The sequence below is a fragment of the Miscanthus floridulus genome, chromosome 8 (genome assembly GCF_019320115.1).
Source record: "Miscanthus floridulus cultivar M001 chromosome 8, ASM1932011v1, whole genome shotgun sequence".
In the NCBI taxonomy this organism is placed as follows: domain Eukaryota; kingdom Viridiplantae; phylum Streptophyta; class Magnoliopsida; order Poales; family Poaceae; genus Miscanthus; species Miscanthus floridulus.
Genome location: NC_089587.1, coordinates 163,876,320 through 164,020,498, shown reverse-complemented (window position 1 = coordinate 164,020,498; position 144,179 = coordinate 163,876,320). Strand labels below are relative to the sequence as shown.

The 144,179-nt window shown below is 44.4% G+C and overlaps 3 protein-coding genes and 3 pseudogenes across 5 annotated transcripts; 1 reads left to right on the top strand and 5 right to left on the bottom strand.

Annotated features, from left to right (window-relative positions):
• Positions 1 to 41,301: 41,301 nt before the first annotated feature.
• On the bottom strand, positions 41,302 to 43,657 carry LOC136473904 (uncharacterized). The gene is made up of 3 exons (XM_066471536.1): positions 43,447 to 43,657; positions 43,222 to 43,372; positions 41,302 to 41,632 (listed from the first exon to the last, which is right to left on the bottom strand). The coding sequence occupies exons 1-3, from the start codon at positions 43,544 to 43,546 to the stop codon at positions 41,605 to 41,607; spliced, it is 279 nt and encodes a 92-aa protein (XP_066327633.1). The 5' UTR covers positions 43,547 to 43,657; the 3' UTR covers positions 41,302 to 41,604.
• Positions 43,658 to 44,493: 836 nt separating this feature from the next.
• On the bottom strand, positions 44,494 to 97,321 carry LOC136473903 (N-glycosylase/DNA lyase OGG1-like; annotated as a pseudogene).
• On the top strand, positions 52,894 to 53,895 carry LOC136475302 (uncharacterized; annotated as a pseudogene).
• On the bottom strand, positions 55,026 to 57,581 carry LOC136475442 (uncharacterized; annotated as a pseudogene).
• A 14,040-nt stretch (positions 97,322 to 111,361) lies between the features above and the next one.
• Positions 111,362 to 112,446, bottom strand: LOC136470110 (uncharacterized). Its single transcript, XM_066468068.1, has 3 exons — positions 112,122 to 112,446; positions 111,538 to 111,968; positions 111,362 to 111,421 (listed from the first exon to the last, which is right to left on the bottom strand). Exons 1-3 carry the CDS (start codon positions 112,444 to 112,446, stop codon positions 111,362 to 111,364), a joined length of 816 nt encoding a protein of 271 aa, XP_066324165.1.
• Positions 112,447 to 119,829: 7,383 nt separating this feature from the next.
• Positions 119,830 to 124,503, bottom strand: LOC136477470 (probable L-ascorbate peroxidase 8, chloroplastic). 3 transcript variants are annotated; one of them, XM_066475642.1, is made up of 13 exons: positions 124,172 to 124,500; positions 123,911 to 124,039; positions 122,861 to 122,981; positions 122,676 to 122,776; positions 122,497 to 122,584; positions 122,306 to 122,373; positions 122,136 to 122,222; positions 121,596 to 121,670; positions 121,413 to 121,514; positions 121,227 to 121,331; positions 120,698 to 120,767; positions 120,345 to 120,505; positions 119,830 to 120,246 (listed from the first exon to the last, which is right to left on the bottom strand). In XM_066475642.1, exons 1-13 carry the CDS (start codon positions 124,334 to 124,336, stop codon positions 120,094 to 120,096), a joined length of 1,425 nt encoding a protein of 474 aa, XP_066331739.1. In that variant the 5' UTR covers positions 124,337 to 124,500; the 3' UTR covers positions 119,830 to 120,093. The 3 variants fall into 3 exon arrangements, with proteins under 3 accessions (XP_066331739.1, XP_066331738.1, XP_066331737.1); XM_066475641.1 differs by having other exon boundaries at positions 120,345 to 120,511; positions 124,172 to 124,498; XM_066475640.1 differs by having other exon boundaries at positions 120,345 to 120,767; positions 124,172 to 124,503.
• Between the last annotated feature and the right edge of the window lie 19,676 nt (positions 124,504 to 144,179).

Here is a 144,179-nt window from a genome sequence, read left to right as displayed (position 1 = left end):
AAAAGCAAACAAGCAAGCTCTCCAACACCTACACCAACAAGGTGGACAAGAAGGCCTCCACACCTTATCTCTTGAAGAAGAAAAATGACAAGGTGGTGGCCATCAAGGTGAACAAGCAAGCCAACAATGGGGTCAAACACTTTTGGGTGCCAAAGGAAATCATTTCAAACATGAAGAGCACCAAGAAGGTTTGGATCCCGAAAGGGAAGTGAGAAGTCCATCGGACAACGGGGAATTTGGAGACTTGGCAAAGTATGGGTGCATTTCATGGGGTGCATCATAATGGACAAAGTAATTGCTAAGTAGGTTAGTGGATACTATGGACCCAAATTCCCCTTCCCATGTTAGGTAACTAGATGTCATTACTTTCAATTAGTTTTCATTTCAATTGTTTGTTTTTCAATTAATATACTCTTAAAGCATCTAGTTATCTTTCATGCCTATGTTTGCATTTTCAGGCTTGCTCGGTTTCATTATCAACCCTTGGAGCAAACCTACATGGTTTAAAACTATTTAGGAGGACGGCACATAGCTTGTTTTACAATTATTTATCTAATATGTGCCAAAGACCAAATTGTAGATAATCTCTCCCAAATATCATCTTTCAAGTTGTATTTTGATACCTAAATCAATGTGCACAAATTTTACAAGTATTCAACACTTGTGTGCACAAATTTAGGGGGAGCTTAATCTACAAGATTGGATGCTTTGAGACTAACACTTTTTCAAATGGTATCATTTTTTAAACCTATCACATGTGTAGTAGTCTCATTGTAAGGAAATTGGAGTCCCCGGTTGTCGATGCGGGACCCACAGGATACCCCGCAAGGGAGAGAGAAGATCTAGTCTAACTAGGATTCTTCCCATATAATCTTAGTAGTAGTACTATTCAGTAATCCTACTAGTAACTCTCATTGTAAACCGACTAGGACTCTGGCCTCCTGACTATATAAAGGAGGGTAGGGCTCCTGGACAAAGAATAGAGCAATTGTACAACACACTTCATAATCAATCCAACGCAGAGGCTAACGCCAACTGGACGTAGGGCTGTTACTCGACCATAGTCGAGGGCCTAAACCAGGATAAATCAACTGTCTCTTGCGTTCACCGTCGAGTTCCGCATACGCTGAAGCCTGAACATACTGCCTCGGATATCCCCGTGGTAGGCTATCGGTGGTCAAACATCAACAGCTGGCGCGCCAGGTAGGGGCTTTCAGCGACTTTGCATCCGAGAGCTCAATGGACCTCGATAACATGATCTTCCTGACGGGATCAACTTTCATCTTCGGCTCATGGATCTACGAGGCGGACAACTACGGCAAGCTTCAAGGCCATCTCCTCAAAGATCCAGATCATCATGAAGAATTTCCTATTTCGACAACTACGACGGATCAGCTCACCAGAAGATTCGTGCAGCTCATAATATCCGATTCAAATCAGATTTCACGGCTACACGCATCCGACTCGAATTCAAGTTCCGTGTCCAAAGTGAAGTTTTATCCGAGTTCTTTCAAGAAACCGAGTTCTTTTTCGGTAGGATTCCAGAGCACAACCCAAAACAACTCGGATTACACTCAGAGTTCTTTCAAGAAGTCGAATTCTTTCCCATTTGGGCTCGACAACATGGCAAAATCCTATCAGGGATAGTTCGAAAGATCCTTTAATCCAATGATTGGGATACCACTGACAGGAGCTTAGGAGGGTCTCGTGCTAACGATAACATCGCAAGACTGTATCATCCACTGGCCAGATTCTGTTCCTGAAGATAGCGGAACCCAACTAGTCGGCACAACAACAACAACAATCCTACCCTATCAAGAAGGAGACTCGATCTACGACATCGAGGCATCTACTAAAGTCATTAGCAACTCCGACAGTATAAAAACCAACGCCAATAACAGAACGACTCACGCACGGGAAGTACTCATGGTTCGACGTCCTCGGTCACCGTTAAATCCCCCAGAAGCATCCGATGTCAGGTCATCAGATGAATCAGAATCCAACATATCACCCTTTGCCTAGGGCTATGATGGAGAAACCGAGAGTCAGAAACAAGCTAGAGAAAGAAAAAACAAGTTGAAGCAAGGGCGCCAACACCGTGCTAGGCAGCGCAGGGAAGCTTGGATCAGATACGAGTCAGAGTTGGCTGAATACGATAGAAGAAAATCACAATGAGAAGTCGAAGGAAGACGCACGGCAAATACGCCTTATGATAAGATTCGAGAAGCATTAGAAGAACTCAGAGCAACTTCACATCCCGGAGAGAAGTATGAATAGCTCTAGGACTTGCTCCGGTCGACGATCCTGAGAACGCATGAAGAGAGAACCCAATCAAGACTACCCGCCAGATCAACAACCCACAGGCAAGAAGATCAAAATCAAAGGAAGTCTGCTTTCGAAAGACTTGGGCCAGGTGGAAGCCATAACGGAGAAAGTAGGAAGGAACATAATCAAGGCCACCAATTTGAACAACCAAGAAAGACCAGGAGTAGGGTGCCTACCCAGACAGCCTCGCAGAATTATTCTCATCAAAACAACAGTTGGCCAGAAGGAGGTGCCGAATCCGAATTCAAAGAAGCCAGAACACACGATAGATTCCCCTGTTTCGCGAACAGGCTTGCATCGGTACGATTACCTCACAAGTTCAAACCGTCTAACCACTCCAAGTATGATGGCAAAACTGAACCAAGGCAATGGCTCAAAATATATTCACAATCAATTGAACTAGTCAGAGGAGACGACGATATCAAGACCCTATTCTTTCCCATGGCACTAGAAGCCATGCCCCTCCAATGGTTCGACAAACTAAATCCAGGATCTATCAGAAATTGGAAGGACTTGCAAAGAGCTTTTTGTGAAAATTTCACAGGAATCATTACACACCCAATCACTCATGCAGAACTAAAAGGACTCAAGCAAAAGGGAGGCGAAAGTCTCAGAAATTACTATCGGCGATTCGGCGAACTGCGAGCTCAAGTGCATGACATCACCGAACGAGAAGTAATTGAAGCTTTCTCTCACGGAATCATGGCTAGGTGGCAATTTCAAGACTTCTGCAAAGAAAATCCGAGAAACAATGAAGAATTCAGATGAACAGTAGAAAAGATGATTACTGCAGAAGAAAAAACACGAGAGAGGTTCCTAGATAGAAGCAATCAGGACAACCCGGACAAGCAAAATCATCGAAATAGCAGACATCAAGAACGAAAACGTAGACCAGACAATACCATGGCAATGGTCGACAAATCAAAGAAGTTTTCCAAACCCAGAAGATATGATGACATTGAAAACATACGTTGCCCATTGCACCCTAATGGGAGGCACACCATCAGAAATTGCTACACTTTCAATGATCGATACACAAGAAAAGATAGTAAGGAGAACACCAAAGAGGACAATCAGAAAAAAGATGGAGAAAACCACGAGGACAAAGGATTCCAAAAACCCAAGGGAATGGTAGCAGTGATCTTCTCAGGGGCTCCGGATTGCAGAAGCAAACATCAAGAAAAACTAGCACTACGGACTATCATGACAGCAGAACCAGCTACACCAAGATATCTCAATTGGTCATAGTATCCTATCCAATTTACTAGGGAAGACCAATGGACTAGCGTGGGAAATGCAGGCCATTATCCACTGGTTCTAGATCCAACTATTGCTGGTATGACTGTCACCAAAGTACTAATCGATGGGGGAGCCAGACTCAACATCATCTTCTCAGAAACACTAAGGAAGATGGGACTACAACTCGCCGAGATGATCACACCAACAAGCACACCTTTTTACGGAATAGTACCCGGCAAAGCAGCCATGCCACTCGGACAAATTACTCTACCAGTCACTTTTGGAACACCCTCGAACTACCGTACAGAATTCATCAAATTTGAGGTGGCAGACTTTGAGTCATCGTACCACGCAATTCTCAGACGACCGGCACTAGCAAAATTCATGGCGATACCGCATTACCTGTATTTGCTGCTCAAGATGCCAGGACCTAATGGAGTACTTTCCCTTCGAAGTGACTTGAAACGCGCTTTTGACTATGATGTTCAAGCAATCTAGATTACAGCCAGAGCACAAGATGACCAAAGTAGAAGAGAAATAGCCACCGTTGCTGTAGAAATAAACCCAGAGGAGCTAGAGATACCGGCTAAAAAGCCTAGCATCATCACACCACCAAAAGAAGCCGACATCAAACAAATCGACCTGGGCACTGGTGATGCCTCAAAAACAGCAATCATCAGCACCCACCTCTCGGCAAAATAGGAATTCGCGCTCACCAACTTTCTTCGGGACAACAAAGATATATTCGCTTGGAAACCGGCCAACATGCTAGGTGTCCCAAGGGAGTTGGCTGAGCACGGAATCGATGTCAATGAAGGCTCTAAGCCTGTAAAACAACGGCTACGATGATTCTCACTCGACAAAAAGGCAGCGATTAAAAAGGAAATCACAAAACTGATGGCAACCGGATTCATCAGAGAAATCCTTCATCCAGACTAGCTAGCAAACCCAGTCCTTGTGCAGAAGAAGAACATGGACGAGTGGCACATGTGCGTCGACTACACAGATCTCAACAAACATTGCCTAAAAGATTCGTTCAGGCTACCACGCATTGACCAGATAGTTGACTCAACAGCAGGGTCTGCACTATTATCCTTTCTCGATTGCTATTCAGGGTATCACCAGATCGCATTAAAAGAACAAGACCAGAGCAAGACGTCTTTCATTACTCCATTCGGTGCTTACTGTTACAAGACCATGTCGTTCGCCACATACCAAAGAGCTATCCAAACTTGCCTCGGGGATCAAATCAGTGAAAATGTGGAGGCATACATGGATGATGTAGTGGTGAAAACAAAGAATCCGGACACTCTGATTGAAGATTTAAAGCAAACCTTCGAAAACTTGAAGAGATGGAGATGGAAGTTGAACCCAAATAAATGTGTATTCAGAGTTCCCTCAGGACAACTACTCGGATTTTTGGTCAGTCAGCGCGGGATTGAAGCCAGCACCAAGCAAATTCGAGCTATAACAGAAATGGGCCCACCTAGAAACATCAAAGATGTGCAAAAGCTAATAGGCTGCATGGCGGCACTCAATCGTTTCATTTCAAGGCTCGGTGAAAAAGGACTACCTTTCTTCAAACTACTAAAGAAGACAGATAAGTTTGAATGGACAGAAGAAGCCAATGAAGCTTTCAAGAAACTTAAGGCATACCTCACATCCTCACCAATTCTCACACCCCCAAGGAAAGACGAAGATATGATGCTATACATTGCGGCGACTACTGCTGTGGTCAGCACGGTAATAGTCATAGAAAGAGAAGAAGAAGGATGCGTGTATAAAGTACAACAACCCGTATACTACATCAACGAAGTATTATCTGAATCAAAAATACGGTACCCACATGTGCAAAAACTACTCTACGCCCTATTGATCACTTCATGCAAGCTTCGCCACTATTTTGAAAGCCACCAGATCACAGTGGTGACAGACTTCTCGCTCGGAGACATCTTACACAATAGAGATGCGACGGGACGCATATCAAAGTGGGCAGTTGAACTCGGAGCTCTTAACATCGATTTCACCCCACGGAAAGCAATCAAATCTCAAGCCCTTGCCGATTTTGTGGCCGAGTGGACAGAGATTCAACAGCTTTTATCAGATACAATCCTTGACCACTGGAAGATGTACTTTGATGGGTCACTTAAACTAGGCGGAGCCGGTGCAGGCGTTCTCCTCATTTCTCCAGAAGGAAAACAACTCAAGTACGTCCTTCAGATATTATGGCAAGCTACAAACAACGAAGCAGAATATGAAGCTCTCATTCACGGGCTGCGAGTGGCAATTACTCTCGGAATCAAGCGATTACTCGTATACGGTGATTCGGCAGTAGTCATCAACCAAGTCAACAAAGATTGGGACTGCACCAAAGAAAACATGGGTGCTTATTGTGCTGAAATACGGAAACTTGAAAAACATTTCCAAGGATTAGAAATTCTACACGTCTTGTGTGATTCCAACATTGCAGCAGATGTCCTCGCCAAGCTCGGATCAGACAGAGCGAAGGTTCCACCCGGCGTATTCATAGAAGAGCTATCAGTTCCCTCTATCAAACAACCTGGTGAAACAACCCATGAAATTCAGGCTAAAGGCGTTCAGATCTTGGTAATCAACACTTCATGGAGCCAAGTTTTCATCGACTATATCAAAGAAAATAAATTGCCAGCATATAAAGCAGAAGCCACCCAAGTTGTTCGCAGAAGCAAAAACTACGTTCTAGTAGGAGATAGACTTTACAGAAGAGCAGCATCATCAGGAGTACTCCTAAAATGTGTCTCATTTGAAGAAGGCAAAGAGATCCTAGATGAAATACACTCAGGTTGCTGTGGAAATCATGCTGCTTCAAGAACACTGGTTGGCAAAGCATTTCGCACCGGATTCTACTGGCCAACTGCTTTAAAAGACGCAGAAGAACTTGTCAGAAAATGCAAAGGTTGCCAAATGTTTGCAAGACAAGCCCATGTGCTAGCTCACAATCTTATTTGCATCCCACCCACTTGGCCTTTTTCCTGCTGGGGGCTGGATCAAGTAGGACCTCTGAAAAAGGCAAAAGGTGGCTTCGAGTACATCTTTGTAGCAATCGACAAGTTCACCAAGTGGATTGAATACAAACCACTCGCGAAATACAGCGCAGCCAAAGCAGTCGAGTTCATCCAAGACATTATGCACCGCTTCAGCATGCCCAATCGAATCATCACAGATCTAGGCTCCCCCTTCACAGCTATAGAATTCAAAAGCTGGGCACAAGACTGTGGTTTCAGTATAGACTACGTGTCTGTTGCACATCCAGAAGCCAACGGACAAGTAGAAAGGGCTAATGGACTCATACTAGCCGGATTAAAACCAAGGTTATACGAAGAACTAGTGGACTATGGGTCCAAATGGATTGAAGAATTACCTAAAGTAGTATGGGGGCTACGAACTCAAATAAGCAGAGCAACAGGCTACTCACCCTTCTTCCTAGTTTACGGGTCAGAAGCCGATTTGATCTGGACATCACCAAAGATAGAACAATACGATGAAGGAGAAGCAGAACACACAAGAAGATTAGAACTCGACAGCTCAGAAGAAGTCAGAGTAAACGCTACCCTCCAATCAGCCAGATACCTACAAGGTTTAAGACGACACTACAACAAGAGTACCCATCCTCGATCATTACAAGTCGGAGACTTAGTGCTAAGAAGGATACAAAAAACTGACGGACGACATAAGCTACTCAGTCCATGGGAAGGTCCGTTCATTGTCACAAAAGTCACCGGACCAGGCACATACAAGTTAATAACCGAAGATGGAAGAGAAGTCAACAATACATGGCACATTAGCCAGCTAAGAAGATTCTACGCATGAAAACAACTCAAAGGAGAGTACATATACAAAGCACAAGAGATCAATGTTCATGACCTATAAAGATGTTGTTCCTCAACAAAATGTGTATTATGGCTTATCAAAACGATCATAATCAATAAAGATGGTTTTTCGACAACATATGTCTTATGATCACTAAGCCTCGAGTTGTTTCCAAAAGAGCAAAATGGCTGAAACATGCCTAAGCCTACCGGCCGAGAGCAAAATAGCTGAAAAGACGCTTGAGCCCACCGATGAGGGTAGCTAATAAGCTAACACCCGAAACAAAAAGCAAAATGGCTAAAAACATGCCTGAGCATCCCGGCCGAGAGCAAAATAGCCGAAAAGATGCTTGAGCCCGCCGATGAGGGTAGCTAATAAGCTAACACCTGAACAAAAGAGCAAAATGGCTGAAACATGCCTGAGCCTATCGGCCGAGAGCAAAATAGCTGAAAAGACGCTTGAGCCCGTCGATGAGGGTAGCTAATAAGCTAACACCTAAAACAAAAAGCAAAATGGCTGAAAACATGCCTGAGCATCCCGGCCGAGAGCAAAATAGCTGAAAAGACGCTTGAGCCCACCGATGAGGGTAGCTAAAAAGCTAACACCCGAAACAAAAAGCAAAATGGCTGAAAATACGCCTGAGCATTCTGGCCGAGAGCAAAATAGCTGAAAAGACGCTTGAGCCCGCCGATGAGGTTAGCTAAAAAGCTAACACCTGAAACAAAAAGCAAAATGGCTAAAAATACGCCTGAGCATCCCAGCCGAGAGCAAAATAGCTGAAAAGACGCTTGAGCCCGCCGATGAGGGTAGCTAAAAGCTAACACCTAAAACTAGTCGACCGAAATTAAGCTTAAAAAGACCCTCCAGCTCTTTGTTCCAAAAAGCAAGAGGCTCGGGGGCTACATCCAGATAGGAATACTTTTTCCTCAGAAAAGCACCAGCGCCACTCAAAAAAGCACTCGGATGCCAAAGTTTGTCAAGGCAACATTCTATGCTGAGTCATTTTTACATAGCGCAGATGAAAGGTTGTCAACACAAAGATCTACATCTAACAAGTCATAGCGCGGACAAAGCACTCGATGGATCACAAAAGAGGAAGAAAAGAAAAGTACTCGACAAATCGAGGGATTTCGTCAAGATAACGCACAGAGTTGTTTATAGGGCAGAGACGAAAACGGGACAAAGTACTCAGCAAGTCAAGTAACTCCGACCACACCCGGGCAAAGAATACATCAACGAAAATAAAGAATCTTCATTTGAAGAGGAGTGTAATATTAGAAGAGGCTGGTCAATTGGATTAGGCATTGTCATCAGGAAGGGAAATATCAATATTAAGACTGTCTACAACCCTACTGGCTAAACCTTTGACCTTAGGCTCCATCCTCTCAACGGCATCAAGGTATTCTTGGCTATCAGCTTCCTCTACTATCTTGGACAGAGGCGCCTCTGGAGCAAGGACCCGGACCTGGGCTAGCACATTCTTGGTACATACTTGAGCGCACTTCTTCGCGAACTCTTGGAAACAAGTCGGAATCCAAGGAATGAACTGAGCCCAAGACTGCCCGTCATCTGCTGGAGTCCGGAGAACATCAGCTACTGAACGAAAGGATTTCCACAAAACATTCCAATTTTTAGTAGCCGTCGCTAGCTTCCCAGACAAGTCTTCAATAGTTTTTTGGGCCTGCACAAGATCTTTATCAGCTCCACGCCTGATCAACTTAGCAAGTGCAAGTTCTTCTTCAGCATGAGTAATTACCTCCTCAGCCTTGTTATGACTTGTACGAACAAGAGTCTTCATTTCATCAATGCCCTCTGAGAGCTTTTTTCCTTCAACTCGGAGAGCTGGACAAGACACCAAACAACAAGTCAGCAGGAGGGAAAGGATTGAATACTGAAAGAAACAGAGAGAACCCGGAATACCTTTACATTCTTTCTTCATGGCTTCCAAGCTCTTCATGGCCTCCGATTTCTTTGAGGCCTCCCGGATAGCAGCATCTTTCTATTTTTCCAACTCCTAGGCAACAGTGTCTCTCTGTTTCTCTACCTCTACCACCCGGGCACAGAGGGCTTTTTCCTCTTTTTGATGCGACTTACGCTCAGTCTCCAACTCGGCCCAGAGGAGTTCAAGGTCAGTCTTCAGAGAACTTACCTCGGAGGACAACTTCTTCTCTGTTTCAGACGAAAAGAAGAAGCCGGTATGGTCACGAGAGAAAGTCTAAACAATTAAAGATAGAGAAAAATAAGGCGTAAGGACGAAGGCAAAACAAATGGCCTAAGAAAGAATCTCAGAAAAACTTACGTGAAGCTTCTCCCCAAAAGAAGTCGCAGAGGACGCCAAGCTCCCCCAGGATGCGGTCAGCTCCGATAGCCGATGGGTGGCATCGAACTATTGCACCACGTCATCGGTAAAAGAGGGACCGCCGGAAGCGAGAGAAGGGGAAGGAGAGGCCGGCTGGGGCGAAGAAGAAATGACCAAAGCAACCTCCCGGGAAGCCGAAGCCAATCCCTCAGAAGGACCCGACGCGACGGCCACAGTCACCTCTGAGGCAGCCAAGTCCGCAACTTCGCCAGGTAGCTCCGAAGCCCCCGCAGCAACTTCACCAATAGTATGTTGTGAGTCCTGAGGCTCGGAACTCAATGGCACGGCGGAAGGCTAAGAAGAAGTCGATGAAGAAACGAGAGAAGACGAAAGACTGAAAATTGATAAAAGAAATCCCCGATGAGAACCAGAAGAAGGAAGACAGAACCAAAATGATGAAACCAGAATCTACTCACCCAAACACTTTCTTCTTCGCGAAGCCAAAAGAAGGCCTCATAGGGGGAACCACGACGGCAAAAACGTCCCCGCCACCCGACGACGGGAGCGAGATAGCAGATACCAGAGCCACGGAAGAAGTCGAGGCTAGAGCCGTGGAAGAACTCTACACTGGAGGAGCGGTAGAGCTTGGTACCGAGGCTACCAAAGAACTCGACACCGGAGCTTCAGAAGTAGTCGGTGTGGGAGCCTTAGAAGAACTCGTACCCGACGTCCGGTTACTTCAAAAAGTTCAAGACTAAAAGTCAAGACAAAGAAGAGAAATTCAATGCAACAGGAATATGAAAACAACTCACCACCACATGATGAGGGGTACTTCATCATCCTCCTCTCCCTCAACCAAGGAAACCAGAGCACCTGCTGAAAAAAGAATAAAAAGTACTCGGTTCAAGAGAAAAACAGGAAAACAAAGGAACAAAGAGTATTAAATGTGCTCACCTAAGAGCAAGCTAGCAACAACTAGAGTACCTGAGAGAGTACTTGGTTTGTGAGGCTTCTTGGAGACAGGCAGGCCAAATGAAGACCCATCCGCTCGCCCCCTCTTCGGGACACTACGAGGACCATGAGGGACTAGACGAGGAACATATTCTTCATATACATCAACAAATCCAGAAGAAACTCTAGGAAGCGCTGTGGAGGTTGGGGACTTACTAGTTGCAGAAGTTCCAGCAAGTTTATCCCCAGTCTCCACCATGGCAGGGAGAACATCAAGAGGGATTGGGTCAACAAAGTTCCACCCAAGCTCCTACGAAAAAGGATAAAATAGCAAGATAAGGAAAAGCTAAGCAAAAATGGATGCAGCAAGAGTACATAAAGTACCCAAACAAAGAGATAAACAACTCATAGCTGGGGGCGGGTTGTTGGCAGAGAACTCGGAGACAGCAGGAGGAATAACGCTCACTCCTTTCAGCATCTTCTGGAGATGCTCGAGTACCTCCTCATCGGTCAGCTCAAGAGCTGGGACCATGCATGAAGGATCCTCGGCCCCAGAATACTCGAAGCCAAGGTGCTCCCGCTCTTTCAAAGGCTGAACTCAGCGACAAAGAAAACTCGAAACAATACCAAAACCGGTTAAACCCTGCTGTTTCAGCATGCTAATCCTATCAAGGAGTGGCTGGATCACTTGAATCTCAGCAGGTGACTCAAGTTTCTTGTCCCATCGGTCATTCACCATAGGACCAGATCCAGAATGGACGACAAGGGAAGGGATCAAATTAGCAGCATAAAACCAATCGGCACGCTAATCTTTTACAGAATCAACCAGGTCATAGTCAAAGAACTTGCTCTTAAGACCCTGGCGAAACTGAATCCCGCAACCGCCAAGAACGCTGGTTTCTTCGTGGCGGGGTTGAGGTTTCAGACGAAAGAAGTAGCGAAAAAGAGATAGAGAAGGAGGAATTCCAAGGAAAGCTTCACAGAGATGAACGAAAACGGAAAGATGGAGAACGGCATTAGGGGTTAGATGGTTCAGACTAACCCTGAAATAACCAAGAAACTGATGAAGGAAGGCGGAAGCAGGAAGGCAAAGTCCAGCGCGGACAAAGGAAACGAAGAGGACAATCTCACCAGGACCAAGAGCAGGAACCCGATGCTCGCCTAGAACTCTCCATTCAGCGATGACTTTGCTTTGGATCAAGCCGTCGCTGATGAGCTCGCGCAGCTGATCTTCGCTTGTTGTTGGAGCCGGCCAAACCTTCTGAGCAGCCCTCATGGCCACGAACTCTTGGTTCTCGATCAAAGAAAGGGATGACTCCTCGTCCACGAAGGTTGCCTGGGACTTGCTCGCAGTTTTCTTCTTACCCATGAACTAGCAGAAGCAAAAAGGTACTGGGGAAGATGAAGCTAGGATGGTGGTGCTCGGGAGATGGTGACGATGATGGCGGTGGATTTCTGAAAGCTAGGGTTTCAAAGCAAGAGCTGGGCAGTAAAGGAAAGGAAGATAAAAGGTCTATAAATAAATTTTACAACGTTAGAAACGGCCCACCAGGCCCGTTAAAACACCGTGTGAGAACGTGACGGTCCATTTACCGACGCAGCTAAAATGACGGACGGCACAAATCCACACAACGGTACAATTTAACGGGCATATTTTAGACTTATCTGTCCAGCACCATGGTAGGGTTATTAGATCACTACAAGAACAACCCGTCAACCAAGAAGAAACAAAGGGCTACCTTGCAAGGAACAAAAGAACCCGGTTATTTAAGAAAGAACTCGGTAATCTCATGAACGACAGGGATCACAGCAGAAAAGTAAAGGACAACTCAGAAGACAAGATTCATTCCATTACAAGCGACTTCAAAAATAGAAGATTACAAATCTTACAAGACCCAATGAACTCGGTACCACAAAAAGCAAAGTAGCAAAGAGGAACACAGACACGGCTAGGCTATGGAACGACTACGTGTCCCAAATTGCTACTCGGAAGGACAAACCGCCATCAGCTACACTGTTTTCTTCAAAGGACGGACGCAGTGCATCCAAGGCGGAAATCAACAGCATGGCAGGACAACATGGAGCAGAGAAGGCCGGCGGTCATCTGTCTACCCAAGACCGATGTGATGCTGGATATGATGTTGATCTACACCGGACAGTCTCAGGACAGGCGACGTGGATCAACCCAGAACTGCAAGATGAAGGAACAAAGCCCACATCACAAGACTTCCTCCAACTACCGCCATGTACATCCTGGTACAATGCTGTTGTGGGATTAGCCTACCTCTAATCCCTATCACAAGACTTCCTTAGCTACGACAAGATGCACAGGAACTACAAAATATGCCCGAGGGCTGCTCTACTTCACAAACTACCATGTTCATGACCACGAAGGTTTCAACAGAATGTTCAATGGATGAAAAAAGCACTCCGGGAGAGTATTTATAGATCAAAGGAGCGGCACACATGGACTAGGAGTACCCACGAAATAAGCCTAAACAAGGACACAGTGAAAAGACAGGACTCAATAATGGAAGACTCAGGCGAGAGGGAACAATACTCGAAGACAAGCATATTCGGAAGAATATACCAGCACAGTACAACCCATGAACAAAAGGCATTTAAACTCAACCACCACCATACAACTACATCTGACAACAGCAGACTATCAAAGAATACGCCAAGACCTTGCATCCGAGTTCTTCCAACATGGATATACGCTCGGAGGCTGCATGCCGCGAAACTACTCGGATGATGACATAATCCAAGTCTCGGGGACTACTTCAGAACACAAATTTTCAAACAACATAAAGATCCAAGACCCTCCAACTTTTTATTCCAAATAGCAAGAGGCTCGGGGGCTACACTCAGTGAGTGCGCTTTTTCTTCAAAAAAGCGCACGTCACCAAAAGACTTCCTCAACGCAGACCACTTCAAGACATTATGACAAAAAGAACCCGGAACGAGCCATATTCGAGTTCTTTTTGATAAAACTTCAACGAACAATCAGAGCAACTTCAAGACAAGATCCTCCAGCTCCTTGTTCCAAATAGCAAGAGGCTCGGGGGCTACAACCAGATGGATGTACTTTTTCTTCAAAAAGCACTCACCACTCGAAGATCCCAAGAAGCGCTACAAGGTTTCACTCCAGAAAGCACTCGGATGACGTTTGTTCCTACTCAACAAGACCTGAAGGAGCAAAACAAGACTTTCAGAGCTCAACCATGAAGTGCTCGGGGGCTTGTCGATGCGGGACCCACAGGATACCCCGCAAGGGAGAGAGAAGATCTAGTCTAACTAGGATTCTTCCCATATAATCTTAGTAGTAGTACTATTCAGTAATCCTACTAGGAACTCTCATTGTAAACCGACTAGGACTCTGGCCTCCTGACTATATAAAGGAGGGCAGGGCTCCTGGACAAAGAACAGAGCAATTGTACAACACACTTCATAATCAATCCAACGCAGAGGCTAATGTTGACTGGACGTAGGGCTGTTACTCGACCATAGTCGAGGGCCTGAACCAGGATAAATCGACTATCTCTTGCGTTCACCGTCGAGTTCCGCATATGCTGAAGCCTGAACATACTGCCTCGGATATCCCCGTGGCAGGCTATCGGTGGTCAAACATCGACACCGGTGTTAAGCATCATTCTTCAATTGACATCATCATGTTGATTTCATTTCATATTTATATGCTTTCTCCATGCATTATATAGATTAAACTCTCTTGTACAATAAATTGCTAATTATGCATATGCTTTGCTTTCTACCATATGCATGCATATATTTAGGGGGAGCTTAGTCTATATAATGTGAGAGTCAAATTTTGTGATCCATCTCACTCTATACATAAAGGATCACGAAATTTGACCCTCCCTTGTGCTACTAATGTCTTCCTTTTCGGTGTTTGATGCCAAAGGGGGAGAATTTGAAGGACCAATGGCAAGCATCAAGTTGGTGTCTACAAGTGGAAATGGTCTGAGAAAGGGAGGAAAGTGAATTATGGATTAGTCTAAGTAATGGGAGAATTTTTTTTAGAAAGCTAGGCTTTAATCCACAATATCACATGGGGACATTTGCAAGGGCAAGACAAGCTTTTAAGTAAAGTTTTATTTGGTATCTGTCAATTAGTATCATATAACCTTGCCCTTTGCATTGCATCCTAGCAAGTAGGTAGTTTTTAACTTCCAAATTCTTATTATTTGCTTGCTTTGGTCGTGTTGGCATCAATCACCAAAAAGGGGGAGATTGTAAGGAAAATGGACCCTTGGTCCATTTACTTTGGATTTTGGTGTTTGATGACCAACACAACCAAATTGGACTAATGAATTTGCAAGTGTTTGTTTTGTAGCTCAATAGGGTGCAAGACGTAACTTGGACGAAGCCGACGTGATGATCCAATGATCAACACCTCAAGCAAGACCTTAGGAGCACAAGAAAAGACCCAAGAGATCAAGCAAAGTCCAAGCATGAAGATTGGAACCAAGCCATACGCAAGATCGCGAAGAAATGAGCTCACTGTGGTGACCGAATGCAGGACCGGACGCTGCGACCAGACACTGGACAAGTGGCTCAGCAGATAGGCGACCGGACACTGGAACGGACGCTGGCGGAAACCGACCAGACGTAGGACATCAGCGTCCAATCGAGTACAGAGAGGTTCCAGAGCGGCAAATCTGCGACCGGACGCGTCCGGTGGCAGGCGACCGGACGCTGGTCAGCGTTCGATCAGTATTTTGCCAGCTCAACGGTCGGGACGACCGGACGCGTCCGATCAGGATGATTCAGCGTCCGGTCAGTAGCAGTTTCGCAGGAATCCAACCCCAACAGCTACTTTCTCAGTGGGGTTTATAAATACAACCCCCAACCGGCCATTTGAGTGGTGTGGAGCTGAGGAAACATACCAAGGGTGTTGATACACCATTTTTGTGATCTCCACATGCATAGTGCTTAGTGTTTTATTAGGCGATTAGCATAAGTGCTTTGCGAAGTGCTTAGGTTGATTAGACCACCGCTTATGCGCTTGCTCTAGGTTTATGCCTAGTGTTTAGTGAGGTTTGCATACCTCTTGCCACCCCATGATTGCGAGCACAAGTGTTGTACATTGGAGGGGCTTGAAGTCTTGCGAGATCACACCAACCGCGTTTGTGGTGTGGCCGCCACCATGTACCGGAGGGAACAAGGCCCGCGGCGTTTTGGCCGGAAGCTTGATAGTGAAGACGGCGGGGAGCATTCGGGAGAGGCTTGTCAAAAGGCACGTCAGAGACCCACTCGCGCGTGGGGAAGGCCCGAGGCTATCCACGGAGTTACCCGACTGGGAGCTTGGCCTTTGCGAGGGATTCCTTATGAGGGGCTCCAACGAGGACTAGGGGGAAGCTTGCGCGCTTCTTGATACCTCGGTAAAAATACCAGAGTCATCGATGGGAGTTTGCATATCTCTACCTTGCTCTTTAGGTTCTGCATTTACATTGATTACTTTACTACATTTGCGGTAGAGATAGCGACACACTAGCAAAACCGTAGTTGCACATTTAGATAGTTTATCTTTTGCATAGGTTTTGCTAAGGTTAGAAAAAGAGGCCATAGTTTAGAGTTAGAATTTTTAAGTTGCCTAATTCACCTCCCCTCTTAGGCGTCACGGTCCCTTCATAGAGGTGCCGAATGAAGTTCGGGTGCTTATTTTCAATGGCATGTTCTACGGGACGTCGGGGGTGCTGACCTCAGTGGTGACCCATCACCTTGACCTGGACTTCGCGGCCATCTGCAGAGGGTACACCGATATGTGGAGCATAGATGAAATCCATGCACTGGGGGAGAGCTTGGTGCCATATGCACAGACGGTCGTCGAGCAAGTCACCATGCAGTAGGTGATGGAGGCTCGCCATTCGAGCGTGGCTGAAGATGCGTGCTAGGAAGATGTCATCCAGCCTATGGAGGGAGTGGAGACCGGGTCAGACACGAGCGTCATCCCACCCCCAATAGAGCTGAACGTCGTCCCAACCGGAAGCATGCTGCCTTCGTCCTCGCCGACCGTCCCGTCAGCCGATGCTGCCGGGGGGGGGCATAATAGGTTTAGAATAAAATAGTCAGTTCATGTAAGAAATGAATTCTTAGGGAAGCCTCATGTGAGCAGTTTACATTCGTGAATGTTTTAAGTTTGTTTTGTGATGAAATCACTCATGAGGGGAAGCTTGTCCCATCTATCCTTGTTTTTATCATAGCGTAGGTTTGTTTCTTGTCCTTTCTTTTTCACACCTACTCGTTGACCCATGGGCTACAACCTTAAGAACCCAGGCGTGGCCCATGAGGCTAAGCTACTTGTAACCATAGGTTGTGGTGGGGTGTGATCGGTCGGGAGGTTAAAACGCAAGTTACGTAGGGTAATTAAAGGAACAGAATGCCGTTTCATTTGGGCTACGCCCTTTCATTTGGGCAAAAAGTATTACTATATGATAGTAAAAAAGGCGGGTGGTATTGCACCCCTATGGAGCCCTTGAGTGACCCAGACCGAGAGTGCTTAGGCTGGGGTGCTGTAGGAGCAAACATTGAAATGGAAAGAAAAGTTAAGAATGAGCTTTAGGGGAAGAAACGATGTAACTATTCGATGTTCAATGTGTTGGTGAGAACATTGCTGTTGTCGTCCTTCAGCCGGTAGGTGCCCAGTCAGATCACCTTGGTCACCATGTAGGGTCCTTCCCATGGTGGAGAGATCTTATGTTTCTCCTTGGTCGACTGGGTCCTTCTGAGTACGAGATCATCGACCTCGAGGATCCTCCCCCTGATTTTTCTTTCATGGTACCTATGGAGAGTTTATTGGTAGCGAGCGGAGTGGATGATGGTCATCTCACGAGCCTCTTCGAGTTGGTCCACCATGTCCTGCTGAGCTTTCATGGCTTGGTCTTGGTCGAAGGCCTTCATCACTCTTGGGGCTCTATGATCGAGGTCGAAGGGCAACACTGCTTCAGCTCCATAGGCTAGGAAGAAAGGTGTGAACCCCATGGATCAGTTTGGGGTTGCTCTCAGGCTCTAGAGGATTGCTGGAACATCTGCAACCCATCGCCTAGCATACTTTTTGAGTCAGTCGAAGATGCAGGGCTTGAGTCCTTGGAGGACCATGCCATTAGCCCACTCGACCTAACCATTAGTACGAGAGTGTCCAACCAAGGCCTAATCGATCCTAATGCCATATTCATCATAGAAGTCCAGGAACTTCTTCCCTATGAAGTTTGTTCCATGGTCGGTGATGATACAGTTTGGAACACCAAACCGATAGATGATGTCGAGAAAGAACTTGATCGCCTCTTCCGAGCGGATATTGGTGATGGCCTTCACCTCTATCCACTTGGTGAACTTGTCCACTGCTACGAGTAGGTGGGTGAAGTCATCCGGGGCCTTTTTGAGGGGTCTAACCATGTTGAGGCCCTAGACCATGAATGGCCAGGTGAAGGGGATGGTCTGAAGCTCCTATGACGACAAATGAGTTTACTGAGCATAGAACTGGCAACCTTCACACCTATGGACAACCTCCTCTGCATCTCATAGCATAGTGGGCTAGTAAAAACCTTAGCAAAAGGCTTTCCTAACCACCGACCTTGGGGCCACATGATGTCCACAGATTTCGGCATGGACCTCGGGGAGGAGCTATTTCCCTTGGTTAGTCGGGATGCACTTCATGAGTACTCCCGACAGACTCTGCTTGTAAAGTTCATCACCAATGGTGACGAACGTCTTGGCACGTCGAGCGATTCATCGTGCTTCGGTTCTTTTGGTGGGAGAACCTCTTCAAGGAGGTAGGTGAGCAATGGTGCTCTCTAGTTGACCAGATTGAGTGCCATCACAGTGATGTCAGCGGGCGATGTTGCCATGAAGGTGCCTGGGTCGAAGCCCTTGAGCGCTTGGTTAGGGTCGGGGTACGTCAGGAAGTTAGAGCCCCGAGCGCTAGATTGGTGTTGGAGTGCGTCTAGATTAGACCCTCCAGAACATAGGCAAACGACTTGTGGAGATCATTGATGAAGATCCCATCCAGAGGCGGATCCCTCCTAGCAGCCATTTTTGTGAGGAAATCGATGGCATCGTTGTCCTTTCGGGGGACATGATGCAGTTCGACCCCTCGGAATTTGTCCTCAAGCTTGCAAACCTCCTAGCAATATGCTGCCATGAGAGGGCTTTTGCAGGAGGACTCCTTCATGACTTGGTCGACGACCAACTCTAAATCGCCATAGACATACAATTGTGTGGCGCCGAGCTCGACGATGATGCAGTTTCCATTGATGAAGGCCTCGTACTCCGTGACATTGTTTGAGGCTAAGAAATGAAGATAGATCGCGTAGTAGAGCCTACTCCCATCTGAGGATATTAGAACCACTCCAACCCTCGAGCCATGCGCCATGATCGACCCATTGAAGTACATCATCCAATACTCATGGGTGACGTTTGGGGTCGGGAGCTGGACTTCCATCCATTTGGCAATGAAGTCGGTGAGAGCCTGAGACTTAATAGCAGTGTGAGGGATATACCTGATGTTGTGGCCCATAAGCTCAAGATCCCACTTGGAGATCCGTCCCACGGCGTTGCAGTTGCGGACAATGTCTTCCAGCGAGTACGAAGTGACGACCATGACTTTGTGGTCGGTGAAGTAGTGCAGGAGCTTCTGGGTCGCCATCAGCACGCCGTATAGAAGCTTCTGAACCTAGAGGTAATGAACCTTGGCATCAGAGAGTACCTCATTGATAATGTATACTGGTCGTTGGACCTTCAGGGGGTGTCCTGGCTTCTCCCTCTCGACGACGAGGGCAGCACTTACAACATGGTTGCTTGCCGTGATGCAGAGGAGGAGGGATTCTCCTAGTTTGGGAGCGACGAGGATTGGGGCCGATGTTAGTGATATTTTGAGGCTTTCCAAAGCCTGGTGTGCCTCCTCCAATGTCTGTCTTCTTAAGAAGTTTGTAAAGTGGCATCTCATGTTCACCTAGTCGAGAGATGAAATGGCTTAGGGTAGCCAAATAGCCGGTGAGCCTCTGTATGCCCTTGATGTTGCGTATAGGGCCCATGTTGCAGATGGCCGTGATTTTTTAGGGTTGGCTTCGATGCCATGCTCGGACATGATGTATTCGAGTAGCTTCCTCTTTGGAACCCCGAAAACACATTTTTTGGGATTCAATTTGACGCTGAACCCTCAGAGGTTCACAAATGCTATGGCCAAGTTTTCAATTAGGTCGCTGGCTTGAGCCATTTTCACCACTATGTCATCTACATAGACGGCTATTGTTGGTTTTGGCTGCTCGACTTGGTCAGGCTGGTCGGGCGGGTCGATTTGGTCGGCAAAGCATCGCTGCACGCACCGTTGATAGGTGGTGCCAGTGTTCTTTAGACCGAAAGGCATGGTTACGTAGCAGTACAAACCATATGGGGTGAAGAACAAAGTCACAACCTGGTTGGACTCTTTCATTGCGATCTGGTGATAGCTTGAGTAGGCATCCAGAAAGGAGAGGATTTCACATCCTGAGGTGGAGTCGATTATCTAGTCTATGCGTGGCAAAGGAAAATGGTCCTTTGGACATGCCTTGTTGAGGCCAGTATAATCAACACACATTCTCCATTTCCTAGTCTTCTTTTTAACAAGAATAGGATTGGCTAGCCAGTCGAAGTGGTATACCTCTTTGATGAATCCGGCTGGTAGGAGTTTGGCGATCTTCTCGCCTATGACCCTATGCCTCTCATCGTCAAAGCGACCTAGGCATTGCTTGGCTGGCTTTGAGCTTGGGACAAGGCGTAGTGTGTGCTCTACAACCTCCCTTGGTATGCCTAGCATGTCAGAAGGTTTCCATGTGAAGACATCACGATTGGCGCATAGGAAGTCAGCGAGCTCGCTCTCCTATTTGGCTAGGAGCTTGGTCCCGATCTACACTATCTTGGTCGAGTTGGTGGGGTCGATCCCCACTACCTTGGTTTCCTTGGTCGGGTGGAAGGCACTTGAGGAGGTCAGCTCGTTGTAGTCAGGGACTACTGGAGTCGACGAATTCCTAAGCTTTGGGAGCTTGGTGGAGTTGATGACGGTAGTGGTGAGCTCATACTGCTCGCGGTCACACGAATAGGCGTGCAAAAAGGTGCTACCCATGGTGATGATGCCGTTCGGTCTCGGCATCTTCAACTTGAGGTAGGTGTAGTTGGGGATCGCCATGAACTTGGCGTAGCATGGCCGCCCCAAGATGGTGTGGTAGGACCCTAGAAAGTCCACCACCTAGAAGGTGATGACCTCCGAGCGAAAGTTGGCTTGGTCATCAAACATGACGAAATGGTTAATCTGCCCGAGTGGGTACGCCTATGTCCCTAGGATCATGCCATGGAAGGGAGAGCTCACTGGGCGGAGCTCCGACCGAGGGATGCACATGGTGTCGAGGGTTTCAACGTATAGAATGTTGAGGCCGCTGCCTCCATCCATCAACACCTTGGTGAGGTGCTTCTTGCGGACGATGGGGTCGACGATGAGCGAATAGCGATCCGATCGGGTGACATGGGAAGGATGGTCTCTCCGATCAAAAGTGATCGGGGAGTTTGACCAGCTAAGTAAAGAGAGGATGGCCGATTCAGCGGCGCATGCCTCTCTGTAGCGTACCTTGTGCTGGCGCTTGGAGTGGATGGCATCGGATCCCCCAAAGATCATGAGGCATTCCTTGGGGTTGGGGAAGTCATCATCATCCTTGCCCATCGTGCCTCCTTTCTTGGCCACCTCCTGCTTGCTTTTCCCTTCCTTTGGGTTGCTGGCGTGCCACAAAAAGCGCTTGAGGAGCTCACAGTCCTTGTAGAGGTGCTTGACGGGGTAGGCGTGGTTGGTGCATGGACTCTCCATGAGCTTGTTGAAGTGGTCGGGCTAGCCCTGCTGGGGCTGCTTGTCCGCATGGTCGGTCGCGACAACCAAGGCTGGGTTAGCCGATCAGCACTGATCCTTCTTGCTCTTCTTCCCCTTTTGTGTGGAGGGGCCCTCGCCTTAGTCCTCGCACTTGGCTTTGCCCCGGTCCCGACCGCCACTGAAGAGCACCCCAACCGCCTCCTCACCGGAGGCATGGTTCATGGTGATGTCGAGCAGGTTGTGGGTGGTCCACACAGCCGAGCATGTGGATCAATGTGGCAGAACCTCCTAAATTATAGGACCCACATGCACTTGTCACTGTCCAAGGACCTTTGACAACTATGCATATGTTCCTAGGTAACTTAAGAAGTCTGTCGGGTGTCCTCGGGGAACCCCGAATCATCCACGATTTCCTGAGCAGGATCACATTACAGAGTCATTGCAGTATTACAACATTTATTCAAATATATATATCAGAGTAAAATAGCGAAGTCTTACGATAACATAGTTTACAAACCAGTTGTTTCAAACCTTACAAACTAAGTTTCGATAATTATTACAAACCATAGTAGTAGTGGAGTGGCATAATTAACATAAACATAACACATAAAATAAGCATCCTGCCCAAGGATCACACATTCACTTATCGTCATCGACAGGAACAACAGTCATGCAGCAAGGTCCAAAACAGACCTGCTCATGAGGCTCACCTGCAACAAGGGTCAACGAACCCTGAGTACAAAAGTACTCAACAAGACTTAATCGAAATAAAAACTAAGAAGACTCAGGAATACAGGCTCAGGGATTCAAGGTTTGGCTTTAGCAATAATCAAAGTTCTTTTGCGTAAAAGCTCTTTACAAAATTTCAGTATTTCAATATTTAAACTTCATAAGAACAATATATGAATCTGCCATGATCCGTAATGAGATCATGAACTTCATATCAAACCCTTTCTCAAATCCAGCTCAAGTTTTAGTTATTAACTACGATGATGAACAGTGAGTTGAGTCTCCATAACCGAGGAGCAACGACGATTTCGAACCGATTAAACCCAGCTGGGGATTCCAGACCACACGACATATGCAGGTCCCCGACTTACATATATCAACCTACCCTCGGATCTTCTAAAACAAGAATGGGTCCGCGCCACCCGAGAATATAGTACTCCACCAATCCGGCTCATTGCCACATGGGTACATGCTATTCCTACCATCTCTCCACTCCAGTGCGCGAGTAGCCATTCTCGTAATAGAATAGCTGAGTTAAGGCTTATCGGAGTATGTGGTTAGTACTACAAAGTCTCATCTCATGCAATTCAACAACGGACGGACCTTAATCGACACAGGCGGAAAGAAGCCGCTCACAAGACCTCCATGTCTTGTGGCTCTCACACACCGAGTCCACCCGGTCTAGATTTATTACTTCCATGCTCATATCTCATGATAACATAAGTAACCAAAGATCCATTTAAAATTCTCAGGTGACTAGGTAATCACCCGACTAAGCATGACTAAGCATATCTAGACATTTACGAATAAAACAGGTAATCAAGGTAGATATGGAAAAACAAGGTTGGTAATGCACCAATTAGGTTTCCACTTGACTCCTAATCACTTAATGCAAGTATATAAAAGCAAAAGCGATAAAATTTGTAAAACACAAGGTAGGGTTAAATGCATCCGGGGCTTGCCTTCATTGAAGGAAAAGTTAGGTTCCTGCGACGTTCCACAAGTATCAGATCCGACCTCAACAGACAGGATTAACCTCCTCCGCAACTTGATTAACTACCACATGTTCACCTTCGTTCACTACACGTAGTAACAATGCTATGTTTAACATGATGCGGGATACGAAACATGATGCTTGATGATGGATGCAAAATTAACAATTCGGATACAACTTTCTTCATGGTACAGTTGCAAGTCAAACGAACTAAATCTTTTTCGTAACACATACATCAATTGCCAAGGATCATTACCAACTAATGATCCAAGGTCATCACTCAATCCAAAATTTCAAACAAAACCTAAATCATTAAAGGTTACTATTTGCTTTTATGAATTAATTATTTAATTCAAAATTATGAAATAAATCAACTTATTCCAATTGAGCTCAAAATTTTTGTAAATGTTCATCACATGATAACTAAGTGGCAAAACAATTTTCATAATTTTTGGATAATTAATTAAGCCTAGAAAAATCATGAAAACTCATTTATTAATTAATTGAGCCATTTTTATCACCTTAAAATTTTTGTAAATTAATATTTCATATTTTTCCTAAATAATATTCATCACAGAGAGGTCACACAAAAATTTTCATAATTTTTGGAGCTCTAAATAAATCTACACAAAAATAACAAATCACATCACTATTCATTTAATCTGAAAAACAGAAAAATCATTTTGAACGCTGAGTCACTAACATCGGGTCCCACTTGTCATCTTCAACCTCTAGCTTTGACCACGACAGTGACGGCGTTGACCGACGCTTCCTCGCCGACGGTGAGACCAACAGCGACAGCGAAGACACCAACATAATCACCATGACTAGGCGCATCGATTGAAGGCACTAACTTAAGCGATTACAGCATGATTCAAGGCTAACGCCAGCCATGGCGGATGCGACAGCATGGCAGCACTACACCAGCAACAGGAGACCAGTAGCAGTCAAACAAAGGGTCCAGGAAGCATCAGTAGCTCACCCCGAACGTGTTGAAGCAAAAGCGAGACCGGAGAAGCAACGGTGACGTGGGTCGACGTCCACGGTGATCACGGCGAAGCAAAGCTCGTTGGTGGCGGTGTTCTGGCGACTGCAGTGGGCAAAATGACCAAGCAACAAGGGATTAAGCACGACGACATCGAGATGGAGCTGTAGGTACACAAAGCAAGGGCAACGGCTCACTAGAGGGCGCTGTCCACGACGGCGCAGCCACGACGGAGAGGTTGCCGGTCGCGAGGAAGAAGGGTTCGCACCGCGGATTCCCGATGAAATGAGGTGACCACAGTTGGATGGCTAGGTGCGCAAGGAGTAGACGAAGCTATTGAGCACTTTGCTGCGATGGTGGAGGCGCTACAGCGACGGTGCAAGCTCGCCGGAGATGAGCTCGGGCGACGGGAAAAATAGAGGAGCGAAATGAAGCACGGCGACGTCGTCTGAGCTTTATAGAGTGGCTGATAGAGCAAGGAGACGACATGCAGTGGCCTTCTCCATGCCAGCGTGAATCCAAGGGCGGCCACAGGCGCGTCTGGAACCGAGCAGAAGGTCGCCGGCGGTGGGGCGGTGGTCGTGACACTGTTCACTATAATTACAGAATTGCCATCTGTTTAAAATCTAAATTACTCCCAAATTTGTATAACAACTCAAAAATCTCCAAAAATAAAAGTTGCTCAAAATCCAAAGTTCTACAACTTTGCTTTTATAACCATCCCCTAATTCAGTCTACATTTTGAAATGACATTTTGAATTCAAATAGGGGACATTTAACGAATTACGCCTTTTTAAATTACTTCAAATTTTTCATAACAACTTTGAAAACTCCAAAAACAAACTTTGTATAACTTGACAAGCTCTACACTTTTGCTTTAAGGCTCAACCCCAAAATATGCTTAGATTTTGAAATGAGTTTTCAGGGTAGAATTTAAATACTGAAAATCAGGGTTTTCTTGAAAATTCAAATTCAAACCAAATTTTGAACTTGATTCAAACAATACAATTCAACACATACCACATAAAGGTAAACTTGTTTTAGTGTAATGCATATCAAAGTTTTCACTAAATGCCAAATGCTTTGCAATGCATATGATGACATGGCAGGTTTTAGTATTTAAACACCCGAGGTGTTACAATCCTTCCCCCTAAAAGAAATCTCGTCCCGAGATTCAAAGCCATAGGGTAAGTAATGGAAAAGGAAACGTGTCAGTCCAAAAACATCCAAAACTTGTCCATAAAACTAGCTGAGGTTCCTTTACAAAACACACTTTGTAACAACCGAGCTCAACTAACATTACTCTATATTGACGCAAGAAACTCTGGAAATTTTTCTAGCAAGTAATCTTCGGATTCCCAAGTAGCTTCTTCTTCGAAATGTTGATTCCATTGTATCTTGTAAAACTTGATTGTCCTTCTTCGTGTGACACGATCTTTCTGATCCAGAACTCAGATAGGATATTCGGAATAGGTCAAATCAGGTTCAAGTTCCACTCCTTCAACCTCAACATTCTGCTCAGGCACTCGAAGACACTTCTTCAATTGAGAAACATGGAACACATCATGCACAGCTGAAAGATGTTCGGGTAGCTTCAAGCGATATGCCACTTTTCCATACCTCTCTAAAATTTGAAATGGCCCAATATATCGAGGTGCCAACTTGCCTTTAACACCAAAACGAGTAACTCCCTTCATTGGTGATACCTTCAGATATACAAAATCTCCCTTGTTAAACATCAAATGGTCTACTGTCGTTTATCTACATAACTCTTTTGTCGGGACTGAGCTATCTTCAAATTACTTTGTATTTGCCTAACCTTGTCTTCTGTTTCTTTCACAAGGTCAACTCCAAAGAATCTTCTATCTCTGGGCTCAGACCAACTCAGTGATGTTCTGCATCTACGACCATAGAGTGCTTCAAATGGAGCCATTCTAATGCTCTCCTGATAACTATTATTGTATGAGAACTCAGCCAAAGGCAGACATTCGTCCCACTTCTTGGAATAGTTAAGGACACAACACCTTAACATATCTTCAAGTACTTGATTGACCCTTTCAGTCTGACCATCAGTCTGTGGATGATAAGCTGTACTATACAGGAGTTTGGTACCTAACGAAGTATGCAAGTGTTTCCAAAAGCTAGAGACAAACTATGTACCCTGATCTGACACTATGGTCTTTGGTACTCCATAGTAGACTCATGATTCTTGCTAGATACATCTTGGCATACTGGATAGTAGGATATATACTCTTGACTGGAAGAAAATGTGCTGACTTAGTTAGTCGATCTACAATAACCCATATTGAGTCAAAACCTTTTGATGTCTTGGGTAGACCAACAATAAAGTCCATACTAATATCCTCCCACTTCCAAGCTAGAATAGGTAATGGCTGTAACTCTCCAGCAGACCTCAAATGTATAGCTTTCACCTTTTGACAAGTATCACACTTGGCTATATACCGAGCAATTTCTATCTTCATTTTGGTCCACCAAAACCTTTGTTTCAAGTCATGGTACATCTTATTACTTCTCAGGATGAATAGATAGCCTAGTAGCATGTGCCTCTTCAAGAATTGACTGTCGCAACTCAGGAACCTTAGGTACCACTAAGCGATTCTTGAACCATAACACACCTTCATCATCTATTTGAAGCATTCTGCTTTCCCATTCTTGATTCTTTCTTTGATATGGGCTATACCCTTGTTTTCTTTCTGAGCAAGCAATAATCTGATCTCGAATAGTGGCTTCAACAGTTATATTGGCCAAACTACCATTGTTGAATTACCTCCTATACTCAACTTTTCCATCTCTTGGCATAAAGTCAAACCCATTGTTCTTACTGTCAGACAATTGCAATGGCTCTTTCGACTGAGGGCATCTGCAACTACATTTGCTTTACCAGGATGGTAATGTACTTTCAAGTCATAATCTTTAATCAATTCTAACCATCTTCTTTGTCGCATGTTTAAATCTGATTGAGTAAAGATATACTTTAAGCTCTTGTAGTCTGTATAAATATGGCATGTATTACCAAGTAGATAATGCCGCCAAATCTTCAGAGCATGGACAACTGCTGCTAACTCTAGATCATGAGTGGGATAGTGCTCTTCATGTTGCTTGAGTTGTCTAGAAGCATAGGCAATGACTCAGCCTTCTTGCATCAATACACATCCAATGCCAATACCCGAAGCATCACAATAAACGTCAAATGACTTCTCGATATCAGGTTGGGCTAATACTGGTGTAGTGGTTAATAATCTCTTCAAAGTCTGGAAAGCTTCTTCACATTCAGATGACTAGACAAACTTGGATTGGTTCTTCAACAACCTAGTGATGGATTTGGATACTCTAGAGAAATCTAGAATAAAACGACGGTAATACCCCACCATTCCCAGAAAACTCTGAACCTGATGAATAGTGGTTGGCGGTTTCCAATCAAGCACATCCTTAACTTTGCTCGGATCAACAACAACTCCTTCAGCTGATAAGACATGTCCAAGAAACTATACTTCCTTAAGCCAGAAGTCACACTTACTGAATTTGGCATATAGTTGATGTTCTCTTAAGCGGTTCAGGACAATTCTGAGATGTTCCGCGTGTTCCTTCTTGCTTCTTGGAATAAACCAGGATATCGTCAATAAACACCACCACAAACTTGTCTAGCTCAGGCATGAATACTAAATTCATCAGATACATGAAATGAGCTGGGGCATTTGTCAAACCAAAAGACATTACCAAGTATTCATATAATTCATATCTTGTGGTAAATGTCATTTTGGGAATATCTTCAGGCTTAATCTTGATTTGGTGATAGCCTGACCTTAAATCAATCTTGGAGAAAACTTTGGCTCCAGCCAGTTGATCAAAAAGCAAGTCTATCCGAGGTAAGGGATACTTATTCTTAATGGTCACTTCATTCAACGGACGATAGTCAACACATAACCTTAGGGTCTCATCTTTCTTTTTCACAAAAATTGCAGGGCATCCCCAAGGTGATGAACTAGGTTGAATAAATCCTTTCTCAATCAACTCTTGCAACTGAGTCTTCAACTCAGCTAATTCCTTGGGAGGCATCCTATAAGCTCTCTGAGAGATCAGAGCTGTTCTAGGCTTTAACTCTATGTTAAACTGAACATCCCTATCTGGTGGTAGACCGGGTAAATCCTAGGAAAAACATCAGGGAATTCACAAACTACCGGGATATCTCTAATCTCCTTGACAAAAGTTGCACAAACCCTTTCCACTGATCTCCTTAAGGTTGGAAGTTGGATAAGAAGCTGAGAACTACTATCAGGACAAACTCACCCTTATTGTCCTATTCAAAGCATCTATAATAGTCTTATGTTGATACATCCAATTCATTTCCTAGGATCACATCTATATCTTGATCCTTGAGAATAATCATGGTAGTGGGAAAAATATGCCCACCCAGGTTTATGGGTACCTGGTATACCATTTCCTTAGTACATAGACGTCCCCCGAGCGATTGTATAAAGAAACTTTCCTTTGTTTCCCCAATTGGAATTGCATGCTTTACGACAAAGGTTCTATTGATGAATGAATGAGATGCACCAGAATCAAAAAGCATAACAGCAGGGTGATCGGCGACAGGAAACATACCCATCATCACTGGCTCCCCTTCCGGAATTTCTCTAGCTTGAATATAGAACACCCGTCCTATCTTCCTCTCATCTTTGCCCTTCTGAGCATTCTGATTATTGTTCTTGTTCTGTGCTTGACCTTGTTGTTGATTGGCAGGCGCCTTCTGGTAATTTTGATTAGCCTGCCTGGGATACGGACATTCCCTAGAGAAATGACCGGTCCTTCCACAATTGTAACATGGATAATTATGACCCTAGGACATTGGAGCATTGCCACCAGGAGCATTTGTCTGCTGTGCACTCGGGTAAGTTATAGCAGGACGGACATTTGACTGTTGCCCAGCTTGGAACTGCGATGGACGATAAGGAGGACGATAATGGTTGACTGGATGATAGATTATCTTTTGCCTCTTTTGATTTCCACCAAAAGATCCAGACGACACACTCTTCTTTTTCTTGATCTCCTTATGCTACCGATACTTTTCCTCAGAAGCAATTGCAATATTCACTACCTCATGATAAGTAACATTGGCACATGCAGTCATCATTGTCTGTAATTTGGTATTCAGTCCCCTCATGAACCATTTCTTTTTCTTGGCATCTGTATTGACATGTTCAGATGCATACTGTGACAGGTGATTGAATCTACCCACATATTGCATAACCGTTTGATCCCCTTGCCTCAAAGCAAGGAACTCATCCAGCTTCATGGCCATCACCCCTTTTGGAATATAATGAGCTCTGAAGGCAGTATGGAACTCAGCCCAAGTTATTGGAATGCCAGCTAGTTGCATAGCCACTAGATTTGCCCACTAGGCACCTGCTGCACCTCTAAGTTGCTGGGCAGCAAACACAGGCTTCTGCATCTCCGTGCATGGAATAAGATCAAATTTCTACTCCATGGTCCGAAGCCAATCATTAGCCTCTAGTGGTTCATCTGCCTTAGTGAACACTGGGGGTCTTGTATATGTAAAATCAACATACATAGCCTCCTGCCTGTTATGATTGCGGCCACGGTTTCCTTGCACCATATTCTGATTATGCACCATATTCTGATTACTCTGAGCTATCTCTCGAAGCAATCGAGCATTTTCTACGGTCATATGGACCAGTGCTGCTATAGCATCAGCTAAAGTTGGCGGAACTAGTGGTGGATCAGGAACACCACCCTCTTCATGCGAAGAACCAGGAATATCCGAAGCACGAGTATGAGGCATATATTCATAATAAACCAAACTTTACTCACAAGCTTTTATTGAGATATAAAAGAGCTCACTGCAAACACATTACATTGGGTTTACTTATTTAAGCACAAACCCGCACCTAAACAAGACTACTTAACTTAACTAGATTCCTATTTTACAACTCTACTTTCTCCTCGACCACATCAAACCTCGTGATCGGTATCTATTCCGGAAACATTTTCGCCTTCATTATCACTTTCATCAACCATCACTAATTCTTCTAGATCTCCTTCTTCTTCTTCTTCTTCTTCTTCTTCTTCAAGTTCATCATTATTAGCAATGACGACACCAGGGTCCATTGCATTAGCTTGAGGTTCATGATTTGGATCCAGGAGGTTGCTCAGCCTATGGACTTCTTTATGCAAAGTAGTATTATATTCTTCTAAATCTTCTACATAAAATTCTAGTTCATGCGCTCTAGCTCTAGCTACATCTTCCCTATGCCAAGCCTCATTTCTCCCTTCCACCATACGAACTAACATACGCTCGTAGTTCTTATGAGCGGTGGTGCTACACTTCAATTGCTCCTTTAACTTGCCTAGCCGGATAGTATCCAAGGCTCTATCCCTAGTAGCCTATGCTAACTCTATTGAAAGCCTCTGTATCTCTGCCTAGGGATCAGGCCTAGAGCTGCTACTGCTAGCATCGTCATTTCTAGGGGCAAGCTGGTGACAAGGAACTCCTTTAGGTCCAACAGACTTACGGGGCGTTACTTTGGTGCGAGCCATACTGTAGGAAGTAAGATTAATCCAATTAAGACCATCAGATCAAAATCTAAAGAGCAGCCAGGATGGATTACATAACTCAACCCAAACTCACTACCCAACCCAGACTCAGGGTGAAGGAAGTAACAAGTGAATTAATCATGATGCATGATTCATTCTTACGAACAAAACATCAAAACTTATAAGGTACATAACCACATTTATTTTTATATAGGGCATAACAAGATTACTACTCCACCACACAAAGCCTTTTTAATCAATTAAGGAATGGTGAGAATGAAATAAGATAAGCTAGAAGCAATTTGGACCAAATTAACAAGTTATATCTATTTGTCCCAAATCATTTTGAAGTTTTTGTAAAACAATACAACAAAGACTTTGTAACGATCGCTCTAATACCATTCTATGGCAGAACCTCCTAAATTATAGGACCCACATGCACTTATCACTGTCCAATGACCTTTGACAATTATACATATGTTCCTGGTAACTTAAGAAGTCTGTCGGGTGTCCTCGAGGAACCCCGAATCATCCATGATTTCCGAGCAGGATCACATTACAGAGTAATTGCAGTATTACAACATTTATTCAAATATATATATCAGAGTAAAATAGCAGAAGTCTTATGATAACATAGTTTACAAACCAGTTGTTTCAAACCTTACAAACTAAGTTTGATAATTATTACAAACCATAGTAGTAGTGGAGTGGCATAATTAACATAAACATAACACATAAAATAAGCATCCTGCCCAAGGATCACACATTCACTTATCGTCATCGACAGGAACAACAGTCATGCAGCAAGGTCCAAAATAGACCTGCTCATGAGGCTCACTTGCAACAAGGGTCAACGAACCCTGAGTACAAAAGTACTCAACAAGACTTAATCGAAATAAAAACTGAGAAGACTCAGGAATACAGGCTCAGGGATTCAAGGTTTGGCTTTAGCAATAATCAAAGTTCTTTTGCGTAAAAGCTCTTTACAAAATTTCAGTATTTCAATATTTAAACTTCATAAGAACAATATATGAATCTGCCATGATCCATAATGAGATCATGAACTTCATATCAAACCCTTTCTCAAATCCAGCTCAAGTTTCAGTTATTAACTACGATGATGAACAGTGAGTTGAGTCTCCATAACCGAGGAGCATCGACGATTCGAACCGATTAAACCCAGCTGGGGATTCCAGACCACACAACATATGTAGGTCCCCAACTTACATATATCAACCTACCCTCGGATCTTCTAAAACAAGAATGGGTCCGCGCCACATGTTTAACATGATGCGGGATACGAAACATGATGCTTGATGATGGATGCAAAATTAACAATTCGGATATAACTTTTCTTCACGGTACAGTTGTAAGTCAAACGAACTAAATCTTTTTCGTAACACATACATCAATTGCCAAAGATCATTACCAACTAATGATCCAAGGTCATCACTCAATCCAAAATTTCAAACAAAACCTAAATCATTAAAAGTTACTATTTGCTTTTATGAATTAATTATTTAATTCAAAATTAGGAAATAAATCAACTTATTCCAATTGAGCTCAAATATTTGTAAATGTGCATCACATGATAACTAAGTGGAAAAATAATTTTCATAATTTTTGGATAATTAATTAAGCCTAGAAAAATCATGAAAACTCATTTATTAATTAATTGAGCAATTTTTATCACATTCAAAAATTACTATAAATCAATATTTCATATTTTTCCTAAATAATATTCATCACAGAGAGGTCACACAAAATTTTTCATAATTTTTGGAGCTCTAAATAAATCTACACAAAAATAATAAATCACATCACTATTTATTTAAATCTAAAAAACAGAAAATTCATTTTGAACGCTGAGTCACTGACATCGGGTCCCACTTGTCATCTTCAACCTCTAGCTTTGACCACGACGGCGACGGCGCTGACTGACGCTTCCTCGCCGACGGTGAGACCAACAACGACAGCGAAGACACCAACACAATCACCATGACTAGGCGCATCGATTGAAGGCACTAACTTAAGCGATTACAACATGATTCAAGGCTGACGCCGGCCATGGTAGATGCGACAGCATGGCGGTGCTACGCTGATAACAGGAGACTGGTAGCAGTCAAACAAAGAGTCCAGGAAGCATCAGTAGCTCACCCCGAACGTGTTGTAGCAAAAAGCGAGACCGGAGAAGCAACGGTGACATGGGTCGACGTCCACGGTGATCACGACGAAGCAAAGCTCGTCGGTGGCGGTGTTCTGGCGACTGTAGTGGGCAAAACAACTAAGCAACAAGGGATTAAGCACCACAGCATTGAGATGGAGCTGTAGGTACACAATGCAGGGCAACGGCTCTCCGGAGGGCGCTGGCCACGACGGCGCAGCCACGACGGAGAGGTTGCCGGCCGCGAGGAAGAAGGGTTCGCACCGTGGATTCTTGGTGAAATCAGGCGACCACAGTTGGATGGCTAGGCGCGCAAGGAGTAGGCAAAGCTATTGAGTGCTTTGCTGCAATGGTGGAGGCGCTACAGCGACGGTGCGAGCTCGCCGGAGATGAGCAAGGGTGACGGGAAAAACAGAGCAGCGAAATGAAGCACGGCGACGTCGTCTGAGCTTTATAGAGCGGCTGAGAGAGCAAGGAGACGACATGCAGTGGCCTTCTCTGCGCCAGCGCGAAGCCAAGGGCGGCCACAGGCGTGTCTGGAACCGAGCAGAAGGTCACCGGCGGTGGGGCGGTGGTCGTGACACTTGTTCACTATAATTATAGAATTGCCATCTGGTTTAAAATCCAAATTACTCCCAAATTTGTATAACAACTCAAAAATCTCCAAAAATAAAAGTTGCTCAAAATCCAAAGTTCTACAACTTTGCTTTTATAACCATCCCCTAATTCAGGTCTACATTTTGAAATGACATTTTGAATTCAAATAGGGGACATTTAACGAATTATGCCTTTTTAAATTACTTCAAATTTTTCATAACAACTTTGAAAACTCCAAAAACAAACTTTGTATAACTTGACAAGATCTACACTTTTGCTTTAAGGCTCAACCCCAAAATATGCTTAGATTTTGAAATGAGTTTTCAGGGTAGAATTTAAATACTGAAAATCAGGGTTTTCTTGAAAATTCAAATTCAAACCAAATTTTGAACTTGATTCAAACAATACAATTCAACACATACCACATAAAGGTAAACTTGTTTTAGTGTAAGCATATCAAAGTTTTCACTAAATGCCAAATGCTTTGCAATGCATATGATGACATGGCAGGTTTTAGTATTTAAACACCCGAGGTGTTACAATCCTTCCCCCTAAAAGAAATCTCGTCCCGAGATTCAAAGCCATAGGGTAAGTAATGGAAAAGGAAATGTGTCAGTCCAAAAACATCCAAAACTTGTCCATAAAATAGATGAGGTTTTAGTATTTAAACACCCGAGGTGTTACAATCAAGGACTCGCAAGTCATCCTAGAGAGGAATGCGCTGATGACGTCCGTGTCGATGACATCAGGACAGGAATTGCACCGCTTTGAGAACCTATGAATGTAATCCCATAGGGATTTGTCAGGCTCCTGCTGGCAACTCTTGAGGTCCTAGGAATTCCCAGGACAGATATATGTCCCCTGGAAATTGCCGACAAAGACCCTCTTGAGGTCCGCCCAGTCGCGAATGCTGTTGGGTGAAAGGAATTTGAGCCATGCTCAAACATGCTCCCCCACGTAGATGGGGAGGTACTAGATGATGAAGTGGTCATCATCCACTCCTTCGGCTTGGTAGGCGAGCCGAAAGTCTTTGAGCCATATACCGGGGTTGGTCTCCCCGGTGTATCTAGCGATATTGGTGGGTGGCCGGAATCACTATGGGGAACAACGCTCTCTAAATGCAACGACCAAAGGCCCATGTCCCTAGGCCATCTGGGCTAGGGCTTCGATCATTTGGCTAGCCACCATGCCAAGGGTGTGTGTCCCTACACTCCTCGATGGTTAGGCCAGGACCCATGCCACCCGCTCTCGCCACCACTCGATAGACGTCATCATCACGCCGGGCATGGCGTCGATTGTTGATGACGTTGCGAGCGTCATGGTTTGGCCTGAGGCATTCACGCACAGGTGGTTGGTGTGGAGCGGGTGCTGGGTTGGGCTATAGTGCAGTCGCGACTTCCTGCCCCACCCCTAGCAACAACAGTGGTGAGTGGACGGAGTGATTCAACTGGTGCGGCCCTAGTCCTCCGGTTGGGCAAGAGGCCATGAGCCGATGTCGTGACGCGGAGCTCTCTGCCTGTTGAACGATGGCGGTCTCCACCAGTGCCCGGAGGTTTTGGTGGATTGCTTGTTCCTAGGGGTCGGCTGGCTCGGGGAGGCCATGCAGAAGCATCGCCGCAGCAGTGATGTTCTGGCCAGCTTGAGCGAACTGAGGGGGGGTCGTTCCCTCCATCCAAGATGTTGCACTGGACCTGACGGGCGTGACCTCGAGCGCCGCTCGCTGGGTTACGCGCGTGGCATAGCATGTTATGCCGAGCGCGCCAACGCAGGTGGTGGCTGGCTATGCCGCCTTTGTCATAACTCCACGCTGTGCCCCTGCGCACGAGCAAGGGCTTCTACACAAGGCTCCAGAGGGGTGTAGTCTGTAGAGACTCCACCACCACCGGTGGCTATCCCGGAAGAGTCCGCCATAGCGCACTACCGGGACAGAGGGTGGCCAGGTGCCACGACGTCACCGATGCTGGAGCCATCGCTTTTGACCTCATCATCCACGAGGTCATGAAAGGAGGCGGGAGCATAGCCTACCATCCCCATGAATTCGAATGTGAGAGGGGCGACAGTCAGCATCCTTCGGAGCCCCCTGCACGTACACGTCCGTGGGGGACGCAAAGCTGTAGGGGAATCGATTGCACGGTGGTTGCGGTAGGGACAATGGGGTCCCTCCGGAGTGTCGGCAAAAGGTATTAAACAACGAGTAAAGAACAACATGTACGTTACTCACCGTGGAGTTTGAGCCCAGCACGGGCTCGAGGTGAAGCCTGAGTGTTTCGACATTGAGGTCGTCGAGTGGCCCCGGGTCGGTGGAGGACTGCTCCTCCTCCAGTGGACGCTGGGACACTCACCTCCTCACGGAGGCGGAGTACGCCGAGTCGATCAGCGATGAGTTCATACTCCCTAAGAGGAAAGTCTGGAGTGGCACGAAGACGGGAGGAACCAACATCCCAACAGGTAAGATCGTGGGAAACTCTAGCGAGCCGAAGCGAATCGTATCGCTCGAGCCTGTCATGCCGAAGATGGTGGAAAGGTGGCCATCCAATGACCAAAAGCATGAACGCACGACGTCTTCCCCACGGACGGCGCCAACTGTCGGTGCAAAAAGTGACCAACAAGTAAATATTTATAGTTTTACCATACGCTTGTGATTGGATGTGGCCTAGCACTCAATGATATAGGATTTATACTGGTTCAGCCAACGTGCCCTACATCCAGTTTCAGTGGGTCAGAGACTTTATTCCTGAGCCCAGGTGCTCGAAGTTTGCTGTGGGGTTACAAACGAGTAGGAATGAGAAGGGGATGTTAAAGGCCCGGTCGGACTCTGAAACGAAGGGCAGAGAGTGATGGGTGCTCTAACGTGCGCTAGGTATTGGAGCGTATGCTCTATATTGCTTTAGAGTTCTAGAGCAACTGAGCTGTTCGAGTCCTCAGGTCATTGAGTCATCGAATCTCCTAGCTTCTCTTTTTGGGGGAGAGCCAGAGCAAGCCAGAGAGAACGTCCCCTAGAGAGGAGAGAATACATCCCCTTTTATAGTTGAAGGGGATAGCCTTATAAGTCAGAGAAAGAGAGAATGGATACGTGTGCTACCTAGTCTTGTTGCCCACGTTGTAGGGTACGAGATGGTCGTCGGCGCCCATAATACTGTTTATATCAGACACATGTGGCAGGCTCTACCGTGTTCGCCTGGTACTGGCAAACGTCGGCGCCTACAATATTGTTTGTGCTCTGACACGCTTGGAAGGTTGTATAGTGCCCGTCTAGCATGCCCTGGTGGCACCGTCATGCAGGTGTGCAAGGTATGGTCCTCGGTATTGCGATTGACTTGAGCGCCTTATCTTATCTGCTCTGCCTGATCCCCAGGCCCTTACCGAGCGGGTGTCCCCGGTTGATCGTTCCCAGTCGGCTCTGACCGTGTCGGTCGGGGAAGAATCACGAGCAGAGGTCCGGCGTATCCCCGGTCGAAAAAGGAGGTCGGAGTTGGACTGTGTCCCCACCTTGGCCAGGCCTTTCGGTCGGGGACCGGATCGTTGCCCTGGCCTGTCATTACGTATCTAGGCCGGCCTGGGAGGCGCGCGTTGTCGCAACGCCGTCTGCTGGGCCGAGTTTTTTTATAGGGAAGCGGGTCCATTGGGGACCCTAGGTTTATGAACCCGACCAGTTGATATTCAATCGTTTGTGTATATTTATATGATGGGAGGTCTATTCCCATGGTAGATTCTAAATACATCAAGGTTTGCAATTTAAACTGACTAAAACTCAATCTGGATAGTCAAAAGTAGGTTACCCAGTTTTAGAATCGGGTCACCCTATTTTCTCGGGAAGGAATCCTACCAAGGCTGTAATTCTCTCATCCATACTCAAAATGCAGCGCTCCACGTATGCATTTAATTGTCTCAATTGGAGATACGTAATGCTGAAGTCCATTCTGCCATTGAAGGTCATTTTGAGAACTAGATGACCCTAGTTTCCCAGACTGCCCGATATATGCCAATTTTGATCATGAATATATGCCCCATGTTTTCCAGCAAAGTTTGCATTCAAAGAACACTCTTCTAGCTTAGAATTAACTAAGACGATGATGAACATAACATCAGCCACATACGTGATCTATAGACTATATGAGAATATCAATGTAGTCAAATTAAAGTTTTATCAAATATAGAGTGAGTATGAATAAAGGAAATATTTTGGTTTTTGAGCATCAAGCATTTTTAGTAACATAAATTTTGATGTGGCCAAGATAGGCGGTCATAAACATTATGATTACTTGGTAAAACCTAATTAGCATATGCATAATCATAAGACAACCACCCAAGGACTACACCAAAACCATGGAATAGAACCAAATGCATTACTTGAATATTTATTCCATGGAATATATGCACAGACAGAATACTTGATGAAGACCAATGGGGTGATCACCAATGACTTGATGCTTCTTTGCTTTCAGTGACTAAGAATCGCTCCTTTGATTTCCAAGCTGATTGTTTTGTTTTGTATGGTCATCTACTGGTATTTAGATAAAATCTCTTCAAAGCTTGGCATCTTCTTCACTGCCTTATTATTTTTATCTGAATATTCTGGTTTTACTAAATTTCTAACAAAACATGATGGCCTAGTTTATATAGAACCAGACACTTTGCAACCAACTTGCCCCCCATCCAACCTTGAATTTTGTTCTGCTATTTTTTTTTCAAAATATGCTCATCATTAGGGACAATTTGATCAATAGAACTAGTAGATGTTTTAAATTTAGATACAAAGTTAAAGGGATATTTTAAATTATATTTCATAATGGAAAAGATGGGCAATTTAGATGCAATTGTTAATGGGTTATTTGAATTATGCTTTATAATGACAAAAGTGTGTAATTTATATGCAAACTTAGGGGGTTATTTTGAATTTCCTTTCACAATGACAGATGTGGGTAATTTATATACAAATTTAGGGATTATTTTGAATTATCTTGCATACTGGCAGAGGTGGGTAATAGATGCAAAATTAGGAGGTTGCTTTATATTTTTTCATAGTGGCAGAAGTGGGTAATTTTTTATAAATTACAATAGATTTAATAAATGTTATTGGCGATGATGATTTGAGTCTACCAAATTAAAGGCTAGATGTTTCTGACTGTTGTGAGAATTTCTAGGATTTATTTTTTCCCTAGCGCATTTGGTGGGAATTAACGTGGTGTCCCCGTTGGGCCTCTAATTAGTAATAGTATAGATAGATAGATGTGAAATTAGGGGAGGGGGGGGGGGGTTTTAGATTATGTATTTTCATAATGGCAGAAGTGGGTAATTCTTTTATAGATTACGTACATTAGATCCAATGACTATTGTCGGTGATGATGGTTCAAGTTTACCAAATTAAAGGCCAGTTGTTTCTGATTATTGTGAGAATTTCTAGAAATTGTCTTTTTTTCTAGCGCATTTCGAGCATCTCCAAGACTTCCCAATAAAGCCTCTAAATCTTGGATTTTTGGCAAGAATGGAAAAAACCCCATCTCCAACAGTTCCCAATCCCACCTCCCAATCTTTCTACGCTTGGAAAATAGACCGATGGCGTGGACATATGCGCGTGTCTCCCACGCGCGTATCCATCGGCCAATCTAAAAGTGGAAAGACGTGGGAAAGAATAAAGAGTAGAAAATGGTTCCTGATGCAAATATACAAGAGAGAAAGAATATATAAAAGTGGTTAGAATAATTTAGAAATAGTATAGAATACTAATGTAAAATTGTCTTCTATATTTTAGGAATTATTGAAAGCTATTGGAGATGGTCTTATTTATTCCTCCCAATAATTTTTGGCGAGTTAGAAAACCCCATGGTTTTGCGAAAAAATTGTTAGGAACTCTTGGAGATGCTCGGTGTCTCCGTTAGGGTCTCTAATTAGGTCTCTAATTAGTAATAGTATAGATAGATAGATGCAAAATTAGGGGGTTAGTTTATATACTTTCATAATGGCAGAAGTGGGTAATTTTTTTATAAATTATGTACAATAGATCCAATGACTCTTATCGACGATGATGGTTCAAGTCTACCAAATTAAAGGTCAGTTGTTTCTGATTATTGTGAGAATTTCTAGAAATTATCTATTTTCCTTGCGTGTCTGGTGAGAATTAACGTGATGTCTCCGTTGGGGTCTCTGATTATTAATAGTATGATGTCACTCTTCCTATCTCAATGAGTAGGCAGAGAAGAAGATGCGAATGGGCACAAGATGGCTACAAACAACCACATCCTCATTTACCCTTTCATTATCATTAAAGTCCAAAAAACAATATGCAAGAGAAATTATGTTAGGGAATGACATGAAAATTAGGTTTGCAGAACATTCCAAGTAAAAGCAATTTGTCCACCTAAAATTTGACAGGCAATGTATCACACATCACACACATGTAATCTAAAAGGTTAGTCACACAAATTTCAGTGCCATGTTTATACAACTTTGATTTTTTTTTGACAAGTACCGCTTGAATTTGTGTGCGCTACACACATACAAAGGCCATTGACCGGCCAATGGCCCACACCCAAAAGTATGGAATTTCTGTGTGCTGACTATTTGCACAGTTTGACTAGCATTTTGTTCCTGAAGTTGAAGACTTGCATGACGGTTACAGTCTTGCGTGTGCAATTGCTAGCATAGATAGGTCAAGGATGCCCTTTTAGGAACATTTATGAATTCATGAGGATTTGTTAGCAAACAAGCTAGTGCTGTGTCATGTGCATTCTCACAAGTGATCTTTTCTTTATAGCCTACATGGAACATTCTAACAAAAGATTGGCTCTGCACCTTGAACTGTGCCCTTTTTGCATGATATAGGTCACTCAAAACTCAACTACCTTAGCTTTCCTTCGCTTTTGCTTTGGACATGAGCCAGCCCAGGAAATCTTACCGAAATCTAGAGCAGCCGAATCCACCACTGTCACCATTGATGAATGATGATGATTAGCTTGGAATCTGCAAGCTTGGGAAGGTACAATGATGCTACAAAGCCCCTAATCATGGCATCCACACCCACACCCAGCATTTCCTCAGGGCCCCTGAAAACGGCGTCGAGCTGGTTTGCAACCACGGCAACTGGACCGTAAGGCGGTCACCGTCGTCATCGCACTTTTCGGTAAGATTGGAGGTGATCAGGGGGGAGATCCTGCTGTAAGAGTGGCTGCCTCACTTTGTGCCGCCGGAGGGGAGCACTGCCGTTGCCGTCTCCTTCCACAGTTCCCCTGAGGTGGAATCAGCCACCACTCCACTCTTCCATTTCTTCAGCTGTATAGATGATTTTGCATCACTCTTTACAGGTCTGGATTAAAAGGAGAGAACACAAGGAAAAGGAGATCAGATGTGCCTTTGTTTGTGTCAACTATTCTGTTGCGTAATCATGACTGCTCGTACTGTTTAAGGATGAACAAGTTCAGTTGTTTTTAAATTAAGCATCAATTGCAATTAGGGGCAAACGAGCTTTGTTGCAAAGGAAACGGCTTTTGAGCAGGTGGTTTGGTCTTGGTTCTCAAGAAATGTATGGCTTCCATCTTGCCAGGTGAGTCCAGATCTTCATCCTTCCCATAGGAATCAGTCACCAAATGATTGGCTGATTGAATGGATGATCATTGTTCAGCAAAGCGGAAAAGAATGAGTGCACAATCCCAGCAGCTTGGCATCATATAAAGCAGTTTTCATCTTTAGAAATGCCATCATGAGCCAATGATTAGAGCTGAACTTGACAAAGAAAAACTTTGCACAAGAGAAGGTACATTGATATTATTCAAAAGGATAAGTGGTTCTCTTTATTCTTGTATACAGGTATTTATGTACAATCTACAATTTTAAGGTCCTTAACTTTACAAGGCCATGCAATATACAGTTGATACGCTAGTATCATAAGCCTGATGTATCCTCAAGCAGGATGCTCCCATCACATGCTGATATACATTCTCTCCTAAAAAACCGCCATCATTGGTAGTACTTGCATTCTAATTAGAACTAGGGAATTTGCATACTTATAGTCTGCAGCAGGTACTCATTACAAAGTGCTGACGGATTTCTCTTAAGATGTCCCTTCTGATTTGCTGTTTCTGTTAACAGATAACAAATCAGGTTAGTGATTTGTGGACATGCGTACAAGGAGTAGTCATTTTCTGCTTCTTCATAATCTATGTGCCTGAAGCTAAAACAATTTGTAGTTGCAAACATAGAGCAACTTTTGCGGTAAGCACACTGTGATTGACACATTGAGGTAATATCTGAAAACGGAAGCAACACTCAAGTCTAAATAGCAAAGGTTTTTGAGCACCCAAAATACATTACTGTTACTGTTAGCTATTATGACAGAACTCATGATACAATTTGCTAGTAAGCACAGTATATTGTAAAGTTATAGGTTGGAATAAAAAACAAGCGCATCACTGAGTAATCAAAAGGTTCTAGTCTTCTAGAAAGCATCAAACCATTCCTGACCAAGTTGGAGACGCTCCCAACCACTGCTGCAGCAGGCTTCTAAAACAGCTATCGTAACCTACAAGCAACGGATTCGGTACCATCTAACAATGTTCTTTCGTCCTTAGGTTCTATGTACTTGCCGATCACCGAAAGGAAGGAATGACATTAAGGAGCAAGTGAAATTGTATGATGAACCAAAGGGTGGCACCTACTTTCTTGTAGTAAAAAAATGCTAATATTGGCATTGCAGGTCAAGATAAAATATGAAAACTTCAAGGTGTAAGGAGACAGCAAGATAAATCAAATTATAAGAGTTTACAGATAGCCATGTTTCCAGAATACATGCTCATGATGTACAATATATGAAGTGCAATTACTAGTGGTTTAAATGAGAAAGGCTACATAAGCTATTTCAATAACAACTCATTTTTTACTAGATAAACCACATTGATCCTGCTAATGATATTGGCTTTATTTTTTTTCCATCCCTATCCAAGTATCCAGTGTTCCCAACTATGCCTAAGTAATTCAATAGCAAAATACAGTTTCTGAGAGAATAGGACTGCAGGTATTCACAATACAAGGTGTAAAAAAAACTTGTGTTTTCGTAAGGAACAAACATGGACATAGTTATAGCTCCAGTCAAAAAAATGGAGTAGCTCTCAAGTGCCAATATATTGATTTGTATGGACTGAAGTTTGAAATGCCTAGGTTTTCTTTGAATGCAACAAACAGTTTTACTTTAGCACCAATAGTAGGCATGCCAAGAAATTTAGGAATTTGAGATGGGCATCCAGAGGGTAAACACGAAGAACACAAAAATGCAGGTAATTATGCCGTCAGGTCCTTCAGGCATTGTACCAAACTGCAAATGAAGTTGAATCAGGTTTGAAATACTGAAATAGACAGCTAAAGCAACTTTCCCCGCTTCAATTTTACTACAATTGCAACCACGCCCACATGAAGAGCTGCAGCATCACCATATGCCCAACCAGATCAGATAGTGGGTGGACATGCGGTATGTGGATACAATCCTAATCTACAAACTACTGCACAAAACTGCTTCACCAATGCCAGGAGTCCAGGACTCAACAGCACTGGAGCACTGAATCTGGATCCAAATGAACAAAAGTTTGCCAGTTAGTTTCCACATGAATCAGCACCTAAACATCCTGATGAGCAAAAGCAGGAGGCTTGTGTGGTCGTGCGGAGGTAAAGCTTTGACCTTTGTGCGGCCTCCGCCTGGTTCTGGTAGAACTTGGCGAAGCGGCCGCGGTTGGCTGGCTTGGGTTTAACGGGCTTCTTCGGGCGCAGACCGGCGATCTCCTGCACCAACGGCACGTGCACCAGCACCGTTCTCCACGCCACGTACCAGCCTGGGGAGACGAAGCGGATCAGGGAACCCACGCAACTAGGTAAGCGAGGAGAAAAAAAAGGAGGGGAGGCATACTGAGGAGGATGAGGGTGAAGACGAAGGCGATGGCGAGGACGGGCCGGATGAGGAAGACGACGGCGAACTCCAACGCAGCCGCCAGGCCGCCGCTCGCCATGGCGCCGGCGGCAGCTCAGTTCCGGCCTTGCAAGGAGGGGATCCGCGTGCAAGGCTATTGAGCCTATGGCATGCGGGGCCCGCCCGCAGAAATCGTTGGCGCAAGCAAGAGCCTGGTTGCAGTTGCAGCGCCGTTTTGACTTTGCTGGCAATGCAAGCAATCGGGATCGGAATTGCCAAATTGGTGTGCAACCGTTTTCGAAGGAGAAAAGAGTACTAGCCAGATCAAATCCAAAGGCAAATATTTGCGTAAAATCACAGAATTTGTGTGACCGACCGTGACTCAGTCACCAGGAACCCAGGACATTCACAACACAACTTTGCTCAAACGTTCATCCGAAGATGCCGGCCTGGCACTCTGGCAGGCTGGCCCGATCCAAGCCAGTATTACCATGGGATGGTATAGGTGGGTGCAAAAATTACAGAGAACTATTGATCCAATATTTCAATTGAATTTCTCATCGCTGTTTAAAATAACAACACAACACGGTTACATTACATGAACCCCTTCCATCTTGATGTTTTTGTGGAAGATGCACGGGCAGGCTAAAATTGCAACACAGTGCCCGCATATGAAAATAAAATTCAGAATGTAAATGAGTCAGGCATTCCTATATGTTAGAAGCTGACAGCAAATACGTTAGTGTGATCAGGATTCATAGCCCTTGTTTAGTTACCCCAGAATCCAAACTTTGGCACTATGCAAAAAGAAGATTCCCCGTCACATTAAACTTGTAGTATATGTATGGAGTACTAAATGTTGACGAAATCAAAAACTAATTACACAGTTTGGTTGTACTTTACGAGACGAACGTTTTGAGCCTAATTAGTCAACGATTGGACAATTATTACCAAATACAAACGAATGCTACATTGCGCTACAGTGACGTCAGAATTAAGGCGGCGCCAATTCGGCCGGCAACTAAACGGGGCCCTAGATACCTTCTCACGGATTCCTACTGCCAGAGGTCAGAAAGTTGCCATCAAGTTCTGACTGTCGTATTGCCTGTCCAGATTTTAGTTCCTTTGCACTACACTTTATCAGGACTTCGAGAAAACCACATGCCAATTCAGCAGCCACCGAATACCTTCCTGTTCAGCAGAAGATCAAACCTACTATCGCTGGTATCCATGCTCCCTCATGGTCACATGTTCTCAACATGGTCTCGGTTGCACCCCACGCTTCCTTTTGGTAGGTTTTGTGGTACCATTGTCACTGGTAACTTGAGCCACCACAAGTTTTTGAGCTGGTAGCTGGCCAATGAAGAGAACATTTTGTGCCCAACCAGCATAGCTTCCAAATCTAGTAACAAAGGCATCCGCAACAATAACACTAAGTTTTGGGGTCAAGCTCTTGCCAGCTAGCTCTGGTAATAGATACTGTGTAGCAACCTGCATTAAAATCCATATAGAGTTTAGCATTCACATAAAATAGACTTTGGGTCATATTAAGTATAGACAGCAAACCTTCTTCAGGCTGCATCCTCAAGTTTGATTAAAAAATAATAAGAAAAAAAAAAACACCCCAACTGACCATTTCAGTGTTTAACAGGTACAGTCATTATGAATGCAGAAGGAATATGTATCTACACATGGTGATTGGTTTACTAGCATTTCAAATAATATTTTTCCCAAATAAAAAAACAAGCATAGTTTACTTTTTTAAGAGGGAACGAACCTAGCAATGAAGAGCAAGGTTTTTATGGTCAAATAAAATGGTTGAGTCATAACTTGAATCAGGTGTCATGTGCAGTTTACATACGACCAAAAGAAGCGCAACACAGGTTAGCCTGTACAAATGGTCAATAATTCATCTGTGTAAAGCCTTAGGGCCTGTTTGGATCCATTAGCACTAAAAATTAGCAGCTAAAATTAGTACTAATGGATCCAAACAGACCTACTAATTATTAGCTGGAGGGTTGCTAACTATTAGTTCCATTAGCAGGTTTGCAGTTGCTAATAGTTTATATGTACCTTCACCTCACTATCTGTCATACGTCGGATGGAGGGCCTAGGAGGGCCCAGGCCAGCCGTGCCACCTGAGGAGAGGGGCGCGCGCGGCAAAGGGGGGAGGCGTGCCTGGCAAGGGCAGTCCCCCGCTGCTCCACTATCCATATTGGGAGGATATCCAATAGAGGAAAGAGAATAGGAATAGGATCGGTTGAGATTAGATAGATTGGGAGTAGTCCATATCTATAAGGACTTCCCTCATTAGGTTACTTAGGAGACAAGTCTACCTAGGACTATAAGTAAAGGGACTATGTAATCATTGGAATCAAGAAAGAACAGCCTCGAGGCTTATCCTTCCCCCTCCCTCCCTCCCTCCCTCCCTCCCTCTCTCTCTCTCTCTCTCTCTCTCTCTCTCTCTCTCTCTGCGCCGCCCTCTCCTTTCCCTCTACCCTAGCGCCGACGCCCCCTCCCTCTTGCCCACACCCACACCTCCCCTAACCCTAGCCGCCGCCATCCCCTAGGGCCCCCCCTCCTGCCAGGCTCTTACACTGGTATCCGGAGACCAGACGATCCATGGATTCCACCACCCCCACCATGCAACAGCTGATCGAGAACCTCGCCGCCGATCTTCACAAGAACTTTGGGGAGATGCACCGTTAGCTCGTCAACCTCGACAATTGTCTGCACGCTATAGAGCGCGCACACACCCATGGCGACGCCGCCATCACCGGCGTCCAGGCCAGATTGGATCGGGAAGCCGCCATCGACGACCTCGCCGTAGAAACCAACCGCATCATGATCACCGTCGGCAAGTCGTATCTCCAACGCAAGATGGACGCACCCCAGTCCTCCAACACTCCGGAGATCATCCTGGCTGTATCAGACAACCTACTTTTGGCTCCACCTCCATCACCACGGCCACCAATGGCGCCGTTGTTTCCCCCACGAGGGGAACCCCCAGCCATCCATGCGACTGCCCACCAAGCCCTGGACGACAACCGTTCGGAGCCGGCAACACCACCAGCAGTTCAGCATCAACCACCGCATGTGCATGCAGCCAGCCGACTCCCAGCTAGTCCGATGGCCGCATAGCACTTCAAGGCGCCATCATAGCAGTGGCCGGCCACCTGGCAGCCGGCACGGAGGGATGTTGCCCCTCGAACACCGCTACCTCGGACGACACCAACAACGATGGAACCACCACGACGACATGTCCCTGTCAAGACACAACTCACAACTCCAACATATGATGGCTCGACGGATCCGAGGCCATGGCTCTCACGCATATAACAAATCTCCAACTTATACCGTCTGCCAGAGACACAACAAACCTGCTAAGCGGCCTATCATCTGACAGGTGAAGCACACTGGTGGTACATGCGCGCGACGAAGGATACACCCATGACCGAGTGGGCGTACTTCACCGAGAGCATCATCCGCAACTTTGGCCCCAACCGCAACATCACCAACGATCTCGCACCACCGCGTCATATCGGCTCCATGAACGACTACATCAACAACTTCATTGCCTACGCTCTATACACCAGCATCACCAGCGAGCAACACCAAGTTAGCCTCTTCGCCAACGGCCTTCAGGACGCACTCCGAGTGGCGGTTATCCCTCACCATATGCGCATGATGGAGACGGCCATTGACCTCGCTCGTACCATGGAGACCCCGGCGCCTGCCTCCACCAACACAGGTCGATCCACCTACGCTGTTGACAATGGCTCCGACATCACACCACGACGAGATACAGGCAGCTCCAACACCGGGTCAGCCAAGGGACTGCCACCCCCGCCTCCCGCGACGGCCCCTACACCGCCTGACGCCCTGGTTCGCCCTCAACAAGCCGGCACCAATGCCACAGCAGCCGCTCGCATCGAGCCTGACCAGGAGATCCTCGCCCAACTCCGTGTTGCCGCCACGGAAGAGCGCGAACTCTAGATTATCTCTGCCACCATTGAAGTCCAGGCAGCAGCACCAGCTTGGTCCCTACAACAAGGCATCGTCCGCTACAACGAACGATACTACATTCCGATAACTTCACCTCTGTTACAGGACCTGCTCGAGTCGTTTGACAATTCATCTCTGCATCTTCTAGCCATCGGCCTCCACACGGCGACATCTACACCGACAATGCAAGCATTCCCCTCGAGCATCCTACTCCTCAAGGCATGGCCACAACGCATCCTTCCTTCTGCAACGATCATCTTCTTCGACAACAACGGCCAGCAGTTCCTCTCCATCGAGGACACCTACATCGGCAGGCAGCACGCCAATGTCATCTACAGGTCTCTCCAGCAAACTACAACACCGACGACCTCCTCTTCGGCATGCTACAACACTTCACCACAACACCTCCGACAATTGTCGCTACAGCATTATGCCGACGCATAAGGGGACAAGTTGATGCCGGCCAGGTGTAGTCGCTGCCACGTCCTCCACAGGTGATGTAGACATTACACTTCCCGAGAATGCTCCCCGGCGCCGCCATCTACGCAGCCCGCTGCATTCATGAACCAATTGATGGCTTGGGGATCAACAGCCACTACATCTCCGGCTACTTCGGCTCCTGCAGCTACTACTTCCAGTTCTCCGACTACCACATCAACACCAACCAATTCAATGACACTTTGGGCCACCTCACTGTTTAGATTGCAGCACTACCCGAGGACACCGGACCATCGCCAGAGGCTGTCAAGGATTGGACAATGATTCAGCGCGAGGACGCGCTGATCAGAGAAGGGGGGAGTGATGTCATACGTTGGATGGAGAGCCTAGGAGGGGCCTAGGCCAGCCGTGCCACCTGAGGAGAGGGGCCCGCATGGCAAAGGGGGGAGGCGCGCCTGGCAAGGACGGTCTCCCGCTGCTCCACTATCCATATCGGGAGGATCTCCAATAAAGGAAAGAGAATAGGAATAGGATCGGTTGAGATTAGATAGATTGGGAGGAGTCCATATCTATAAGGACTTCCCTCATTAGATTACTTAAGAGACAAGTCTACCTAGGACTATAAGTAGAGGGGCTATGTAATCATTGGAATCAAGAAAGAACAGCCTCAAGGCTTATCCTTCCCCCTCCCTCCCTCTCTCTCTCTCTCTCTCTCTCTGTGCCGCCCTCTCCTTTCCCTCTACCCTAGCGTCGCCGCCCCCTCCCTCTCGCCGATGCCCACACCTCCCCTAACCCTAGCCGTCGCCATCCCCTAGGGCCCCCCTCCTGCTATTGGCAGGTGGATCCAAACACTCCCCTACTAAAAATTTGCTAGCTAAAAAATAGCAGCTATTGACTATTAGCTAGCAAATTTTTAGTACTAATGGATCCAAACAGGCCCTTACTTTGGTCTAACAGAGAATGATGGTGATGGACATAACTCAAACAAGCTCTACCCTCAATAAAGCTAACAATGAACCACCAATGTTATGTCCAAATGGAACAACAGAAGTAGAAGCGATTGTTACAACACTAACACAAAAGTCAGATATAGCATACCTTCCAAACATGTGTGTCGACAGGAATAGCATGATTTTGATCAAGGGAGAACAGAGCAATGTAGGCAGCGACCTTTGGACCAACACCTGACAGAGTACAAAGAGCATCAATCACATCTGAAAGCTCCTCCTCACGCAGTGAGGCAAGCCATTTTTCACCTCCACTAGGTTTGGCCTGCAATTCTTTAGCAGTGCCAACAATGTACTTTGCCCTGCTCGTTTGTCATAAAAAACCACACAGAATTGCCCAAATCAGTATGCTATGAAGTTATCTAGCAATACTATATACACAACAGAACTCATGAGCAATTACTAATTTATGATCTGTATAGTTACAATCCATATAACAAGACTTTTCTGCCTGATAAGATGGTTCGCAAAGGACAAAATGCCAGTATGCTACAAAAACGAAGTTTTGTTTTATACGTCTTTACATCTATAGTAAAAACATCATCAGCATTATCATGTCCACCATAGCACAAATGACCATGGCCTGATTAGATCAACAACTAGCCCAATGTACACATTAGTTTCATTTCTCAATCAAAGCTTCAGTTGAAATAGTAGAAACAATAGCTTAATAACCTAGGACAACCTGCCAATGCTATGCTACAAATGAAGAACAAGATAACAACAATAGAAATAAAATCTTTGAGCTCCAGCCTCCGATCTAGGAATTTTGATCATGAAGTAAAACTGACAAAGCCAAACTAAATTTGACGAGCTGTGCTGAATGACACATGCAGAACTGATGCTTGTCGTTGTACTCCAAGTGGAATGCAAAGTAGGAAGGCACCAAGTGCTGACCTGTACCCAAACCCGGCCTCACGAAGTTCCTGCTCCGACACGGGCGCGAGCCGCTCAATCGTGGGGAACCGGTGGAAAACGGACCCACCAACCTCGTCGAGTCGCTCCCCGTAGCCTGCTAGCGTCCACACTAAGGATGAAAACGGACGGAATCGAACGGAGAACTTCTCAACCGTTTTCTACTTTTACATTTGAATACGAAAACGAAAACGAAAGCGGACAAACCGAACACGAAAACGAACACGAACTTACGGAATATCGAGAATTTCGAAAACGAAACAATTCGAGCGGAATTATATCGAACACGGTCGGTATACGAAAACTCAATACGGAATACCGACCCGTAGACCAAGTGCATGACTAAGTGCATACATGATCAAGTTCAAGTGCATATAATAATTAACAAGTGCATATTATAGAAACATGAACTCGAACTGAGTCAAAATAATTTTATTAATCTTTTTAGAATAGATGTAGTATTTTATTTTAAAGATTTATTCAGATTTTTCTTTTGAGTAACAAAGATTTATTCGGCTGATGCAAAAACTATCAAATGATTGACTTTGCAGGTGGGGGTTAAACCGATGAGCTTGATGGGCTATGGCCCAGGTGGGCTTTCGTGTAGATGCTGCCGGTTTCCTGACATTTAGCACCATCTCATGAGGTGAAGAGAGACGAGGCTGAGCGCCGTCTATAAGAGAGGGCAGCTGGCCACCAGTAGAAAGAACACAGCTGCGTGGTGAACAACTTGTAATTGGGCTGTATGACCTGTGCAGTTGGCCAAATTCGGTTTAAACCGAATTTTCAATTCGGAATATTTCAAATTAAAAGTAGAAAAGTAGAAAACGGTCGGAAAAATGTCTAAACCGTTTTCTACTTTTACATTTGAAATACGAAACATCTGAAATGCGAAAGCGAAAACGGTAAAGTCGGACAAGAAAATGCGGATTCGATCGGATTAAATATAAAAAAACGATGCGGTTCGGTTCGGGATATTTCCGTTCCGTTTTCATCCTTAGTCCACACCATCTTCTCGATCCAAGCAATGTTGTTGTTGGAGGAGCAGAGGAACTGGAAGACACACTCAACAGGGTCCTTCCTGAGCACCCGGGCGTTGCCGTCCCCGAGCCACGCGGAGACCTTAGCGAAGCGCTCGTCTGCGGCGGCGAACTGCCGCCAGAGGTCGGCGAGGGAGACGGCCACATTGAGATAGTCGCAGAGCACGGCGCGGGCGGCGGGCACCGAGGAGGAGGGGAAACCGCCGTCGTTGTGGAGGAGGAAGGCGAGGCGGCCATCGTCAGAGTCGGGCAAGTGGGAGAGGGAGACGAGGTGGGGGACCACCGCACCGGTGAAGCGGAGCGGGGAGACGGAGGTGCGGCGCCAGATGAAGGTCTAGCCTGTGGGGAGGGTGAGCGGGAGGGAAAGGTCGGCCGTGGAGAGCGAGAGTGGATGCCACTCTTCCTGCGCCTAGACGGCCCCGACAGCGACGGGGAGGCGGCTGTTAGGTTGATCCCCCCTCGGCTTGGTCCAATGACAGTCGGGGCCTTCGTAACCTGATCCAGGGGCCCAACCGTTTTATGGTTGGTGGGCTTCATCGTGTAGCGTAATATAAAGGAGGTGGAGGTTCGGGGCTCGCGTCACGAGGTTTACCTGAGTCGTCTTTCTCCCACCTACAATCCTAACCCTCATTCGATCTAAGAGAGAGGCGCTGAAGCGACGGGAAGCTCCACTGACGTTTTCACCGCCGCCTCCCTTCCTCTCTCTCTCTAGATCATGCTCTAGGAAGTTTTCATCCCGTTTGTAAGGTTGTACCCGCTAGATCTATGTTTAGGTGATCCATTAAGTCTATCAATGGTATCAGTTAAGCCGGTTCTAGACGTAGATCTAGGATTTGGGGTAGTTTAAGTTTCAGCAAGTAGAAGGAGATGATTTGATCTTCGATTTCAACTCAAATCCCGTGCAAACCCTAACCCCAAGTAAAAAAGAAGAACGGAGAGGAAAGAACCTACCTGGGTTTTTCCCCGTCGTCGCGACCACCGTCGCGCGAGAAGGAAGGGCAGAGACGCCGGCTTCCCATCGCTCTGCCGTGCCGTGTGCATCAGCACGGGGCCCCAAACAGGCACCACCGCGGTGCCACTTGATGGTGCTGCGCGTAGCTCCGGCCGCGTGCGTGCACCGGCGAGGGGTGCCGAGGCAGTGCCACCACCTTTTCCTTCGGTCGCCATCTGCGGCCGCCGCCACTTAGGTCATGGTGCTTAGAGAGGAGAGAAGGGGTGAGAATGAGAAATGGGGATTAGGGTTAGGAGCCGATGACAGCGCCGGTTTTGATCTCCCAAAAACAATGCCCAGCCGTTGGATGTAGATGAGCGGCTTAGGATTCACTGGGCCGAATCCGCCCCAGCCCAGGTTGCAGACTGGGCACGGGGGAGCACGCGCGCTAGCTGGGCTTTGACTACGTAGGCACGGGCTGCGAGCGTTGCTTGCTGGGCCGCACGCACTACTGTTGCTAGCTGGGCCATGGGCCACTAATTCTAAGCCGGGCCAAATTCGTAGCAAAGAACAATTTGAGTATTATTTTTTAGGAGCAAGTTTTGATAAATTAGGTCTAGTTTTCCATATCTGCTTAAATTTGAACCAACGAAATAATTTTTTCAGAGAGTAGATAAGTACAGTAGAATGCTTATGAAAAGTAGACAAAATTCTTTTTCACGTTTTCATTGCTGTGATTATGTTCACCCTCTAATTAAATTGGTCAAAAGGAAATTTTTAATTGGAGGGGTAGTCATATTATGATTATAAGTTTATTCATGAGTTGTTTTCCATGCATTAATTCCATTTTCGCCCAACAGTGATATAGAATTAATGTAGAAGAATGTTGTATTTATGATATTGCTATTTTATGACCAAAGTTGATGATAGTAATATTATAAATTTTTATTTATGAGTTCTATGTATTAGTTTTATTTCTGCCCAACAGTGATGTAGAGTTAATGTAGAAGCACATTGTATGTTTTAATTTTGACCAACGTTAAATTAAGCCATGCAATTATTATGTCATGTATTCTCACTTTCTCTGATGATGTTTTTAGGACTCAACCCTATGGCATTCATCTCGCACATTCCGCCTCTTGAAGGGGACAACTATCGCGTATGGCGAGAGAAGTATGAGTTGGCACTTGCGCTGTTCGAGAATGACCTAGCACTTACCTCTCTGTGTCCTACTAAGCCAGTGGACCCGGTGAGGACAGAGAATGAAACTGATGCTGATTTCACTGCTCGGCAGCGAGATCATGCATAAGTGAGAATGAAATACGATCTTGATCGTAAGAAGTGGGACATTTCGAACCGCAAGTGCTTGATGGTGGCTAAGTCTACTATTTCAGATGCAATAAGGGGATTAGTCCCAGATTGTGACACCGCCACCGAGTATCTCAAGAAAGTGGAGAGTCGGTTTACTTGCTCTTCAAAGGCTTATGCAAGCACCCTGATCAAGAAGTTATTCAATGAGAAATACTCTGGTGGAGGGATAAGAGAGCACATATTTAAGATGAGCAACACAGCATCCAAGCTCAAGCCAATGGATTTAGGGCTCAAAGACGAGTTCCTGATTCATTTGGTTTTTGCTTCTTTGCCTAAGGAGTATGAAACTTTTGTTGTTAATTACAACATGTGGCCCAATAAATGGGACATTGAGAAGCTCATTGCCATGTGTGTGCAAGAAGAAGAGAGGCTTAAAAGCTCACATGGTGACTCTGCTATCCATGTGAAGGACTATAAAAAGAACTTTAACAAGAATGCAAAACCTCAAGGGAAAGCCTCTCAGAATGATCACCATCAGAAGAACAACAATATCCAAGTTGACAAGGATCAATGCAAATGGTGCAAGAAGTATGGACATTACTAGAAGGATTGTCCAGATTTTCTAAAGAGCCTTTTGAAGAGAGGTGAAGACATTATTACATTCATAGATGAGTCATGAGTCATTGTGTTTAAGTTATTCAAAATCTACTTGGTAGATTGACTCAGGTGCAACTATTCATGTTGTAAATTTATTATAGGGATTCTATATGAGGACCCTACAAAGAGGAGAAAGAATAATTAAAGTAGCAAATGGAGTTGAAGCTGAAGCTGAAGCCATTGGAGATCTCTCTCTAGAACTAGATGATGGTTTTGTACTTCAGCTTTCAGATATCCTTTATGTACCCTCTTTGCATAGAAATTTGATAAGTGTTTCATGTCTAGACGATGATGGATATGATTGCCATTTTGGTAATGGCAAATGTCAGATTATGTTTAATAAGGGCAAAGGGTTTTTGCGGTGAAAACTTTCATCACAAAAGCTTATTTCTTCGGCACAAATCAACCTTTGTGGTGATTTTTTTAATCGCCACTAGTCGCCACAAATACTCGCCTCACAGATACCCTAGTGATGATTTTTTTGTTCCCCACAAATAGCTATACTCATTAGTGACAAATTGTGCTTCCACTAGTAACATAGCCATTTGTGGCCCATTTGTTGTCACAAAAACATACACATTAGTGGCAAAAAATCATGCCACTTATAATATTTGTAGTGGTAATAATAGTTGACACAACTATACAAAATTTATGGCAATATAATTATCACAATTACCATTGTAAAAGTGGCAAAATTAATGGTCACTAGAGACTACATATTAGTGACAGAAGTTTCGCCATTACATGAGTTTATCGTGTTGATGCTTGTTCTCACTATTAAACTATAATTGTGTCTAATGGTTTGCCACAATATGTGGTAACTTGTTAACACAAATACTTTTTATTTGTGATGCAAACTCATCCTCACATATAAGTTACAGTGGCAAACCTTTGTCACACAAAATTATCTTTTTGTGAGAATTGACAAGACAAATTGTATTAATAGTTTCATCACAAAAAAACATAGCATTTGTAGAAAAATATTAGTCAAGACAAGTTTTGTCACAAGATAAGTTTCAATTGTGTGAAACATATTAGTTGTTATAGCGACCGAGTCATCATTATTATCCTTATTATAGTGACAAAAATAACTCAAACAGATGTACACTATAGCAATATGATCCTCTCAAATCTGCATGAATAATATTTATTTAAGTAATTTAAATTTGGCAATCAAGCAGTACACAAATTTAAGAACACTCACAACCCTCAAAATAACTATCTTGACACTACTTTAATGTCTCACAATAATTATTCAACTAAAGGGTTTAAACTCTAAGATGTTGGAGGCTACGAGGCACCAGAATGTATACGTGCGATTAATTCAGCCATTTGATTATCAAGTTGTTCTCTCACTAGACGAGCAACTTCTCCACTCTGTGCTTGACGCAAAGGAGTAAGCTCATCACGTTGGGATTGCTGCTCTTCTTGCAGGTGTTCATTTGTTTCGACCACCATGGAAACTTGGCCTTCCAAAGCTTGTGCCTATTGCTTAGCAGCCTCAGCACGTTGCTCAGCAGCATCTGCACGTGCTTGAGCTGCAGCTTCACACTATTCAGAAGCCGCAATTTGCATCTACAGTCTGATCCTTTCCTCAGCCACTCGGTTTACAGAACGAATGCCAACACCACGTGAATGGTTTGGCTTTCAACCAAGAACTAGTGCGAAGTGCTCCACTATGGGCACCGGCGCAGAAGAAATCTTTTCTTGATGTATCCAAGCAGCTTCCTGTAGCTTGGTCTGCAAAGCATAAAACAACAAACCAATTAAGAACCCATATACTAAGTAACAGCAAAAAACGTTCATGTAATGAATCATAAGTATGAGCACAAATTAATTAGCTACAGGATAGTGTAATGCAAATGTTCTCAGAGTTGCTGGTGTTGAAAACAAAATCTGTAGACATGTTATCTAATAAATGAAAAATACAGACAAATTAAATAATATGTGAAATTTACAAATAACTCATTAAAACAATATTGTTCATGATTAGAGATATTGTAAACACATCATAGTGCCCAGACTTTTCAGCTCATTAAATGAACAATACATCAGAAACTATGTTGCAGAGATAATAACCATGAAAGAGTCATACCGAATTCTATTAGCATATTTTTCATACAAAAACACATCACTTCCACCTAATCCTAGTTCAAAAGGTAGGATACAGATTGACATGTTCATACCATTATTTCTTCACCTGTTGGAATGGACCATGTCCCATCAGCCTTTTGATATGTAGCCCTCCAAGCTTGTATAGCAGTAGGCCATTCACTAGTTTATGGGCCTCGTTACGTTGGAATAAAAAAGCATGTATTCACTAATTCAGAATAATTTGTAGTAAATAAAAAATCTGCCTGGTAACTTTTTTCTCACCAGATCGTAAGCGATTTGAGCAATTGATCTAGTTCCTACTTTGGACCCCATCTCTTGCTTTCCTCCATTGATAGAGTTTTGGTTGCTCCTTTTCTAGTTTATAAATTGCATAAATGTGTCATTAACAATAATGCAGCATTGTAATTTAGGACGAGTAGTATGTACCTGAAAATCATCATCTGTCCATAAATTTCTTATCAACTATTGCCAACCTTCTGGTGAGACATGTTGTGGCCTTGGCTTCTTGTTATGGTAAGCTTGAAGCAGACGATAACATCGATTATTGTATTGACTCTCTACTTGTCTCATCGCACAATCTTTATCTTCTTCTGAAAGTTCAGGAAACTTTTGTTGTACAACAATGATATGATGTAATAAGCAGCCATTGAATGCAATGATAACCTATGCATGCCAAATATATTTATTTCATATGAAAATTCACTTGGAGTGGTACAGTTCTTACAAGAACTGTTATCTCACTTTTAAATAAACTAGCATGTTCTCCACACACTTTTGCAAATTCTTTAGGGAACTTTATATCAATATTGTTTCCTTTTGCTCTTCTCTTGCGAAGTTGATCGTTGGTTGTAACTTTTCTACCACTCTTCTTAGTAGGGTCTAGTTAATATAGGGGGGAAACATCAATAATTAGATGTAATATTTCATATTTCTACTCTGTACGGTACATAAACAAATTCAGATAGTATAACAGTTCCTAGTTACTTTAGTGGTTTTCTAAAATGCACTGCTTACTATTACGTTGTGTAAAGAAACAATTCCAGATCAGCATAACAGAGCCTACTGAAAGTGAGCCTAGGCAATTTAGTGAAATGAACAATAGTGTACAAAAAGATTTTCATATTAGCTAAGCACCTTCAGTGTTGTGTGCTGCAACATTTATTCGAATATTTTCATCCATGGCCTCATCTGAATCCAAATGATCACTTGTATTGTCAGCTCGAGAGGCACGTGGACGTAACCTGCTTGTTCTTTCCCTTGTAGGAGTAAACATTTTATAAAAGCAAGATTTTTATACCAACAAGAATACAAGGCACAAGTGTTCATAGTTGCTCCAGTTCATACGTATGAACAAGTCATGGTACATTCAATTGTATGAGAACTAACAGGCTTTGGTTAGCTTACAGTGCAATTGGTGGAGACTAATGGAATCAATATCAATATTAAGATATTGAGTTCCTCATAACTAGAAGATACACCTTATTACCTTGGTATAAGATCATGTAAGTTTCCTAAGCATAATTGAAACATTGGACTATGTGACATGCTACAATACATCAGATTTTTTTATGCAGAGAAATTATTTAGTGGAACTGAGTGTATGAATCCTATACCAGAGGTGATCAACTGCTCCCTTGGATCAGATAAAGCAGAGGTCAACTCATCAAATTCTCTATCAATTTCAGCAACAGTTCGGCGAGTCACCCATGGAGCCATGTCCCCTGTGGAATCAATGAAGATTTTGCCAAAAGAAATAATCTAAAAAATAATAATTTCATAAACATGAATGCCAGAGTGAGCAGGAGGCATGGATGCCCTAGCGCAGCAGTATGCAAGGGCTGGTGTTGAGGACAGGCATGGATGCAATGCATCTTGATGGATCGAAGGCTGGGGTGCCGGTGCAGAGTAGTAGGCATCACATCTTCGCGGATGGGTAGAGGTGTGAGGAAAGCGGCGCGGAGATGGGGACGACGGCGATGGCGACGGCGACAGCGGCAGTGTGGATCAGGGCCAGGATGATAGTTTGCAGCGGCATGGATCAGAAAATTGGGGCAAGTGAGTCTCAGCAGCACGGAGATGCGCCGCAGAGGCGTCCGGCAGTGAGGATGGTGAAGCACGGCCTTTGCGGCTGCTTTGACCAAGGAGTAATCATAGGAGGCTACTATTGATTGCTAGATGGCGGAAGGTTAGATGGAAAAAAGATAGAAAATACTAGTACTCACCTTGCGGACTTTATGGTTGCCTATCACGGAATGGCTTGGCTTATTTGTTCGTAGATGAAAAGGACTCCTTGTTGCTGTATATATATGTTGATGTCCAATGCAATATGGCGGGAGCGAAAAAAAATCACTGAGTAATTGGAGGGAAAGTAGCGTCATTGGTGAATGGATATTTGGAGGGAAGAATTTTTACCAATTACAAGGAGGGAAAAAGTGTGCTCGGTGCAAAAAAAAACAAGGCCATAACATTTCTACTGGTAGAATTTATAATATTTAATGGACAATGTTATTTTAATATATGTGTTTATTGAAAAAAGCTAATCATTTTAGGTAATGAATAAAATTCGGCTTCTAACCTCTTCAAATAAGATGTGTCACTTGAAATCTTCCAACGGTATATTCTAAAAGCAATGCTCCTTCAATGCTATAGAACTAATTTAACATTAATATCCAATACAACAAATAAAAATATATTCATGGAAGGCGAAGACCTCCATCGACCTGGACTGCAAAAGTTGGCTAGAGTGTACTAAAGGGTCCATGAATTCCTCATAGCGTTATAACAGAGCCAAAAACCGTAAACATATGGGTGCATTTGGTTTCTCAGGGAAACTTGCCTCGCCACACCTACACGGAATCCAAGAAACTCACCTAGCCGAGCAAGCCGAATGCGCTCTCTCGAGCTCTTTTCAATTTTTTTGCTTGCCAGCACAGGCTCCCAAGCAAGTCGCCACTCAACCAAACGTTCGGCTCTCTTGCAATTCCTTACCAAGTAAGGCGAGGCAAGATACGGCCCAGGATCTAAACACACACATTATCATGGGTCGGAGATAGGAATTATACATAGAGGGGTCAGTCAAAGATATTCAATACATGTGAACTGAGTGTAGCTCATCTGTTTAGGTTCTTATGGTGGAACCTGGTACCCCGTGTTAGTCATCGATGTACTTGATCCTATTTTCCTGAATTTATTCTAGTACGACAACTCATTTGGATGAGTGTGCGTGTATGCTTGTAATTTTTTGCCAGGCCCCCTTAGCATGGACCATATGAATTCGAATGTTCTTGAATACGAGTACAAATGGATGGTTCTAATTCGAACCATATTAGAAATGTACTTGATTAATATATAAAATCATAAATAAGTAATTATTTAAATTATATATTAAATATTTATAAAAAATAATACAAAATACCATAATTGTCTATTCATAAAGATCAAACCAAATACCAACATTCAAACCATATTAGATTTGTTTTAGCTGATTTTTTTTACGAATAAGTAACTCACTCATGTATTCATCTTGTCCTTAAGAATCGTTATTTGGGCCTGTGGGCCAAGCATGTATTCGTGTCCCTGTAGCCCATATAGTCCAACATGGTCTGTCTATCTATCCATCCCGGACTCGCGGTGATGCCGCTGCCGCGAACGGACAAATAGACGCTGCCCTATCCGACACGAACCATCAACGCCGTGATCAACGAGGCTGCGAGGCTGTGCATCGGTGGTGACAGCAGAGGTCTAACCCAGTTTGGCGAACACAGGCAGCAGGCGTGCTGCGGCCGAGCAGCAAAGGAAAACAGCCTTGCTAGTGCATACATTCGTTGTCTTTTTGGTCAGATTCGAGCAGAAGTAAGCAGGTACTATTTTCTGTTTGTTCAATTAATGGTTACCAATCGGTTCATTTAGCCGTGCGACCTGTTGTTGCTTCATTGCTCTGTACTTTTATTTTTTATTTGCTTCATTCATTAACTGTCTTATTACTCCATATTCTGCAAACTAATGAAAAACCTGTAGTTATATAGAAACAACCTATATTTCTAACTTCTTTTGTAGCAAAAAGCAACAAAAATAGTCCTGCTTTTAGCTTTGCTTTCATTTGCACTCTTTTACATGATAAGATCCACCACAATTTATATAAAATAGACGTACATGGCCAATGTGGTTTTACGGATGACGGTTATCTGTCATTTTTACTGATGAAGAAGATGTCACTACTAAATCAAGTAAATCCAGTCTAGCGCACAGGAGGCCGGAATGGGGGTGTTGCTGTGGCAGTCTGGCTGAGCGAAGGTGCAGGCGTTCTAGCGCATAGATGAAGAGGAAGGAACTCACGTGTCTGACAACGTGTTGCCCGTGTATTTTGTGTTTATAAGAATCGAAGAAGAAAAAGATAGACTAACACGTGGAACCATCTTAAATAGCTTCTGTATGTTACGTGTGTTTAATGAATTAGATTGGATACATGTATTAATAAGGAGCTGATGCATGGGCCCTATTTTAATTAAGCTAGCAAGTCGTAACTATGATTTATCATAATATTTTTCTCACTAATTGTGTGTCCTGTGGTGATATTTTTCCATTAATAAATGTCATATTAGCGAGGTAATTTTGCCACAAATATCTTGTTAAATAGTGGCAAAAAAATATTTCACCACTCAAGATGCTTTCTGTGGCAAATTAATATTTTGTCACTAATAACCAACATAAGAGTGATGAAAGCTAGTTTTTTTTCACATATAGTATGGCAAGTAGTGGCAAATTTAAATTTCGCCATAATATTTTCTCACTAATTGTACGTCTTGCGGCGATAATTTATTTTGCCACTAATAAATGTCATATAAGTGGGGTAAATATTCTTTTGCCACATATATCATGTTAAACAGTGGCAAAATAATGTTTCGCCACTTGATTTGCCACTAAAAATGTTTTCTATGGTGAATTAATACTTTGTCACTAATAACCAACATAATAGTGATGAAAACTAGGTTTGTCACAAATAGTATGAGCATTAGTGGCAAAGATAAATTTCGCCACATCATTTTTATCACTAATGCTCCGTCTTCTTGTAGTGATAATAAGTGTATTGGTCTTTGAAGGGACCGTGACGCCTAAGAGGGGGGGTTGAATTAGGCAACTTAAAAATTCTAACTCTAAACTATGGCATCTTTTTCTAATCCTAGCAAAACCTATACAATAGATGAACTATCTAGATGTGCAACTACGATTTTGCTAGTGTGTTGCTATCTCTACTGCAAACCAAGTAATGTAAACAATGTAAATGCGGAAGCTAAAGAGCAAGGTAGAGATATGAAAACTCCCGTCGACGACTCCGGTATTTTTACCGAGGTATCGAGAAGCGTGCAAGCTTCCCCCTAGTCCTCGTTGGAGCCCCTCGGAAGGAATCCCTCGCAAGGGCCAAGCTCCCGGTCGGGTAACTCCGTGGATAGCCTCGGGCCTTCCCCACGCGCAAGTGGGTCTCCGACGTGCCTTTCGGCAAGCCTCTCCCGGATGCTCCCCGCCGTCTTCACTATCAAGCTTTCGGCCAGAAATGCCGCGGGCCTTGTTCCCTTTGGTATACGGTGGCGGCCACACCACAAACGCGGTTGGTGTGATCTCGCAAGACTTCAAGCCCCTCCGATGTACAACAATGGTGCTCGCAAGCACCGAGTGGTAAGAGGTATGTAAACCTCACTAAACACTAGGCCTAAACCTAGAGCAAGCGCATGAGCGGTGGTCTAATCAACCTAAGCACTTCGCAAAGCACCTACGCTAATCACCTAATGAATCACTAAGCTCTATGCAAGTGGAGATCACTAAAATGGTGTATCAACACCCTTGGTATGTTTCCTTAGCTCCACTCTTGCCAAATGGCCGATTGGGGGTTGTATTTATAAGCCCCACAGAGAAAGTAGCCGTTGGGGTCGAACTCCCACAATTCTGCTACTGACCGGACGCTGAATTGTCCTGACTGAACGCGTCCGGTCGTCCCGACCGTTGAACCGTGAACCACTGATCGGACGTTGCTAGCGTCCGGTCACCTGCCACCGGACACGTCCGGTCGTAGTTTCACTGTTTTGGAACCTCTCTGTACTCGATCGGACGTTGCTTCCCTGCATCCGGTCAGTTTTGCCGCCCGCGTCCGGTCGTCCCGACTGTAGAGCCACCGGTCCAGCATCCGGTTGTCCCAACTGCAGAGCCACCGGTCTAGCGTCTGGTTGTCCCGACTACCGAGCCACCGGTCCAGCGTCCGGTCATCCCGACTACCGAGCCACCAGCATCCGGTCCAGCGTCCAGTCGCCTCTGCGAGCTCGTTTCTTCGCGATCTTGCGTACGGCTTGGTTCCAATCTTCATGCTTAGACTTTACTTGATCTCTTGGGTCTTTTCTTGTGCTCCTAAGGTCTTGCTTAAGGTGTTGATCATCGGATCATCACGTCGCCTTCGTCCAAGTTACGTCTTGCACCCTATTGAACTACAAAACAAATGCTTGCAAATTCATTAGTCCAATTTGGTTGTGTTAGTCATCAAACACCAAAATCCAAAGTAAATGGGCCAAGGGTCCATTTTCCTTACAATCTCCCCCTTTTTGGTGATTGATGCCAACACGACCAAAGCAAGCAAATAATAAGAATTTGGAAGTTAAAAACTACCTACTTGCTAGGATGCAATGCAAAGGGCAAGTTTATTTGATACTTAAAGATACCAATTGAAATCATATATGATATTAAGGGATACCAATTGAAATCAATTGTAAGATACCAATTAAAACTAAATGAAAGGTTATCTTGCCCTTGCAAAAATCCCCATGTGGCATTATGGATTCCTACAAATTTTACCATTACTTAGACTAATCCATAATCCACTTTCCTCCCTTTCTCGGACCATTACCACTTGTAGACATCAACTTGATGCTTGCCTTTGGTCCTTCAAATTCTCCCCCTTTGGCATCAAACACAAAAAAGGAAGACATTAGTAGCACAAGGGAGGGTCAAATTTCGTGATCCTTTGTGTATAGAGTGAAATGGATCACAAAATTTGACTCTCACATTATATAGACTAAGCTCCCCCTAAATGTATGCATACATATGGTAGAAAGCAAAGCATATGCATAATTAGTAATTTATTGCACAAGAGAGGTTAATCTATATAATGCATGGAGAAAGCATATAAATATGAAATGAAATCAACATGATGATACCAATTGAAGAATGATGCTTAACTCCGGGGACTCCAATTTCCTTACAATGAGACTACTACACAGGTGATAGGTTTGAAAAAAATGACACCATTTGAAAAAGTGTTAGTCTCAAAGCATCCAAGTTGTAGAATTACTCCCCCTAAATATGTGCACACAAATATAGAATACTTTATAGAAATCATGCACATTGATTTTAGAATCAAAAATACCACTTGAAAGATGACATCTCATGAATGTGAGAATCATTTTCAAAATAAATATTCAGGAGAGATTATCTACAATTTGGACATTGATACATATTAGATGAACAATAGTAAGACAAGCTATGTGCCGTGCTCCTAAACAATTTTGAACCATGCAGGTTTGCTCCAAGGGTTAAAAAAGAGACCGAGCAAGCCTACCGTAAGATATACCTAGTGTATGCATGACAAAAGATATAAGCATGTAAATGCAAACCTAGGCATGAAGAGTAACTAGATGCTTAAGATATCAATTTGTAAGAAATACCAATTGAAAGATGTACCAATTAAAAAGTAATAACATCTAGTTACCTAACATGGGTAGGGGAATTTGGGTCCATAGTATTCACTAACCCACTTGGCAATGATTTTGTCCATCATGATGCAATCCATGAAATGCACCCAAACTTTGCCAAGTCTCCAAATTCCCCGTAGTCCGACGGACTTCTCACTTCCCTTTCAGGATCCAAACCTTCTTGGTGCTCCTCATGTTTAAAATGATTTCCTTTTGCACCCAAAAGCGTTTGACCCCATAGTTGGCTTGCTTGTTCACCTTGATGGCCACCACCTTGTCATTTTTCTTCTTCTTCAAGAGATAAGGTGTGGAGGCCTTCTTGTCCACCTTGTTGGTGTAGGTGTTGGAGAGCTTGCTTGTTTGCTTTTTCTCCTTCTTCTTTGCTCCCCCCATTCTTCACCTTGCACTCATAGGACTTGTGACCTTCCTTGTGGCACACGTAACAAACCACGGTTTGTCCTTCATCAAGCTTCTTCACTCCCTTGATGGTGTTATCTTAATGAAGTTGGATTTGCTTTGCCTTGCCTTTCACTTGAGTCAAGTCCTTGGTGAGGCGAGCTACTTCTTGCTTGAGTTGCTCATTCTCCATTGCAACCTCTTGTGTGCATGTATCTACAACAATTTTCTCAACACAAACTTGATTGCACAAAGGTGAGTCTAAACATAAATCATTACAAGAAGTAGAGGCATCCTTTTTAGACATGTTAATGATAGAACTTTTCTTTTTAGATGCCTTGGTGGGGGTTGTGCTAACAGCTTCAAGATTAGCAACTTTATTAGTTAGCTCATCACAATGTTTGCACATGGTTTCCATTTTAGCAAGCAAACTATTATATGCTTCTTGTGAGCTAGCTAACTTTTCTTTTAATTATTCATTTTTCTTTAAGAGTTGCTCATCATTGATTGTGCATGCATTTGTTGTTGCACTAGTCTCAAGTTTCTCAATTTTAGTAGATAGTTCAACATTGAGATTAGCAAAGTTCTCATATTGTTCAAGCAAGGTTTTGTATGCTTTTTGTGAACTTTCTAGCTTTTCTTTTAAACTTTTGAGCTTCTTTTGTTGACTAGTGCAAGCTTTAGCATAATTAAGATTTTCTTGCACAAGTTCATGATAAGAAGGCATATCATCATCACTATCACTCTCACTAGAGGAAGAGCTTTCATTACCTCATGCCATAAGGCACACACAATAAGAGCTTGATGATGAGTGCTTGCGGCCTCACCTCTTGTGATGGGGTTCTTCTTCACTTGAAGAATCATCCCATGATCTTATTGATGTGAGGGCTTGGTTCTTGCATGCCTTCTTATTTGTCTTGGGTGTGGGCTTGTTTGGATAAACTTCCACAAAGTGCCCCAACTCGCCGCATCCATAGCATCCTCTCTTTCTTTGCTCATTTCTTTGATTTGTGAAAATGAAATCTTGAATTTAGATGGGCACACCCTTGACATTGAGCCTTTGGATCATCTTCTCCACCTTGTTGATCACTTTGATTGATTCTTCATCAAGATCGGAGGTGGAGGAGGATGATTGATCATCACTTGAATCATCATCATCATCATCGTTCTCATCATCTTCTTCTTCACTTGAGGAACTTGAGCTTAAGCTTGTCTCAACTTGCTTGCCCTTCATCTTCTTTTTCTCGCTACAAGCGAGAGCTTTGCCTTTGCTTGATGAAGAAGCTTCTTCTTGACCCATCTTACGTGACATTTCAAATGCCACTAACTTGCCAATGGCTATGCCCGGGGTCATGTTGCTCAAGTCCTCCATGTTGTGAAGGATGGTGATGATGCTTGCATATTTCTTTTATGGTAGCATGGAGATGATCTTCCTCACAATGTCCGCATCACCTAGCTTTAATAATCCTATAGAATGGAGCTCATTGATAATTAGATTTAAACAAGAATACATATCACGAACAAGCTCATCATCATTCATAGTAAAGGAATCATAGTTTTGCTTTGCTAGACAATGTTTTTGCTCACGGGCATTGCTTGTGCCGTCATGGAGCTCTTGGAGTTTTAACCAAATTTCATGTGCCATATTTAAAGTGAAAACTTGGTTAAAAACATCCATACTAAGTGATTCAAACAAGCAATTTTTAGCTCTAGCATTGAAGTGTATTTCTTTTTCATCACTCTTTGTGGGCTTTTCGGGATTCTTGATGGGTTTCATCCCATCACGAGTGACTCTCCATACATCCAAATCAACCGCCTCAAGATGGCAAGCCATTCTAACTTTATAGTATGGGAAGTTAATGCCATCAAAGTGCAGAGGCCTAGCGGTATCCATCCCAACCACTCTAAAAGGCGTCGGCTCAACGGCGGTTAAGCCAAAGGTCCAAATTGAGCCAACCGGCTTGTCGACGAAATATGGTCGGCAGTCTACCTAGGGGTATGCCCAAGGTAGTAGATTATCGGCAGACAGGTGCGCAAGCCCCAAACAAGACGGTGACGCAAGACAGACACAAGGTTTTATCCAGGTTCGGCCGCCAAGAAGGCGTAATACCTACGTCCTGCGTCTGATTTGTATTGCTGTATGTCAATGAGAGATGTTTTTTAGAGGGGTCCCCTGCCCGCCTTATATAGTCCGGGGGGCAGGGTTACAGATCTGGAAACTAATCCTAGTCAGTTACAATTGCCATATGTGGCCGGATAAGGATTCCTATTCTAATCGACCAGGATCCTGCTTGGTCGCCAAATCCGTCTTGATTCCTTGTGCGGGACTCCGATCAGGTTAACTGGGCCGCACATCATCTTTCGGGTGGACTAAACCCATCGATCCGGGCCAGCCCAAGCTTAGCCGTAAGGGTATAGGGGTTAATACCCCCACAGCTAGTCCCCGAGCATCATGTATTATGCTGCGACACGCCATTTTAACCTTCTCCGACAAGCAAGGCTTGAATTCTTGACGCCTCCGACCACCGTCATCACCGGAGAAGTAGGTTGTCCGAAGAATGTATGGTGCTCTTAAGAAAAAAGAAAAAGATTTCTGTCCTGAGAAGTGTGCCCACTTGTATTTCTGAAAAGAAATGTAAGTGGTCTTGAAGCATAGCATCCTTAAACATTAGAAGCGTAGGGGTCGAAAAACAAACACATTCACCGCAAGGTGAAGTGTGCCCACTTAGTCCCCGAGCTTGCTGGAAGGCAAAGTATGAGCCTTGTAGCAAGGTCTAAAAGAAAAGTCTCTTAACTGTATGTGAGTACAAATCACATGTAGCCAAGGAGAACCATTATTCAAGCAGTGGTCGGGGCAGTCCCCGAGCATACTAATAATCCTCATAATCATTCAAAACACAAGGGTCAATTTAAACAAACACATTCACCGCAAGGTGAAGTGTGCCCACTTAGTCCCCGAGCCTGGTAGTAGGTGACGCAGGCACGTGGTGCCAGGGTCTAAAAAAGAAATTCCGCTGAGGTTAAGAATCCAATTGCCGTACAGGCAAAACAAGATACACCGGCAGGTGCATCGCATCGACGTAGTCCCCGAGCTTGCTGGAAGGCGAAGTATGAGCCTTGTAGCGAGGTCTAAAGAAAAGTCTCTTAACTGTATGTGAGTACAGATCACATGTAGCCAAGGAGAACCATTATGCAAGCAGTGGTCGGGGCAGTCCCCGAGCACGGCCGTGGTCGGAGCGATCCCCGAGCACAAAAGTGGTCTGGGCAGTATCCAAACACAGTAGTGGTCTGTGCAGTCCTCGAGCACATTAGTGGTCTGGGCAGTATCCAAGCACAGTAGTGGTCTGTGCAGTCCCCGAGCACATTAGTGGTCTGGGCAGTATCCAAGCACAGTAGTGGTCTGTGCAGTCCCCGAGCACATTAGTGGTCTGGGCAGTATCCAAGCATAGTAGTGGTCAAGGCAAATCCACGATCACTTGCGCTGCTTGTACTATTATTTTGTGTACTTTTCTCTATTCTCTGCGAAGGCCAGTCTGACACGTCTGGTCAAAAAAGTAAATAGGTATAGTACGTCATTCTGTCTTTTTTTTTTTGCAAACAGTCGGTTGACACCTGTATTGAGGTGTGTCAGTGTGGGCCCCCTTACACCATCAACGAAGAGGCGCGTACACTGTTAACGAAGGAGCGCGTTTATTGGCGCAGATTTCGAGGTTGTGTGAACAACCGTCTGCGGCGCGTGCGCACGACTCCCAATATTCTCGGGCGGACGAAACGACGGTGCTCTTTGTTTTATATAATGCAGATCTGGTAAGTTACTCATACCATTCCCCATTGTCATCCACCGCCGCAACCTTCTTCTTCCTCCCGCCGAACCCTATTCCCCCAAAAATCATCACCAATCCCCTCGGTCTCCCGCATCCACCCACTTAGTAAGTACGAACTAATGGCGAAGAGAGACGCCCAGAAGAAAGGCAGGGTCATGGCAAAGGAATGGTGGAAGTCGCGGAGCAACGAGCAGACCATCGAGGACCTCGTCGCCATGGGAGTGCTCCACAACAAGGCACTTGCGGGATGGCGTGCACCGGAAGGAGAAGGCTTCCCCGATCCACAACCAGGTGAGATTGTGGTCTTTGAAGATTTCTTCAAACGGGGTTTTGGGATTCCAGTGCACCCTTTCCTTTAGGGTCTCTGCTTGTACTACGAGATTGGGATTTGCAATCTGCATCCCAACTCGATTCTTCTTGTCTCCACCTTCATCCATCTCTGCGAGGCTTATGGTGGCTTCCAGCCCCATTTCGACCTCTTTCGCCACCTATTCTGTCTCCGGAAGAAAGAGAGCGGTGGCTCGAAGATCGCCGGTGGCGTTTACCTAAACCTGCGTGATGGCATGAAGGCTCAATACCTGCACTGCCCCTGGAACACCTCATTGGACGAGTGGTACAAGAAGTGGTTCTACATCCGTGAAGAGCCGAACACCATCACTCTGTGCGATGTGGGACTGATTCCAGAGAAGAAAAGCAGCTGGTCGGAGAGGCCTGAGAACTTGGAGCAGATCGCCGAACTGCTCGGGATGATCCCGTGGGGAAGGCTTGATGGCCCGAGCGTTGTCGGCAACTTCATCAGCCGAAGAATCCAGCCCTGCCAGAAAAGGATTCACCCCGGCTTCGAGTACCAAGGAGGCGCTGATCCGACGAGGACCAGGAAGGAGCCGCTCGACAAGATGGAAATCAAGGCCAGGATTGGAGAGCTGTTCAACCTGGCCGATCCCAATTATATTGCACTAAACGCCATCGAACACGCCTTCAAGCTGGCTCGCCCTCCCCCAAAGGTAAATGACGCCTCCTTTTAACTGTAGAGTCATGTTGCATCAAGAAAATAACTGTCTTTTCCTTCATTTTGTGTCTCAGTGTAATGGCCGTGACCGGGCAGGAGTGTTTGTGTCGCCTCCCCCCGGTGTAGAATGGCCACAAGCTACTGGGCTAGCCGCCCAGACCAGCGCCAGGACCGACGACGTTCACTGGGCGGTACTCGAGATCGTAGAGGACGCCTCAACCAGAGCTGCTGGCAAGCGTCCGGCTGCCAGCAAACGACGTCAAGCCATCTTCCCCCTGTCGGACGACGAAGCAGAGGATGCGGACATCTTCCAGCTCGTCCCCCGAAAGAGGAGAAGGCAGGTGGGACCGTCGGAGCAGGGTGGCTCCTCTGTGCCAGCAGTGGTCACAGCACCGACCACTGCAACACAGAGCACAGACAAAGGGAACATGCCGCATCACACTCCGACGCCCGTACCGGAGGTTGAACAAGTCCCGGTGGAAACTGCCGAGCAAGCGGAGCAGGGGTGGTCGAGGAGACGTTCCTTCGCCACATCCTTCCGCAAGTCAAAACTGTAAGTATCTATACTTTTGATGTAAGCTTTGCGTTTTGCGTTGGATGCTATTATCTTCTGAATTTGTCTCTGAATGTATTAGATCGGCGTCCACCGAAAGCCCCGACCAGCTAGCTAGGTGCGGAACGTCCTTACCAACAACGGCGGGACAAACTGCTCAGCAACCAGCCATGGAGGAGCCCATGGCAGGGACTCCGCCTGGGCCTCAACAGGCGGACGACCAGACGCCAGTCCCCGAGCAGAATACAAGTGCTCCAAGCACGAACCCTGATGAGGCGGATACCACGGCGCCAAGGGAGCTGGATCTAGCTGAGGGGCAGCAGCCAGAAGTTGCCCGGAACGTGGTTGCCGACGCGACGGCTCGTGGGAAAGCCCTGGTGGTCGTGGAGTCTGCGAACCCCGGACCAGTGCCGCCTCCCAAACAGGAGGCTGAAGAGGATGAAGTGGAAGAAGTCCTGGGCCGTCCCCAAGATAGGCGACAACATGTATATGTGTCGCGCTATCGGAACGACGAATGGGTCATGCACGAGGAAATCCCAGAGGTCGAAGAGACCTTAAGAGTCGAACGGGCGGCCAAGCGTCTGGTGACTGAAGTCCAGGTATATTTGGCTTTAGTCCTTGACCCTGTTGTGTAGTCGAACTATCTGACGTAGCTTGTCTATGTGCAGGACTTGATGAAAACTGCAAGATACCGAAAAAGGTGCTTCGACCAGATAGAAGGAATCATGATGACCAATAAGGAGCTGACGGCTGAAGTGGATCGCCTACGGCGCCAACTTGAAGCCGCCGACCAGGAGAGGACAGACCAAGAAGCACAGAACCAAAACCTGGTCGGTCAGCTCGAAAACAAAGAGCAGGAGAAAACAGGTAAGTGTTCACCGTATCATAGCAAGTGCGGGACTTGTGTTATTTTGTTCTTGACAGTAATAGCTATAATGCAGGTTTAGAAGCTGAAGTGACCTGCCTCCAGGGGGAGAACAGTCGTGCGCTTGTAGAATGTGGTCGCCTGAAGGAGGACAACGAGAAACTGGCACGCCACCAGTCGGAACTCCAAGACCACACTAACAGAATGAAGGACGACCTAAAAAGTAAGCACTCCAGACCACCTTTCTCATTCAATTGCCCACATTGCCTTGTCGTGTCATCACGTTTGATGTCTTGTACTGTTTTCAGTTTTGAAAGTCAACGCCAAGAGGCACCTTGAGGCCATGATCAAGGAGCGTGACGACTGGAAAGCACAATGCCTTAAGGCCACCGAGGAGCGGGACACATGGAGCAAGCGGTGCCAAGAAATGGCAACTGGCATTGTGCCCGTCCTCGACCTTATCGACCCGACGCTCACAGAGGAAGAGCTAAGGACGCCTCAGCTCGGACTGGTCGAGAGATGCAAGCAAGCATGGGGATGGTTCCAAGACTTCGTGAAGGAGGCGGGTGAGTACACGGGTGCCCATGTGCTAAGCATGGTGCGTGCTCACTACCCCCTGATCAATCTCAAACGCTTGGAGGCTGGGTACCCGAAGGAGATAGACCCAGACAAGGCCGAAGAGCTTCGGACGGCCTAGCTGGACTTGTCGTCAAAGATAATTGGCGATATTAACCTGTGCGGAGGTGGGACAGCACCTGTGCAGGGTATGCCATCGACAAGCCAGCTGGAAATGCCATCAGCTGCAAGCCAACCAAAGAAGCCTGCGGTCTTGACTAGCCAGGCACCGGCGGGGCCATCCCCTTCAGCTTGACTAGCTCTAGAGTCCCCGAGACTCGAGTAGGGTATCAGAGGCGGCGAGCAGTAAATGCCATGCGCCCCGACCAGCCAATGTAATAGGCTTAGAGCTGTAGAAGGAGGACATAGTTGTGTTATTGTAAACTTGAGCCTTTTCAGGCAAGCTTGTAATAATGTAACTGTATATCATTATAAGCTTGTTTGTTTTATACAAAACGCACTTTAAGCTTGAAATTTTTTGTTGGTGTAACTAAGTGGGAACGTGTTAACGTTCTGTTTAGTTGTACCGTTTTGCTCGACACGTCACCCTGAAAAGTTTGTGCGGCCCTAGTCTGGCATGTGGTCGGAGTATGAGGTACTATGACCTGTGCACACGTGGACGCAGACAAGTCAAACCAGGGGGGACCTGCCGATCACCCGCAACGTAGAGAGCGGATCCCGTGCACGTGTTGGGAGGAACCGGAGACAGGGCCTGCTCCGAAAACCGTAGAAGGAGTGGTGGTCAGCTTGTACTGGCTTAAGTTAGAATAATCATAAAATTCGGAGTGACACATTAGAGTGGTCGGAGAAATCATAGTTGCTTTAGTAAAGTAAATCGAAAATACAAGTAGAGTACATATCTCAGTAGTTAAGCATAGAAGCGTCTAAGCTTGTCGATGTGCCATGAGTTCGGTACGTCCGTGCCGTCTAGATGAGCTAACCTATAAGACGTTGGACGTGTGACTTCCTTGATCATGAAGGGTCCCTCCCACGGGGTTGCGAGTTTGTGGACACCAGCCTGGTTCGTCTTCCACTTTAGGACTAAGTCCCCGACCACGAAGAAACGCTCTTTAACGTTCTTGTTGTAGTACCTGCGCAAAACAGCAAGGTATTTGGCCGTGCGTACGCAAGAATCAAGCCTTTTCTCTTCTGCGCTGTTGACTTCTAGCTCCCGTACTTCATCGACCTTGCCTTCGTCGAAGTTCTCTACCCGTGCTGATCTGAAAGCTATATCTGGTGGGAGGACTGCCTCAGCGCCGTAAACCATAAAGTATGGTGAGACGCCGGTGTTACGACTGGGCTGAGTTCGGAGGCCCCAGACAACGGCTGGTAACTCCTTGAGCCATCTTCCAGGAGCTTTATCGTTTTCTCTGTACATCCTCTTCTTCAATGCATCCAAGATCATGCCATTTGCCCGCTCGACTTGTCCATTAGCTCTAGGATGCGCCACCGAGACGTATTTTACAACTATGCTCCTTTCATCGCAGAAGTCCCAAAAAGCGTTCCCGGTGAACTGAGTACCCAGATCAGTAATGATGCTGTTGGGCACGCCGAAATGGTGGATGACCTGGTCGAGGAATGTGACAGCTTTCTCTGAGGATGCCTGTACCAGAGGCATGTATTCTATCCACTTAGAAAACTTATCAATTAGCACGAAGATGCATGTAAATTTCCCAGGAGCTGGTTTGAAAGGCCCGATCATGTCCAGTCCCCAGCATGCGAAGGGCCAAGACGCTGGAATCGTCTAGATCTCATGTGCTGGTACATGGATTCTCTTGGAGAAGAACTGACAACCTTCACAGCGGCGGACTAGCTTCTCTGCGTCGGCCACTGCTGACGGCCAATAGAACCCGGCTCGGAAAGCCTTACCGACCAGTGTTCTTGAGGCCGCATGGTTGCCGCAGGAGCCAGAGTGGATTTGGTCTAGGAGATGCTTGCCTTCCTCCTGGGTTATACACTTCATCAAGATTTCCTCCTTAGTGTTTTTGCGCCACAACTTGCCATCGACGAGCAGATACTGCTTACTACGACGCATCAGGCGTTCATTTTCTGTTCGATCGATATAACCGCTACCGTCTGTTAAGTACTTGATGAAAGGTGTTCTCCAGTCCGGCTCATGAGTGGTCGGAAGCGGCTCGGTTGTGCTCGGCGCCGGAACCGTAGCCACTAATTGCTGGTCTGAAACTTTGTCGGTCGTTGAATCTTCGTCTTCAATGGAAGGCGTGAGCAGGTCTTGGACGAATACGCCATGTGGGATTTTGGCTCGGGATGATCCTAACTTTGACAACGCATCCGCTCCCTGGTTCTTGTCCCGGACCACGTGTATGTACTCGATGCCATAGAACCTGCCTTCCAGCTTTCTTATCGATTTGCAATATGCGTCCATCTTTTCACTGGTCGTGTCCCAGTCCTTGTTGAGTTGGTTGATGACCAGAGCCGAATCTCCATAGACATAGAGACGTTTAACTCCAAGCTCAACCGCAATGCGTAGACCATGCAGACATGCTTCATACTCGGCGGCATTATTAGATGCTGGGAAATAAATCCTGAGGACGTACCAGAGCTGCTCCTTGGATGGTGATACGAAAAGAACTCCTGCTCCCGCACCGTCAATGTTGAGAGAACCGTCGAAGTACATCGTCCAATATTCGTCGGATCCCGGAGAGGCAGGCGTGCTTAAGTCTGTCCACTCGACGATGAAATCGACGAGTGCCTGAGACTTGATTGTAGTATGGCTTGCAAATTCCAAGGAAAAGGGGCATAGCTCCATTGCCCATTTGACGATGCGCCCGTTCGCATCCTTATTGCGAATGATGTCCCCCAAAGGATACTCGGTCATGACCACCACACGATATCCGTCGAAGTAATGTCTCAACTTTCGGGATGTTATCAGTATGGCGTAGAGCAGTTTCTGAATCTGTGGGTACCTGGTCTTGGATTCGTTGAGTACCTCACTAATGAAATAAATTGGCCGCTGTACCTTGTAGGCGTGGCCCGGCTCGTCGCGCTCGACCACCATTGTAGTGGAAACCACCCGATCGGTTGCCGCAATGTAAAGTAGGAGAGTTTCGTCTTCTCTGGGAGCAGTAAGTACCGGAGGTGACGTGAGGTATTGTTTCAGCTGCGTGAAGGCAGCGTCTGCTTCCTCCGACCACTCAAACTTCTCGGACGATTTGAGCAGTTTGAAGAACGGTAGTCCTTTTTCTCCTAATCTTGATATGAAACGGCTTAGAGCAGCCATGCAGCCGGTGAGCTTCTGGACATCCTTCACCATTTTTGGGGGCTTCATGTCTAAGACAGCTTTGACTTTCTCCGGGTTAGGGCGTATGCCGTCGTAACTGACGACGTTGCCAAGCAATATGCCAGAAGGGACACCAAAGATGCACTTCTTTGGGTTTAATTTCCATTGGAACGTATTAAGGGCTGCGAAGGTGCGTTCCAGATTGTCAACAAGGGTATGTGCTTCCTTGGTTTTGACAACTACATCGTCGACGTAAGCCTCGACGAGGCCGTCTTTTATCTCGTCGTTGAGGCAGGCCTGTATAGCGCGTTGGTAGGTAGCATCGGCGTTTTTGAGCCCGAAAGACATAGTCGTGTAGCAGTAGGCGCCGAAAGGCGGGATGAAAGATGTCTTGATCTGGTCGTCCTTTTTGAGAGCGATCTGGTGATAACCAGAGTAGCAATCGAGAAAGGAAAGCAGCTCGCAACCGGCGGTTGAATCTACGACCTCGTCTATGCGAGGTAAGCCAAAGGGGTCCTTAGGGCAGTGTTTGTTGAGATCAGTGTAATCAACGCACATTCTCCATTCATTATTCTTTTTGCGTACAAGAACCGGGTTGGCTAACCATTCCGGATGATACACTTCTTTGATAAATCCGGCTGCCAAAAGCCGTGTAACTTCTACCCTAATCGCCTCCTTTTTGTTGCGAGCGAACCGTCGTAGCTTCTGCTTGATTGGTTTGGCTTTGCTGTTGACATTTAAGGAGTGCTCAATCAAGTCCCGAGGTACACCGGGCATGTCGGAAGGTTTCCATGCAAACACATCCACGTTGCCCCTCAAGAACCTGACGAGCGCGTCTTCCTATTTGGGATCCAGGTCGGCCCCGATGAGGGCCGTTTTGCTGGGATCGCCCTCGACTAGCTGGATCATCTTGTGCTCCTTGGATCTGATGTTCTTGCGCGGAGCCTCGAGCTCTGGGATCTCCAAGTGGTCGGCCGTGGTCTTCTTAGCGTCGAGCATGGTCTCAGCCATGCGAATAGAGAGGTCGTGGGCCTCTGCTATTTTGAAGCTGTCGTCCTCGCAGGTATAAGCTGCGTATACGTTGCCCCTGAGGGTTAAAACTCCTTTCTCAGTAGGCATCTTGAGCACTAGATACCTGTAATGAGGTATGGCCATGAACTTGGTGAGCGACGGTCGACCAAGAATAGCATGGTAGGTGCCGTCGAAATCAGCGACCACGAAGTTGACGTAGTCGGTGCGGAAGTGGTCCGGAGTCCCAAACTGCACAGGTAGCGTGATCTGCCCGAGAGGTGTGGAGCTCTGTCCGGGGAGAACGCCCCAGAACTATGCCTCGTACGGCTTCAGGTCCGCCTGGGCTATTTTCAGAGCGGGCAGGCTGTTCTTGAACAGTATATCAATGGAGCTGCCGCCGTCGATCAGTACCCTGTCGAACTGAACCTTGTTGATACAAGGATCGAGGACCAGGGGAAAACGCCCTGGCTCGGGTATGGCGGCCCATTGGTCCTTCCTGCTGAAGTAGATTTCACGGTGAGACCACGGAGGAAGCCGTGGATCGGTAAGAAGGTTGTCGTTCTTTGCCACGTTCAAGCAAGCGTGGGCGAGTAGCTTGCGTTCTCATTTGGTCTCAATGGACACCTTGCCGCCGATGATGGTGTGCACGCGATCAGTCGGCTTGACGTATTTATGACGAGGATCTGCATCGTCGTCGTCGTTGTCCTCGTTGCGCTGTTCCCTCACGTCATTAGGCTTGTCGGACATATCCGGAGCCTGTTGGCGCGTGTAGATAGTCTTGAGGACGCGACAATTCTCCATGGTATGGTTTGACTTGGGATGGAGCTGGCAGGGGCCCTTCAATGCTTTGGCGTAGTCGTCCTCGTAGTTACAACGTCCGCCGCCCTTTTTCACAGTATTGACCTCGCCGTCGTCTTCCCGAGCACGCTTGCTCCTATAATCATCACGGCGGTTGCGCCGCTGATTACGTTGATCACGGTGGTCGCGGGAGTCGTTGCGCTGGTTGCGGCGGTCAAAATTGTCGTTCCGACCACGGTTGCCGCGGTAATCGTCGCGGCGTGGAGGGTGGTCGGAGCGTGGAACCCTTGCTGCTTCTTTGACGATTATCTTTTTAGCGTCGTCAACGTCCGCGTATTTCTTAGCAGTGGCCAAGAGCGCTGTGACTGACTCAGGTCTTTTCCAGAGGAGCTTGTCTCTTAGGGCGTCGTGGAAGCAGAGGCCGGTGACGAAAGCCTCGATTGCTTCATTGTCGGAGATTGATGGGACCTTGATACGCATCTTCGAGAAACACCGAACGTATTCGCGCAGTGGTTCGTCTTTCCGATCTCGGATCCGTTGCAGATCGTACTTGTTGCCGGGTTGTTCACAAGTAGCGATGAAATTGTCGATGAAGGCCTGCTTGAGCTCCTGCCAAGAGTCAAAATAGTTCGCCGGCAAGCTGACTAGCCATTGGTGACCTGCATGACCAACGGCTACTGGGAAGTAGTTAGACATAACGTGCTCGTCAGCCATGGCTGATCGGCACGCGGTTTCGTAGAGCATGACCCATAATTCAGGGTTTTCCTTGCCGTCGTACTTCTAAAGTTTCTCGAGCTTGAAATTCTTGGGCCATATGACTTGGCGAAGGTGTGGAGTGAACTGCTTCAGACCCGGCGGGCCGTGGGCGGTGTCATACTCCATACGGTGATAGCTTTCATGGGATGCACGATCGTTGGCTCTCTGGTTGATGCAAGCACGCAGATCACGTCCACCGAGGTAATGGCGAAGATCGTTATTGCCGTCGCGGCGATCTCGATTGCCATCTGGACTAGCCCTGCGACCGTGGTTATCACGGCGATTGTCGTGGTTATCTCGGCGGTTGTCACCTCGAACATCATGACGGTTATCCTCTCGGCGACGGTTTTTGTCCCGACCACCATCATGACCACCGTTTCCGCCTTGACGATTGTCCGACGGGTCGTTGTTGCGTGAGCCACGTCGGTTGAGCGGCTGTGAGCGACTTGAGTATTGGCGGCTGTGGCTTGATTCCACTGAAACGGATGGGGCCCGGGCTTGATTCATCTCTGCGGTCTGAGCCATAGCAGCCATCAGATAAGCTTGTATGTCATCACGGACTGCTTGGGTTTCTGGAGTGTTGGGCAGCCGCTGCATTGTCGCCATGGCAACGGCTACGTTGGCGCTTGGGGTCTTGAAGACTTGTTTGTCCCCCACCCTATCGAAAGCATTGTTGAGGTCGCACGGTTGGATCCTTATGCGCCGTGCCTCCTGGTCTGCTTCAGCTTCGATTTGCCGGCGATTAAACCGGTCAATGTTGCGTGCTTCACGTGCAGTCTTTTCTTGTTCTGTTTTGCCAACTGCTGGCGGCTCGTCGTTGCTGACAACATGGATCAAATCCCCTCGTCTTGGCGGGAAAGACGGAAATTGGGGGAAACCCAGGGCGTGGTCTGGTAGATCCAGATCGTATTTGATGCCTTCATCTTCGTGACGCTGAAGCTCGGTATGGTCAGATGCGTTGGATGCGATGCCGGATGAGGAGCTGGAGTCACCCTCTCAGACTGTGTGGACAGATCCTTCTTGATAATCTTCAATCCGGACCATGTTGACGATGTTGCATGGCTTCGGACGAGATCGGTGTATAGGACATAGATCCGAGCGGCGTCGTAGGTTGTACGCGTAGCTGAAGGCGGCGTTTCGCAGGCCATAGGGCTGGACCTGGTGGTTCTCCGTCGGGACTTCGTACTCGCAGAGTCGGAGGCCCGTCGCGAAGGCTGGCTGGCGACGAGCGGAGCGCCCCTCAGGAGTAGATACGACCACAAGATCTGTTCCAAGCCGTGCAGGACGACTGGCCCGAGCTGGTCGGATAGATCTGTTGTGGGGAGCTGTTACCTGCTCGTTAGGTTGGCTTTGAATCGTACTTACCAGAGCTAGGGTTTCAGCGAGTTTAATGCCAACCCGATCGATGGAGTCGAGCAGGTCGGTGTCGTCAATCTGCTTCCCTTCGTAGCGGGGAAGCGGATGACGGGTTGTCGGCGTGGCTGTAGGCGTGGTCGGAGCCAGATGTACCGTGGTCGGAGCCAGATCCATCGTGGTCGGAGCCGTGTTCGTTGTGGTCGGAGCCGTGTTCACCGTGGTCGGAGCCGTGTTCACCGTGGTCGGAGCCGCGTTCACCGTGGTCGGAGCCGTAGCCGATGTAGGTGAAGTAGTCGTCGGCGCGGGTTGAATACACGCCTCGGTCATGGTGATGGAGACGTCAGGGCCGATGGTCCAAGTGATCTAGCCGATGGTGAACGTGAGGTCGTTGGGCGTAGCCATGGAGCCGGAGATGATGACCATCTTGTTTGCTTGGAGAGCAGTATGCACACCCCCTACCTGGCGTGCCACTGTCGACGAAATATGGTCGGCAGTCTACCTAGGGGTATGCCCAAGGTAGTAGATTATCGGCAGACAGGTGCGCAAGCCCCAAACAAGACGGTGACGCAAGACAGACACGAGGTTTTATCTAGGTTCGGCCGCCAAGAAGGCGTAATACCTACGTCCTGCGTCTGATTTGTATTGCTGTATGTCAATGAGAGATGTTTTTTAGAGGGGTCCCCTGCCCGCCTTATATAGTCCGGGGGCAGGGTTACAGATCTGGAAACTAATCCTAGTCAGTTACAATTGCCATATGTGGCCGGATAAGGATTCCTATTCTAATCGACCAGGATCCTGCTTGGTCGCCAAATCCATCTTGATTCCTTGTGCGGGACTCCGATCAGGTTAACTGGGCTGCACGTCATCTTTCGGGTGGACTGAACCCATCGATCCGGGCCAGCCCAAGCTTAGCCATAAGGGTATAGGGGTTAATACCCCCACACGGCTCTGATACCAATTGAAGGGACCGTGATGCCTAAGAGGGGGGGGGTGAATTAGGCAACTTAAAAATTCTAACTCTAGACTATGGCCTCTTTTTCTAATCCTAGCAAAACCTATGCAATAGATGAACTATCTAGATGTGCAACTACAATTTTGCTAGTGTGTTGCTATTTCTACTACAAAACAAGTAATGTAAACAATGTAAATGCGGAAGCTAAAGAGCAAGGTAGAGATATGCAAACTCTCATCGACGACTCCGGTATTTTTACTGAGGTATCGAGAAGCGCGCAAGCTTCCCCCTAGTCCTCGTTGGAGCCCCTCGCAAGGGCCAAGCTCCCAGTCGGGTAACTCTGTGGATAGCCTCGGGCCTTCCCCATGTGCAAGTGGGTCTTCGACGTGCCTTTCGGCAAGCTTCTCCCGGATGCTCTCCGCCGTCTTCACTATCAAGCTTCCGGCCAAAACGCCACGGGCCTTGTTCCCTCCGGTACACGGTGGCGGCCACACCACAAACATGGTTGGTGTGATCTCGCAAGACTTCAAGCCCCTCCGATGTACAACAATGGTGCTCGCAAGCACCAAGTGGTAAGAGGTATGTAAACCTCACTAAACACTAGGCCTAAACCTAGAGCAAGCGCATGAGCGGTGGTCTAATCAACCTAAGCACTTTGCAAAGCACCTACGCTAATCACCTAATGAATCACTAAGCTCTATGCAAGTGGAGATCACTAAAATGGTGTATCAACACCCTTGGTATGTTTCCTCAGCTCCACTCTTGCCAAATGGCTGGTTGGGGGTTGTATTTATAAGCCCCACTGAGAAAGTAGCCGTTGGGGTCGAACTCCCACAATTCTGCTACTGACCGGACGCTGAATCATCTTGATCGGACGTGTTCGGTCGTCCCGATCGTTGAACCATGAATCACTGATCAGACGCTGCCAGTTTTGCCATCCGGTCACTGCGTCCAGTCACAGTTTTGCTGTTCTGGAACCTCTCTGTACTCGATTGGACGCTGCTTCCCTGTGTCTGGTCGATTTCGCCGCCCGCGTCCAGTCATCCCGACTACAGAGCCACCGGTCCAGCGTCTGGTTGTCCTAACTGCAGAGCCACCAGTCCAGTGTTCAGTTTTCCCGATTGCCGAGCCACCGGTCCAGCGTCTGGTCGTCCCGACTACCGAGCCACCAGCGTCCGGTTGCCTCTGCGAGCTCGTTTCTTTGCGATGTTGCATATGGCTTGGTTCCAATCTTCATGCTTGGACTTTGCTTGATCTCTTGGGTCTTTTCTTATGCTCCTAAGGTCTTGCTTAAGGTGTTGATCATCGGATCATCACGTCGCCTTCATCCAAGTTACGTCTTCCACCCTATTGAACTACAAAACAAACACTTGCAAATTCATTAGTCCTATTTGGTTGTGTTAGTCATCAAACACCAAAATCCAAAGTAAATGGGCCAAGGGTCCATTTTCCTTATAGTCTTACCTGCCGACAAGACAAGCTTTATTTGTTATCACTTTCTGAGAATGTGAATGTTGTGAGCACTAAGAATGAGAATGACTCCTCGTCTACGAATAAAAGAAATAAGCGGAAGAGAGTTCATGATGTGTCATCGAAATTATGGCATTGTCGTTTAGGCCATATTTCAAGGGGGAGAATAGAGCGATTGATTAAGAAATCAATTCTTCTGCCATCAGAATTTTAAGATTTAGAATAATGCATTGATTGCATAAAAGGAAAGTATATTAAGAAAATAAAGAAAGATGTCAAACGAAGCGTAGGAATTTTAGAAATAATTCACACAGACATCTGTGGTCCTTTTCCTATGAAGAGTGTGGATGATTATGATTCATTTATAACATTCACATATGATTATTCTCATTATGGCTATTTTTATCCAATTAAGGAAAGATCAGAAGCATTGGATAAATTTAAGATATTTAAGGCTGAAGTAGAAAATCAACATAATTTAAAGATTAAGATAGTAAGATCTGACTGTGGGGGGAGTACTACGGTCGACACACCCCATATGGCCAAGTTTCTAGACCTTTTGCAAGATTCTTATAGAAAAATGGCATAGTTGCCTAGTGCTCTACACCAGGCGAGCCTCAGTAGAATGGAGTAGTTGAAAGACGCAACCGTACCTTAATGGATATGGTGAGAAGTATGATAAGTTACTCTATTCTATCGATAAGTTTATGGATGGAGGCGTTAAAAACCACCATTCATATTCTTAATCGTGTGCCAAGTAAGTCAGTGCCGAAAACACCATATGAGTTGTGGACAGGAAAGGAACCCTCATTTAACTATTTATATGTGTAGGGTTGTCCAACTAAGGCTAAAGTCTTTATCCCAAACATAGAGAAGCTAGACTCTAAGACAGTCAGTTGCTATTTCATTGGCTATCCAGAAAAGTCAAAAGATTATAGCTTCTATTGTCCTGACATACATACGAAATTTGTAGAAACAAGACATGTTGTGTTCTTGGAGGAAGAGTTGATCAAGGGGAGCATGGTAGTATGAGAAATTAATCTAGAGGAGAAGCGGGTACATGTGCCTACTCCGATGGTTCAAGAGCCATTCTTCGCGCTACCTGTTGTTGCTGCACCAACAATGCAAGACACTATAGTAACAACACCTATTGTCAGTTCTTCCATGGCGACAATGAATGAACATGAGGAACTTGTCCTTTAGGATCCTGTAGAACCCGTTGTCACTCATGAGGAAGAGCAACAACAGTCTCATATAGAACAAGCGTCAACCAACGAGGCCCCTAGAAGGTCTTAAAGAGTCAGGAAACCAGCCATTCCTGATGACTACAAAGTCTATGAATGTGAAGAATTTCAAATGGAGGGTGATCCCACCTCATTTGAAGAAGCCATGAAAAGCGCTCGCTCATCAAAGTGGCTTGAAGCCATGCAAAATGAAATGAGATCAATGAATACCAATGGTGTTTGAGACTTAGAAACAATTCCTAAAGGAGTCAAGACAGTAGGCTGTAAATGGGTCTACAAAACTAAATATGACTCCAAAGGAAATGTAGAAAGATTTAAAGCGCGACTTATGCCGAAAGGCTTCACGCAAAGAGAAGGCATAGATTACAATGAGACATTTTCTCTAGTCTCATGTAAGGATTCTTTTAGAACTATAATGACACTTGTAGCATATTATGATTTAGAATTACATCAGATGGATGTAAAGACGGCGTTCCTAAACGGGGATTTGGAGGAAAATGTTTACATGGCACAACCAAAAGGTTTTGTTATGGAAGGAAAAGAACGTATGGGATGCTGCCTAAAGAAATCAATTTATGGATTAAAACAAGCATCAATACAGTGGTATTTAAAGTTTGATAGTACAATAAGGAAGTTTGGGTTTCAAGAAAATATAGAGGACAATTGCGTTTATGCAAAGTTCAAGAATGGGAAATACATTTTCCTAATCTTGTATGTGGATGACATCTTACTCGCTAGTAGTAATGTTAATCTACTACTAAAAATGAAGAAGTTCTTGTCCTTGAATTTTGATATGAAGGATCTCGGTGAAGCTTCGTTCATTCTTGGAATAGAGATTCACCGAGATAGAATAAAGGGGGTTTTAGGATTATCACAAAAGACATACATAGAAAAGGTACTAAAGAAATACAATATGCAAAATTATAAGCCTTCACCTGCTCCCATAGTCAATGGCGATAGATTTGGGGAATTCCAATGTCCCAGGAACCAATATGAGATCGATCAAATGAAAGCGGTTCCATATGCTTCAGCTGTCGAAACTTTAAAATATGCTCAAGTGTGTATATGCCCTGACTTAGCGTTTGTTACTGGGTTACTTGGCAAATATCAAAGTAATCTAGGAATAGGATACTGGAGACTGGTCAAGAAAGTTTTGCGTTACTTGCAAGGAACAAAAGGCCTCATGCTAACGTACAGAAGATCTGATTCCCTACACATAGAGGGGTATACAGATTCAGATTTGTAGGAGATGATAGAAAGTCCATGTCAGGATATATATTTACTCTCGCAGGGGGTGCTATATCGTGGAAAAGTTCCAAGCAGACCGTCACTACATCATCTATGACGTATGCCGAGTTTATAGCATGTTATGAGGCCATGGGGTAGGTAAATTGGCTAAAGAAATTTATGCTCACTGAAAGTTGTAGAAAGTGGTAGATGACATACATAACCCACTCAAGTTGTACTGCGACAATAATCCAGTAGTATGTTATGCTCACTGAAAGCATCTAGGCCCCTAGTTGGGTTTTGGTGATTAATGACAATACATGATTACTATGAGTAACGTGTGTTTTTGCAGAGGCAATTAAGTTAGGTCATGGTAATGGAGATCGATTGGGCTATCATGGTGGTCATGCCCCTACGATAGAAATCATTTTGGTTTTCAAAGGATGGACGACAAGGTTAAGGATAGACTAGTTCTAAGTGTCGTTAGGTGTTGAAGAGACACTTAGAGTAGTTTAGGTCTTTGTTTTTCCTTTGGCCGTACTATTAAGGGGGGTATGGATGGGTAGCTTGATCTAGGTGAGTCTAGTGGGTTAGGTGTGGTGCACACTTGCTAAACCTAGCACTAGGTAGCTCCTAAAAAGCCCTTAGATCCATTGGAGCAAACTTCATTCACGTACGATAAAAAATTGGAAGTGAATGGAGGGTCAAATACTGACCGGACGCTGGCTTCGGTATGACCAGACGCTGGCATAGAGTCCGGTCAGTTCATTTGATCAAGGTGAAGTCATCTGGAAGTGACCGAATGCTGAGAGGTGAAGTGACCGGACGCTGAGGGCCAGCGTCCGGTTGACTCCAGTAACGTTCTAGAGAGGGAAAATCACGACCAGACGCGTCCGGTCACCATTTGATCACTAGAATTCGGGGTGAACTTACTGGCGCGTCCGGTCAACATGACCGGAGCGTCTGGTCACCCCGTAGAGGCACATAACGGTTCATTTTTTGGCCCATGTTATATATACTTCCTCCATTCGTGTGTGGGGGTACTTTTGCTCATTTCAACAGCTGAGAAACACCTTTGAGAGTGCCAAGAAGAGCAAGGTCCTAGTGAGGTGATTGAGATTTGAGAATCCCAAAGAGAGCCCTCATTAGTGAGATCAAGAGTAGCAAAGTGTGCATCCACCCTTCTCATTAGGCTTATTGTAGTCAAGTGAGAGTTCGTGCTTGTTACTCTTGGTGATCGCCATCACCTAGATGGCTTGGTGGTGATTGGGAGCTTGGTGATCACCCGGCGGAGCTTGTGGATGACCCAACTCAAGTTGTGAGCGGTTGTGGGTGATTCACCATGATGGAGTGTCAAAGAATCAACCCATAGAGAGCACTTGATCCTTGCGTGGATCAAGGGGGAGCTACACCCTTGCGTGGGTGCTCCAACGAGGACTAGTGGGAAGTGGCGACTCTCTAATACCTCAGCAAACCATCACCGCGTTCCTCCTTCTCTCTTTACTTTGAGCATTTACTTTGGGCATTTACTTTGAGCAATTCAATACTTGTCTTTACATTCATAGAATTGTCATGCTAGAATAGGATTGGAACTTAGGTTACAAGACTTTTTGTGTGGTAGAACATTAGAAACACTTTATAGGCACAAGGGGTTAATTGGGCTAACCGTTGGATTTAATTATTGCAAAGAAATTTAGAATTAGCCCAATTCACCCCCCTCTTGGGCATCTTGATCCTTTCAATTGGTATCAGAGCCTCGTGCTCACGTATTTAGGCTTAACCACCTAGAGAAAGATGTCTCACGGGGATGGACCTCCTCCTATCTTTGAGGGGGATGATTTTCTATATTGGAAAATTTGCATAGAGGTGTACTTAGAAGCTCTAGATGTTGGAATACTTAGAGCCGCCTCACAAGGCTTCCCAAAACCTCGGGATGCTACAAACCTACAAGGCGATGAGGTGAATTATGAGAAATGGAATGCAAAGGTTCAAAACACCATCTTTAGTGGTATTTGCAAAGATGTGTTCAACCGGGTGAGGAACCACAAAGACGCCCATGCACTATGGTCAGACGTTTGTGCGCTCCATGAGGGAACAAAGAGTGAGCGTAAGGATCGCTATCATCTTGTCATGAAAAAGCTTAACTTCTTTGAGATGCTTCCTAAAGAATGTGCTAATAAAATGTATTCACGCTTGAATGTTCTTATAGAGGAAGTCAATGGGCTTAGACTCACTCAAATGCAACCATTCGATGTTGTAAGAAAGATCTTGAGTGTCCTCCCCATTGACAAATATGTGCATATTATGACCGTGCTTCATCAAGGTGATCTTTCCACCGCTACACCGACACAAATCTTGAGAAAGATCAATGCTCATGAGATGTACATGCACATCACACCTCAAGATGGCTCATCCTCTACAAAGAAGAAAGAAAAGGACTTAGCATTCAAAGCTAGCCAAGAGAAGGGCAAAGCAAGACTTGAGTATGAGAGCTCAAGTGATGATGAAGTTGATGATGCAAGTCATGCTCTCATGGTGAGAAAAACCACCAAGATGCTAAAGAAGCTCAACAAGAGTGGCATCAAGTTCGATGGCAAGAAGAAGAAGTTCTTCACTAGCTCTAGAAGGAAGCCAATCTCCAAGATGGATTGCTAGAACTCGGTCATCTAGCACACCAATGCACCAAGCCCAAGAAAGACAAGTTTAAGAACAAGTACAAGGGCAAGAAAGATGACTCAAGTAATGAAGAAGAAGATGAGAAGAAGAAAAACAAGCCATACAAGAAGAGAGATGGCAAGAAGAAAGACTTCCACAAGAAAAAGAAGAGTGGAAAGGCATACATCGTCGGTGATTGGCTCACAGACATTGATTCATCTAGTGGCTCATCCGATGATGATAGTGACAACGAGAAGGTGGCCACCATTGTTATTGACTCTTCATCATCTTCATTGCCACCATCGCCATCATCCTCTACACACCTATGTCTTATGGCCAAAGGTGAACGCAAGGTATCAAATGATGATAATAGTAGTGGTGATGAACATGCTAGTAATGATGATAGCGATAGTGATGATGATGAATATGAATCACCTTCTTATGATGATCTTGCTAGATTGCTAAAACAATACACTAAGATCATTATAAAGACTAGAGCTAAGAATGAAAAGCTAGAAGCTAAGAATGATTCACTTTTGGCAAAATGTGATATGGTGGAAAAGGCTAGTATTGAGCTTAGAGAAGCAAATGATGCTATATCATCCAATCTCAAGGAGCTCAAATCTTCTAAGAAAGAGCTTAGAGATAAACATGATAAACTTGAGAGGATACACAATGAGCTCATCACTAGCCATAACAAGCTAAAAGAAGAATATACAACTCTAAAGATCAATCATGATAATCTTGTTATTGCTCAAGAATTCTTGTCCAATGAGCCACATGATGCTACTAACGATGTTGTTAAGATTGATATAGCTACATCATGTGATGATTTGATCATTGAGAGCATTGAGCAAAGTTCTAGTAGCAAGGGCAAGCAAGTGGTTGAGGCCGATGATTATGATGAGTTTGTCAAGCTCAAGAATGACAATGAAAAGCTCAAGAAAGATCTTGAAGAGATCAAAAGCCACAACACTGTTGTGCAAGAAACTCTTGATCATGATGGTGACTTGATCCTTGAGAATGAGAAGCTCAAAGAAGAGAACAAGAAGCTCAAGGAAGAGAAAAACAATGATGCTCTCAAGGAAGAAAACAAGAAGCTCAAATTGGAGAAAGAGCATCTCAAGATTAGATTAAGCAAGTTCACAAGAGGCAAGTATCTACAAAGTGAGCTACTTATGAACACCGTCATGAAGATGTATAGAAGTGGGATTGGGTATTTGGCAAACCACGAGAAGAAGGCTCAAGCTCAACAACAACACAAGTCAAAGCCAAAGCCAAAGAGATGTTTTGAGTGTGGACAAGAAGGTCACTTTGCCCATGAGTGCCAAACTCCACCACCACAACCCTTGCCCAAGCATGCTAGACCTTTTGCCTTCAATGCTCACTACATGCTTAGAAAGGATTCTAGTGGGAAAATGAAAGTCATGTTCTTAGGACCTCCCAACAAGAATAGGCCTAAGAAAATTTGGGTTGCAAAGTCACTTGTTGGGAAGGTGAAGGGCCCTCAACAAGTTTGGGTTCCTAAAGCTTGATCTCTTGTGTGTAGGTGAACTACAAGACCGGTGGAAGTCATTGGGTTATTGATAGTGGTTGCACACAACATATGACCGATGATCCTCGTATGTTTACCTCACTAGATGAAGAAGTAGATGGACAAGAAAGAATCACATTTGGAGATAATTCAAAGAGCAAGGTTAAAGGATTGGGCAAAGTGGCAGTATCAAATGATCATTCTATCTCAAATATGCTATATGTTGCTTCATTGAGCTTCAACTTGCTATCCGTTGGACAATTGTGTGATCTTGGCTTCCAATGCTTGTTCACCGAGAAGGAAGTTGTTGTATCTAAGAAGGATGATGATCAAGTGATATTCAAAGGATTTAGATACAACAACCTATATCTAGTGGATTTCACCTCCGAAGATACAAATTTGAAGACTTGCCTATTCACCAAAACAACACTTGGGTGGCTATGGCATAGAAGACTTGCTCATATTGGGATGAGCTCACTCAAGAAGCTAATGAAGAATGATTTGGTGAGAGGGTTGAAGGATGTGAAGTTTGAGAAGGACAAGCTTTGTAGTGCATGTCAAGCCGGCAAGCAAGTTGCAAATACTCATCCAACCAAAGCTTTCATGTCAACCACAAGAGTGCTAGAACTCCTTCACATGGATTTATTTGGACCAACAACATACAAGAATTTGGGAGAAAATCTTTATTGTCTTGTGATTGTTGATGACTATTCAAGATATACATGAGTATTCTTCCTTCATGACAAATCCAAAGTTGCATCTTGCTTCAAGAAGTTTGCCAAGAGAGCACAAAATGAATTTGAAGTAAAGCTCAAGAAGATTAGAAGTGACAATTGGAAGGAATTTGACAACACAAACATAGAAGCCTATTGTGATGAAGTTGGGATCAAGCATGAGGTCTCCGCAACATATACTCCTCAACAAAATGGTGTAGTTGAGAGAAAGAACCGAACATTGATCACTCTTGCAAGAACAATGCTAGATGAGTACAACACCCCCGAAGCTCTATGGGTGGAAGCTATCAACACCGCATGTTATGCATCCAACCACCTATTCCTTCAAAAGTTCCTTGGCAAGACACCTTATGAGTTGCTCAATGGGAAGAAGCCGGATGTCTCTTTCTTTAGGGTGTTTGGTTGCAAATGCTACATCTACAAAAAGTGGCAACACCTAGAGAAGTTTTAAAGACGTTGTGATATTGGTTTTCTTGTTGGTTACTCATCAAAGTTCAAAGCATATAGAGTATTTAATCATGCCACCGGCTTGGTTGAAGAAACATATGATGTGAAATTTGATGAATCTAATGGCTCCCAAGGAGCACATGAGAATCTTGATGATGTAGGTGATGAACCATAGAGTGAGGCTATGAAGAACATTCCGGTTGGAGACATCAAGCCTAAAGATGATGAAGATGATGTACAAGTGATTGATCCACCTTCTTCATCAAGTGTGCCACAAGATTGTGATAAAGATGGGAGAGTAGAAAATGAAGATACTCATGTCTCCCATGATCAAATGGTGGTACAAGCACAATATGTTGATGCTCCACAACCTCCTCCTCAAGTGGTCAATAGAAGAAATACACCTCTACTATAAGATCATCCATAAGATCTCATCATAGGAAGTCCATCAAAGGGTGTAATGACTCGCTCACAAAAACTTGATTCATTTATTGGTCATCACTCTTTTGTCTCTTGCTATGAGCCTACTAAGGTAGAAGAAGCTCTTCAAGATCCAGATTGGATAAATGCCATGCATGAAGAGTTGAACAACTTCACCTGCAATGAAGTTTGGACTCTTGAAGAGCGGCCAAAAGGTGCAAGAGTCATTGGAACAAAGTGGGTGTTCCTCAACAAGCAAGATGATCAAGGCATAGTTGTGAGGAATAAGGCAAGACTAGTTGCAAAGGGGTTCTCTCAAGTTGAAGGATTGGATTTTGGAGAGACCTTTGCACCGGTTGCAAGACTAGAAGCCATTCGTATCCTCCTTGCATATGCATCACATCATGAAATGAAATTATATTAAATGGATGTGAAAAGTGCATTTTTAAATGGCTTTATTAATGAACTAGTCTATGTTGATCAACCTCCTAGGTTTAAAGACCCTAGATATCCTAATCATGTTTATAGGTTGTCCAAGGCATTATATGGGCTTAAGTAAGCCCCAAGAGCTTGGTATGAGCGCCTTTGGGACTTTCTCATTGAGAAGGGCTTCATCATTGGGAAGGTCGACACCACACTATTCACCAAGAAGCTTGATGGGCACATCTTCATTTGTTAAGTGTATGTTGATGATATCATCTTTGGATCATCAAATGAAGATTCTTGCAAAGAGTTTGGTGAATTGATGTCGAAGGAGTTTGAGATGTCAATGATTAGAGAGCTTACATTCTTTCTTGGTTTTCAAGTCAAGCAAATGAGAGAAGAGATTTTTGTCTCTCAAGAGAAATATACAAATGATCTTCTCAAGATATTCAAGATGGATGAATGTAAGCTAATCAAGACACCAATGCCAACTAATGGACATCTCGACCTAGATGAGGGAGGTAACACGGTTGATCAAACTCTCTACCGCTCTATGATTGGTAGCTTGTTATACTTAACCGCATCTAGGCCCGACATCATGTTTAGTGTGTATGTGTGCTAGATTTCAAGCCAATCCTGAGGAAACTCATTTGATTACCGTTAAAAGAATCCTTAGGTATTTTAAGCACACACAAAGCATTAGCCTTTGGTATCCCAAAGGAGCTATATTTGAATTAGTTGGCTATTCCGATTCGGATTATGCTAGTTGCAAAGTGGATAGAAAAAGCACATCTGGAGGGTACCATTTGCTTGGTAGATCACTTGTGTCTTGGTCCTCCAAGAAATAAAATAGTGTGGCTTTGTCCACCGCTGAAGCGGAATACATTGCTGTGGGTGCTTGTTGTGCACAAATACTTTATATGAAACAAACTTTGCTAGACTATGGTGTAGTTCTAGAAAAAGTACCTCTTTTGTGCGACAATGAAAGTGTGGTAAAACTTACAAATAATCCGGTCCAACACTCTCGCACCAAGCACATAGATATCCGCCATCACTTTCTTAGAGATCCTGTTGCTAAAAATGATATATCATTAGAAGGTGTAAGGACCGAGGATGAATTGATGGATATCTTCACTAAACCGCTAGATGTGGCAACTTTTTGTCGATTGCGGAATGAGCTCAATGTTCTTGATTTTAGTAACTTCACTAAAAAATGAGCTTGTGTTGTCCCTTGCATTGCATTGTAATATACAACATGTTTATTTTTTGGTAATGCAAATAGGGCTTGTCTAACATGGTTAAGATAACCGCCGTAAAGCGTGTGAAGAAGCTTAACCTTGGATCAAACTTGACAAGCAACTAGATTTATTTTCAAGTATTGCATTGCATATGCATGAATATTGCTTTGTTGTTTATCTTCAATTGCCCTCTTATTGCCTATTTTCTTAAAAAGAATTATAGCCTAAGGAAAAATATTTTAAAATTTTGAGGGTTTGAGAGAGGTCACTAACATCAGTCCCAATTGATGTTTATTTGGATCTTATTGGAGTTGGGACTTGATTGGGAATAGGTAGCATGAAGGACTTTGAAGATTTGCTGGAAAAAGGGTGACCGGACGCTGCACTGGACTCTGATGTCCAGTGTCCTGTCAGTTCATAGGAGGCGAACTGCTGCTGAGAAGGAGTGACCGGACACTGAAATAGTGTTCTCCCAGCATCCGGCCAGATGGCGATCCAGCGTCCGATCGATCGAAGACGATGAAGGCAGCTTGCACTGGACTCTGGCTGCGTCCGGTCGGTGTTCACCAGACGTGTCCGGTTGCGATTCTAGGGGATTTGGACCTCTTTGAAATCGACCGGACGCTGGGTGGCAGCGTCCGATCGTTGCCACCAGAGCATTCGATCAGTAGAAAATGTGCGGGAATCAAACTCTCTTCTCCGTTTCCTATTCTACTCCGTGGGGGGCAATATAAATCGACGCGCACGTGGTTGACCTATCCTATTCTGCATCGTCGCTATGCCTGCTTGAGCCGCTGTGCCGCCATGCTCGCCCTGCTCCCGCGCCACCGAGCTTCTCCACACCACGCCCGCGCCGCCGCTCGCGCCTCCGCACCGTGCGCCGCCACCGCCGCTGCCTATGCTGAGCGCCGCCGCTTGCGCCTCCGTGCCATGCGCCACCGCTGCCGCTGCTCGCGCTGAGCGCTGCCGCCGAGCCTCTCCATGCCACGCCTGCGCCTCCACGCCGTGCGCCACCACTGCCGCACCCCGCAATGCCGTCCCCGCGCCTTCCCTGCCCGCAGCCACGCCACCGCTACCTATGCCACCGTGCCCTGCCCACGCCGCCTCACCAACGCCGCCTCCGTGCACCAGCGCCGCCATCCGATCCAAGCCAGAGTCCCTACCATTGCAAGCAATAGAGCCACTTTCCTACTCGCCCATGCCCTAATCCACTGCCCTACATTGCATTGCTCGGTCACCGCACTTCACCGGAACCCTAATCACCTGTTGCCGACCCGGTGGTCCCCTGATCTGTTCCTCTTCTCGTCATTTTGCTGGTTCGTCAGGTAGCAGGCCCTTGGTTCTAATTTCGCATCTAATTGCTTGCTTTCCTAGGGTTTCGTATCTCTAGATGAATAATTAAAATTATTTGTATACCCTCTATTCTATCGTGCAGCGAGTCGGTGCCGTTGTGGTCCTATTTGTAGTTGTCAATCAACTCGGGGCCAAGCTCACGAGTATGGATCGAGGCCAAGCCTCGGAAGTGACAGTTGGCAGTTGATCTTCGTCAGTGATAGTTGTTCTTTTTAGATCCATCAGATGGTTCATGTCAAGAATGTTGGAGGAGGTCTCGGTGATGAGGATCTGAGACCCCTGCCTCGCTTGCCTGTAGATCCAAAAGGTAAGGCAACGAAGAAGCTTGCAACAAAGAAGCAAAAGTATCCAGATGCAGATATAGCTAGAGAAGCTGTAGTTGCAGCAGCAACAGAGCGTGCAGAGGCAGGAGGTGCTAGGAGTGGAGTCCAGATCGTAGATCAGCTCTCTCCATCTATGAGAGCTGCACTAGAGCAGGTTGAGCATCGTCTTGGTGGTCCAGCTGGGACTGTCATGGTTGCAGGATGGTGAGTTGTCTTGGATGAGAGTCAGCCTCAAGGGGGTCACAGCAGGAGCCATAGCTAGCAGAGCAGACTCAGGAGCGAGAGCAGGCTGAGGAGATAGAGCAGGCACCTCAACCACAGCTTCACCGCTCTAGTCATACCCATGCTCCAGTCACTCCAAGGTCAGAGACCCAGCGGAGGGGTTCACATCCACCGCCTAGACCACAGGGTCTGCCTCCAGTGACCCACTTGGATTTGAGGGCCGCCATGGCCAAGCAGGTTCAACAACTCAGATTTGTGGACTTTGAGGAGTGGTTTCCACTGAGGCAGGATGAGCGTGCTTCAGAGCGTTTCTACACACCTCTGCAGAAAGATTTTTATAATGCATATCTTAACAGTGGGGCTGTATTCAGATCTCAGAGGGTGTGTAATATTAAGACCATTATAGCAGCAGCTGGAGAGCACATTCGCCCCTACCTATCTTATCTACCAGGGCTGACATATTTACTTGGATGGATAGGCTTATATGTTCCATCTTGGGTCCATTAGTTCTATGCTTCTCTCTGGATTGACCCGCAGCATAGATTTATACACTTTGCATTCAGTGGCAGAGATTACAGGCTGACAAGCACTAGGGTCAGAGAGATACTTAGGCTTCAGGAGCAGCCCATCTGGCTACATGAGGTTTGCTATGGACAGACAGCGCCCCCTAGACACCCTCATGGCGGTATGGTGCCCCCTACAGATCTAGTCTGCCACTGCTTCATACAGCCATTCGGCAAGGGGTCTAGCAGGACACCTAGTGATCTCACTCCCACTGCTAGAGTGTTTGATGCCATTATGAGGAGGACGCTACTTTCGAGGATGGGGTATCATGAGGGCTTGACTCACATATAGTTATGGTTACTAAACTCTCTAATGCAGCAGACAGTGTTTGACATTTGGGATCTCCTTCTATCAGAGATGGAGGATACTATTACAGAGGGGTTCAAGGGTCACATGCAGCTGCTGTATGCTCAATGGATTACATTCTTGATCCATAGGGCAGTTACTATGAGACCACCAGAGATGCTGGAAGAGTACAGTGGTGCTACTATAGAGTTTCCTACATATAACATGACTCAGATGATCCGACATAGTGCAGTGAGGACACCTAGCCAGCCGAGCCGATGTCCAGAGGTGCCAGAGACTACCGCTCAGCAGGATGAGACTATTAGGGGCATAGTAGCTATAGAGGAGGAACAACTTGATGCTTAGTAGGAGGGGATGGTCGAGAGCGAACCCAGTGACAGCTCAGATGAGGACTACCGAGACATTCCTCAGATGCCTCCACGTCGACATGGCCATGAGGCCGGTAGCTCTAGTTTTGCTCCACTTGCACCATAGATAGACCCTGCTCTACTTGCCATACTTGAGCGAATGAGGCTGGATCAGGCTCGCTAGGCTCAGGAGACCGCCGCCACTTTTACACAGTTTTAGACTCGGTAGGATGAGTTTCAGCGGCAGCAGTAGGCCATACAGTAGCAGCAGGCCATGCATCAGCAGCAGCTCCTCATGTAGTAGTAGCTCCTTGGATGTATGTAGCATGTAGTGACAACTATGGGGGTTCCATCGCCACAGCCTTCACCCCAGCTTGGTTAGCCTACCACCACTTCTATGACTCTAGCTTTACAGCCTAGTGGGGTTCAGAGTCAGGGACAACCACCAGCATAGTTTGCTTCACCTATAGAGCAGGTGTCCTAGTGGTTTGCTTTGCTAGTGTTAACCCCATAGTTCACACCTCTTCAGACGGGCTTCACACCGGCTCAGACTTCCTCGCTACTAGTGCCAGATACCTCAGTCTCCAGGAGTCTTGGAGCGACTTTCAGTGAGTTGATAGGGTAGCCTACTCCACCATATTTGCATGTCCTAGGTCCTTCTATAGTTGCACCTATTACCGGGACTACAGAGACGCTCCCTTCCTTAGTGGCCTCATTAGAGCCGGTTGCTCCAGTCATACCTGCACAGTCTATAGTAGCTCTAGTTGTTGATCCGACCCAGACCGCTTCAGTGTCGCTTCTAGCTACAGAGGGTCAGACTGCTCAGAGCTCTAGTTCAGATAATGATGGCACTCAGTTCTAGCTTGCTCCTCGTACCTCAGCGCCCGACTCGTCTACTGCAGCCCCGCCAACCAACCCTTAGGTTTTAGTGTTTGATGCCAAAGGGGGAGAGGGATTGAGTATGTTAGTCTTAGGGGGAGCGACATATCTAGGGGGATCTTAGTTTATCTATTAGATTATCTATTACATTTGGAGTTTTATGTGTGATACACTATTATGCATTTGTGTGTTTACTTTTATGCATCAAACTATATTTATGTGATAGTGATATCTACGTGATCGTGATATATGACATGTGTGCTCTCTACTTTGAATTATTTATATGTCATATCACTTGTGCTATGCTCATTTGCTTTGCTTCCGGGTTTTACTCCGATGCAAATGAGCTTTATTACTTGTACTCATGCTTATTTCATATCTTTTGAGTACATCATGTTGGCTTGGGTCATATAAGCTTGCCTAACTCTTTTGTTCTTATTGTCAAAAGCTTATATGAACCAAGCATGTTAAAAATCTCAACTCTTTCACATACTCGAGGTGGTATTGTCATCAATCACCAAAAAGGGGGAGATTAAAAGCATCTAGGCCCCTAGTTGAGTTTTGGTGATTAATGACAATACGTGATTACTATGACTAACGTGTGTTTTGCAGAGGCAATTAAGTTTGGACATGGTAATGGAGATCGATTGGGCTATCATGGTGGTCATACCCCTACGATAGAAATTGTTTTGGTTTTCAAAGGATGGACGACAAGGTTAAGGATGGACAAGTTCTAAGAGTCATTTGGTGTTGAAGAGACACTTAGAGTAGTTTAGGACTTTGTTTTTCCTTTGGCCATACTATTAAGGGGGGTATGGATGGGTAGCTTGACCTAGGTGAGTCTAGTGGGTTAGGTGTGGTGCACACTTACTAAACCTAGCACTAGGTAGCTCCTAAAAAGCCCTTAGATCCATTGGAGCAAACTTCATTCACGTACGATCAAAAATTAGAAGTGAATGGAGGGTCAAATACTGACCGGACGCTGGCTTTGGGAAAATCATGACCGGACATGTCCGGTCAGTGATGACCGGATGCTGTCTAGCGTTCGGTCACCATTTGATCACTAGAATTCGGGGTGAACAGACCGACGCGTCTGGTCAACATGACTGGAGCGTCCGGTCACCCCGTAGAGGCACATAATGGTTTGTTTTTCAGCCCATGTTATATATACTTCCTCCATTCATGTGTGGGGGTACTTTTGCTCATTTCAACAGCTGAGAAACACCTTTGAGAGTGCCAAGAAGAGCAAGGTCCTAGTGAGGTGATTGAGATTTGAGAATCCCAAAGAGAGCCCTCATTAGTGAGATCAAGAGTAGCAAAGTGTGCATCCACCCTTCTCATTAGGCTTGTTGTGGTCAAGTGAGAGTTCATGCTTGTTACTCTTGGTGATCGCCATCACCTAGATGGCTTGGTGGTGTTTGGGAACTTGGTGATCATTCGGCGGAGCTTGTGGATGACCCAACTCAAGTTGTGAGCGGTTGTGGGTGATTCACCGCGACGGAGTGTCAAAGAATCAACCCATAGAGAGCACTTGACCCTTGCGCGGATCAAGGGGGAGCTACATGCTTGCGTGGGTACTCCAACAAGGACTAGTGGGGAGTGGCGACTCTCCAATACCTCGGCAAAACATCACCGCGTTCCTCCTTCTCTCTTTACTTTGGGCATTTACTTTGAGCAATTTAATACTTGTCTTTATATTCATAGAATTGCTATGCTAGAATAGGATTGGAACTTAAGTTGCAAGACTTTTTGTGCGGTAGAACATTAGAAATACTTTCTAGGCATAAGGGGTTAATTGGGCTAACCGTTGGATTTAATTATTGCAAAGAAATTTAGAATTAGCCCAATTCACCCCCCCTCTTGGGCATCTTGATCCTTTCACTCACAACAATAAGTTAGGTGGTGCTACCAAACACATTGACATAAAGTATTATGTTGTGAAACACAAAGTCCGGGATCATATAATTAGTCTTGAGCACATAAGTACAGAAAAGATGCTCGTGGATCCGCTTACAAAAGGCTTACCACCCAATGTGTTCAGAGAACACTTAGCCAACATGGGTTTAAGGGAAAGCCTATGATTCCTAGACAATAAGGGCCTAGTTGAGAATCTGTTTCAAAATAGAGAGGTGTGTTGTAGCTGTTAATCCAATGGTACTAACTGTTGTGACGAGGCATGCTTTATGCGCTAATCTATGATGGAATGGAAAAAAGAGAAATGGATTTTAAGTTTAAGTCATAAGGTGAGATCAAGGGGGAGAATGTTAGGTTGATCTCCTCTTGGCTCGGTGCAACGGCCAAGTCAGGGCCTTGATACGTGCCCTGATCGGGGGTGCCCAACTGTTCCATGGTTGGTGGCCCCCCATCGTGTAGCACAATATAAAGGAGGTGGGAGGCCAGGGCTCACGTCACGAGGTTCACCTGAGCCACCTTTCTCCCACCTACAGTCCTAACCCTAATCCGATCTAAGAGGGAGGCGCTAAAGTGATGGGAAGCTCCACTGACATCTTCACCGCCGCCTCTCTGCCACCACTACACTGCGAATGACCTCAATGCCGTGACCGCGACTTCGCTGACCCAGACCGCATCACCTTTGCTGTGGCTACGTCGAGCTCTTCTTCCAAGCCCTCGGATGGTCAGTGACATCTCATCTCCCTTCCTCTCTCTTCCTCTATTCATGTTCTAGGAAGTTTTCATCTCGTATTAAGGTTATACCCGCTAGATCTATGTCAAGGTGATCCACTAAGTCAATCAGCGGCGACGGGTGGAGGGAGTGGGATTGTGGTGGTCGGGGGTTTTGGGTTTGGGGGCCTCTACAGATGGGACCGGAGGCAGAGTAGAGGAGAGCTATGGAGGAGACGGCGTGAGCAGCGGCACTTTGACAATGCGGCGGTGGCGAGGAGGCATGGCGGCGATAGCGGTGGCAAGGGGAGGAGACCATGGAAGAAGTGGGAGGCACATCGTACTTTATGCAAACTAGTCTAGAAGGTGGAAAGGTATTATAGAATTTAAAATATATTTCGCCTCAAGTGCTTCCTTCAGTAGTTCGGCACACCAGTACATTCACCTGTAACTTTAACTTCAAAAAAAGAAGTACACCTTAAAAAATAAGTGCAAACTGCAAGAAGTGACCCTTTAGAACAAAATGAAAGCATTGCAATTTTGGAGAATTTTAATTACATAGGAAATTTCTTATATCCACTTTAGACCCTATAAAATTTTGAAGTATAAAACTATAGGAATTTTGAAGAAAAACTAGCATGAGGTTGGATCTAATAGAAAGTTTTCATTATGTTTATCTCTCTTAAATTCCTACATTTTTCTATGTTGCATCCAAAAGTCATAATAGAAACTTTCCTGCATTTTAAATTCATGTAGAATTGTATGCCCCATACAACTCTAGCTTGCCACTACCACCCTAGGACCTCCCACACCACCATCAATAGGGCCCTCCTCTAGCCATGTGGTGACCTCGGTGGCAGTAAGGAGCACACTAGTTAGGTTTTAGATTGAATATTTTGTGTCATATGGGTTGTTCGATGGTATAGTCCTTGTCGATTCATTGCTAGATTTTGTGTCTTGCATAGAATTATGCAAATACCTATCTAGGCATCTAGCCTAGTGTTCTTTATGTTGTTTTGATTTTTGTAGAGTTGATGTGATTGGTAGGAATGGTCATGTTCCCTGTTTGCATCTGTATCATAGCTTGCTAGATTTTGATCTTGCAAAGGCCAAGAAGTTATATAGACTTTCAATTTTAGCATGACTGGTAACAGCGGGTACCTTGATGATCTTTGGTGACTTAGGCGCCCGATGCTCTTTCATTATGGTAGATGCATCCGAGAAGTTCCTAATGCATTGAATCATGTGGCATTTCCAAGGTTTGGAGACTGTCGTTGTGGACATTTAGAGAGTAATACTCTGATGGTGGTTGTTGGTGTTGTTGAGTTGCGCCATATTGGAAGTAAGCAACCATCAAGGACATGTAAATAGGGATGTAATTGTTCTCTTAATTTTTAAAAAAACTTCCTCTTCGCAAACCAAAATTTCTATGCAACTACAATATTGTGTTTTTCATATTTCTATGTTCTATAAGAATACTGCGTTCTAAAGAACAATAGAGAAAGCAAAATAATAACATTAGTTATTTAGTTGAATCACTATACGGTAGGGTTATTTGATAATATTACTATAATTCCTAATTAACAAGCAGTGATAATAATCTGCACAGTTTACAAATGGAAGTGGCTAAGGGGATGCTCTAGTGTTCCAAGCAATTCAACACTGTGTTTTCAGCCGCCTACATTACATCCATTGACTACCGAGCTTTGTCTACCATTTGACATTGTTTATCCATATGTAAAATCTTTGCCCTGCCACTCTACTGCTAGCTCATATTTGCCATCCACTAGTAGTTGCTTGTGTTAGGCTTAATTTGCATTAGACCTTATGCAGCACAATTAAAAGGTCCTAAATGGCTAGAGGGGGTGAATAGCCTATAAAAATTATCTACAAATTCATGAGAACACTTGGTTAGTACACTAAATGGCATAATACAATTTTGCTCTAGCTCTACAAGGTTTGCAAGCCACCTATCCCAACAATTCTAGTCACTATGATCACTAGGCACACAAGAAGCTCAGTTGCTACTCACTAAGAGCTCTCAACGGGGCTACACTAAAGAGCTCATCTTGGTGAAACTAAACTAGCAAGCAAGCTCTCAAAATTAGCTACACTAAAGGGCTTGCTACACAACTAGTTTGCAAGAATGTAAGAGAGTGAGTGGGATGATTATACTAAAGTGTAGCAAATGAACCAATCACAAGATGAATGTCAATCAACCACTGGGAGAAATCCAATCACAAGATGACACATGATTTTTCTCCTAAGGTTCACGTGCTTGCCGACACGCTAGTCCCTGTTGTATCGACCAACACTTGGTGGTTCGGTGGCTAATAGGTGTTTCACAAGCCTAGCCCAATGAATGGGCGTCGCAAGAACCTACCCACAAGTGAGGTAACTCAATGATACGAGCAATCCACTAGAGTTACCTTTTGGTGCTCCACCAGGGAAGGCACAAGACCCCTCACAATCACCAGGAGATGGCCATGAACAATCACCAACTCATGCCAATGCTCCTCCGCTGCTCCAAGCCATCTAGGTGGTGGAAACCACCAAGAGTAACAAGAAATCCACAGCCACAACGATCCCCAAGTGCCACTAGTTGCAATCGCTCAAGTAAATGCACTAGGAATCACTCCCAATATCACTATGATGATGAATCAATGATGGATATGAGTGGGAGGTGTTTGCTTAGGCTTACAAGGATGAATCACAGGTGAAAATGTCCAAGAGACTGAGCCCCAAGCCGGCCAACCCTTTTAAATAGAGCTCCAAGGCACAAAGAGCCGTTGGCCCTACGTAGGCATGACCTAACCCTGCCCCTATGTCTGGTTGGGTGAGTCTAATCACCCAATGTCTGCCATGCGTCCCTCTATTCAATGTCAGCCGTTCATCTCCAACAGTCACTTAGTCAATCGCTCGCATGTTAAGTTGTGACTGGACATGCTCCTCGAAGTGACCGGATGCACTGCCACGTAGCGTCCGATCATGTCCAGTAAGCACCCTGAGAGGTTTTTCTTGAACCAGAAGTGTCTGGTCAGAGGTGACCTGATGCACCCTAGAGTCTGGTCTACACTTCACTCCTTCACGCGCGCCTATGAGGCTGACGTTAGCGTACGTCAGCAGTGACCTAACGCACGCCCTACGCGTTTGGTCAAGCCACGCTACCTGTGTTTGATCGCACATCCGAGCTGCTCCTGCTTCTAGACTACATGACCAGATGCTGCCCCCGTGTCTGATCACACTTCAGACCTCTTAGCCAAGTGTTGCGCCTCCTGGGTCAACTAGCCAAACGCGCCTAGGGTGAGTCCAATCACCCCGGCGCTAGAGTCCAGTCGAATACCTTCGCCTCCTTTTCTTTTTCTAACTCCTCAACCTCTTTCACCCTTGCTTCCAAGTGCTAACCACAAAGTGTGTAACTTATGTGCTCGTGTGTTAGCATTTTTCAAAGCATTTTACAAGGGTGAAGGTTAGCACACTAGGTTTCTAAATGCATATGAAAGAATCATGTCACCTAGTGGCACTTGATAACTGCTTAGCCAAATATTTTCCCTCTTTATAGTACAGCTATCTATCCTACATAAGATCACACTCTCTATAGCGTCTTGATCACCAAAAACAAAACCTATTTGATACCTTTGCCTTGATCAACCTTGTTTTTGTTTTTCTCTTTCTTCTTTCCAAGTTGGAGCACTTGATCATCTCTTTTGTGGCCATCACCTTCACCATGACCATCATCTAGCTCCACCACTTGGATTGGACTACCTTTTCTAATTCACACACTTAGATCAAAGGTTAGTCCTAGGGTTTCATCAATTATCCAAAACCAAACTAGGGCTTTCAATCTCCCCTTTTTGGTAATTGACAACAACCCTTTCATAAAGATATTCAATGAAATCTTCATGGATTCATGTTGCTTGCCCAAGCATTTTACCATGTGTAAAGGATATGGATAAGTTTCATAAACCCAAGTTAGTAACATTAGCTCCCCCTACATATGTGCTATGAGTTTGGATTTGAAAGCTTGCACATATGCATGGATTAGGAAGTTTGGGAGAGTAATGGCTACTAAATGATGCTAAGGTGTAAAGAATGGACCATCGAAGCGTGATACCAATCGGAGTTGCCATTTGAACACCATCCTTAGCACCATGGTTTGCTAGATACCACTTGAAAGAGCTGCAACCACTAGATACCTCGTGAGATCAATATTATAAGCAAGGCTCTAGTATCACTTGTAAAACCAATCCAAGTATCTATCTTATCCTATGCATGCTAGTTTTTTCATTTCATCATTCAATTCTACAATCTAGCATACACCACACACAAGCATGGATAGGAAATTTAAAAGCTTGTGCTATGCAAGCAAACATATGTAATGCATATCCAAATGCAACATACAAGTTTATGAGCTTGCTCCCCCTACTTGTGTGCTTCAAATTTTAATTGACCCCCTTAGATTGTCAAATCTCTCTTTTCCTATCTTTGTGAATTACTTCTCCCCCTTTGCCATTAAATACCATAAAAGGTGAGCTCAAATTTTAGATAGGTTGGTGTGAAACCATGTTATGTGAGGATCATTTTCCTAAATTTAGTTCAATCTAGATTACTTAAAAAAGATATTTAACTCGGTTTGATCCAAGGACAAGCTTCTTCATACATCGTTTCAAGGGTTATCTTGACCATGTTGAGGTAAACACTTATAGCTCATTTTCTAGATTACACACTAGGTTCACAAGCCCACAAACATGTCATATGCTACCACTAGATCATATCAAGCATAGAAGCAATAGAGGTACTATACAAGCATCAAATTCAGTTGATTTTCATGAATGAGCCTATAAAACATGAGGAATGACTAGATGCACTAAACAAGTCCTTAGCAAAGGATGAATGAAATGTCAATCAATTTTACCTTGCATTGCTTGAAGGAGAGGCATGTCATATAATGGGGGTGCATCAACACATATTTGAGAAGTCAAGTATGTTCAATTTATTCCTTAGCTTGCAAAACCTCTTTTCATCAAGTGGCTTGGTAAATATGTCAGCAAGTTGATCATCAGTGCCCACTCCCAATGCTAATGTCCCCTTTTTGTTGATGATCTCTTATGAAATGATGGCGGCCATCTATATGCTTTGTTCTTGAATGTTGAATCGGATTGTTGGTGAGCTTCATGACACTCTCATTGTCACATAGCAATGGCACTTGTTTGAACTTGATTCCAAAATCATTCAAAGTAGCCTTCATCCAAAGTAATTGAGCACAACAACTACCGGCCGAAATGTACTTCGCTTCGGCGGTTGAAAGTGCTACACTATTTTACTTCTTTGATCACCAAGATACAAGTGATCTTCTCAATAATTGACATGTGCCCGATGTGCTATTCCTCTCAACTTTGCATCCCACATAATCAGAGTCTGAATATCCACTCAACTCAAATATTGCTCCTTTGGGATACCACAATCCAACATTCTATGTATGCTTCAAGTAACTCAATATTCTCCTTGTTGCCTACAAATGACATTCTCTTGGTGAGGCTTGAAATCTAGCACACATACATACACTGAACATCACATCCGGTCATGATGCGATCACATAGAGTACGCTTCCAATCATAGACCGATATAACTTTTGATCCACCATATTGCCACTTGCATCACTATCCAAGTTTCCATTTGTCCCCATTGGTGCACTAATTGCCTTTGCATCCTCCATGCCAAACTTCTTGAGCATGTCTTTGATGTACTTGCCTTGACTTACAAATGTACCATTCTTCATCTGCTTGATTTGAAGACCAAGGAAGTAACTAAGCTCTCCAATCATGGACATCTCAAACTCATTAGCCATCATCTTTCCAAATTCTTTACAAAACTCTTGATTGGTTGGTCCAAATTGTAGCAAAACTATCCAATTTATAAGAGCACAAGTACAATAGCAGCCCGCAAGCAGTCGCACTGTCATACTTGAGCCCATATAAATCCGGTAGTCCATCAAGTACCATGAAGGGTCTCGATTAACCATCAACATACAACCAAGATCGTACATGATTCAACATACATGTCACATATTACATAAAGTTCACCAATATAGTTTATCCATCGAGTACAAATTAAGGTTATTACAAACCACATTCAGTTAAGATAGTAGCGGAAGCAAATTAAAAGTTTGAAACCAACATCTATAGCATTGTTTAAATATAGTGCCAGCTCATGATCACACTTCTACAAAAGCATAAGAGAGGGATTAATAAGAGATGCCTGCCCAGGGCTTACTCCTCGTCCATGGTGGGACAGAAGCAGTTCTTGCAATAGCCATGATAAATTGTACCATCTGCAACAATGGGAATAAAACCCTGAGTACGAGAAGGTACTCAGCTAGACTTACCCGTCATAAACGAAAAATAAAGTGACTCCAAGGATTATGCAAGGCTTTATAAGTGGAGCTTGCTTGACAACATTTTGCATAAAAAGCTTACCAATTCAAGTATATAGTTATAATTCGGTCATCAAGTTAATTATAGCTATTCATCTCTAGATTAGCAACTAGCCTGTGCCAAACATGTGGTATATCATTTAGTATCATAGAGTAGTAACCATAGCTGGTATAATAATTCCATATTCATCATAACCATCATTCCATAATACAGTTACTATGATGTTAGGGCAAGCCAAGTTTCTCACTATCCAGGAGAGATGATGATTCTAATCGATTTCAACTAGCTGGAAATTTATTCCTAACACAAACCCCAGCAGACCAGATCAACGGTCACCTAAGGTCACCTTTGGTACAACTCAGGTCCACATTTCGCGGGTTTGCCCAGCGCCGCACAATGAGGGATGACCAGCCGCTAGGACATTTAGGCCCAGCCTACCCTAAGGCTCACGTCTGGCTCCCCACACATCCTTACTACCATCTAGAGTGCGCACTTTTATAGAACAGGGCCCGGCCTGAGTTGAGCTACTCAGCTTCATGGTCAGAATGAGTTATCCGACCAGCTAAGTGAGAGGCATGTGTTCAATCTTGTCAGAAGTGCCAACAACGGTACAGTCCTTAACCAACACAGATGGAATCACATGAGTCAACCTACACATAGACTCTGCCCGACCTCCAGTTACATTACCCCATGGTTTTGTTCCATGATAGCAAATATAGCCAACCATGCTTCGGTATCCACATATATCTCGCAAGAGACAGGAAATCACCTGACTTCTACCGGTCTAAGCATGGCTAGGCATATATTTGATCCTAGACCTACATAGGGTTAAAGGTGTATATATCTAGACAAGGTAGTTCCATGCATCAAGTGGTTTCAATTCAACTCTTATCACCTAATGCATCAAACATAAAAAACTCAAGTGATATTTTGTAAAACATGGGAGACTTAGAATGCTCCAGGGTTTGCCTTTGAGGAAAGAGGTTGGCCTATGATCTGAGCACTCAGGGAGGTCCTCAAGAGTTTGCTCCTCTTCTTCTAGAGCTATGGCCTAAGGTGTCTCCTATTGTTCCTCCTCTTCTTCTTCGTTGAACTCCAAAACAGTTATCCCTTCGGATGATCCTATATGCATGAGCATGAAATAAGATATCATGGATGCATATATAATGACATGTATGATATGATATGGTGTGATGAAATGCATCCTCATAAGTGTTTTCAATAGCATTGTATTAAGGTGATAACAAGTTGCATCTTATTTTACTGAGTAGGTGCATATGTCTTCTCTAGTAACTAAATAAATTCTCATCTAAGCAATTTTCTGGACTGCAAGACATCAGCCACTTATTTTGACCATAACTGGAGTTATACACATCCAAATAATATGGTTGTGGGCTTTATGGAAATATTATGAAATTTCCTACAACTTTCTTTCAATCATCTTAATATGATTCAGCAGTTATATAGGTCAAACAATTCAATCATTCAGATCTATCTAGAGAACAAACATTTTGGACATCAGACTTCTAACAACTATAATTCTTAGACCATAAGGCCTATGATTATGAAAATTTAACACAAGGTATATAAGTAAATTATCTATAACTTTGTTATTAACAAGTTTCACATAAAAGGTCATTATCATCATGAAATTATTACTACAACAGAAACTATATATGCAACCATCTAGTTAAATTATAAAGCAATAATTAACTAGTTGCATACAACCAAATACTTCTAAGCCTCACTAATAGTATGAACAGATTATATGCATCACACACACCACAGAAAACATCTTTGTTAAACATAACTAATTTATTTATATTTATTATTAATTTTCTTAGATAATAAGGTGATTTAAATGATAAATATTTTTAGTGCTCAATAAATTCCGAGACAATTATAGTAGGCTACACATGACCCTAATAGTCTACTGTATAAATTTCATGCCATTTGGACAAGTATAGCTACCTGTACAAAAATGACAAGTTACATATGCTTATTTTAGCAAAAATAGTTTAGCATAGTGAAAAGTGTCAAGCAATAGATTTAATATTTTTTTACTTTCCTCCCAGCAGGAGAATACTGGGTAAAAATTTGCAAGATCATATGTTATGTATTTTTACCCCCATTTAATTTCACTAGAAACTAGCAATTAATTAGGATTAAATATGAAGACCATATTACAAGTATGTTTACTGTAGGTTTAATATTTTTCCTAGTTAGAGCATGTCAACACAAGATCAGGAAAATTGGGATCATAATTTTATCACCTTCTAGCTCAAGTTATGTAATTTACAAGCTAGAAACTATTTTGAAAGCACTTATATTGCTCAATTTAATTCTCCCAAAAAAATACCCTAAATAGTATATTTCATATTTTTATCAAATATTACACTTCATGATGAATCTAACAAAATTTGGTTCACCCCATTTGAACACTCCTAGCTCTAGATATGAATTTTTGAAGTTTGTTACTAAATCTATGAAAAAATTAATAAAGAAAAACAAATTTCAAATCGGGCGCTACTGCTAGGTGCACCCGGTGTATACACCCTGCTGCGACTGGCGACTGGGCCCCGTGGTCAACTCGGCCCCATGCGACAGAGAGACAGAGTAGAGCACCGGCTTGACCGGTGAAAAGCTCACCGATGGCGAGGTCACCGACGACGAGGTCGGCACCAACGTGTTCCCCATACTATTCCGCACCTATAGGTACCATCAGTTTGCTTAGAGGATCACCGGAGCGACCTCATCGGTGAGCATGATGGCTCGGCTGTGGCGCGCGGTGGTGAACTCGTTGTCTCCAGTGATGGCATGTCCAGGCGAGCGCGGCTACAACATCAGCAGGTCCTAGCGAAGCTTAGGGTTAGGTTAGGGTGATGCTGGAGCGGCGATGAAGCTTGGCCACGTACATGGCGGCACGGCGGCACGAGCATGGCGACGACATGGTGATGTTTCAGTGGGAAAGGTGATGCAAGCGTGCATCCGTATTCCCCATGAGCTTCACCATCCTAAGGCTAAACCCTAACGCCTAACTGTGAGAGAGAATGTTAACTGGATAGGTGCAACCACGGTGATGAGCATGGCGGCGGCGCTCTCAGCTCATGATGGTGCGGCTCATGTTTTGGCACCGGCGACGTGGTAGCGGCTCTATGAGCTATGGCTATGGCTTCTAGGACCTAAAACGAAGATGAATTAGGAGAGAGAGATTGGAGGAGCGGTGGATAGGGCTAGCCACAGCGAGCTTGGAGCTCGGTGGCGCTCCATGACCATGGCGGCGATAGCGATGTAAAATGTCGCATTACCTAGGCTCTAATGGTGGCAATGGTGGCTCGGGGAGGTAGAGGAGATGATGGCGGAGTTGTGAGCAAGATGGATTGGATGGTGGTGCGGTGTGGTTGGCATGCGAGCATGGTGGAGCTCGGCAATGGTGATGGTGGCGCTCGGCTTTGCTGCTCTGGGCACGAGAGCGAGAGACAGAGCAAGAGCGAGTGAGGGTAGGGACGCATGGCAGCCTCTTTAGCGCATGTCTGGCCGCAATGCAGCCTAGCCCCGGTGTGTGCACGCCACGCGGCGGCTACGACCTGTGGTCGGTCGGCCACAACACCGGCAGATTCAGTCCGTCTGACAGCACTATTTTGAGCTCCTAAATCTCGTAATCCATGACGATTTAGCAAAAACTTTGTTAATGGAAATTGTAGAGCTAGGTGAGTACGACAAAAGTGCTTAAAGGAGTTTGACCTAATTCCCAATGGTTTTCAAACTACAAGGCTCCAAAGTGAGGTACTTTAAAACTGAAAACAGCTTCAAAACAGAAAAATTTCAAGTTTTGAAAATAGCATTTTATTGATACTTGTGAGCTCTATTTGACCATGTTAGACACTGAATTAGCTTATGGTCCTTAAATAAAGTTTGTTACCCATGATGTGAACTACAACTTTTATTTAGGTCACATAGCCATGGAAACATTCTAAGCTACTGTTCAACTTTAGTCAAACTAGCATCATGAAAATGGCATTTCAAAGTAAACCAACACTTAGAAGCAAAATTGGCTTAAGTCATGAATATAAACATTGTTCCATTTATCATCCTAGATGTGTCTAAGGTGTTTTCATGACCTCACAACCATTTCATACATTGGTCATACATGATTACAAGCATATGTAAGTATATAAGCAACATCACATGTGATAAAGAGAAGGTAAATGAAATGAAACTTCATATGCTCATGCTCATGAATGCTTGGATGATGCTTGTGCTCATGAAATGCAAATGCCAAATACAATGCTTAACATTGGGGTGTTACACAAATATGATATCATCAATATAGATTTGCAACACAAACAAGTCATTGTCTATCTTCTTGGTGAAGAGAGTGGTGTCAACCTTGCCCATAATGAACTCTTTAGGGAGTAGGAAGTCCCTCAACCTCTCATACATGCTCTAGATGCTTGCTTCAAACCATACAAAGCCTTTCTCAACTTGTAAACATGGTTGGGCTTCTTCTCATCTTCAAAACCGGGAGGTTGCTCAACATATATAAACTCATTGATGTACCCATTGAGAAATGCACTCTTCACATTCATTTGGTACAACTTGATGTTATGGGCACAAGCATAGGCTAACAAGATCATAATTGCTTCCAATCTTGTAACCAGGGCATATGTTTCTTCAAAGCCAAGACCTTCAACTTGAGTGTAACCTTGAGCCACTAATCTTGCTTTGTTCCTTACAACTATCCCATCTTGATCTTGCTTGTTCCGAAAGACCCACTTTGTTCCAATCACATTATGATCCTTAGGCCTCTCAACTAACTCTCATACTTAATTTCTTGTGAAGTTGTTTATCTCTTCATGCATAGCATTCACCCAATCAACATCCTTCAAAGCTTTATCTATCTCCTTTGGTTCAATAGATGACACAAATGAGAAATATTTACAAAATGATGACAATCTTGATCTAGTTTGCACACCTCTAGAGATATCACCAATTATGGAGTCCAAAGGATGATCTCTTGCAATGTTGGTTGGTTGGAGCACTTGAACTTGATTGCTTGCACTTTGTTTATCATTTAGTTAAGATGATGAACTAGCCACTTATTGTTGATCTTGCATTTTGTCATCACTTATACTAGCTTGATTTTGATCATGAGAACCATTAGCTTGCACATTTGAGTTAGAGAGCACTTGATCTTTGTCATCTTCAACCTCAATCACTTCTCTAGGCCCTATATCACCAACATCCATCTTCTTCATTGCATTGGCCAATTGAGTGCCTCTCACATCATCTAGATTCTCATCTTCCTCTTGGGAACCATTGGTTTCATCAAATTCTACATCATGAACCTCCTCAAGAGTACCACAAGCCAAATTCTAAACTCTATAAGCCTTGCTAGTAGTGGAGTAACCAAGCAAGAATTCTTCATCACACTTCTTCTCAAACTTGTTCAATCTAGTGCATTTCTTCAATATGTAGCATTTGCAACTAAAACCCCGAAAATATGCAATATTGGGCTTTCTATCATTCAAGATCTCATATGGTGTCTTCTCCAATATAGGATGACAATATAGGCAGTTGTTATAGTAGCAAGCTGTGTTGATTGCTTCGGCCCAAAATGAATGACTCATATTGTACTCACTCAACATTGATCTTGTCATGTCAATCAAGGTTCTATTCTTCCTCTCAACAAGACCATTTGATTATGGAATATACTTGGCCGAGAATTGATGCCTAATGCCAAACTCATCACATAACTCATCAATTCTTGTATTCTTGAACTCACTACCATTATCACTTCTCACTTTCTTGATGGTTGTTTCAAACTCATTGTGAATTCTCTTGATGAATGTCTTGAAGGTTGCAAACACATCACTCTTATCGACAAGAAAGAACATCCAAGTGTATCTAGTAAGATCATCCACTATCACAAATCCATATTTATTTCCACCAATGCTAGTGTATGTGGTTGGTCCAAATAAGTCTATGTGTAATAACTCAAATGCCTTAGATGTACTCATCATGCTCTTCTTAGGATGTGTGTTACCAACTTGCTTTCTGGCTTGACATGCACTACATAGCTTATCCTTCTCAAATGTGACATCTTTCAAGCCCCTTACTAGATCATGCTTAATCAATTTGTTCAATTGTTTTATTCCAACATAACCAAGTATTCTATGCCATAACAAACCCATGCTAGACTTAGTGAGCAAATATGTTGACAATTGAGCTTCTCTAGTATTGAAATCAACTAAGTATAGATTCTCATATCTAAATCCTTTGAATATCAAGTTAGAGCCATCTACGCTTATGATCTCTACATCATCCACACCAAATATGCACTTGAAACCAAGATCACACAATTGAGCTATTGACAATAGGTTGAAGTTTAAGCTCTCTACTAGTAGCACATTAGAAATGCTCAAGTCATTGGATATTACAATCTTACCATGCCCTTTGACCTTGCCTTTGCCATTGTCACCAAATGTGATACTATCAACACCATTGCTATCATTTGCATTGATTGAATTTAACATTCTTGAATCACCTGTCATGTGTTGTGTGCACCCACTATCAAGCACCCAATGCCTTCCTCTGGCTTTATAATTAACATACAAAAGAAGATCAATTCTTTTTAGGTACCCAATCTTTCTTGGGTCCTTCAAGGTTAGTCACTAAGCTCTTTGGCACCCAAATGGCTTTCTTCTTTGAACCCATAATTGGTGAACCAATGAACTTAGCCTTCACACCATTGGCACCCTTGGTAAGCAAATAACAAGAATCAAACTTAATTGAGGATACATTAGCATGTGATTTCTTGTTCTTGCAATCATGCTCTTTATGACCAACTTGCTTGCAACTATAGCAATACTAGCCATTGTTCTTCATAAAACTAGTCTTGTGAGGAGCAAAGGCGGCCTTGCCCTTCTTAGGGGTATAGCCCAATCTCTCTTTGTAGAGAGATGCTCTTTGGCTACCCAAGCACATAAGCAAGCGGTCCTCACCACCATAGGCCTTGCCTAAGGCACGAGTGAGCTCATTGACCTCCTTGAGGGTCTTATTTTTCACCATTAGTGAGGCATCACAAGTGTAACCATCACTCAAAGGTGAAGTAGAAGTAGAAGTGCTACAAGAAGGGTTAGTGGGAGCAACAATAATGGGCTTATAAAAAGATTCATCAAGAATATCACATGTTAGTCCCACATCACATGACACTCAACCTGGGTATTCGGTTAAAACCGACAAATCGGTTCGGTTTGTTCGGTATCTATAAATTTCGGTTTTTAGACATCAACAACCGATCGGTTGTTTGTAGAATCAACAACCGACAAATTCGGTGTCGGTTTCTTAGTTCGGTTTTTCGGTTTCCACCGAAGTAACCGAAACTATCGCAGAGAAAGAAAAGACAAAAGGGAGAGTATGTCGGAACAGAGAAGAACGAATCGAGTTGCAAAAGAAAAAGAGAAGAACAAATTGACGGGCTTCGAGGCCTCAGATGCGCCGCAGCCCAGTGCCCGCAGCATCGCCTCCCTGCTCGGCGCTCGCGCTCACGCGCAGCTTTGACAGCCTCCTGCTCCTCTCACGCTCCCTCGTAGAAGCGCTGCTCGGGGCTCCACGCCTCTCGGCTCACGCCATCCACCGTAGAAACCGCCGTAGCGAATCACCGTCCAGCATCCGCGCCACCCCACCATTCCATCGCTGTAACTGCCGCCGCCTCCTCCAAAGCTCGGACAGGGAAGGGTCAAAGGGATAGGGTTACGAGTATTTTTTTTGAGAAAGGGTTTATGAGTATGTGGCTGTGTGTGGGCTGGCCTCACGTGACTTGTATGCCTTGGAGTATGGTGGGCCGTCTTGACTTCTGGGCCGCTGGGTGTGCACTTAGGTGCCTCACCGCCTGGTGCCTGTGCGACACGCCGTGCACTGGCTGGGAGTTCGGTTGCTCAGTTTAACGGTTCGGTTGTAGCCTAAAACCGAAGCCGAAGCCGATCACCGAACTATGCAGATGCTGAAACCAAAACCAAAACCAAAAACCAAAAACCAAAAAAACCAATATTTTGATTCGGTTCGGTTTGGTTTTCGGTTATCGGTGTATTTGTGCCCAGGCTGACATGACACAATCACTTGCTCCTTCCTGGCTTCCTCGAGGAGAGAGGAGTAAGCTTTTTCAAGCTTAGTGTGAGCTTTGCCAAGATCCTCATGGTCTTCCTTTATACTCTCATGAGAAGCATTGAGCTCATCAAAGGATTGCTCAAGAGATTTGACCTTCTTACGCAATTCTTTACACTCCTTTCTCTTCATCTCAAAGCAAGTGTGGACTTGCTCCAACATGTCCATGAGCTCCTCCTTGGTGTACCCCTCATCATCATCATCACTCATACACTCATCACTTTCACAAGCATCATTATCACTTATATCATATTTTACCTTGGTAGGCTTTGCCATGAGGCATGTCGATAGAGTGTCAAAGATGGATGGCTTATTGTTGATAGCGATGCTTGTTGCTAGTGCTTTCTTAAGAGATTTCTTGTCATCATCACTAGAATCATCACTATCTGAAGAGCCATCACTATCCCAAGTTACCACATATCCTCCACCTTTCTTCTTCTTTTGGAAGGTTATTTTCTTCTCCTTCTTCTCTTTCTTTTCCTTTCTTTCCTTCTTCTCCTTCTTCTTCTCATTCTCATCATTGTCACTATTGTAGGGACAATCCGCTATAACATGATCCTTGCTCTTGCACTTGTAGCATCTTCTCACATAATCCTTGCTCTTGAAGTTGTGTCTTCTCTTTCTTGCACCATAGCCCTTCTTCTTCATGAATTTGCCCATCTTGCACAAAAAGAGAGCCATGGCTTCATCATCAATGTCACTAGCATCTTCATTATCACTTAATTCTTGTTTCTTAGGCTTGCCCTTGCTCTTGGATGACGAACTAGCCTTGAATGCTACACTCTTCTTCTTGTTGTTTTCATCTTCCTTCTTCTCCTTTTTGTCAACCCCCTTCCTTTCCACATGGTATGTCTCTTGTGTCATGACATCACCTAGTACTTGGTTAGGGGTTAGTTGCTTCAACCCTTTTCTTATTATAAGCATTCTCAACATCTCAAATCTTGGAGGTAAGCACATCAAGAACCATCATCATCATTGATCTTCTCACCCAAAGCCTTCAAGTCATTGACAATAACTTACAATCGATGGAACATCTCTGGAATGCTCTCATCATCCTTCATCTTTTGAAGCTTGTCAACTTGTCCTTGAGGATGTATAGCTTGGCACTCTTCACCTCTGGTGTGCCCTCATATGTTTCTTCCAATCTCTTTCACACCTCACTAGCTCTTTCATAATCCTTGATTTGCTCAAACACCTTGGAATCAATGGCACTGTAGATGGTGTTGAGAGCCATTATGTTGCATTGCTTATTGGCCTTGTCTTGGTTGGTGGGATTGTCGGGATCAAGAATAACATAGTCACTTTTAGTCACATCCCACACTTGATCATTCATTGAATCAAGATACATCTTCATCTTTCTCTTCCAATAATCATAACATGTGCCATCAAAGAACGGTGGTTTACCCCCCATATGGTTGAACACAACTTGAGCCATCTTTTAACACTGAGGTCGTTAAGCCTTCAATCAAACGGTGACCACGGCTTTGATACCACTTGAAAGGTCCTAAACGGCTAGAGGGGGGGTGAATAGCCTATAAAAATCCTCTACAAATTCACTAGAACACTTGGTTAGTACACTAAATGGCGTAATACAATTTTGCTCTATCTCTACAAGGGTTGAAAGACACCTATCCCAACAATTCTAGTTACTATGATCACTAGACACACAAGAAGCTAAGTTGCTACTCACTAAGAATTCTCAACAAGGCTACACTAAAAAGCACCTCTAGGTGAAACTAAACTAGCAAGCAAGCTCTTAAAACTAGCTACACTAAAGAGCTTGCTACATAACTAGTTTGCAAGAATATAAGGGAGTGAGTGGGGTGATTATACCGCTGTGTAGACGAATGAACCAATCACAAGATGAATGCCAATCAATCATCAGGACAAATCCAACAACAAGATGACACATGATTTTTCTCCTAAGGTTCACGTGCTTGCCAACACATTAGTCCCTGTTGTGTCGACCAACACTTGGTGGTTCAGTGGCTCATAGGTGTTTCACAAACCTAGCCCAACAAATGGGCACTGTAAGAACATAATCACAAGTGAGGTAACTCAATGATACGAGCAATCCACTAGAGTTACCTTTCGGTGCTTCATCGGGAAAGGCACAAGACCCCTCACAATCACCAGGAGATGGCCATGAACAATCACCAACTCATGCCAATGCTCCTCCACTACTCCAAGCCATCTAGATGGCGACAACCACCAAGAGTAACAAGAAATCCGCAGCCACAATGATGCCCAAGTGCCACTAGATGCAATCACACAAGCAAATGTACTAGGAATCACTCTCAATCTCACTATGATGATGAATCAATGATGGAGATGAGTGAGAGGTGTTTGCTTAGGCTTACAAGGATGAATCACAGGTGAAAATGTCCAAGAAAGTGAGACCCAAGTCGGCCAACCCTTTTAAATAGAGCTCCAAGGCTCAAAGAGTCGTTGGCCCTACGCAGGCATGACCGGACCCTTCCCCTGCGTCTGGTTGGGTGAGTCCGATCACCCGATGTCTGCCACGCATCCTTCCATTCAACGTCAGCCACTCATCTCCAATGGTCACTTAGTCAATCGCTCGCATGTTAAGTTGTGATCAGACGCGCTGCTCAAAGTGACAGGACGCACTACCACGTAGCGTCTGATCATGTCTAGTAAGCACCCCAAGAGTTTTTTCTCAGACCGAACGTGTCCAGTCAGAGGTGACCTGACGTGCCCCAGAGTCTGGTCTACTTTTTTGAAGAGGTTGTTTTGTTTTATTATTTTTAGAAGCAAATTTTTGAAGAATTTTAATCAAGTTTTGATGTTAAATCTCTATCAAAATTTGAACCAACGGGATAATTTTTCAGAGTGTAGATGAGTAAAGTGAAATGCTTCTGAAAAGTAGATAAATAATTTTTTCATGCTTTCGCCGTTTAATCTTTATTATCTTCCAATTAAATTCGAACCAATGGAAGAATTTAATTTAAAGAGCAGTAATATTTAGTAAATTATGATTATGTTGATCTTCTAATTAAATTGGAACCAACAGGAAAATTTAATTAGAGGAGTAGTCAGTTTTTTTGTTTAAGATTATGGTATTGTCATTTTCTGACCAACGTTGATGATGATAATATTATAATGAATTTAAGTTTGAAGTTTAAATCTCTAGAAAATTTTACACCAACGTGGTGAATTTTTCAGAGAGTTGATAAGGACCTAGAAATGCTCTTGAACTAAACGAATGTATTTCATTATTAAGTTTCTGCTGCAATGATGTTGATTATCTTCTAATTAAATTCGAACCAACGGGAGAATTTAATTTTGAAGAGTAGTTATATAGATTTCAAGTTAATTTATGAGTTTTTATGCATTAATTCTATTTTCTGTCAAACGGTGATGTAGAATTGATGCAGAAGCATATTGTATGTTTTATATTAATCGAGATCACTCGGCTGCATGCCAATGGGCTGCAATGCTGAGGTATGTGAATGGAAAGGCTTGAGTCAAGTTAGTTCAGGACAGTTTTTTGTTAGTTTACTAATTTTCTGATTAAATTGGAACCAACGGGAAGATTTAATTAGAAAATGAAGTATAAGTGAACTTTTAGTCGTCATGACTAAGTTTTCGTATAGATCTATCCCGCATGGGAAGAAGTTTTGGCATAGTACTTATGTTAGTCAATCTTGCATGGCGGGAGAAGTTTTGTGATGATTCACATGTTTTGTATCCCGCATAGCGAGAGAAGTTTGGGTAGCTCTTATGTTGTCCGAGCATTGACCATGGCACAATAGAAATACATCGTCATGGTCAATACTAACCAAACGATTAGAAAAGATGTAAGCGTGACTTGCAAAAGTACTGCTAATGAAAGACCTCGTTGAGTTCTTAAAGTAAATTAAGAAAAGTGTACTCCTAAACGAATTAAGAAATAACTTTGTTTACATGACACAATTATGTGAATGAAGTAAGTCATAAGTGTCTCCTCATTCATAGGCTTTGTGAATAGTTATCAAAATTATGATAGTAAAGTTTATGTCATATTTTGAAGGGGAGAATATTAAGATCAATTAAGAAAAAAATACTCTTTATTAAGAGTGAGATAAAGATCCATTAAGAAAGATACTCTTCATTAATAGTGAGATAAAGATTAATTAAGATGTATGCGACCGTCGGAGGAGTACAACGGTCATAATAATGATACCCCTAAGCAGAGCAATAGCTAAATTCCTAGACCTTTTAAAGTTCCGATAGGAAGATAGCACCTTATATTAAAGAGGTGCTTAAAGCGCCATATAAGGGTTTAACAGATTGAACCCAAATAAGAAATTGGAAGATACACTATCTTTAGAAAAGATGGAAAGATCTGGGGGAACATGGTATGTAGAGGTATGTAGAGACCTACGACTTGAAGACTCAATACCTGTTGGTGTTGTATGACTTATACAACACCTATTGTTGGTCTTTCAAAGAAGATGAATAATGTAAACAAGGATCTTGTGATACAGGAGCCTGTAGAATCAATTGCCTCTTGGCAATGAAGAGCAACAATAGCCCCATATGAAAGTGCTAGTAGCTGAGGCCCTAGAAGATCTCAAAGAATTAGTAAACCAATTTTTCCAATGACTATGAAGTATATGTTAGTAAAGAAATTCAAATGGAGGGTGATCCCACCTCATTTGAAGAAGCCATGAGAAGCGTTTACTCGTTTAAATGGCAAGAAGCTATGAAAGTTGAAATGAATTCGATGAGTACCAACGATGTTTGGGACTTAAAAGTAATTACTAATGGAGCCAAAACAGTAGGCTGTTAATGGGTCTACAAGACAAAATGTGACTCCAAAAAGAATGTAGAAAGATATAAAGCATGACTTGTGCTCATTATGCTTTAAGCAAAAGAATGAAAAGATTATAATGAGAGTTTTCTCTCCAGTCTTATGTAAGGATTCTTTTAGAATCATAATGGTGTTTAATGGCACATTATGATTTAGAGTTACATCAGATGGATGTAAAGACAACATTCTTCAACGAGGATTTATATGAAAACGATTACATGGCACAACCCAAAAGGTTTTGTCATGAAAGAAAAGAACATATGGGATGCCGCCTATGGAAATCCATTTATGGGTTAAAAGTAAGTCTCTAGACAGTAGTATTTGAAGTTGATAAAACAATGAGAAAGTTTGGGTTTTAAGAAAAATGAGAAGGACAATAGCGTTTATGTGAAGTTCAAGAATGGAAAAGTCTTTTTCCACATCATGTGAATAGATAACATTCTACTCACTAGTAGTGATGTTAATCTGTCATTGGAGAATAAGAAGTTTTGTTCTAAAGTTTCAATGTAAATGATCTTAGTGAAGCGTTATTGGTTCTAGGATTCAAAATTCACCAAGATAGAAGAAAATGGGGTATTAGGACTATTGCAAATGCATACTTAGAAAAGATTCTAAAGAGGTAAAGTATGCATGCGAATAAACCTACGCCTGCTCCTATAGTCAAGGGTAATAGTTTTGGGAACTTTAAGTGTTCCAAGAACCGATATGAGATCGATCAAAAGAATATGGTTCCATATGCTTCAGCTGTTGGAAGCTTGATGTGTGTACAAGTATAAGTAAGAACTTACCCTGACGTAGTTTATGTATCCAGGATATTTTGGCAGAAGTCCAGCTCAGATATAGATCACTGGAATTAAGTTGAGAATGTCTTGCATTTTTGCAAAGTATCATAGGCCTCATGCTGAGTAAGAAAGAATAAGAACTCTTAAATAGTTGAGGGTACAAAAGTTAAGTCTTGGCGAGATGTGTAGTAAAATCCACAACAGTTGCTAACATTCGTAGTTGGAGTATTATTGTGGAAAAGCTCTAAAGAAACAGTTGTGGTATCATCAGTGATGCATACTATAGTATAGCTTGTCATGAGGCTTAAGGAATAGGCAAAACGAGGTTAAGTGAATTTGTACCCGGATTTAACAATGGTAGGCAACAACAACAACCATTTAAAGTAAGTTAACTCCTAAGACAACACGTCAAGTGTGCTGCCAAACACATTGACACTAAGGTATATATTGTAAAGGAGAAAATCCAGAATCATTTTGAAAGCATTGAGCACATAAGTACCGAGTAAGTACTTGTGGATCCGCTTACGAAAGGCTAACCACCCAGTGCGTTCAGATAACACACAGTCGACATGGGTTTATGGGAAAGCCTATGATTTTTGGATACTAAGGGCCTAGTTGAGTATCTGTTTCAAAACAGAGAGGTGCGTTGTAGTTGTTTAATCTAATGGCAACAGACCGTGACGATGAGGCACGCTCTATACACTGATCTATGATGGAATCAAAAAAAGATAAAGTAAGTTAAGTTTAAGGAATAAGGTGAGATCAAGGGAAAGAATGTTAGTTATGATCTCCACCAATTGGCCCTGGGCTCTTGGATCCACGCCCTGATCGGGGGCACCCAACCGCTCTATGGTTGGTGGCCTCCCATCGCACAACACCATAAAAGGGAGGTGGGGACCGGGGCACACTACACGAGGTTCCCTTGAGCTGCCAGGCGCCCCACCGACTATTCCCTAACACGAACCGATCTAGAGAGAAGGTGCTGCCAGCGACGGGAAGCCGCCACTGACCTCACCGTCGCCTCTGCATCGCCACTACCGCGCCTACGCTGCTACGACAACAGAGGCTACGTCGTTGCGGCACCACGGCCGCAATGACCCTAGGGCGAGGTACATCAACAATTCCCCATCTAAGAGCAGTTTATCCTCTGATCTATGATTCTAGAGGTACAATGATCCTATCAGTGGGATCCATGCTTTAGGTTATGAGCAAGTTTATTTACCATTTTATACTGAAGTGTTCAGAGGACGAACTGAGCAAAATAGATAGTCTACAATGGTCGAGTCTCAAGGACTTGCTGTTTATGCCAACAAGGTACATCATTTCGTTTGGATTCTATACGTAGGCCCACATTTAAGCAATGGTGTCCTCTTGTCTGATGGAACCTTTGTCATTTCTGTCAGTCATTGTAATTATTGTTTGCAAAATTGCATACTGGGATTCTCTAGCTTGATATCTTCGTAGTTCGGTGCATTTGTATGATAGGCAACCTCCCTAAATTTATATGATTGGTTTCACGAAAGAAAATAGTGACAACAGTACAATGTGAGTTATTCTATTTGTCGTTCCTAACTGTAAACCTAGAACTTAAAGAACCACGTTATATCCTGCTGAGTAAAATTATTAATTTGCAGTAGCCTCAATTTGTTTGTGACTCCAGGTTACTCTACCTTACTGCACAACCTCAATGAACTTATTAATCAGCGTAGGCGCTTCAATGAAGTAGTGATTTACATCATGTGGAATCTGTGGAAGGAGAGAAATAGGAAAATCTTCGAAAACACGTTCAAGTCGGCGCAGCAGGTCACCTCCTTGACTAAAGAAGACATAGTGCAAAGACAAAGGGCTATGAATTTTTCTGTGTAGCCAAACTAGCAGTGGGGTGGGTGCTTTATCTGTTTGGTCCTATGACCAGTGCGTTTGACACCTTGGGTGCTGTTGTACATAAACCTCTTTTTCCTACTTTTCCTTCAAAAAAAATTCTAGGTTACTCAACTTTTTTCTAAAACCTGCACTACATATACGTACCTTCAGATTACTCCACCTCCAGTGGTCTTAGCGTTCATAATGAACTTTTTGTTGCCCACTTATCTGTAGCGATTCACTATGTGTAATGACCGATTTTTCATCCATATATCCATCTTCTGTATGTTATTATTTGAATCATGGTATTTTCAGAAAATTTTTACGTGAATCCTTCAGCAGTTGTACCACATGGCTTGCATCTTTCAGACTTTGCTCTACTGCACCTGCTGCTTCACCGTGACCCCATAAACGTACATTCCACCGCACTGTGTTTTTTCATATATCTAAATGTTTCATTATTAACACAAAGATAGTTGCTTAATGGCCAGGATTCTAAGATGTGAGTTGCCTTACAAGCATTGCAGGGGTGAGGAGAGCAAAGGAGCATTGCAAGCAATCATTCAATGACGGTTTTGCTTCCAAATTTATGGTTACGGGACTTTAATTGTATTGGATAGAGGCCATGTTCAATAGCTATTCAACGTGCTGACTTATATAAATGCTTCGTTCCTTTTCACCAATGACAGTTTGTAACCTTCAAAGGCTTTCAATACTGAATTGTATGATAATTGTACACAATTGTTGAGAGAACCGGCATCCCGTAGCGAAGCGCGGGGCACCATCTAGTATTTGTGAATATCCATACATTCACTGTTTCATAGTAAATAAATAAATCATATATGTAGAGTGATGATAGTGAGGTCACTATTTCTCGAACACTTGCTATACATTCCTTTTGCTCTAGTCTCTTTCCGAATTTCGTGAAAACTGTTTACACTGTACGTAGCTCTGATGCTAGTCACTTGGTTGCACGCCGTTTATATATGTTTCATATGCTACAGAGTTTGCAAAATGGACAGTCGTAGACTTCAGGAATCGATGATATCGCACTCAGTTCCCGACCAGAGACGTCAAGAACGCCAACCCTGCGATCAGGATCATGATGTTGAGGAAGTAGTTGGACTGCATGGGCTTGTCTGGGCTGCCTCCGAACCCCTCGTACTCTGCCCTGATCTTTTGCTTCATCGAGTCTGACAGCTCCCTCTGTGAGTTCACCCGCAACATGCTCCATCAGTTTACCGTCGAGCTGCCCTCTAGTAGATTGTAAGAGTTTAATGGAGGGAGCAAGTAAGTGCTTTTACCTTCCCATACGAGTATTTGGCAGCGACGAAGGGCTCCGGCTGTGGAGCTGCGCCGTTGTTGTCATCGGATGTCACTGTTGCTACTGCCGCTGCTACCGGTTCTGGTGTAGGTTCTGCTGCTGGTTCTGGTTCTGGTTCTGGAGCCACTGGTGGTGGTGCTGCTGTTACTGATGGTTCCAGTGTTAGTGCAGTACCCCATGGTTCCAGTGTTAGTGCAGTACCCCATTTCCATGGGGTACCGGTTGAAATTCGTTTCAACAAATCCGTCCATAACTTTTTAAGAAAAAATAAAAAGTTTTGAACTTGAAAGTTTTTCCAAGAGATGCCTGCTAAAAATTGTTTCAATCTCTCACCAAAAGAGATAGCTTCTTCCGTCTTTTCGTCTGCAGGTGCAGCGCTCATGTCATCATCCAGTGAGAATCCCTGCATGGCAATCACATCACATGCATGAAGTTAGACTGTAACCAACATACACATAAAGTTTCTGCAAGAACTGGGAACAAAAAGGAAAAGTTGACCCAAGCAGCTTTAACAAAAATCAATCATACGTTTCTATGGAATGGTTCAAGATCAAGACAGACTAATAATTTACTGCCAGTTACCACTTGTCCTATACATCTCAAACTCCCAATATCAGACTAAATTCTGGTCTTGCTGTACTGGTACATTAATGTTTCTTTCATCTCATATGACCGAACATGATCTAGTGAATGCGATAAGGAAGCAAAGAGCATGCACATTACAGGAAATAAATAAGTCATTCAGATGGAAGACCTCAAGAATAGATATTGACATATTGTCCTAGTGTGTTTACTCATTTACTAAAGTTGTGACTGGCTGTAGAAGGTCAAAATGGAAGGATTGTAACACACTAACACTAACCTCAGGAGGATCAAACTTTGCACCAAGATCGCTCAGCTTAGCATGAGCTTCAGCATAGTCTTTAAAAAACGCTTCCTGGTCCTCTGCGTACTTTTCCGCGTATACCTGAATGTGCCATAGATTCTCAGTGAATGCAAGAACGATCTTCAAAAAGATCAGAAGTCGCAAGCTGAGCTCAAGCACTACCTTGAATGATGGGTCCTCAAATAATGCAGCATCTGTGGGCAAAACTAGAAGATCCTGTTCCTTCTGCTCTTCCGAGGGAAGCTGGCTCAAAAACTTCATGTCCTGAAGTGTTGTTAACAGCTTAAATCATCAGAGATTCTCGTCAATAATATGATCTATAAACACGACAAAAAGAAAGCACACCTTGAAGTAACTGTTATCAAACTTCAACCACTCAACTGTCCATGATTGCCCTCCAGGCTCACCAGGCCCATCCTTCTGCAAAATGCAATGACAGGAACACCTCAGTACTGGTTAATTGAAACTAACCATTTTCACAACCTGCCTGGTAATGAAATTTGCAAAGAAGATAGTCTGGGTATGAGAAGTGAGAAGAACAGAAGTTTCATTTGTCAATTAAAAAAACATCAAGAGGTGGAGAATAGTACAATACCAAGAATACTGGCTATCAGGTAAGTTTTTGCATCTTGATTATGTTCTGTCACTAAACATAGCAAAAGGAGACAGACTATAGAAGTTATCAAGTCTTATCAAGTAACTCCACTGTAAGGCAAAGAACCCCAGGAATTCTAAGTCACAACATGATAGCAAAGTGTGTATTCTGTACTCAAAATACAGAATAATGGATAGCGTACGGTTCGAGCATGCCCAAAAACTCCATATTATTGAAAATAGCCTATTGTTTCTTATTTAAACTGAAGCAAATAGAACATAAAAACATACGGTATATTTTGTTTCTGGTTTTCCCCAGCCACTCCGGTCAGGCCTTGCTCTTCCAAGTGTATGTGCTCCAGATAGTGCAACAATTTCCTGCACAAATGCCCCGGAAGTTCAATGACATAGCTCAAGAAAATACAGATAGACAGTTAAGTAAGTTTCAAAACCCGCCACACCTTGTCATCAAGGCCCATTCTATAGAATACCTCCCTAAGGTGTTCAGCCGGATCACGTGGGCCAGCGTCTGCAGAACATGTGCATTAGCAACAATTTAGTTTGATACCTCTCATAAGTCACATTTCAAGCATTGAACAAAACCAAAAATGATACATTGGTGTGGAATGAAGAACCCATTGGAAACACTGACCAGGAAGCCTCCCTTCAGGTGGACACTGCTCAGCTGCTGTGACATCAACCCGCCCATATTTCATTGGAATTTTCGGGCCACCAGCTTCCTGTATTATGCGATTGACCAAACATATTACTACATAGACTTGACTGATCAACTGACCAAGTGAGATACTTAAGCAGAGAAAGGACAATGACCTCAATTGCCGTAGCACTTGCTAACTGGAACAAATCTGCGTAAGTGATACCTGGGTATTTGTCCTTGATAGGTTGGATAAGCTTCAATGCATTAATCAGACCTGTGAAAATCAAGTCAAAATCAGCAAGTTACTACTGACCTAGAACGTATAAGAAATTTAGACTATCAAGAAAATAGAAAATACCAGCATTGGCTCCATGACTCAACTCAGCATCGAACCTTAAGCTTCCATCAGCTCCACCTCGCTGTGGCCACTCCTCAATATTCTTGTCATAGGTACCAGAATCATGCCACCCCAGACGGACCTGAACAGAGTTGAAAGCATTCACTTATTGACACAACACAATATGACTACACGGACATGGTAAACTTGCTTCTGCGTATAATTGCAGAAGCACTGGTACATATAGTGACTAAACAATTCCGTGCAATGCTGCACGGAACTAATTTCCACTAATCAGCCCAGTAAAATGCAAGGGAAACAAACACAATGTCATATAGCAGCGCTGATTTGGATACATCAAGAAAAGCAAGTCACTACGTAGAACAGAGGCAGAAAAATGTGGAAATTGGGTAGCTCCTTCAATGTACATGTTTGCCGTAGCAACCGTATCCAACCAATTAAAGCTTGTGCTGACGTCCAACTTTGTGCCTTTGTTGCAGATTTGTGTTGGATGTTTTCTTAAGCAGAGACTTGTGGGTACCATGTAATATATCATAGGAACATCGGTCAGTGTCCTCCCTTGGCGCATTTCATCATTGCTTCATTCAAGTTTTGGTACTAGATATCTAGATCCCATTCCCATGTGGTCTGACGGTATTCTGCAGTTACAGCATTGTTTGTCATCAACCCTCTTTGCCCCCTGATCATCAGAAACCATAAGGGAATGTTCCTTTATTTTCCTTGCGAACAACCTAACCATCAACTACCGAGATGGACATCTCTGATGTAATCAAAACCCATGCTACATCAAATGGCATGTGCAATAACCACACTGCCCATCACAAGCAGGAGTGCAGGACAAGCGGATTGAAACAAAAGCGACATCGCCACTCATTCTATCTAAACTCAAGGACACCCAAGTAAAGTTGAACAAATCTAGCGAAGTTCAAATATACAGGTTCGCTCTTCGCTGTGATTGTCCAGAACGATTGGAAGCCGTAGAAGGATGTCGTATTAAAAAAAAATAGCCTCGAGACTCGAAAGCAAGGAGGACGCTATGTTGTTGTGTACCAGGATGGGATGGCAGTATGTGGTCTTAAGGAGCTCCTTGATGTCCTCCCGCGCGCCCTTGAGCTGCGCCGCGTCCGACGCCGCCATGCACCGGACCACCCGCACGCCACGCCCGCGCCCGGCCGCCTTCTGCACGCAAGCAACCCCACCACCACTACAGGGTGAGTCAGAGGCAGAGCAGCTCGATTCGATCTGATGTAAGCGAGAATGTAGGCGACAAACTCATATCGACCGGCGCGCGCGCGCAAATTAAAAGCGAACCTGAGAGAGGAGGGGCTGGCGGGACCGTAGGCGCAGCCCCGTGCGGGCGGAGCATGGGGAGGGGAAAGAGGCGGCGGCCGCGGCAGCGACCGTTGCGCGGCGGGCGGACGGGGACGGGGACGGCGAGGCGGCGGGGAGGAGGGAGGCGGCGAGGCGCTCCGCCATGGCGCCGCGCGCGAGAGCTTTGGAAATTTGGAAGGAACCGAGGGAGGAAGAGGGAGATGATTGCTGCGCGCCTACGTGGCTGGTCCACGGGGAGTCTGAGCGCGCCTTCGCCTCGCCATCGAGGGGCTTCTCGGCGGCGGCTGGTCGGTGACAGGGTGAGGCCGTGCGCGTGTGTGGCGCGGCGAGGCTGGAGTCTAATCTTGCGCGGCCAATGGCCGGACGACGCGTGTGCTGGTGGACCGCGACCGCGACGGAAGACAACGGTCTCTGCTGTCCTGAAAGAGAGACTGTCCTTTCCAGTGGCATTTCAGTAAAATTTTGTGGATGTTAAACCTAACTTTTTAAGGAATTCAGGAGAACTAAAAGCAGCATTGCTTTTGTTGGCTGCATTTCTAACGTACAGTGACCATGCTCCAGGTGCGTTTGGTTCCGTGGCCTATTTCTAGCCTGGCTAGAATCTAAGCCTGAGCAGCTTTAGCCTGCTTTAGTTGTCGTTTGGTTTAGTGGCATATTTCTAGCCTGGCTATAATCTAAGCCTGAGCAGTCTTAGCCTGTTTTAGTTATTTGGTTGTCTGCGTTATCTAAGCCTAACTAGCAAACGGTGTGTTTGGTTGCCTGTTTTGCTTTACATAGAATCACCTCTTCTTCAAGTCGGTAAATATACCTTCTTCGAGGAATTTTGTCGAACAGGTGATGGGCGAGCAACACCTCGGCAAGCACCCATAGCATATGGAGCTCTTCCAGGCCATGTCCTCCTCCTCCGGCACCGTGCGAGCTCACTGCAGTTGATGCGAAGAGCACGGTAGCAGACGACGAGCTCATCTGCTTGCAGCTGACGTCGTTCGTCCGTATTTCATCTGCTTGCAGTTGACGCGACCTAACTGCAGTCACAGCGCTGTCCTTGGCAAGCACGGCAGCAGATGGAGTGTTGTCGGCTCATCCTCTGCGGTGGAGGGTGCCTCGTCATTAGGAGTGGCGGCTGCGAGCGACCCTGCCGCTACGAGCGAGGAGAAGCGGCGGCGCGCGAGTGAGGAGGAGAGGCAGTGCGTGAGCGAGCGAGGAGGTCGAGGAGTGGCGTGTCAGCGTGGACGAGTAGTAGGAGTGGTGGCCCCGCTCCCTGCGTCAGTGACCGGTTGGGCGAGCGAGAACAAGCGGCGCTAGCGACCAGGAGGTGAAGCGAATCCATTTCCAGCGCTGGCCAAGCCTGGCCCCAGAAAATAGCCGCTGCTGACGTTTTTTGTGAGCCAGACCCAGGGCGTACGGTGGCCTCCTAGAGCCAGGGCAAAGCCCACCTATAGCCAACCAAACAAGTCCATCTTGACTTCAGGGAACCAGGCCAGGGGTTAGACACCCAACTAAACACACCCTACAAAGGCAAGCATACACTGACCTCTCGTCTGCATCTACCCTAGACTTACAAAATCGAGCTTTCGGGGCTACACCAAATGGAAGCTCAAGCTTTTTAGGTTTAGGGCAACTCTAAGAAAGAGCTATTTCTGGCTTTGAATTTAATTTAAACTTTTGGAGTCCTAGCAAACAAAAAAGGACTTTTGGAGGTACAAAATAGCTAATGGTTCATCCAGTCGAATTCGGTCAATAAAGAAAGCTAGTGGACGCCGCTCGCCAACAGGCCTCCCACATCGATTCCCAATTGAAAGCATCTAGGCCCTAGTTGGGTTTCGGTGATTAATGACAATACGAGATTACTATGACTAACGTGTGTTTTGCAGAGGCAATTAAGTTAGGTCATGGTAATGGCAATTGATTGGGCAATCATGGTTGTTATGCCCCTACGATGGAAATCATTTTAGTTTTCAAAGGATGGACGACAAGGTTAAGGATGGACTAGTTCTAAGTGTTGTTTGGTGTTGAAAAGACACTTAGAGTAGTTTAGGACTTTGTTTTTCCTTTGGCCATACTATTAAGGGGGGTGTGGACTAGTAGCTTGACCTAGGTGAGTCTAGTGGATTAGGTGTGGTGCACACTTGTCAAATCTAGCACTAGGTAGCTCAGGAGTAGCCCTAAGATCAATTGGAGCAAACTTCATTCACATATGATTTCGAGTTGGAAGTCAATGGAGGGTCAAATGACTGACAGGATGCTGGTCTGGTTGTGACCGGACGCTGAAGGGTGAGTCCGGTCAGTTCATTTGATCAACTAGAGCTGTCTGGTTACGACCGAACGCTGAGTGAAAAGTGACCAGACGTTGGGTGCCAGAGTCCGGTCAACTCCAGAGAGGTTCCAGAGAGGGAGTTTCCTAATCAGACATGTCCGGTCAGTGATGACCAGACGCTGGTCAGGATCCGGTTACTGACCGAACGCTGAACAGCGAAGTGACTGAACTCTAGGTGCCAGCGTCCGGTCAACATCCGTAAGATTCTAGAGAGCAGTTTTCGTGACCGAACACGTCCGGTCAGTGCTGATCGGACGCAGGTCAGAGTCCGATCACAACTTAACGGCTCTATGGCGGGGATAACTGACTGGAGCGTCCGGTCACCTTGACCAAAGCATCCGGTCACCCCGCAGAGTGCTGACTCAACCTCCTAACGGTTCGTTTTGAATGAGGGGGTATAAATACTTTCTCTATTCATCCAAGGGAGGTCTCTTGCCCATTTGTTCAGCTAAGAAACACCCTTGAGAGTGCTAAGGAGACAAGAGTCTAGTGAGGTGATTGAGATTTGAGAATCTAAAATTAAGGCCTCATTAGTGTAAGGAGAGTAGCAAGTGTGCATCCACCCTTCTCATTAGGCTTGTTGTGGTTAAGTGAGAGTTCGTGCTTGTTACTCTTGGTGATCTCCATCACCTGGACAGCTTGGTGGTGATCGGGAGCTTGGTGATCATCCGATGGAGCTTGTGGATGACCCAACTCAAGTTATGAGTTGTTGTGGGCGATTCACCATGATGGAGTGTCAAAGAATTAGCCCGTAGAGAGCACTTGATCCTTGCGCGGATCAATGGGGAGCTACACCCTTGCGCTGGTGCTCCAACGAGGACTAGTGGGGAGTGGCGACTCTCCGATACCTCGACAAAACATCACTGTGTTCCTTCTCCTCTCTTTACTTTAAGCATTTACATTTGAGCAATTCAATTCTTGTCTTTACATTCTTAGAATTGTCATGCTAGAGTAGGATTGGAACCTAGGGTGCAAAACTTTTGTGTGGTAGAACATTAAGAACACTTTCTAGGCACAAGGGGTGAAGTGGGCTAAGTGTAGGGTTTAATTTTAGAATTAGCCCAATTCACCCCCGCCCCATTCTTGGACATCTTGATCCTTTCAATTGGTGTCAGAGCCTCGTGCTCATGAATTTAGGCTTAACCACCTAGAGAAAGATGTCCCACAGGGATGGACCTCCTTCTATCTTTGAGAAAGATGATTTTCCTTATTGGAAAATCCGCATTGAGGCTTACTTAGAAGCTCTAGATGTTGGAATTCTTAGAGCCGCCTCTCAAGGTTTCCCAAAACCTAAGGATCCCACACACCTTCAAGGCGATGAAGTCAATTATGAGAAATGGAATGCAAAGGCTAGAAATACCATCTTTAGAGGCCTTTGCAAAGATGTGTTTAACCGTGTGCGGAACCACAAGGACGCCCATGCTCTAAGGTTGGACATTTGTGCGCTCTATGAGGAAACAAAGAGTGAGCGTGAGGAACGCTATCATCTCGTCATGAAAAAGCTTAATTCTTTTGAGATGCTTCCTAAAGAAAGTGCTAAAGAGATGTAATCATGCTTAAATGTTCTTGTAGAGGAAGTCAATGGGCTTGGACTCACACTAATGCAACCATCCAATGTTTTAAGAAAGATCTTGAGTGTCCTCCCCATTGACAAATATGGGCATATTGTGACTGTGCTTCATCAAGGTGATCTTTCCACCGCTACACCAACACAAATATTGGGAAAGATCAATGCACATGAAATGTATATGCATATCACACCACAAGATGACTCTTCCTCCACCAAGAAGAAAGACTTGGCATTCAAGGCTAACCAAGAGAGCAAGGGCAAAGCAAGAGTTGAATATAAGAGCTTAAGTGATGATGAAATTGATGATGCAAGTCTTGCTCTCATGGTGAGAAGAACCGCCAAAATGCTTAAGAAGCTCAACAAGAATGGTGTCAAATTTGATGGCAAGAAGAAGAAGTTCTTCACTAGCAATAGAATGAAGCCAATTTCAGAGATGGATTGCTATAATTGTGGAGAACTTGGTCATCTAGCACATCAATGCTCCAAGCCAAAGAAAGACAAATACAAGAAGAAGTACAAGGTCAAGAAAGATGACTCAAGTAATGAAGATGATGATGAGAAGAAGAAAAATAAGCCATACAAGAAGAAGGATGGCAAGAAGAAGGACTTCCACAAGAAAAAGAAAAATGGCAAGGCATACATCGTCGGTGATTGGCTCACGGATATTGATTCATCAAGTTGCTCACCCGATGATGATAGTGAGAATGAGAAGGTGGCCGCTATTGTGATTGACTCTTCATTATCTTCACCAACACCACCGCCATCATCCTCTACACACCTATGCCTTATGGCCAAGGGTGAACGAAAGGTACAAAGTGATGATGAGAGTAGTGGTAATGATCATGCTAGCGATGATGATAGTGATAGTGATGATGAATTTGAATCACCTTCTTATGATAATCTTGTCAAATTGCTAAACCAATACACTAAGATCATTAGAAAGACTAGAGCTAAGAATGAAAAGCTAGAACTTAAGAATGACTCACTTTTAGCTAAATGTGACATAGCGGAAAAGGCTAGTGTTGAGCTTAGAGAAGCAAATGAAGCTGTGTCATCCAAACTCAAGGAGCTAAAATCTTCTAAGAAAGAGCTTAAAGAAAAACATGATAAACATGAGGGGATACATAATGAGCTCATCACTAGCTACAATATGCTAAAAGAAGAGTATACCAACCTCAAGGTTAATCATGATAATCTTGTTGTCTCTCATGAGGTTTTATCCAATGAGCCACATGATGCTACTAACTATGTTGTTAAGATTGATATAGCTACATCATGTGATGATTTGATTATTGAGAGCATTGAGCAAGGTTCTAGTAGCAAAGGCAAGCAAGTGGTTGAGTCCGATAACTATGATGAGTATGTCAAGATCAAGGATGGGAATGAGAAGCTCAAGAAAGATCTTGAAAACTATCAACCACCAACACCATTGTGATAGAGAACCTTGACCATGATAGTGATCTAGCTCTTGAGAATGAGAAGCTTAAGGAAGAGAACAAGAGACTTAAGAAGGAGAAAAATCATGATGAGCTCAAAGAAGAGAACAAGAAGCTCAAGTTAGAAAATGAACATCTCAAGACTAGGTTGAGCAAATTCACAAGAGGTCAACATCTTCAAAGTGAGCTACTCATGAACACTGTCATGAAGATGGATAGAAGTGGCATTGGGTACTTGGCACATCAAGAGAAGAAGGCTCAAGCTCAACACCAACAACAACACAAGTCAAAGACAAAGCCAAAGAGGTGTTTTAAGTGTGGATAAGAAGGTCACTTTACCCATGAGTGTCAAACTCCACCACCACAACCCTTACCCAAACATGCTAGACCTTTTGCTTTCAATGCTCATTACATGCTTAGAAAGGATTCTAGTGGAAAAATGAAAGTCATGTTCTTAGGACCTCCCAACAAGAATGGGCCTAAGAAAATTTGGGTTGCAAAGTCACTTATTGAGAAAGTCAAGGGCCCTCAACAAGTTTGGGTCTCTAAACAAGCTCAATCTCTTGTGTGTAGGTGAACTACAAGACCGGTGGAAGTCATTGGGTAATTGATAGTGGTTGCACTCAACATATGACCGGTGATCCTCGTATGTTCACCTCACTAGATGAAGAGGTTGATGGTCAAGAAAGAATTACATTTGGTGATAATTCAAAGGGCAAAGTTAAAGGATTGGGCAAAGTGGCAATATTAAATGATCATTCAATCTCAAATGTGCTATATGTTGCTTCATTGAGTTTCAACTTGCTATCTGTTGGACAATTGTGTGATCTTGGCTTTCAATGCTTGTTTACCGAGAAGGAAGTGGTTGTATCTAAGAAAAATAATGATCAAGTTATATTCAAGGGATTTAGATACAACAACCTATATCTAGTGGATTTCACCTCCGAAGATGCTAACTTGAAGACATGCCTATTCACCAAAATATCTCTTGGGTGGCTATGTCATAGAAGACTTGCTCATGTTGGGATGAGCTCACTTAAGAAGCTTATGAAGAATGAATTGTTGAGAGGGTTGAAGGATGTGAAATTTGAGAAGGACAAGCTTTGTAGTGCATGTCAAGCCAACAAACAAGCTATAAACACTCATCCTACAAAAGCTTTCATGTCAACAACAAAGTGCTAGAGCTCCTTCACATGGACTTATTTGGACCAATAACTTATAAGAGTTTGGGAGGAAATCTTTATTGTCTTGTGATTGTTGATGACTACTCTAGATATATATGGGTGTTCTTCCTTCATGACAAGACCGAAGTTGCATCATGTTTCAAGAAGTTTGCCAAGAGAGCACAAAATGAGTTTGAAGTGAAGCTCAAGGAGATAAGAAGTGATAATAGAAAAGAGTTTGACAACATAAATATTGAAGCTTATTGTGATGAAGTTGGGATCAAGCATGAGGTCTCCGCAACATATACTCCTCAACAAAATGGTGTAGTTGAGAGAAAGAACCGGACACTTATCACACTTGCAAGAACAATGCTTGATGAGTACAACACACCCGAAGCTCTATGGGCGGAAGCTATCAACACTGCATGTTATGCATCAAACTGCCTATTCCTTCAAAAGTTTCTTGGCAAGACACCTTATGCATCCAACCGCCTATTCTTTCGGGTGTTGGTTGCAAATGCTACATCTACAAGAAGCGGCAACACCTAGGGAAGTTTCAAAGATGTTGTGATATTGGTTTTCTTGTTGGTTACTTATCAAAGTCCAAAGCATATCGAGTATTTAATCATGTCACCGGCTTTGTTGAAGAAACATATGATGTGGAATTTGATGAATCTAACGCCTCCCAAGGAGCACATGAGAATCTTGATGATGTAGGTGATGAACCATTGAGGGAGGCCATGAAGAACATTCTGGTTAGAGACATCAAGCTTGATGAAGATGATGTACAAGTGATTGATCCACCTCCGTCATCAAATGTGCCATAAGATGATGATAAAGATGGGAGAGTAGAAAATGAAGATACTCATGTCTCCCATAATCAAATGGTGGCACAAACTCAAGATGTTGATGCTCCACAACCTCCCCCTCAAGTGGTTGATAGAAGAAATTCACCTCTACTACAAGATCTCATCATAGGGAGTCCTTCAAAGGGTGTAATGACTCGATCTCAAAAACTTACTTCTTTTATCGAACGTCACTCTTTTGTCTCTTATGTTGAACCTAAGAATGTAGAAGAAGCTCTTCAAGATTCGGATTGGATAAATGCCATGCATGAAGAGTTGAACAACTTCACTCGCAATGAAGTTTGGACTCTTGAAGAGCGACCACAAGGTGCAAGAGTCATTGGAACTAAGTGGGTGTTCCACAACAAGCAAGATGATCAAGGCGTTGTAGTGAGGAACAAAGCAAGACTAGTTGCAAAGGGGTTCTCTCAAGTTAAAGGGTTGGATTTTGGAGAGACCTTTGCACCAGTTGCAAGACTTGAAGCCATTCGTATCATCCTTGCATATGCATCGCATCATGAAATGAAATTATATCAAATGGATGTTAAAAGTGCATTTTTAAATGGCTTCATAAATGAACTAGTCTATGTTGATCAACCTCCTAGGTTTGAAGACGCTAGATATCCTAATCTTGTTTATAGGTTGTCCAAGGCGCTATATGGGCTTAAGCAAGCCCCAAGAGCTTGGTATGAATGCCTTCGGGATTTCCTCATTAAGAAGGGCTTCACCATTGGGAAGGTCGACACCACACTATTCACCAAGAAGCTTGATTGAGAAATCTTCATTTGTCAAGTATATGTTGATGATATCATCTTTGGATCATCAAATGAAGATTATTGCAAAGAATTTGGTGAATTGATGTCGAAGGAGGTCGAGATGTCTATAATTGGAGAGCTTACATTCTTTCTTGGTTTTCAAGTCAAGCAAATGAGAGAAGGAATTTTCATCTCTAAAGAAAAGTATACCAAGGATCTTCTCAAGAGGTTCAATATGGATGAATGTAAGTCAATCAAGACACCAATGCCATCTAATGGATATCTCGACCTAGATGAGGGAGGTAAAACTGTTGATCAAACTCTCTACCACTCTATGATTGGTAGCTTGTTATATTTGACCGCATCTAGGCCCGACATCATGTTTTGTGTGTGTATGTGTGCTAGATTTCAACCTAGTCCTAAGGAAGCTCATTTGGTAGATGTTAAAAGAATCCTTAGGTACCTTGAGCACACACCAAGCATTGATCTTTGGTATCCCAAAGGAGCTAGATTTCAATTAGTTGGCTATTCTGATTTGGATTATGCCAGTTGCAAAGTTGATACGAAAAGCACATCTAGAGGGTATGATTTGCTTGGTAGATCACTTGTGTCTTGGTCCTCCAAGAAGCAAAATAGTGTGGCTTTGTCCACCACCGAGCGGAATACATTGCCGTGGGTGCTTGTTGCACACAAACACTTTACATGAAGCAAACTTTGCTAGACTATGGTGTAGTTCTAGAAAAGGTACCTCTTTTGTGTGACAATGAGAGTGCGGTAAAGCTTGCTAATAATCCGGTTCAACATTCTCACACCAAGCACATAGATATCCGCCATCACTTTCTTAGAGATCATGTTGCTAAAAATGATATATCACTAGAAGGTGTAAGGACCAAGGATTAATTGGTGGATATCTTCACTAAACCGCTTGATGAGGCTACATTTTGTCGATTGAGGAATGAGCTTGTCGATCTTTTGAGTAAACACCAACGAGTAAATTTATATTATTGTGCACCTGGCCTAGATGGTGTGCTAAAAAGACACAAGGTTTATACTAGTTTAGGCAGAATGTCCCTACGTCCAGTTCACGGCTACTGCTCGTGTTATTTGCACTGAAAAGTTCATAGTAGGGGGTACAAATGGGCGAGAGAGGGACAGGTCCCAAGTCTCTGATGGAAAGGTTAAAAGGGCGCTGAGAGCTTGGTTGCTACTCAACTGTGTGTGATGAGATGCGTGGTGTGTTGAATCGATCCGTCCCCTTAGTGGGGTGCCCTACTTTCCCTTTTATAGACCAAGGCGAAGCAGGGATTGCAGATGGGAGAAAGAAGAAAAACTAGAGGCAAAGAAGGTCCTTCGAAGGTGCCAGGTCTTTCTTTTCCTCGGAGCCAGCCCTTCTGACATGGCAGACGATGCTAGGGATAGCTCCATGCTGGAAGGTTGTCCATTGATGATGCCATGCTCTAACTTGATCAGCAAGTGGTCACATCCCATCCTGCCCCGGTGGGTGGCACGACGGATCGGGGTGTTGATCCACAACCCCACGGGGAGCGAGCGGTGTAATGACTGCATGTCCATCACTATAGAGGACGTGAGTCTCCTCTTGGACCATAGTGATTGTCATATGGTTCCATCAGGATCCGCGCCTAAGGGCCAATGGCGACGCCCACAGCACTATAAAATAAATGTCGGCTCCTACAACACTATTTGGGCTTTGACATGCCTGAAAGGGCCTTATAGCGCTCGTCTTCTCATATCCTGATGGTACTTTCTTGCAGGCATGTAGGGTATGGTCCTTGGTATTGCGGTTGACTTAAGTGCCCTGCCTTATCTACGCACTTACTTATGAAGGAGCAGCGCGCAGAAGTCGGGCGAGGCTGAGCCAGCCCCCGGACGTCGGGCGAGGCGGAGTTTGCCCCCAGACGTCGGGTGAGGAAGAGCTAGCCCCTGGATGTCGGGCAAGGTAGAGTCTACCCCTAGACGTCAGGTGAGGTGGAGCCAGCCCCTAGATGTCGGGCGAGGCAGAGTCTGCTCCCAGACATCAGGCGAGGTGGAGTTTGCTCCCAGATGTCGGGCGAGGTAGAGTCTACTCCTAGACGTCGGGCGAGGCAGAGCCAACCTTTGGGGGTCAGACAGGATAGAGTTAACCCTCAGTCATTGGACAAGAGGTGTAGTCACGTCCTTGCCTATTTGAAAGCATCAATGTTTGATGGTTATTAGCTCCTCCTCTTTGGGTACCCCAGTATTCGGTCCCCGATAGTAGCCCCTGAGCCCCTGGGTGATTCGGATAGAATCGCCCGGGGGGTGTTTTGACTTGCCAGAGGGTGCGCGTGAGCACACCCGATGGGTGTAGCCCCTGAGCTCCCGGGTGATTCAGACAGAATCGCCTGGGGTGATTTGTCTTGCCAGATGGTCCGCGCGACCGCACCCGTCGGGTGTAGCCCCGAACCCTTGGGTGATTCGAATAGAATCACCTAGGGGGTGATTCGGACCCTTCGCAGGTATGGCTGCGAGATTTGATGGTTTTATGACCGTATAGCTTACATGGGACCCTGGTATCCTATTCACGGGGACCCGTCCAGGGTCAGCCTAGCTGAGACACGATCGTGGGCCGAGACTCTCGTGAAGTTTGTGCACCTGAGTTTTGGCCAATCGTAGGCCCATCCTTTGTCATAAGGGTGCCTGGGGATGGTCGTTGAAATCGTTGATGGGTCAGCCCTCGAATTCCTGGGCTCGGCCAGGCCGGAGGAACACTTTTTGACCTATATCTTTTTGCTGGTAAAGAGTCCTGGTATGCCCAGGGAGGCGAAATGTCCAGCGTGTTTTTGGAGGGAAAGGATAGGGATTGCAGGCGCATATCCTATGATCGTGACGTGGTGATGGATCATGGTAGGCGTGGAGATCTAGGCAGATAGTTGCCTTCCTCACATCCGTCGCCCCTATAAAACTAAGGGGTTCGCCCCTAGGGTTTCGTACTTTGCCTCCTTGCCTTTGCATCTGCAACCGCCACCGCCAATTGCCCAATCTCCCTGCATCCGTATCTCCGCCACCATCAAGTTCGCATCCACCCACCCCAATCATTCAATGGAGTCATGGTGCAAATCTGGTATCACCCTCCAGCACCTAGAGGGCCTCGTCCACCGCAGTCTTCTCTACGTGTGGACCAACACTGATGAGTGGTGGTTGCCCAATGATGAGGGTGCACCATCGCCGCCTGATGGCTATGTCGTGTCCTTCGCTCACTTCCACGAGTGGGGATTTGCCACCCCCATCCATAAGTTCCTTCGGAGGTTGCTGCATTACTACAAGGTGGAGCTATAACACCATGATCCTAATGGAATTAAGCACATTGTGGTGTTCGTCGCCCTTTGTGAGTGGTTCCTGGGGATTAGTCCCCACTTCGACCTATGGCAGTATTTCTTCACCATCACCCTCCTGAAGAAGCAGGAGCTAAACGTGCCGATGGGATGTGCCAGCATCTAGCTTCGCAACAACCATGTCAACGAGTATCCACCGATGCGTCCGTCGACCTCCAATAAGGGGTGGCATTTGCATTGGTTCTACATCAAGAATTATGCAGCCGCCCCCTTGCCAGAGTTCATCGGGTGCCTCATCGAAGAGGTCCCAAAATCATGGAGGAGGTGGGGAGTCCTAGAGAAAGACAAGAAGAAGATTTAGGACCATCTCACCGTCGTCCAAATTCTGAAGGAGAGGGGCATGAAGGGGTTGGGGATCATCGGCGCCTATCATGCATGGAGGGTGGCACTGCTAATGAGGCACACGCTTCCCCTACACATGATGGCGCCCAGGGCGTCACTCGATGGGATGGTGCTCACCAAGAGAGCACTCTCCTCCTCCGAAGTGGTGCAGCGTATCAAGGAGGCAATGGAGCCTCCACGGGATGACGCTAGAGCTATCCTTGATTTCATATATCTGGTGCTGGGGCATCCCCCATGCGGCTAGAACTAGGATACGTTGTTTTTGTAAGTTTTCTTTCCTCATGCCTCTTTTTTAATCGAACTCCTGACCTCTTAACACTGATATTGAGATAGGGGGACCAGCCAAAGAACCTTGTCCTTACGGATCTTCTGGCTCTGCTGCCGAAGGATCCAGCCTTGATAGCGGCCAACTGCGCCATGGCCAAGCAGCAGTGGAAGGTGAAGGAGGATGAGAGGAGGAAGAAGCAGCAGAAGCTGTGCGCGTAGGAGCACGGGGAGGAAACAGACAGTGATGAAGATGATGACATGGAAGAAGAAGAAGAAGAAGAGGTAGTTGCCGACACCGAGTGGGGTGACCTAGAGAGCAAGGATACACTGATAGGTATCCCCTTGTCCATGCAGGGACCCTTCCTATTTCATGCAGGAGGGAGTGAGTTCGTGAGGACGACGGAGGTGGGCCGAACCGTCGGCTCATCCTTAGAACAAGTAGGGGCGAGCAGACTTGCCGTCACACCCAAGGTGTCAGCGAAGAGGGGCGGCCCCGCCGCCATGCCTCAAGAGTCAGCGGGGGTGGGCGGATCTACCGCCGCACCCGAGGTGCCGAGGGAGGGGGATGGCTCCGCCACCATGCCCTTGAGTGCAAGGGAGGCGAGCCTCTTGGCTTGGGAGCAAGGGGCGAGCTCCAAACGGCCCTGTCCTAAGGAGGCAGAGCAAGGACATGGGGGTTCGTCCCCCAAACGTATCCTACGTCTAGTGGCGCCGATGTAAGTCGTTGAGTTCTCTATTTTCTCTGTTTTTCTCTGTTTTCAGCGTGACTCGCGCCTTTCTATTTCTTGCAACATCCTAAGATGGGCCCACTCTTTAGCTCTAGTGTAATAGAACCGACCAATTTATAAGAGCACAAGTACGAAAGCAATCACCGGAGTGATCAAACCGTCATACTTGAACCTATATAAACCCGATAGTCAACTGAAACCACAAAGGATTTCAAACGAACTTGCATACAACCAAGATCGTAGTGATTCATATAACAAGCCACATGTTACATCCATTTCACAAGTAGTTCACAAGTACCTCATACATCGGAGTTCATATAGTTATTACAACACGAGTTCATAAATAGAGGAAGCAAAGTAGTTTGAGACCATCACACACACTTAGTTCAAATACAAGCCAGTTCTATAGTCATATCCAGCAAAAGCAACATGATAAGATAGCATAGACGATCATGCCCCATGATCTAGTCTTCATCCCCCGTAGGGTGGAGATAATACTTGCAGTAGCCGTTATAGAGCACGTCATCTACAACAAGGGGGAATAAACCCTGAGTACGAGAATGTACTCAGCTAGACTTACCCGTCATAAATCAAAAATAAATGACACCAAGGAGTATGCAAGGCTTTATCAGTGGATCTTGCTGGACAACCTTTTTGCATAAAAGCTTGAGTAATCTTTAGCATTATTCACCTATACTAGCAGTGACTTTTAGCCATTACCTACCATCTATATTAGCACATGTACTAATCAATCACTTGATTAAGTTGCAAACAATAATAACCATATCAGGTATTTCATGGCTCATTATCATCATCATTTAACCATATCTTTAAGTTTAGTGAATCTACGTTACCGTTGTTCAGTCAAGTTCTCACTATTCAGGAGAGACGGCGATTTGAATCGATTCCTATCCAGCTAGAGGAGTATTCCTAACACAAACCCTACTTCCCCCGTTAGGGTCGCAATGAAGTCACATTTGGTACAACTCAGGAATAAAAAGAAAAGTCGCGGGTCCGGACAGCGCCGCACAATTAGAGAACCACTCTACCAAGGGTGATCGGGACTCTAACCCTCCCTTGGGCTTACGCCAATGGCTCTCCACACATCCTTACTACCATCCAGAGTGCGTGCAACTCCCTGATTCTCGACCTAAGTTGAGCTACTCGGCTTCGCGGTTGGAATGACTTATCCGGCCAGCTAAGTGTTAGGCTGCGTTCAACATGACATGAGGACGTACGGCGAATCGGTCCTTAATCGACACAGACGGGGATAGATCCACACCCAAGACCTCCTTGCCTTGTTGCTTCTCTATTGATATCCCGCCTAGTCTCCATTCATTATTAACACATGGTTATTTCCACGATAGCAAATATAGCCACCCGTGACCAGACATCATCCTAACTTGTAGGTGACAGGAAATCACCTAACTTTTACCGATCTAAGCAAGGCTAAGCTCTGATTCGCTCTTGGACCTAAATAGGATTCATGGTACGTTTACTGGACAATGAATAGATATATAGGCAACAAATGTTTGCATCTAATTCCTATCACTTAATGCATCAACAAATAAAGATACTCAAAGTAACCATTTTCAAAACATAGGAGACTTAGAATGCTTTGGGACTTGCCTTTTAGAAAAGATGAAGGTTGGTGATTGGGACACTCAAGAACTTCTTCGGTGGCTCCTTCGGGGGCCTGCACCTCTTGCTCCTGAGCTGGCTGCTGCTCCTCCAGAAGTCCTTGCTCGAATTCTAGAAGCGTGACTCCCTCTGGAACACCTATTGTATGCATATGCATAGTATAAGAATCATGCATGCACGAGATATGGAAGGTGATGATGAAATGTACAGCCATGTATAGATGGACGCATGAAAGACACGATGATACAAGATTAACATCTATTTTACTGAGTAGGTGCATATCTCTTTTAGAAAATAAGAACTACACACTCACCAAGCTCTAACAACCTAAGATAAAGTTGTTCATCTTTAGTAAGAGGTCTAGCACATGCAACTAATAAGTTATTTTAATTAGCCTAGCATCTAACTCGGCACATCAACTCATATCAAGCAAACAAGTTATTCACTGCAATCATAGAGTCAAGGCTGCAAACAGCAGCAGTTAGTTTTACTCATAACTGGAGTTGTACTAATCTAAAAGACATGCAACAAGACAATCTGGAAAGCTTATAAAATTGTCTACAATTCATATTTAAACCTCTCAGCATGATTCCCAAATCAACAGGCACATTTATCCAATCTGGTCCAGAAATTCCAGAGAGCTACAATTTCTAAAGGCCAACTTTGAACAGGCATAACTCAAAAAATATTAGGCCAAATGCCATGAAAATTTAACACAAGCTAGTTAAGTGAGTTATATACAACTTTGTTTTAGACAATATTCCTAGCAAATCTCATCTTCACCAGTTAATTTGCTTATCTCTAAAATCTGTCCAGAAACTCACCACGAGTGAATTATAGTGAAAATAATATTTCATTACATACAAGAATAGTACTAAGAGCACTACCAATGTTACCAACAGTTAAAATACATCAAATGAACACTAGAAAACATGGTGGCCATTCCTAAATAAATTATTTTCATGCCTTTATTAATTTATTTAGATACTTAGGTTAAATAATAAACACCTAGAAAAATGTACAAAAAATTCCACAAAAATTACAGTAGCTTATACATGTCCCCAATAGGCTACTGTATAAATTTCACTCAAATTTACCAATAGAAACATCCTACACAAAAATAACAAGGCAGCAAGGCTAATTTTGGCCTAAATTAGAAACCATATTGAAAAGTGTCAAACAACATAAACAATATTTTTCTTATCATCCTTAAGGTACTAGGACAACCTCCAATAAATTTTATGAGCATTGGATTCATATATTAATTATTAAAATTCACACAAGAATCACCTAATTATAAAAGGGAAATTAATAACTCAAAAACTATTCATGCACTAACTCTCAAATTTTTACTAGAGTTTCTACTCATCAAGAACAGATCACCATACAAATTTCATAATTTTTGGAGAACTAAAACTCTAGATATGAGTTAAACAATTTTGCATTCATTTAAAAACACATTTTAAGTTGCAATTTAATTCTTCCAGAAACTTTACTACAAGTGTTCATGTTATATTTTTCCTAAATACTACACTTCATGAGGAACACCACAAAATTTGGTTCACCAAAATTGGACCTTTATAACTCCACTTATGATTTTCCAAAGTTGCATACAAATCTGAAAATAAATGCACTATCTTTCTACTCCACAGCCACAGATAGCCGGGACCCTCCAATCAGTCGGGCCCGCATGTCATCGGCACCAAAACAGGGGAGCGGCGCGAGACGGCGCGGGATCAGTGCTATCTCACCAGCAGCAACTGCTCTAGCGAAATCAAGGGCACCGGCGTGCTCCTCGCGGCGAACTGCACCTAAAGGTGCCTAGGGTTCAACCCCTACCAAACTCTAACTAGGGCGGCGACGTGCATGGCGGACGACGGCGAGGGCCCAACGATGCTCCGGCAAAATCCAACCATGGTGGCCGTGGCTAAGTTTGGTACGAGCTTCAGGATTAGCAGGGAAGATGAGGGAAGGAAGGGAAGGGAGTGAGAGAGCTTCGGTGATAGCCGGCCACGGAAAGCACGAAGTCCGGCGAGCCCCGGTCATGGCGGCGGCGGAAGTGGCCAATAGGCCCTCACCTAGGCTCGCTCGATGTTGCGAGTGGGTGGAGATGGTGGCGCAATGCAAGGCGAAGCTCGTAGCTAACTAGAGGTAGCAATGACATGGTGGCGAGGGAGATAGGCGACGACAACGCGCTTGGCAGTAATGGCGGAGGCGCAGTGCTCGGCTTCCGCATGCGTTGGCAAGGCGAGGAGATGCAAATGAAGGCAACGCTTGCTCTAGAGGACGTGTGGGGTTGAGGTGTCTGTGATAGCTTGATTGGTGGGGGCAGCACTAGCATACGGCCTCCACTTGTCGAGCTTGGCCTGACGCGCGGTCGGCCCTGTTGACCTGAACCCGAACGCCATCAGAGCCAGTAACACCGACTGACAGTGAGTTTTCATCACCTCCAAACTCTAAATCGGTGGCGAGTTAGCAAAATATCCTTGAAGCAAAGTTGTAGAGCTACGATAGGGCTACAACATTTATTTAGAAATAATCAGCTAATTAGCAAAGGATCATGAGTTAAATCAATCCAAAGTCAGCCATTGCAAACAGTAAACGCAGTCAACACTTAGAAAATTTTCTAAGTGCTGAATCAGCACCCAAATCTGACTTGTGGGCCATGTTTGGGGCTGTTCCACACATTTTCATGACTTGGCCTCTAAACAAAGTTTGTTCCATATATAATTTTCTATAACTTTGCTTTAGGTTTCTCAGACAGCAAACACTCTATGGCACTGTTCTAGTTCAGTCAAACACAAGCACTCAAGAGGAGCACCTAGTCAAACTAAGCCCTAGAAGCATAATTAGGCAAAGTCATTAACATGAACATTGCTCCACTATGTACCCTAAGTGTAGTTAAGGTGTTTTAGGGGATACTTAACCACACCACACATTGATCACACCAAAATCATGCATCACATGCATTGAAACAAGGAAAAACAAGTGAATTGCTACTTTTGTTTCAAAGTCATGTTTCATATGTTTCATGAGTTTGTTGCATAGTACTAACTAACCATGTTTCACTAAAGTATGTGACATGTTTCAAGAGTGAGTTGCACATGTTGCACACTATCCATTTCATAAAACAAACACACATGGAATATAAACATATGTTGCAATGTTTAAAAAGCATGTTCCAAACAATCTAAGCTCATGAATGGATGAATGATGCTCATGTTTATGAAATGCAAGTGCAAATGTGGAAACAAACACCTGGGGTGTTACAGCCCTCCCCTCTTATAAAAATCTCATCCCAAGATTTGAAAAGTGTACCATTTTGAATAAAAGGTAGGGTATACATCCTTTAAATAATCTTCCCATTTCCACATTGCATCGTCCTCACTACCCTGATTACTCCACATAACCTTGTAAAACTTGACCACACAGTTCCGAGTTACTCTCTTTCTGGTATCAATAACCTGCACCGGTCTTTCTTCATAGGATAGATCTGATGTCAACTTGATATTTCTAAGTGAAACTCTTTTTTTGGGAACGCGGAGACATTTCTTCAATTGAGAGACATGACAAACATTGAAGATAGCTCTCATCTCATAAGGTAGCTCTATCTTGTAGGCTACTCTCCCACTCTTCTCTATGATTGGGTATGGGCCTACAGATCTAGGTGCAAGCTTCCTCTTTACTCCAAACCGTTGCACACCTTTCATCGGTGATACCTTTAGATAAACTTGATCACCCACTTCAAACTCAATGGGCTTCCTTCTTCTATCCACATAGCTTTTTTGTCTAGCCTGAGCGGCTTCCATATATTTCTAGATAGTACGGACTTGTTGTTTAGCCTCTTCGACGAAATCAATGTCGTAGTATCTCCTTTCTCCAAATTCAACCCAGTTCAAAGGAGTTCTACACTTGCGGCCATACAACGCTTCAAACGGAGCCATCTTGATACTCTCTTAATAACTATTATTATAGGAAAATTCAGCCAAGGGTAACCACTTATCCCATGAACCTTTGGAAGAGATGACACAAGCTCTTAACATGTCTTCCAATATTTGATTCACCCGCTCCGTCTATCCTGAGGCTTGTGGATGATAAGCAGAACTTCTGACTAAGTTGGTGCCTAACATCTTGTGCAAATGTTCCCAAAAACGAGCAGTGAACTGAGGTCCTCTGTCAAATACAATGGTTCTAAGAACACCATGGAGACGTACTATCTGATTAAAATATAACTCAGCATAGTCACTTGGTCAATAGTCAGTTCTAACTGGTATGAAATGAACAGACTTCGTTAAACGATCCACCATTAACCATATAGAATTAAAATTCTTTTAGGTAGGGGAAAGTCCAACAATGAAATCCATACTAATATCTTCCCATTTCTATCCTAGTATAGACAATGGTTGAAGAAGTCTAGCAGGCTTCAAGTGAATTGCTTTGACTCTACAACAATTGTCACACCTTGCAACATAAGCTACGATTTCTTTCTTCATCTTGGTCCACCAAAAGCAAGGTTTCAAGTCTTGATACACTTTTCTACTTCCTAGGTGGATAGATAACTTGGATGAGTGAGCTTCCTCTAAAATTTGGTTTCTAAGCTCCTTGTCCTTCGGTACTACAAGTCTATCCTTAAACCATAGAACACCCTTCTCATCAACTCAGAAGTGTTTTGTTTCTTGCTCTTTCATCTTCCTTTTTATGTGGAACACACCCACATCGTTGTCCTGAAGCTCGATGATTTTGCTTTCTAGTGAGCAACTAAGAGTAATACTGTGCAATACAGCAGGGTGCAACAGATGTGCCAAATGATAATCTGCTTCCAAGAGAAAATTCCAATCAAATTTTCTACTCAAAGCGTCGGCAACAACATTTGTTTTACCCGGATGATAATGGACTTCTAAATTATAATCTTTGATTAGCTCTAGCCATCTTCTCTATCTCATGTTCAATTCTGGTTGAGTGAAGATATACTTGAGACTTTTATGATCGGTATAGATATGGCACATGTTACCGAGCAGGTAATGCCTCCAAATCTTCAAGGCATGAACAACAGCCACTAACTCTAGAGCATGAGTTGGATAATTAGCTTCATGCTTTCTTAGCTGATGTGAGGCATAAGAAATAACCCGACCTTCCTGCATAAGGACGCATCCTAAACCGGTACCTGATGCATCACAAAACACATCAAACAGTTTCTCGATATCAGGTTGTGCCAAAATAGGAGCTGAGGTCAACAAATTCCACAAAGTGCAAAGAGCAATCTCACACTCAGGAGTCCAAAGAAACTTCACATCTTTTTGAAGCAACCTGGTCATGGGCTTGGCTATCTTAGAGAAATTCGGAATGAAGCGATGATAATAGCTAGCCAAACCAAGGAAACTTCTAACCTCATGCACTGAAGTTGGTGCTTTCCAATCCAATACTTGCACCTTAGACGGATCAACCAAAATTCCTTCATCAGACAACACATGACCCAAGAAAGGTACTTTCTTAAGCCAAAACTCACATTTACTGAACTTGGCATAAAACTTATGTTCTCATAGTCTAGATAA

Coding starts and splice junctions, on each gene's coding strand:
- LOC136473904 (XM_066471536.1), bottom strand. CDS start 43,546: ATGGCGAGCGGCGGCCTGGCGGCTGCGTTGGAGTTCGCCGTCGTCTTC. Junction 43,373..43,446: donor CTTCACCCTCATCCTCCTCA/GTATGCCTCCCC, acceptor TCGTCTCCCCAG/GCTGGTACGTGGCGTGGAGA. Junction 41,633..43,221: donor CAGGCGGAGGCCGCACAAAG/GTCAAAGCTTTA, acceptor ATCTGTTAACAG/AAACAGCAAATCAGAAGGGA.
- LOC136470110 (XM_066468068.1), bottom strand. CDS start 112,446: ATGACACAAGAGACATACCATGTGGAAAGGAAGGGGGTTGACAAAAAG. Junction 111,969..112,121: donor GGATCATGTTATAGCGGATT/GTCCCTACAATA, acceptor ATGGCTCTTCAG/ATAGTGATGATTCTAGTGAT. Junction 111,422..111,537: donor AGGAAGCCAGGAAGGAGCAA/GTGATTGTGTCA, acceptor TTTTGGTTTCAG/CATCTGCATAGTTCGGTGAT.
- LOC136477470 (XM_066475640.1), bottom strand. CDS start 124,336: ATGGCGGAGCGCCTCGCCGCCTCCCTCCTCCCCGCCGCCTCGCCGTCC. Junction 122,374..122,496: donor ACCTGAAGGGAGGCTTCCTG/GTCAGTGTTTCC, acceptor CATGTTCTGCAG/ACGCTGGCCCACGTGATCCG. Junction 120,768..121,226: donor CAAAGTTTGATCCTCCTGAG/GTTAGTGTTAGT, acceptor ATTGCCATGCAG/GGATTCTCACTGGATGATGA.